General features: G+C 37.9%; 1 protein-coding gene across 2 annotated transcripts; it reads right to left on the bottom strand.

The window, feature by feature from the left end:
* Nucleotides 1-38812: 38812 nt before the first annotated feature.
* PLOD2 (procollagen-lysine,2-oxoglutarate 5-dioxygenase 2) lies at nucleotides 38813-104783 on the bottom strand. Of its 2 annotated transcripts, XM_087725422.1 has the most exons (21): nucleotides 104717-104764; nucleotides 104326-104614; nucleotides 88137-88228; nucleotides 81723-81859; nucleotides 70403-70566; nucleotides 66257-66369; nucleotides 63538-63601; nucleotides 61601-61698; nucleotides 61268-61369; nucleotides 58906-59031; nucleotides 57900-58021; nucleotides 56032-56136; nucleotides 53903-54028; nucleotides 51612-51753; nucleotides 50517-50579; nucleotides 47955-48068; nucleotides 47679-47744; nucleotides 45630-45734; nucleotides 43801-43947; nucleotides 41252-41377; nucleotides 38813-39809 (listed from the first exon to the last, which is right to left on the bottom strand). In XM_087725422.1, the coding sequence occupies exons 2-21, from the start codon at nucleotides 104444-104446 to the stop codon at nucleotides 39654-39656; spliced, it is 2289 nt and encodes a 762-aa protein (XP_087581548.1). In that variant the 5' UTR covers nucleotides 104447-104614; nucleotides 104717-104764; the 3' UTR covers nucleotides 38813-39653. The 2 variants fall into 2 exon arrangements, with proteins under 2 accessions (XP_087581548.1, XP_087581549.1); XM_087725423.1 differs by lacking the exon at nucleotides 50517-50579 and having other exon boundaries at nucleotides 104326-104783.
* Between the last annotated feature and the right edge of the window lie 39396 nt (nucleotides 104784-144179).

Below are 144179 nucleotides of genomic sequence, written 5' to 3'. Positions count from 1 at the left end.
TGACAGTGTCAATCATAAAGACCAAATAACTTGAGAAACATCAGGAGGTAAAAGCAGATAACAGGCCAAGCGTATTTTTTTCACCCTGAGTAAAAAATAAAACAAATGTAGGCTGTGTTTTCATGAAAATGTTTTCCAAATACCGTGAATTGGCATAGTGTTTATTACAACTAAGGCAGTGTTTCTCAACCTTGGCAACTTGAAGATGTCTGGACTTCAAGTCCAAGCGAATGCTGGCTGGGGAATTCTGGGAGTTGAAGTCCAGACATCTTCAAGTTGCCATGGTTGAGAAACACTAAGGTCAAGCATTTCTTTTTAACTGCATACTGACCTATTTAAATAAGTTATCAGTCTCATTCTTTTATGTACCTTGGTCTGCCTCATTGCAGTTTCCTTGCCCATAAAGTCCAACTACAGCTTTTTTTCTTTCGCATTGCCAACTTTGGCATTCTAATCCCCAACTACCAAATAACACATTTTGCTTGCATGTTCTGTCAATCTCAGATTGAACCTAATCAAATATCATCAACTTTTTCTTCTTATGCATCAGTGGTTGATACATTTAAATAATCAGCATGTTAAAGGCTTGTCCACAAAATATAATTAGTATTATTTGGTCATTTATTTCTACCCAAGTATTGTCTTTCCTAGATCCTTCTTGACTGTGAAAGCAAAGCCATCCCTCCTTTGCTTTTTCTATCCATATTAGTAAACCATATTATATTATAATTGAAAATGTTCAAGTGCACTCCATTTCATCTCGATATCTAAGCTGTCAATGTGTAGTTGATTCATTTTTTTTACTGTTTTGAGTTTTCCTATATTCAATCCATTTCCCACTCTAATTCTGTCTTCAAATTTTCATTTCCTGCATAGCAACATCAATTAGACATCTGAAATTTTAATTTAGCCCCAGATTTTTAATACTCCAATCTTCCTCTGCAATACGATCTTTCCTTGGTAGCATGGTGAGCACTATCTGGTTTCAGGAGCTTATCATAAAGCACTATATTGTTATTCATTTTAACTTGTCTATCCATGTGGCTTTCTTGGTAAAATACAGGAGTAGTCTTCTCCCACAAAGTATGAAATTATGCATTTTGCATTTTAGTCACTGAAATTATCACCCCCTTCCAACATGTTCCAATTTCACTATAATACAGGTGGATGGACAGGTGAAATGATCACCTTGCTCTGGTGGAATCATGCTGGAGTATATATTCTTGGAATTTTAACCCTGTGCTCTTCAATTATTCCTACCCAGGAATAGCTGTCCATCACTATGAAGTGACAATTTGAGATAAAATAGGTGTGTGTGTGTGTGTGTGTGTGTGTGTGTGTGTGTGTGTGTGAGAGAGAGAGAGAGAGAGAGAGAGAGAGAGAGAGAGAGAGGGCATGAAACCAAAATGAGCAATATTGATTACTATGGCAATACAGTAGAAACGATAAATTGCTTTCAAATAATTAATGAGAGAAAACTGTCACATGTAATTTGTTATCACTGAACTGTTTCAATGTGGATATCTACTTACTGCATATCTACTAAATCATGGCTGATTATCTAGTTTACATTATATTTCCTGTATTCAATGGTTTCAGTACAATATGAGAAGACTCACCAATAACAAAATTAAACTGTCAAACTGATTATTTTTCATTTAGAATACAAATACCATAGAATATATAGGATATATGAAAATGACATGGATAATAAATTTATCTAGGTATCTTACCTCCTACTCTATAATTCATAGTGAATTATGGAGTAGGAGAGATTTCCATTCTAAGTAGATGCCAACCCATTCAGCTATTGCATTTTCTACAAGCCAGTAGTATCGGTTTATCTAGAAAATTCAAACATAAATCTGGTTTACCCTGTTCAATTGAATTGTTTAAATGAAGCACAATATGTTGAGTTTTCCATGTTTTCAATAAGACACATTGATGAAACATAATGTAGCACTCTTACACAGGCCAAAATGATGAAAATCTGTACAAAAGATTCATGTTACTATAGTACAGAGCATTAGCTGCCTCTGACCCCCTTATGACTTTGTGTTGTGGCTTTTGTATCTTGTTGATACCTTCCAAAAAGTTGAATCCCACTTTTCCAGCGAAATATTTTGTTCTGTATCAGTTTACACAACACCACATCCCATGCTTCTTTCTTGTCAGTCTTTTTTATTCTTTGCCAACCAGGAGTGGCTAAGGGAGTGATGCTTAATTAAACAAACCAGAAAATATTTTAAATTCTCTCTCACCCACACAGTGCATCTAGGTTTAAGATTTTTCAACAGGTTTGGTCAGTGTTTATAGTATTAAGTTTCACATTTCCATCTGCCACCTTCTGTAATAACTGTGGAAGTATCAAATGTTATAGATTCATTTCAATAGGTTGCACTCAAAGAAATATGTTTTCCTATATATTCAATAATGATAGAGAGAAACATCTTTTCTCCTAATGGATGTTACAAATATCCCTAGGATAGAACTATTGTGATGCAACATATTCCATAGATTTTCAACTCAGTATGATTTTTCCATAGAATTGGCTAATTGTCTTTCTGGCATCATCTACTTAGCTATGTCAGTTGATAGCAGATAAAACATTTTTACAGGATATAATTTTGAAAGTTCAAATCTTTGGAATTTTGCTTTTTTATTTTATTTACAAGGATTGCTTTACCTCCAATTATAACTAAACACTAGACAACCTATAACCCATTAGTTAGCCGAGGTGGTGCAGTGGTTAAATGTAGCACTGCAGGCTACTTCAGCTGACTGCAGTTCTGCAGTTCAGCTGTTCAAATCTCACCGGCTCAGGGTTGACTCAGCCTTCCATCCTTCCAAGGTGGGTAAAATGAGGACCCGGATTGTTGTTGGGGGCAATATGCTGACTCTGTAAACCGCTTAGAGAGGGCTGAAAGCCCTATGAAGCCGTATATAAGTCTAACTGCTATTGCTATTGCTATAGTCATAACAGTGAAACAAAATGACCACCAAAAAAGCAGGGAGAATGGGGCCAGCTTCCTGTTGGCTTCCCCATTGATATTGCTTGTGGGAAGCTATCAGGGAATGTTGGAAATTATCCTTGTTCACCTCCTTATCCTCTTACTCCTCCTCCTCTTTCTCTTCCTCCTCTTCCTCATCCTTGGCTGACCTATGGAACTGCCTGCCATTTTGCTGAGGGGAAGAAGTAACAATGGAATAATCATGGCAAAGTAAGTTAAAAAGCAATGGGAGCATAAGCAGCTTCTGACCTCCTGCCAGCTTTCTTACTGATTTTGATGAAGGGAAGAGTGGGAATAAAGGGAGCCACTGATCACAAGGAAAGCTGCAACCCTATTCCCCATATTGGCATGTCCCCAAGGCCTCTTCCCTCCAGGAATGGCTCATCAATTAACTACTGGTGCCCCTCAGATGCCCTACCTCCAGGTTGCTCCCTCATCCTTGCACTATTGCCCACTTATGTTAAGAAATTACAAATTTGAGCATTGGTTCCAAAGGAACCAACTACCACTCACCTGTCAGGCCATCAGACAATTGAGTGCAGCGGCCAGAGTGTAGGAGTTAAAAGGCTGAGGATTCAGCCCCCCCCCCATCTTCCCTTGAACCATGCAACCTACAGATTTCAGAGAACACAATAGTGCTGAAACAACCACAACTGTCCCAAATTTCATTCCCATTGGAATCATGGGTGCCAGCATTTTATAAGTTAACCCTTTTGAGTTACTTTGGTTGAATATTTTATATTTTATAATTTACTATATTTTACAATTTAACCAACTGAAGGTTACAAAATGTTAGTGCTGTACATATACTATTATAAATATTTTGTATTCTTCAATAAACTTTTGATAGGGTTTCTTTTTTTAAAAAAATGACCTTCAGATAAGCTTGTAAAGAATTGACAGTGGGCTCAAAAACCTTTTTTTAAAACATCAGACTTCTCTAAAGAACATTATTTGATAAAATAACAAAATTAACCATCTAAGACAAAATATAGGCCAAATGATAAACCTTTCGAGGTTACTGTAGTTATTTCAATTAAGAAGATAATAATCAATTTTGTAAAATAAGTAGAATGACTTTAATGCCTTTTTAAAAAAAATAAGAAGAGTCTTTATGTATATTTGATTTTTTTAAAAAACACGACAAGTCATTCTACTTTCTTCTGCTAGCTGATTCATATATATGTTGTTCAAATATGGCTGCTTTGTGGAAACTGTGAAGGATGACATAAGACCAATTAATTTTTAATGTGGAAAAAAGAAACAGAAATGACCTCATCTGCTCGGGACACACTTGATCAATTGGAATAGTTAGCAGCTCGGTGTCAGATGCTGCATGCCTTTATAACTGTTTTATATAATCCTCTTTGAATAATGTTTAAGTGCAAATGAGATAATTGTAAAAGGTATAAAACTGAAGACATTAGTTCCGCTTGTAAACACTCTGTAACATGCTTTGAAAAGTGTGTGTGAGCGTGTGCATTCCAATCTGGAAAGTGTCCCAAGAAATAATTGTGGTTAAGGTTAAATTATGGATCTGTTTAAGGAGAAAAAGACAGAAAGAAAGAAATATGTACTGCCATAATTCCAATTCTTTCTTAGATACGGAAATATCTGAGCTAGTCAGTGGTGGGATTCAGCCACTTTGCGCCACTTTGGGAGAACCGGTTGTTAAATTTCTGAGCAGTTTGGTAAACTGAAGAAATCATTAGCGCAGAGAACTGGTTGTTAAATTATTTGAATCCCACCACTGGAGCTAGTCCATCCAAGTTCTTTACCCAGGCATTGTGGCATTGAGCTCTGAAGCATGAACTATTCATTCATTATGGAAACATTCTCCATAGTTTGGATGAATATTACATTTGGGTAGAAATGTTGTCACCTATATTTTTGTGGCTGAAACATTACTGGAAGCCAGTATTCAACAAATACTCTTTGGAATGCAAATAGACCTCAGATTTATTTCCTTTCTGGATGAGTCCTAAAATGTTATAGCTATGTTTTTAAATTAAATTGAGTCTGGTTGGAATAGTTCTTCAATGTATTTTTCAGTTTAATTCTATTCTATGTTAAATATCCATTCAAGAATTATGTTACTTTCCAAGTAGACAGTAAGTATTTCCAGAGAAACAATATTTGTCTGACATAAATCTAAAGGAAATATAACACTGAGATTGCAGAATAACTTTTTTAAATGTGTTGCATATATTGCCCAGTTTGTGAAAATAGATGTTGCTAAATGAGGACCTGTAATGAAAAGACAGTCCCATTGTTTTTCACCTCAAAATCCAGTTTAGATGCATAAAGTATAAAGTACAGAAGAAATTGTTTTAAAATAGCCCAATTTTACTCAGGGCTTCAAATATAGTCTGTGAAATAAAATATTTCTTACATATTGTGCTGCATATTTAAGGATTCCAAAAGTGCTAACATATACAGTATAGGTTTTTGAGGAAAAATTAATAAAAACCAGACAATAAAGTTACTAACACGAAACTCACTTGATGTATGGTGAAGCTCCAAGCACTATGAAGAAAACAATAGAAAAGATATACATAAATTCTCAGTTTTATAAAATTGTTTAGTGATGCTAAAAGGAACTCCAGCAATTTTTCAATGATGTCAGTAAACATAGCAACTTGTTACTTTAAATTCAGTCAGGCATATTTAGGGTTTAATAAAAAGTCATATGTGGTTTATTTATGCAAAATATGTGAACAGAGTATAGCTTTGTTCCAAGAATTGTATTATTATCATGGTTTTATATCTGAGATCTACTTCTATTCAGCTGTTACTTCCTCATTGATTTTCCTGGATTGGGAATGGTTTATATAAGTTGATGGTGTTATGACTAACTGATATATTTTATGCAAGCACTTAGTGGATTTTCCAAGTGCATTTGTTGTGCTTTTACAGAAATAAAATCCCAAATTTTTAAGAACACTGCCAGGCATTACTTTAAAATTAAAGGATTGAAAAGAATGATGATTTTTCTGTTCTGCCAGTTCACTTGGTACATAGGAAGTAAGAAAAAGAAGGAAACAGAAATATGACTGTCACTGAGGATTATCATCATCATCATCATCATCATCATCATCATCATCATCATCATCATCATCCCTTTTATTTATTAAACGTGAAACTCAGTCAACTGAACATTTATAATTGTGTCACAAATACCACTGACTGGTGTCAATGGTTGATATTGGTTGCTGCCAGTGTCCTAGGTATCAACCAAGTATCTTCTTAAAATATATGATGTGGATGACTCTGCTTAGTGCTTAACTATTTAAAAAAGCCTCTAAAAAAGCGTCCTCTACAGGAGGAGGCAGGAGAACGATGTGCCTCGTCTAGTCTGACTTTAGGCGTTTTATGATCACACGAGCAGAGTTAAGCAAGGGTTAAAAGGCTAAAAATTCCTGATGTAGGTGAGGCATGTCATTCTCATGCCTCCTCCTGTAGAGGGCGCTTTTTAGAGGCTTTTTTAAACAGTTAAGCAGTCATCCACGGTGACTCTGGCAGCAACTAGCTCAGCCTGACCTCACCTTTTGCCTTTTTCCTTTTACATTTTTTTTTCTTTTCATGATGACAGGCAAGAGCAGAGTTGAAATCCTCTCTGAAACAGCTGGAAAAGGTACGTGTGGGTCGAAGGGAGGGGAAGGAATCCAAACTTCATCCTCAAGTGTAGATCCCTCCCCAAGTGTAGTTTGATTGCAGGCAGAGCCATGTTGTCTTTTCAAACACACACACACACACACACACACAGCTGGATAAAACTATATAAGCCCAGCTTCACTGATTACAAGTTTGAAAGGGCAACGTAGCTCTGCCTGCAATCAAAGGCACTCCAATCCAACTTCTCTGTGTGCGTGTGTCTGTTTGAGAGAGGGGGGAGGGAGGGAGAGAGGGAGGAAGGAGGGGGAGAGAGAAGAAAAAGAATGAAGGAAACTTTTTTGCAAAGGAGAAAAACAAATGCTGTTGCTTTAAATCGGAACTGACTGTGGAATTCTGGGAGTTGAAGTCCATAAGTCTAAAAAAAATTGAAACCCACCACTGTGTCAGTGCCTCACCAGCCATAAACCTCACTGCACGTCACTGAGAAAAGGGTATTATAAAACTAAAAATTATCTGCCTTTGAGGACCATTTCTTAAAATTACAAGGTGGACATTCTTGTCCCTTCCTGGAGTTTTACTGGAAAAACCTATTCTAAATATAGACCCAGTGGCAGGGTGTTGTTGTTTTTTGCAAAGCTTCAAAGTGCTGAATTGTGTATGAAGCATCATGATGGTCCTAAATGAATTCTGGTTACTGCAGATGAACCTACATTATCTCTAGAAGCCACTGAATTGGTTCAGAAGTAAATTTGGGATTTACCGTATTTTTGGAATATAAATTGCACTGGAGTATAAAATGCACCAGATTACAGGACGCACCAAAATTTTGAGAAGGCAAATTTTTAAAAAAGGGTTTTGCACTCTGCAGACCTCCCAAAAACGGTCCATTTTTTTGTGAAAACGGACCCATTATTTTTCCAAAAAGGGCATGCATAGCCTTTAGAAGGCTTGTAGAGTGCTCCTAGGAGGCGGGGGGCAAAAATGAGCAAATAATGGCCCATTTTATGTCAAAAAAACCTGGCATGCATACCTTTAGGAGGCTTATAGAGTGCTCCTGGTGGCTGGGGGGGGGGAGCAAAATTGAGCAAAAAAAACCCCCCATCTGCCCTCCCCAGCCCCCAGGAGCACTCTGAAAGCCTCCTAAAGGCTATGCATGGCCATTTTGGTGAAGGAGGTGGGGTTTCGGGAGGCCAAAAATGTTGTATTCAGTGTATAAGATGCACCCAGATTTTCAGCCTCTTTTTTGAGGGAGAACGGAAACCAAAATGACAGTATTGAGCTTAGATTCAGAAGCAGCTCTAAGAGATTTGGTGGAATTTCTGAGTTTCATTCTCTCAAGTGTAAATCAGTTAAAAGTTATAATTTAATTCTTTGTTTCTTTAGTATTTCCTTCTAAGTCCAGCCAGTAGTGCCTCTTAAGTTTATTTTCAAAAGAAGGAATCCAGAATGCTGAAAAAAGCAGATTTTAGTTTTTGTTTTCCATTCTAAGTATAAGCAAATCTAAATACAAGCATAAAACACATGATGGATTTGTGTAGTGTAAACTAATTAGATTTTAGAATCCAGCTTCACACATTCAATTGAATAAGTTTCATAACAGTATGCCTGGAAATAAATTGGATTTAAAAAGCAAATGTGCTGATTTAACAGAGAAGGGAAGCAAAGTTAGATACATTATTGCTCATTATAATGTATGTCAGTGGTTTGGAAGCTCAGTTTGAATGACTGAAAATAGAAATTGTGATCCACAACATTACTTCATCAAGTGAGTTGAAGCTTAAAGAACATAGACTTAAAGCTTTAGTATAGTATTATTTTCTATAATTGTAAAGCTCTGAATAAAGGACTAAAGATCCTTAAAATGAATACACTGAAAAGACAAAATAACAAAATCATAACAAAGCTATCATTTCATGGAAACCATAATGAATTGAGGATTGAAGGGGATGAAATGTTTCTAAAAAACATTTACTTATAGACTTCTGGTTGAAAAAAGAAATTGTGGAAATTGTGATGCGTTCCACAGCCAAAGGATTATTTCAATTATGTCTAATTCTAAGTAGAAGTGGAAAAATAATATAGAATAACATTAAAATAATATAAAAATGATTGCATCGCCACTAAGACGGTGGCAATGTGACTTTTATTTATTTATTTTTATATAGAAATGAGGCATGTATTCACTTTTGCATATAATCCAAGCAATATTAATAGAGAATGAATTTCTTCAACTTCATAAATCATACCAAGATCTTTTTTTTTTTAACAGAACTTTTTTTATTTTTCTTTGAAAAAAAAAACACAAATATGTCATCATTTGTCAATCATTAAAACATTGAAGTACAATTTTTTTTTGTGTGTGTGTACCCCTCCCTCCCTCCACCCCCCCACCCCCCCTCCTCCTTCCCCCCCCCCGACTTCCCAGAACCCGTACACGGTATAGAATTTTAACTAACACAGTCTAAAATCTATTGAGAAAAAAGAAATAAAGAAATTAATGACATTCTAGATTGACCTTAGCTTCTTCTTACTGAACTAACTTTAAACAATTTAAATCATTTCTGATCTTAAGCATAGGCTAACTGGAATTTCTTAGTCCCGTATTTATTTTGTATATAGTCAATCCATTTTTTCCAGTCTCGTTTATATCTCTCATTTGAATGATCTTTGAGATATGCCGATATTTTAGCCATTTCAGCTAAGTTTGTTACTTTCAATGTCCATTCTTGAATTGTAGGCAAGTCTTCCTTCTTCCAATATTGCGCCACCAACAGTCTTGCTGCAGTTATCAGGTGCAGAGTCAAATTGGTCTCTACCACTGTAAAGTCAGTACATATACCTAGTAAAAATAACTGAGGACTAAACTTTATCCTTCTTTTAAAAACATTTTGCATGACCCACCATATTTTTATCCAAAATGCTTTAACCTTTTGGCAGGTCCACCATATATGATAATATGTAGCATCGAGAGAACCACATCTCCAACATTTAGGCTGTACATTCGGATACATAGAAGCCAACTTTTTAGGATCTAAATGCCATCTATAGAGCATCTTGTAAAAATTTTCTCTCAGATTTTGAGCTTGGGTAAATTTCACATTTCTTACCCAGATTCTTTCCCATGTATCCAACATTATTGGTTCCTCAATATTTTGAGCCCATTTTATCATACAATCTTTAACTAATTCTGTTTCGGAATCCATCTGTATCAATACATTATATATCCTCTTTATATGCATTAAGCTTTGATCTCTTATTTGTTTAAACAAATTATCCTCAACTTGAATAAAACCAATTTTTTGATCTATTTTCCACCTAGCCTGTAATTGCCCATACTGGAACCATGTTTGAACTACCTTCTCCTCTTTTAATACCTCTAAAGATTTTAATTGTAATACCCCCCTTTCCGAGGTAAGAAGCTGTCTGTAGGTAATTCTGTCCTGTTTTTGTGCTGTATTCATATTTTCAATTGCGTGTCTAGGAATTGCCCACATGGGTATCTTGTCATTTAATTTATATTGATATTTCTTCCAGACCCGCAATAAAGCATTTCTTAAAATATGACTTTTAAAGTTCTTATCCAATTTTTTGTTGAATAACAGGTAAGCATGCCAACCAAATACCAGATCGTGTCCCTCAATGTTCAATATTCTATCATTGGTTAAGAGAATCCAGTCACTAATTACAGATAATACCACTGCATCATAATATATTTTTAAATTAGGTAGTTTCAATCCTCCTCTCTCACGTACATCTTGCATTATTTTCATCTTTACCCTCGGCTTCTTTCCTGCCCACACAAATTTGTTGATACCCTTCTGCCATTCTAAAAGGTTCGCATCTTTTTTAAGTATAGGTAACATTTGGAAGAGAAATAAAAATTTTGGTAAAATGTTCATTTTCACTGCCGCTATCCTACCCAGCAAAGATAAGTGCAATTTCTCCCATTTTTTCATCTCTGTCTGTATGCTATGCCAAAGTGGTTCATAATTATGCTTATATAATTTCCCATTTGAAGTTAAAATGTTAACTCCAAGATATTTAACTTTTTTAACTACCTCACATCCTAGCATCACTCCTAATTCTTCCTTTTGTTTAATATTCATATTTATAGCTAATATTTTGGTTTTTCCTAAGTTTATTTTAAAGCCCGACACTTGACCATATTGATTAATCATATTCATTAAAACCATACTAGATTCCTGCGGTTGTTCCAATATTATGACCAAATCATCCGCAAAAGCGCGGACTCTATATTCTTGCTGCCTAATCTTGATCCCTTTTAAACCATCCAAGCCCCGTATTTTATTCAACAATACTTCCAAAGTTATAATAAACAATAATGGGGACAAAGGACAGCCCTGTCTTGTACCTTTTCCGATTTGAAAAGAGTCTGTTAGACTTCCATTGACTATAATTTGTGCTGTTTGCTGTTGGTATATTGCTTTAATTGACTGTAGAAAATTATCTCCTATCTGCATTTTTTGCAGTATCTTCAACAGAAATTGCCAGTTAACTCGATCAAAGGCCTTCTCAGCATCCAAAAATATAAACGCAGCAGGGATCTGGTTGTTCTTTCCCAAATATTCTAATGCATTAATAATTAATCTAACATTACTTTTCATCTGTCTCCCTTGTATAAAACCTGTTTGGTCCGTGTGTATCAATTGTTGAATGACCAACATTAACCTATTTGCTAATATTTTAGTAAAAATTTTATAATCTACATTCAGTAATGAAATAGGTCTATAATTTTTGGGTTGAGTAGTATCTTGTTCTTCTTTGGGTATCAAAGATATAAACGCTGTCTTCCAAGATGGAGGGACTTTACCTTCCGTTTGAATCATATTAAATAATTCTCTAAGAGGTTCTACCATTTCTAACTGTAAGTTTTTATAGTAAACCGCTGTCAAGCCATCTGTACCTGGTGCTTTCCCTAACTTTAATTGCTTAATTACCTGCAGGATTTCCCCCGAGGTTATTGGTTGATTCAATTTTTGCCTGTGTTCTTCTCTAACTGAAGGTATTTTCTCTTTGTCTAAATATTTGTCTATGTCTAAACCATTAATTTTATCCCCTTTATACAGTTCTGTAAAAAATTCCCAGAAAGCCTTTTGAATCTCTTCCTGTTGAAACACCTCCTTCCCTCTGTAAAACAGTTTAGATATATTTCGAGTTTTCCTTTTTTTCCTAATCTGATAAGCTAACCATCTGCCAGGTTTGTTTGCATTACAAAAAGTATTGTGTTTTGCATATAATAGATTAGTAGCCACCTGGTCAGAGATCAACATGTCAAATTGAGATTTTAATATGTTAATAGCTTCCTTAACCTTTGTATCGTCTGGGTTCATTGTTAACTCCAGCTCTTTTCTCTTAATTTCCTCTTCCAGTTCTGTTCGTTTTAACCCTTGCTTATTTCTATGTGTTTTATTTATATTCATCAAAACTCCTCTCATATACGCTTTGCTTGCGTCCCATACAAATTCCATAGATGTACCCTTATTCATATTCAAAACAAAATATTCAGATAATAATTTTTTACAATCATTAATATACTTTTCATATCTAAATAAGTTTTCATTCAATCTCCAAGACCTTCTTGCCTGCACTACCCTTCCCAACTCCATCCAAACTGGATTATGGTCAGAAAGGACCCTAACTGCAATCTTTGTTTTCTTGACCCTAGAAAGCAAATCGTTAGTGGTTAGGATAAAATCAATCCTTGAAAGGGATTGATGCCTGTCCGAGAAGAAAGTGAAGTCATATTCCTCTGCATTTCTTTCTCGCCAAATATCTCTCAATTCAAAATCATCCATAATGTCAAAGAAAGATTTGGGTAACTTTGCTCGCATCTTGGTATTTAGGCGGGAAATCTTCTTATCTCTCTTAGTGTCTATCACTCCATTCCAGTCACCCAATAGTATACAGGAACTATAGTCCCACTGTACTAATTTAGCATGAAGATTTCTATAGAATCTATCTTGCTGTTGATTGGGAGCATAAATTCCCAAAAGTAATGTCTTTTTCCCTTCTAAGATTAAGTCTAAAGCAATATATCTTCCGAAGGGATCTGCTTCTATTAATTCAGCTTTCATATCTTTTCTTAAGTATACAACTATACCATTCTTCTTTTCCATAGCAGAAGCTGCAAAATGTTGACCAAGTTTTGAGTTGATCAAATATTTTTGATCAGTTGACTTGATATGAGTTTCTTGCAAACAAATTACATCGTTCTTAAACTGTTTGAGATAATGAAATATTTTCTTCCTCTTCTGTGGAGAGTTCAGTCCATTGACATTCCATGTTAAGATCTTAGTTGTCATTTTTGGTTGGTTGAAGCATTTTTAGAGCTTCCTGCACGGCCTGTTTAACCTTAGGTCTAGCTCCTCCCATTGCTTCCAGATTTGTTGTTGTAGATCCTTGATCGATGGCCGATGATTGTTGATGCTGTTGCTTTTTAGCTTGTTTCTCCATACGTCTAGTAGTCGTGCGGCTAGGTCTTGGTTCCTTAGCACCTTGCACTTCTAGAGAAGAAAGATGCTCCATCTTGTCTGATGGTTGTGTAGTTTGCTGTCTATCCTGTCTTTCTTGTGGTCTTTCTCTGGGTCCAGATGGTGCAGGGTGTCCGGCCTTCAATATATTATAATAAAAATCTCGGGCTTTCCATACAGAGTTGAGGCGGTACCTTTGCTTATCAAATGTAAATATGATGCCAAATGGTGCATCCCATCTATACTGTATCTGACGATTTCTGAGTTCTTCGACCAAAAAAGCATAGTCTCTCCTGGCTCTTAACATTGGAGGTGGTATCTCTTTCAAAACAACCAGGTCTTGACCGCCAATTTGAAGCTTAGTGTTATAAGATGCTTGCAGTACCATATTTCTAAACTCTCTTGTAGTAAAATATATAACGATGTCTCGAGGAAGCTGCTTCTGCTTTGCCAGCCAGGAGTTGACGCGGTAAGCTTTGTCAATTTGCCAGCCTTGATTGGTCCCTGGTCTTCCCATCAGGCGGTCAAAAGCTTCCGATAGGATCTGTTTCAGGTTCTCCTGTTTCTCCTCACGCAGCCCCCTTACTCTTAATGCGAACTCCATTTGTCGGTACTGTATCATAATAATTTCTTTTTCAGCATTTTCCACTTTTTGTTCCACCACCTCTGTTTTCAATGTCAAGTTAGCATTGGCATCATTAAGAACCTCTAAAGTATCTTCCACTCCAGAAATATGTTCTGTTAATACAGTTACAAGACTCAGCATGTCGTCTCTAATTTTATCAACCTTAGCCTCAAATTTCTCATACAACTCCTGTTTAAGTCCTTTTATTTCACTTTTAATTTCATTTTTAATTTCTTCTTTCATTTCTTTTATTTCCTCTTTTCTCTCCTCTCTATTATCTCTAAATTTATCTTCCATTTTAATTGTCTGTGCATTAAGAGCCTCGCTTAGATTACTCAGAAAAAATTCTTTCGTTAACACATCCCCAGCAGGGGGCGTAGGAAGCGGAGGCTGCAGCTTTGTGCCAGGCACTGAGGATGTGCCCCTGGAAGTAGAGGGTGACGACTTCAAGTTAATATTTGGTTTTGAGGCCATTTCAAAATTTATCTGCCTGCAGTTAATAAAACTCTATTGCCTAAATAAGCAGCTTTAAAAAAAGAGGCTTTTATTTTGAAGTTTAAGGCTTGGCAAAACTTTCAGTGAGTAAACATTGTAACAAGACCATTCAGCAGATTCATCACCATTTAACTTCCAAATAAGCAAGGTTAATAAAGGAGTAAAATTCTTCTATTGTGAAACCAAAACAAATGATAAGCAATCTCTTTTGTTTTGAATTCTTTTGAGGATTTGCATTGTCTAGCAAAAAGTGTTCGTTATTACCGGAGAAACCAGGCTGCTCGGCGCCATTTTAGAAGCCTCTGAGTAAATAATTTTTCGGAGGAGAAAAAGAAAAGAAGCTAAAATGTTGATAAGCAATTAATGTCCACAGTGAACGGATCCAGCTCGTGATAAGAATAAATCAAACAAAACTTTGATCAGAGTGGGAGAGACCTACTTTGTCCTGCACAAGGCAGTTTGAAGTTCCCAGCACGGACAGCCGTTCTGCCTTGGGCTAGCCCCCCTTTCCTTGCAAGCACAAAAGCTGCAAAAATCGAAGAGCATTTGCCAGCAAAACAGTTTCTTCTTTCCTTCTTGCCTGAAGGATAAGAAAACCTGATAAGACGTCAGATGGAAGATCCTCTAAACAGGTACGTAGCCAGGAATTCGGAGGCAGCTGATTTTTTGCTGCTTCCACCAGTAGGCTCCTCCCAGGAAGTCCAATCATACCAAGATCTTAATCATAAGGCATAATTTGATTCCGAAAAATAGAGTTTGCTGGAAAGAAGTACTGATAAAAATCAATGGATGGAAGTATATTTCAGAATAAGAACATAACTAACTAAAATTTATTCCCTACAGCATTCGTTTTTATAGTAAAGAAAAAAGAACTGTGCTTCTGGCAGAAGTTTGCTTTGCAGAAATCAATTTAGGCATCACTTTTGAAGAATGAGCATTATGATCTTAGTACTTCAAAGACATCTCTTCTTCACCACATAGTATCTAGCCAAAAAGAAAAAAGAAATCTAGAAATGTTCATGATGTGTGGAGTTCATTACATCTAAAACAGAAAACCTTTAACAATCAAACATTATGCTGTTTCATTCCATTGTCTTAGATCCTTCTTATTGCTTCATTTTTTCTCTGTGGGCAAAAAAAACCATGAATCTTTTCCTGGCAATCCTATATAACTAGGAACGTTGCTGTCCCACTTAAATAGCCGAAATGCTGACACATTACAATAAATTTAGAAAAACTGCCAGGTTGCAATATTAATTGTTTGTAGAGGAAAGGAATCAGAGGTGGTGTTCAGCCAATTCTGACTGGTTCTGGTGAACCGGTAGTAGAAATTTTGAGTAGTTCAGAGAACTGGCAAATACTATCTATGGCTGGCTCCACACCATCTATTCGCTGACTCCCGAGTCCCAGCTGATTTGCTGGGTCTCCTTTTGTTGCCCTGCACAGGAGAACAGAGCTGGAAAGCAAATTAGTAAGATTGGAAGGGAATGGGGATTTTACAGTATCCTTCCTCTTGAATGCGGTGGGAGTGGAGATTTTGCAGTATCCTTCCCTAGGAGTAAGGAGGGAATGGAGATCTTACAGTATCCTTCCCCAGGAGTGGGGAGGAATGGATATTTTCAAGTATCCTTCCCCAGGAGTGGGGAGAAATGTAGATTTTCAAGTATCCTTCCCCCAGGAGTGGGGAAGGAATGGGGATTTTGCAGTATCCTTCCCCTGCCATGCCCAACAAGCCACGCTCACAGAACTGGTAGTAAAAAAATTTGAATCCCACCACTGAAAGTAACATAAGGAAATTCTATTCCCCACTATTCTGTCACAGCTGAAGAAGCTTCTTGTATGAGAAACAAAACATCTTCAAAAGAAACAACAAGGAAGTCTAGTTGCCTCCTGGTGGGGGAAGCACCTTTGGGTCAACCATGACCTAGATCACTGAGAACCTCTACAGATTTGAACATAAGAAAGGAATGCCTATAAATAACAATTGACCATATTTGACTGAAGATCTCTTGAAGAGTGAAAGGAAATGCAGAGAACAAGTTCATGCTTTGTGCAATTTTGGGCAGCCATTGTAAGAGTGTTCACCACTTGTTCTCCAAAGTCAAAACATCATAGTGGATTCCAAAGGGTGAAGGTTTTTATTCATTACAAGAAAAATGATGAACTGTACAAGTAATGCAGTTCCTGAAAAATTGTAATGTTCCTGTTTCTTCTGCTTAATTGAAAGGGTTGTCTGACACTATTGGAACTTACAGTTAGTGTATGATTTAAGCAGGTTGCAAAAATATCAGACAACATTTCATATCTGTTGCTTAATCAACATAAGGCAGACAAATCATTTAATGGGCTTACGATACAGTCAATAAATTTTAAAATAGCTTAGACTCCAATAGTTTAGTGAATTATGAACCATTGTAGTCATTTTCTGTCAACTATTTATAAATCTTAATCACAAATTGACTCTATTTTATCATCAAGAAAGTGGCCATTCTAGTGGTGATGGGGATTAGCTGTTCTAATGGGGCAATATGTGACAATGTGGTCCAATTCATCTGGAGAGAACCTGGTTGAAGAAGATCAGTACCCTGTTTCCCTGAAAAGAAGACCTCCCCAGATAATAAGCCCAATTGGGCTTTTGAGTGCATTCATTAAAATTAGCCCTCCTCTGAAAATAAGCCTTCCCTAAAAATATTGCAACACATCAGTAGCCATGAAGTGACCACACTTGCTGTCTCCTGCACCTCAAAACTAATAAGACTTCCCTGAAAATAAGGCCAAGTGCTTATTTTGGGGGTCAAAAGAAAATAAGACCCTGTCTTATTTTTGGGGAAACGCAGTATTTATTTTATCAGCCTTTTTCTTGCACTTCCATATGCATAGATGTTGCAAAGCTGTCAAAATTAATCTGTTATGAGTCAAATCTAATCCTGGAGTTTGAATCTATTCCTTAAATTTCATCACCATTATCAACATTAGGTCCTATGCAGAGCGTAGTTTCCACTGTTTTCCAGTGATTTTGATCATTTGTGCACTTTCAGCATTGTCCCAGGGGGAAATTAATAATTTTAAGATCTTTCTTAAGTGTTTGGTACCATGTTCACAGGCTGGCCTCATTTTGTCTTTCCTCCAGGAAGTATTTTGGCCCTAGTCTTCAGGGATATGTAAGATATGGTCAACAAACCAGATTCAATGTTCATTCATAGTTCTTGATAGGTGTTCTAAATCTGATCTTTGTAGTATCTCTTCATTAGCGATGTGGTCATGATATGAGATTTGGAGGATTATTCTAAAGCAGCATTGTTGGAAAACATTTAATCTTTTAATCATCTGGGTTGTACAGTTCCATGTTTCACAAGTACATATTACAGTTGGTATAACACTATTCCTTGTAGTGTAGCAATTCCGATCTAAAGCAGACAAGGTGTTTTGGAAAGGGTATGGGATGCTTGTATCATCTACCAGTCCTTCAATTGAAAATCCGTATCTTTTTCTTAACTGAGAAATCCATTCTCTTGGATCACACAGTTGCATCCCACACAAAGCATCTTTTCCACTTTGTATCTGTACCATTGCATTTCACCAGATGAAAAAATGCAAAGGAAACAATATAGAATAGAAAAACAGAGTTGGAAGGGACCTTGGAGATTTTTTAGTCCAGCCCCCTGTTTAGGCCGGAAACCCTACATCACTTCAGACAAATGGTTATCCAACATCACCAGAGTGGCATATTAATCCTCCTCCTCCTCCTCCTCCTCCTCCTCCTCCTCCTCCTCCTCCTCCCCTTCCCCTCCCCCTTCCCTTTCCCCTCTTCCTCCTCCTCCTTCTTCATCATCCATATATTTTAATTATGTTATAAAAATGTTCTGTCTCTTTCCTGATTATTTTGTGAAATCAGTTTTAAAAATTATGAGTTCTGTAAATAAATAAATACTTTTAAAAATATGAGCTCACATAAACCATAAACTCCTGATTCCCAATTATAATTTAAAGAGTCGTTTGAATTATACATTCCCTACAGACAGCTGTTCTCTATTGAAATTCAGCTGCAGAAATTTTGAAAATGAAAAGTCATTCTGGTAGTTTATGCATTGCAATCTAAACATTGCAATATACTTGTTGCTAAAATATTTCCAAGTTTACTGCTTAAAGAATAAATATTGTACATCAATGAAATTTTAGCCCAAACAAAGATTTAAGCATTCCTACTTAAGTATTTAAGTATTGAATAAGTATTCCTTATCCAATACTTGCTGAAGCAAGCAGTTGATTATAGCCTTCAAAGAACTTATGCAAAAGGTGGAAATCTATTTAATAATTTTAGAGAACTGCAATATAGTATTTCTTTGGTACATTTCTCACTGTTCCAGAGAGAATTTTGAAAGCATACAGTGGTAATAGTTGAGATCATACACTTTGTACTTGAAAGGAAAAAGGACAAATCATACTTCTCTCCGGAGTTAAAGTCAACAAAATAAAAGCCACAGAAGAAGTTTTATTTCAACAACCCATTTAGTTTTGCTTAGTTTTGCTTTGTTGGAAGATTTTATGTGACCAAAGTAAAATACATGTATTTAAGCTTTAGTTCTCCAACTTAATCTGATCGATTTGGGATGGTTCAGTCATTCTTTATTTTGTCATGGGACAGAACATAAACTACTTTGTACATGGTTACAAACATGGGAAATGGCTCAGGTTCCAAAATATTAAAATTATTTTAAGAAAAATCATGATTTTAAGTACCTGGAAAGAATTTCTAAAAATTTATTGACAAGTTCCTTTACAAGTACTCAAGGTGAACAAGTCAGATGGCCTGAATCATTTAAAAAAAACATGGTCAGATACATTTGCAAATATAGTGATAGAACTGGTACCATCAGATACCTACCAAGACTCACAAACTAGCCATCCATTCTGATATGCCTCCCAGTCCAGTTTTGAGATAGTATTTTCAAAGAGCTCCTTCATAATTCAAAAGTGCTACTACACTCATACATATCTACTTTGGTAACTACCAGGCTTAATACCCTACCTGGGTATCAATAGCCTATTTGGTGTCTTTTTGAAATGTTTTAAGTTAAAAACATTAATTAAGAAGACAGTATCCTGCGAGTATTGGTGTCAAAAACATAATTCCATGAATATATCCAGACCTTGTTTATATTCCAGGGACACTCTTAGAACATTTATGTCATGATAGGCTTCATCCAGTATTTCATTTGAAAATGTGCTCACATGCCCATAATATGTAAAAGTAATTTGAAAGTATAGAGAACAGAAAGTGATGTGGAGGAAATAATATTGATAGGGTACCTGCTGGGGAATAAGTGATGAAGAGCAATATCATCAATTTGGTTTTTTTCAGAATTTTTAGTGTAGGAATGACCATATTTGCTATTGTTATATGTTTCCAACATTCAAAATATACTCACTGCCCCACCCAACTAAGTATTCTAATTTATTTCAGGGTTTTAGATTAGTCCATGAAATGGGACAGTCTATTACCTGCAAATGGGAAAGTACAGGCTGCAATTCAACCCCAAGATGAAATGATTTTGGTTTTCAGCCTGCATTTTCATCCTGCATTTTACTTTTAATTGGGATGGTGTTGTACTTTCCGAGAAAAAAGTGATATGGAATTTGAAAATCCTCACAGTTCTTGATCTGAGAATGGGCAGCAGTCATGGCCAGAATCACATCCTGTCTTGAACCAAGCAATACTGATCACATTCACTTATCCTTTGGTCACCTCCCAAGTGAATTGCTACAATATGCTCTAAGTGAGACTGTATTCAAAGAGCATCCAGAAGCTGCAACTAGTAAAGAATGTTGTGGGTGAATCTCTAAGCACTCATATTCTATCTCTGCTTCAATGGTTTTTGGTGCAATTCAACATCTTAGTTGTCACCTAAAAACCCTTCATGACATGGGGCCAGGATATTTCTAGGAACTCCTCTTCCCAATTATTTCCACCATCCTGTCCATTTTGTCAAGGGAGAGATACAGCAAAGTCCTGTTAATTTAAAAAATTGTCATCACGGGAGACTCAGAATGTGTGACTTTTCTATCGTAGCCCCTGCCCTTTGGAACACCGAACCATTTTCTTCAGCACAAGATTCAATTGGCCCCAACTCCTGTAGCTTTTCAGAAAGACAACTTGGCATTGTTCCTGGGCAAAGGATGCCAGATGGTTAATGGGAGCTTGTGTTTATTTTGTTGTTATAGATTACCATGTCACTTTGTTTGTATTTATGGTTATTTATTATGTCAATTGCATTATTTTTCTCTGTTGTTAGCTGCCCACAGTGAGTCTGGTGAGATGGGTGGCTATGTAACATGAAATAAACATCCTCAACGTCATCCACATTTTTAGCCATCAGCTTTTATACAGTAACTCTCCTGGGAGTCAATTATCAAAACATTTTTAATCCGGAAGCATGAAAAGAGAACATATAAATATTGTTGCAAAAGAACAAATGACAATTAGGGAAGATTATTGTGACACATTCTATTTTCATTCTACCATTGTTGTGTTTAGTGAAACTTCGAGTGAAAACTACAATGCTGCATTAAATATGGGAATGCAAAGATAGGGCATGTCAAATTTTTCACCTTTCAATTTCCAAACATTAAGTTTGCTCAAAGGTTGTGACATGCCTTGAGGATTGCAAAGCTATTTTGGTTACTTTAATATAATTTAGATGTGGTTGGTAAGTAATTACATAAATATCATATTTTTTTTAACATTTTGCTTGTTTCATTCTCACATGACATTAGCATATACTGTTTTCCAATTTTAAAAAAACCCTGCCATCATTATAATATATTGCATTATATCTACCATACCTGGAAAAGAGCTACTGAAGGGATGACAACTAATTTAGTAAGACATAACATTTCAAAATAAAGACTTGCATCTGTTTTCCTGATTTTTTCTTTGTACAACTTGGCTTGAGACCATGACATTTTTTAATGATAAAAAAGAAAAATCAGCTGCATGTTCTACACCATCTAATAGTGTAAAAGGAAAGAAACTTTGATTTCAGTATTTTATTATAACTGATGTTTCTGTTTTCACTAGAAGTTCATCGGTACAACATTTTCTGTTTCTACCATGGTTAATATTCAGGAGAAAATACCATATATCATTAGATATATGAAGGCAAAGAGAAAACAGTGGCTTTAAAATCGCACATTACCTTAATATGCTTCAGAAGTAACCATATATTCACTTAGCTGAAAGTAAGCTCCATTGAATGCAACTGCATTTCTTTTTGAATGCCAAAATTTTAGCAATGGGATGTTAGAAAAATTAAATAGCTAAGAGCTAACAGTATTTTTTTTTCTTATCCTTTCTAGTTGAGTTTCTTTTCCCCAACTTTTGTTTGAAAGTTAAAGGTTAAAACAAGAGACCCTACTAAGTTTACAATCAAGTTTTGCCAGATAAAATAAGCAACGGATACATTTTCTTCTTTTTTAACTTACTCAGCATTTTCTTTTTCTGGGATGTTGTTGTATTTTCCTCCTTCTGATTTTTTTCAAGTAAAAGAAATAATATTCCAGGAATTAGGTTGACTTTAATACATAATATGCTATTTTTATTGACAAAGGTCATTGGAAATAATGGAGAATTAAATATGAATTGAAATTAATATTAGAGGCTAACTAATGGGAAGTTAAATATAATCCTTTATTCCCATTCAATAGTTCTTAAATTAACACAGCTATACCTAATGTTAGCAAACCTTTGTTAATTTTCAACTGTTGTTCAATGTTGCCCTCTCCTGGATTGATAGAAGGCGTATTCATAATATGATAAACCTTTGTATAATTTGAATATGTGGGCTGTCATTAATATTTATAATACAACAGCAACACATATGCTATTATTGCAGTAATTAAATCCATTATATCTATTAAACCTTGAACGCAGTGGAGTTCATTATAATGTTGATTACTTAAAACCGTATCTTGAGATTTGTGACACAAAATCTAACATACATGACTTTCTTTGTTAGTAGAAAATGCAATTAATTCTGGAACACTGACAAAGTTAATGCAGACCGAAGAGCATGTTATTGCAAAAACATACAGATTGAAAAATTGCATCCAAACAAATAATTAAAATCTCTCCAGAGATTACACTAAAAATAAAAATAAAAAGTTTGTTACTGGATTCTTCTGAGTTAATGACTCCTTATAATCATGTAAGGATGCCATATAGGTTTTCATGTACATTTAGGCAGCTCAATGTTTGAAACTTATTTCTGTCAGCTCCAATGCCATTGCAGTGATAGTGGTTGTGGAACAGTTCATTAACACATTTTGTAGGGAGACTTTCAATATTTCAGAAAAAAATTAACAATCAGCTCTTGTGGGTCAGAGCAAGCTGTTTTCAATATACCACTGCATATCTATCATAACATCTGACCATAGGTTTCATAAAATGAATTTCAATGTCATCTTTCAATAACTATTTCAGCAATTGGACAAACAGAGGACAAGGAACATTGTCAATCAGATGAATAGAAGATGGATTCACAGCTACAGACTCACAAGAATTCCCAAAAGAAATATCTGGGAGGAGAAACTGTCTGAAAGAAAACCAAATCAGTGCCAAAAAGCAAACAAACATGCAACGTGGCATCCTGGAGTAAGTACTGCTGCAGAATAAGAAAGATAGTTCAAGCTGATTATGGTTTCGTATTGGTTTGGATTAGAAAAGAATTGTATAGTCACTTTCTCTTTTGGGTAGTGCACAGCTTTTCTCTATTGACAGTGAGAACAAAGCTTGCTTAGGAGGAAATTTAGAACCTGGCAAAAAGTTGACATATGAAAGTGATTAGTTTATGGAGTGGGTTGTGCAACTTTACACTTGTGTGAAAACTGAATTTATGTCTGACAATATAAATGATGTCATTATTTTCCCCTTATACCAAAGATGGGTTCCTGCCCGTTCGCACCTCTTCAGGCGTACCGGTTCTAGAAATATGCCATACTTTTGTGTACCCATTCCACGAAGATGTGGCCATGCCCATACTGGTACGCTCCCCTGCCCTTCAACCCATTTGCAAGGTGCTTCTCAAAGAGAAGGAAGCGAGGGTGGGGCTTCTTCAGAGGACCCAAAGCAAGAGCAGCGTTGAAGCCTAGCTCACTCGTGCTCTCCCTCCCCAAGTGTAGTTTGATTGCAGGTGGAGCCATGTTGTCTTTTCAAACTTGTAATCAGTGAAGCTGGGCTGGATTTTTACATAGCTTTATCCAGGTGTGTGTGTGTGTGTGTGTGTGTGTGTGAGAGAGAGAGAGAGAGAGAGAGAGAGAGGGAGGGAGGGAGGGAGAGAGAGAGAGAGAGAGAGAGAGAGAGAGAGCGAGAGAGAGAGAGAGAGAGAAATGGATGGGGCTTGGGGATGATGTCACTACACTTGGGGAGGGAGAGCACAAGCGAGCACTGAGGAGACCACAGCAGGAGGCAGGAAGCCAGGCATAGAGCCATGCTATAGCACACACACTTTCCTCCAGCCCCTTTCTTTTGGAAGGCTCAGATTGGCTTCCCTCCAGCTTCTCTGCCTCTCCTCTCACCCCAGCCTGGCAGCAGGAGGTGAGTGAGTAGGCTTTATTGCGTTCCACGCATTTCCCATCCAGACAGCAGGCTGCATTTGCAATTGGGGGTGGTGATGTTTTGAGAAGGCAGTGGGGGAATGGGGAGGATGGCAGAGGAGCTGTTTTCAAACCATTGGAAAAGATATCCAATCCAACTTTTGTGTGTGTGTGTGTGTGTGTGTGTGTGTGTGTGTGTGTGTGTGTGTGTGTGTGTGTTTGTTTGTTTGAGAGTGAGTGAGTGAGAGAGGGATGGGGATAGGAGAGATAATCCAATCCAACTTTTCTCTCTCTCTCTCTGTGTGTGTGTGTGTGTGTGTGTGTGTGTGTGTGTGTGTGTGTTTGAAAGAAGGGGAGAGGGAGGGAGAGAAGGTGGAAGGACGGGAAGGGAGAAGAAAACAAAAAAGAAAGAAGGAAACTACTTTCGCAAAGGAGAAAAACAAATGCTGTCGCTTTAAATCAGAACTGAGCATGCCTGGCTATGGAATTCTGGGAGTTGAAGTCCACAAGTCTTAATAACTTTAAATTGTAAAGGTGCAGGAAAGAACAAATTGGTTATATGTTATATGGTTTTATGTTTTTTGGGGGGTTGTGCAATATGAGCATTGTGTTTCTAAAAGGGTTTGGATGATTCCCTGTTTGTGAATGGAGACAAACTTTCTCTAGGGTCATTATCTCATTATCTCTATCTGGCAGGCATGTGGAATAAGCCTCAGGCAGGTTTCTTTGTTAGCAGAAAAAAAGAAAAACAGCACAGCAATTTAGGACTAGAAGGCTACTAGAAGGTTATCTAGTCCAACCCCCTGCTGCAGCAGGAAATCTTACATTGTATGATTTTTGGTGCCTCTAACAGAGAGGAAAATTGCCAGAAAGGAGAAATTGTTTACTAGGACAAGGCTGCCATGCTGAGGAAGGCAAAGATAGTCCTTGACTTATGACTACAATTGAGCCCAAAATTTTGGTTGCTAACCAAGAGCATTGTTAAGTGAGCTTCACCACATTTTACCCAATCCATGACATCATCTGGTGAGTGAAATCAAGTTGGCCATCTCACCCAGTCACATGACTTCCAAGCCACTCCCACAGAACAGGCCACACTTACAGAATAGGTTTGAAATTGAAACCCACCACTGCCTTATACGAATGTAAGCTGACAAGAATGAATGAAAAAAAAGTGGGAAATTAGTTCATTAAGCATGTTGAGATAATATTATGCAAAATGCTTATTGAAAGAGTTCAAAAATTATTAATAAGCTCAATGGACAGTGCAACACAGATTTATGCTCTTCAGAATCACACTGAGAAATCTATGAATGTAAGAAGATTTTCTGCAGATTTATTGATTTAGAGAAAATATATGATAAAATCAATAAGTTACAGATGTAGAAAAGAATGCATAAATATAGAATTGAAGGTTGGAATTTTGTAAAAGCAATACTGAAAATAAAGCATGCTAAGGAATGCTTGCAATAACATTAGACAAGGGATGTCAAACTCACATTGTCACTGCAGTATCATGTGATGTATCATGACATTCGTCCCCTTTGCTATACTGGGTGTGGGCGTGGCCAGAATGTGATGCATGTGGCCCGCAAGTTTAACCTGCATTGGTTCTCAATGTGTGTGCCAATTTTTATGTAAATTAGGCTGTATTCTTAGCTGAGAACTAAATGAATTGTTATTTGATTTGATTTGATTTTGATTTTAGCTTTATTTGTATGCCGCCCTTTTCCCTGAGGGGACTCAGGGCGGCTCACAATTCAGGGGGAGGGGAGTACAAAACAAGTTATACACATAAAGACAATACATTGTTAAAAAGCACAACAGTCATACTATTTGGGTGGGGGTGAAGTCTTTAGCCCCAGGCCTGTCGGGACAGCCAGGTTTTAAGGGCTACGCGGAAGGTCTGGAGGGTGGTGAGTCTTAAATTGCATGATGTAACAAGAGTATGGATCAAAAATTTGATGTATAGAAAATTAGGGCAATTGTATTTGACAGGGGAAATGAAGTAAACAATTACAAGTTATATACAAATATAAATGGTAACTATGAATTCATGTACCTTGGTAGTATGTTTATTGAACCAGAAAAAATAGATGGAGGAAATTTAATACATGCAAATAGTAATCAAAAAATAATGGTAGTATTTTGCCTGTGATGTGGAATAAATATTTGCTTAAAAAAGTGAAAATGGTTTTGTATAAAGAATGCACCTCTCTTTAATTTAGTTAGATAGAAGTGAGAGTCAAATATTAAGAATAATTAAAGCAAGTTGGTTAGGAAATGGATTAATCAGAATGTATGTGGTAAAGGAAGAGATGGGATCAAAAATTCATGAGCACTAAATAAATATGGATTGAATACAACAGTAGGAATTGACCAAGGACTTACTGTACATTAAGGTGATTTTATCATTAGAGAAAATGAATGACCATTCCATGAATAAATATGATATGTGACAGGCTTATAAACTAAAACTAAGAACACCTAATCTTTTGAATGCTAAGGCTTACAAAGCCTATGGCGTTTGAGATCATAAGATGACCAAGTCATCCACTAATCAAAGTTTGAGTTAAATTCTGTCATCCTGCAGCAATGGAAGATTCTACTTTAAAGAAATGTCAGTGCGATTTTAAAAGCAAGTATATTCTTTGAACTACTTAACACTCACAACACCATTTAATAATTATTTTGTCTCGTAGAGTTTCTTTGGTGATTAAAATAGCTTATAAATATAACAAATAAATATATTTTAAAAATTAACTGTGATAATGGGGAGAGGGATCAGAAACCAGTGAGATGAACTGTTCTGAACACCATTGAAAATGATCTTCAATTCCCATAAGTAAAATCCAACATCTGGTCATTTTTTATATTCTTATGAAATTTCTGTCTTGGGTATTATTTCTATAAAGGTTTCTCTTTAAGAAAAGGTGAGCATTAATATAGCCAAACAACCCAATGGAAACAAGGTCATGTGGGAAGCATGCAGAGAAACATCTGGAAATAGTAAAGCAGCTGTAAAGAAAATGGGTTGACAAGGCCAAATATTGGGTTGCCAAGGATGAAAACAATGTTAACAGTAAGGGAATTTCCTCCCTCCAACTCAAAAAGATTGGCCACACAAGCCATATTTATTATATCAAAAGAAAGAATGTTCCAGCCCATCAATGTGTGCACAGACCTTCAAAACATAATATATCACACATAGGCTGTCTTTGGCACATGGGTATGATCATGTGGAAGCACTTTTGTGAGATGTTTCCAAGAATTTCTTAGGTTTTTAAAATTTATGTATTTAAATCATAGTTGTTTATGTGTCAGAATAATGCAAGTACTCCTCAACTTATGACTATAATTGAGCCTCAAATGTTAATCAAAAGTCATTGCAGTTGTAAGTAAAATTACCACATGACCGCATTTAATTTTATAACTGTGTTTATAATGTTTGTTAAGAGAACCCATAATGATCGTAACTGTGAAACTAGTTTATGGAATAAGCATTTTTTTTAATGGGAAACCACAAAAAGGACACAAAACATGATCATGCAACCATGGAATTCTGCAACTGGTTGTAAATGTGAATCAGTTGCCAAGCACTGAAAATCTGATCACAAGACTATCAGGTTAGTGTGGCAATTGTAATTTCAAGACAGTCATAAGTAACTTCTTTGAGTCCTATATAACTTCAAATGATCATCAAGAAATCAACTGTCTCTATGTTGAGGACTGCCCATAATCTCCAAGAAGCACACAAGAAACATAGATTATTTATGGTCAAAATTATTTGAATAAAACAGCAAGTCTCTAAGATCCTTCTTAGAGAGCATTTAGTAAGAGTACTTCTGAGGTATGAAGAAGAAAGCCAAGTCCAGATAAATAGTTTTCCACCTCCTTCCCACTTCAGGATTCTCCTGTCAGGGTTCCAAGTAATACACCCACAGCAAGCAAAACTCCAAGGAAGGTAGATTCCTCAAAGAATAGCTTATTAGATATATCATATTGGCACAGATCTGGTGAAAACCCTGATTAAAGGTGAAAGTTTTTCCCTTTCTCCAAACAATCAGTCACATGGTCCAATTGAGGCTCTGTCTGGTTTCTGGGTAACATCACTCCTCCACTCTCTGACTAGGTGTGAGAATGTCCTTGATTCCCAAGAAAAAGTATTTTGTTTTGACTACAAAACCCCAGTTATTTCTATTTCCCCTCCCTAGCCCTCAGCTCCAGTGTGGCATCACTGAAGCAGCAAAATGGCTTTGGTCAGGCCAGCTTCTGGGTTGACATCACCCTTTTTCCAGAACACAACTCTCAAGGTAGCTGCTATTCTTCAGCACATTTTTTAAAAGTATGAATTCCAAAAATGGATCAAGCTTTTTTGTTTTCAAAAACAGCACTATCATGAAGTCACTGAAGCATATTATTTAGCACTCCAAGAAAGCTTTTAAAACTAGGGAGGTGGAAGAGAAAAGCCTTCAGATGGCTGAGGAAAAAAATGTCGTATGAAGGAAGTAAAAGACTTTGGTAAGTGGCACTTTAAGACTGATTATCTTCTTCTCAAGTTTTGTTACAGTGCCAATATTCTTAAACTGTGTAGAAAAGAGATGATTTACTTGCTTGCATAAAATAGGCCAGCTGCAGATGTTGAGCTCAAAGATGCAATTTTGTACATATCTTGTACCCTAGGGACCATTATACAGTTCGTGTAGGGTCCTTATATCAAATTTGCAAAAATATGGCAATATTATCTCCAAAGAAGAAATGGAAAGCTGTTAATTTTGTCGATGAAGTAGTTATCTGATTTTCTTTCCATCTCTTTTTTCACACATCTGTTTGGCTTCATTCTCAACAGGTTGGCCAAGACTAGTAAATCTATTTTCTTCTTGTATTTATTTAGCTTCCTTTGCAAACCAAACCCTTCCATTTAACTCGCTACCCTTTTCTGTACAGGCAAGACTCAAAGGTACTTTTTCCAAAAGGCAACTGGACTTTCTTGGGTTTTTTTCTTTAAAAACTTTTCACTTCTTATCCAAGAAGCCTTTTCAATTCTAAATGACTGGTAGGGAATGGAAGGATTTATATGCCTTGCAGTCATTTGGTCGTTAGCACTTTGGATGTTGATCATTAACTAAGATGACTTAAGTCGGGTGCCTTTTTTGTTTACTATAAAATTTGGAGGTTGAGATTATGCTTGAGACTGAAGCAATATGCTTCAAAAAAATGTCAAGTTGAGAAATTAAGATTTTAACTAAAACTGATGTGGAACAGCCCTTCAGCAAAAATCAGCATCATTCTGCCATTCATGGAGATTCTAAGATTCATAATCGCTACCTACTACTGGTATGCAAACGTGAAAGTAACATTTTTGCTTTTAACCTCTATGAGCTTCAACTGTTATATAACCATTTGACAATATTTGTTACACCCCTCTAATGGATTCATGATTACATCAGCAAAATCTCCTGTGAACTTTGGGTTCTAAATACTTTTCTTTAAAAAAAGATATGATCCCAACTGCAAAAAAATAAATAAATCAAACTAGCACTAATTCTGACCACTAATATGTGGTAGGCAACGATAATTGGTGATAAACAGCTTGATTATGGATCTTTGATGGTGGAAGTTGCACTTGTGTCAACATGTAACCCTCAATTGTTAGCACTCTTATAGATTCTATATTTAATAACTATAAAAAAGAAAGAAATCAACATTTCAAAAGATTGAAATGATAACATCCAATAAAGAGGAGAAATATTACAACTGTATCACTGGAGCAAACTACACTAGATCATCCTTCTGGGCTTCTCCTCCAGACCACTCATGTCTCAAAATCATTTTAATTTACATTCTGGCAGATTCAACCTAAAAATAATAAAAAAAATCACTGCCCTGCCAAAAAATATCTCTGCATTTTATTTCTACAATTCTCATTGTAGAGAAGGAATCTGTTTAGAAATGCATTCCAAAGAAAAGGAGATTTTATTGGTTAGAATGTGGTGTCCTTGCATTTATTAGCTCTGAGGTGGCCAAGGATGTATGTGAATGGTCTGTCTTTCATTGTGCAGACATTTCCCTCATGCTCTTCATAGTAGTCTCTGGCTTCTCCTGCCTCAATTAAATCCTAATGTTAGGCAACATTGGCTAACATCTCCCAAAGGGCTTTTTAGATTGAGAAGCCTGGCAAATACTGTTTTATAGAAAACAAAAACAGTAGCATTATCATCTTTTGCCACCTCCAATAATAAATAAGTTCCAAAATACCACCAGAGAAATGAAAGAAAGAAAGAGAGGGAGAGAGAACAGGGAGAGCAAGAAAGAGAATTTTCTCCAAACGTTAGGGAAAGGAGAAAAATAAATTAAGCAGAAGGGAAAATTGACAGGAGAAAGAGAAGAAAAAGGCAACTAGACATACTCATGAAAGCTTCCAGCTTTTTTGCCAACCCTCTCTGTCATTTCAGATATATCCACTGGCTCATTGCTCAACAGCACTTGTCTAGATTTGTTAAATAATGTTAGATGAATCTCTCGCATGCCATCAGAAATAATCACTGTCTGAACTGGGTTTTCTTTGAACAGAAATAAAAGCCAAATCCACTAATCTTTATTCAAGAACTAATGTCTCTGTAGAATCCTGCTATGTCCTGGCATGGTTTCAATAGCAGTTATTGTTATTGTTGTTTCAGCATAATGTGGTTTCCTTTCTCACCTATGACACCATGCTCACTGCTATGAAACTGCTTAACAGTGAAAATCAGCATTTGAAGAATTTCCATTTGCAAGTCAGAAATGGGAAAGTTAGTTCAGTTTTCCATATTATAACTCTTCAAACAATTTCTTGGATAATTACTGTACATACACACAGTTTTACAATGCATGACCATTGACTACCTAGTGTCAGAGAAAGTGCAGTGTCATTGTCTGGTAGAGCTACAACTTATACATGAAGTGTTTCAGTTGGTTATGCTCTGAGCTATAAAATGGCATTTTGTTTCTGTGAACTCTTTTTTTTCCATAGGTCATCCCCACTGTGTGGGTCACATGTGTGTCATGGTTGTGCCACTAATCTGCAGATACACGATATTGACAGCGTGAAGAAGTTATGTTTCAATACAAACACAAAGCAAGAGTCTTTGGAAAGAGTGTATTATTTTGCCATTTCTGATTACGTTCTTGGTGGGTTGAAATCTATATTGATGGGGTGGGGAATATAATGTAATGGTGGGCTATAATGATGATGTTAGGGAAATTCCTGTGGTGCATAGTTTTGTTGGGAATTCTGTGTCATATTTTAGTGATGGTAATCCTGGGAGTGCTCATAACTCATTATTCCAGTTATGATAGTTTTGATGTTTAAAAAAATGAGACACACTGCATTTCTTGATTCGTGCATTTTGAGAAGTAGGTAGAAGATACCTGATTGGAGTTTCTGAGATGTTTCTATGTAAGCCTGATCTTGTGAGCATTTAGCAAATCCTCTCATTAAATTGTTCCATTCTCTCTCTGATATACAGGACCTTACAAGCTATAGGACCTTACAAGTTAAGTTGGTAGAATGTGGTGTTGGACAGTTGCTTCTTGGCTTCCTTGACATAATCCACCTAATTCTTGATGATGTTGCAAACAGCATGATAGTGACATTTGCATTTGCTGCTATCAGCAGTGGGATTCACTTACCTTCCCTACCGATTTACAAATGTGAGCGCACATGGCTTGTCTGTGCATGTGCATTGCTTCTGTGCATGCACAGTGCTCATGCATTATGTTGGGATGGGCGGGCGGAGTCGCCAGCAGCCAACGCTACTGGTTTGCCCAAACTGAAGAGAACCAGCTGAATACCACTTCTGGTTGCTATGTTCCCTCATACCCAATTGCAGGATGATAATTTTAAACTTTTTAAGCCTTGTTAACTAAGGATTTTCATATTTTAAGGTTAATTTTTCTGTTTATTATTTGTTTTATGGTTAGAAGGCCTAATTGTGTTTTTCACATCTGAAAAACAATACCAAAACTTTACAGCAATTGCCTTATAGTTGAAATATATCTTTTTCTGTGCTATTCAGTTCCATTATATTATTGACCTTAATTGGGATTTTTGTTACAGCAAGTTCTTCTGAATTTCGTTGAAAAGAGCACATAAATATAATGTGATATTATTTATATTTGAAATAAAGAATTATCTACTGCACCCATATTTTGATGGTGGGGAGGTGTGTCTCATGGCTGTACCATCAGGAGCCAGGTACAAGTAACATTCATTCAGCATGATTCCAACCTTGAATCCCTGAATGAATAGTTCTAACCTGAGGACAAACATTAGGAAAATGTTTATATTTATATCTGTAGGTAAAAATTCAATGTCATTTTCAATTTTCTCAGGCTGGAGATTTTCAATATGCAAGGGAGGAGAAGGAAGGAAAGAAAGTTTTATCTCTTTCCAGCAACATCTGTTTTCCTAGGAAGATCTTAATCTGTTGTAACAACCATAACAAATTTTTGACCAGAGCAACTTAAACATCTAGCTACTTAAAAAGGCTAACTTTCAAACTGAGTCATGAGTAACAAAGGCTTTGTTTAATTTTTGCATGGTTTTGTTTGAGTTTTGTTGATATTACCTTGCAATATTTACACCAAAGGAAGCTTTGGGGCAATGTCCAAGAATGATGAAAACAGGGGAATGATGGAAACATGGGGAAAATGAAAATGAAAAATGAAGACCAGAATTTCCTGGCCTTGGGAAAGAATCCTAGCCCTACTGTATAGTTAAATAACTATTGTTAGTAGTTTAGAACAGTAGTATTTCTCAACCTTGGCATCTGTAAAGTATGTGAACTTCGACTTCCAGAATTCCCCAGCCAATATGCGAGTATTGAGAAACCTTGATTAAAAGAACTGTCATACTGTCCTAATTATTATAAAAAGAGGCAAGCAATTCTGTTGGATGATTAGCCCCATCGGGTTTTGAACCCAAAATTCCATCATAAGATTTTCATACAAATAATTTATAGGGCTTCAATATGACAATAAAAATGTTCCAGACAGACGTTTCCTCGGGAAAAGTTAAAATAAAACCAGGATCATGCTTATGACTGTGCGATTAAAGGCCTCTCTTTTTTATGCATGTACGCACATACAAGGCACAGAACTGTAGTTACATAGTTGGAATCACCATCTTGACTGTTTTGACATTTCTTGCAGAGGTTACTGCTTCAAATCATCTGGAGCATTTTTTTTAAAGAATTGCAGAATATAGTTATCTGTTCTGACCCCACTTCTACATCCAGAAACAAAAGCCACAAGCAAACGTAAATAAGAATACTTTTAATCAGTCCAGACTCTTGTTGGCTGCAAGCCCAAAATAAACAAAGAGATAAGCCCTCTGGCAGTAAGTGCTCGGAGTCGACACCCTGTCCAGGGTCCTCCACCTCCTCCAAGGCCGACTCATAAGACCCCTCACTGTCGGAGTCTGGCGGCAGCTCCAACGGCTCCTGCCAGGCCACAACACTATCGCCCACCACAGGGCCCTTTCCCCAGGTCCAACGCTTGGGATGCGGCCAGGAGGGGTTGATGACGGCTTCCACGGGACACGGTCCAAGATACTTGGAGAAGCCCCCCTCGCAGACCTGGCCCGTTGACAGTGGACACACGACACCATGCACTTCCGCACATCGTTTCATAACCAAAACGTACGGGAGACCAGGCGCAATGTCCTGAAAAAACCACAATGTCCCACTGCTGGAGTGTCATGACATTGAGAACCAGTCCACGGATGGGCCCTGCAGGAACATAGAGACAGTCCCGATACCTCAAAAGATCCCCATAAAAGGTCCATGAGGAACCGGCCCTACTTCCACCTTTTGTTGCTCCACCCACTCGTCACCCCGCTGCGCATCCCATATCAGAGACCGTATGCCCACGGGTTGATGAACTGTAGTGCAGGATGCGACAGGTAAAACAGTCCGGGGTGGAAGCGAGTCCGTAGGGTCAGAGTTCTCCGGTTTCCTAGACAGGGTATCCGCCCTTTGATTCAACACACCTTGGATGCACGTCCCCTTGGGTGAGCGGGGTACCTGGGCCGCACAGACCTCCTGGATGTGGTCAACGCATTGCAAGGACAGACACGTGACCAGATTTTGTGACCAGTAGATCTGAGGGTCGTGCGTCCGCAGCCAAGACAAGCCCAAGACCACGGGGAGATGCAGGCCCGAAGTCATGTAGAATTGGATGTCCTCCTCATGCTCCCCAAGAATCAAATGCAACAGTTGCGTGGCAGCCTATTAAGACTGCCCTAGTCCTGACACGTGGCTCTGGAGCTGAGGGATTGGTCTCAGACCTCGCAGCCCCCCTACTCTTCTTAGGGCAAGCTGTGGCTAAATGTCCAAGAGCCCCACAAGAAAAACCCCCTTGCACGCCGTCTGTCCATCACCGTGCGTGCCACTTGGGGTGTGGCAGCACCCAACTCCATGGGCTTCCCCCTGGCAACTGAAGTCTCCTGAGGAACCGGCACACTAGTGGTCTCCTGGGATGCACAGCGAGGCATCTGCCTCTGCAGCCGGGCATCTATCCAGAGGCACAAGTGAACCAATGCGTCGAATGTTGGTGGCCTGTCCACCCTCACCAGTTCATCCCATAAGGCATCGGACAGCCCATCCTGAAAAGTATCCATAAGAGCTGGCTCATTCCAAGCAGAGTCCTGACTAAGCAGCCGGAATTCGCTGACATAGTCCTGCAAGGAATCACTATCCTGCTTCAGGGGCTTAAGTCATCTGTTTGCTGTTTCCCCCTTAATAGGATCCTCAAACATCAGCCTGAGTTGAGTACAAAAGCCCTGGAAATCATCCAGCAAAGGGCTAGGCTGAGATAGCAAGGGTGTAGCCCAACGGGCAGCTGTGCCTGAGAGCAAACTAATAACAAATTCCACCTTCGTCCGGTCAGTGGGAAAGTCCTCCGCTCTCAAACTAATCAACAGTTGGCATTGTCCCAAAGATGCTGCAAACATGGCTTGATTGCCATCAAACTTGTCTGGCATAGCCACTGGGCACCTCCTCCGTGGCTTGGGGGGGGGGGGTAGCAGGTATCTGAAGCTGAGAAATTTGACCAGCCAACAAAGCAATCTGCTGAGCCAGCTGGGCATTCTCAGCACGGAGTTGCTCCATTGTTATCTGAATGGAGATTTGTCTGTTCAATCTGTCCTGATCCCCCTTCTCCGTCTAGAAACGAAAGCCACAAGCAAGCCCAAAATAAACAAAGAGATAAGCCCTCTGGCAGTAAGTCTCACAAACCTAGGCAATGCAAATAAATTCTCACAGCAAACCACTTCTCCAAGTTGGTTTGTCTGAATCCTGAACGTGAATGTTGACTCCTGCAAACAGGGCGTGGCATAAAGAGTCTCTTTTATAATCAGGAGAAGATCTTAATCAGCATCAGCTAAGTGCAATCATCTCTTATAATTACTCAGTTGTTCCTTCCATCGAGTAGCCCTTCAATGGGATGCATCCTGAAACAACTCACAAGTATTTTCCTGAACACTCCCTCTGATCCAAGTCTCCGCCGCCACCTGGTGGCCGACCAGTTTCTTCTTGCCCTGCTCAGAGTCGACACCCTGTCCAGGGTCCTCCACCTCCTCCAAGGCTGACTCATAAGACCCCTCGCTGTTGGAGTCTGGTGGCAGCTCCAACGTCTCCTGCCGGGCCACAACAGTTATCTATCTGCAATTCTTTAAACAAGCTGTATATTTTCCTGAAATCACCTGAAAGAGCTTATTTGTAACAGCTTACAAAGACATTCGTATGAAATCTACCAAGATGTGGTTTTTCCTTCTCTCATTCTCTCTCTTTCTCCTTTCTTCCATGTACATTCATCATTTTTACTTTGTTAAGACTGAAGCAGAGACTTCCTTGTAATAATTTGGAAGTAGCCATGGGAGTTTTTCTTGGCTAAAGTTTAGAGTAAGATACTAAAAAATAAGCAAAATGAGCAAAACCACCTTGGAAAGGTATTTGAAAGAAAGCAAATGTCTGGAGGGGAAGGATTATATAATCAGTTGCCATAAAATTAAAGCACTATATAGAATCTCCCTAGAATACAGAGAGCAATGAATTATTCACAAGGAAAAAAAGCTATTTTAATCCAGTAAAATAGTTTTTGATCATAAGTTTAAGCTAAAATAAACAACTGTAATATCATGCATGGAAGAAAGACATATGAAAACTTTTCTGTTGGACAAGAAAATACTTCTCAAAATTTAGATGAGACTTTGATTTTTTAAGAGCTCTAAATAGGCATGTACTATTTTTTTTCCTGGCTTCATGATTTCTTTCCACATAGATTATAAATAAATATTGCAAAAACCCAAAGTTATCAACAGCAATTTGTTTTCAATTCAGAGACAAATTCGAGAGCACATTTAAAAATTCTCTTTTTAGCATTTCTAAAAGTGAGATAGGCTAACATTCTGCATATTCTAATATCTTCAAAACATATTTATTCAAAAAATACTCGTACACATTTAAAATATAAAGCATGTAAATAAACATATAGCATTAAACAAAAAATCTATATTAAGTCTTGTAAATCTAGATTAATCTAATAAATGGTTTAACATTCTCTAAAAGAAATGCAAGTCTGAAGGAGTCTCTAAAAGGAAATGTATAAACCATTGCCTTGAAGTTTTAAAAATAACTCTTTCCACAATTTGTTTATATTTAATCAAAGCATTTTACTTACAAATCAGTAGAGGAAAGAAAACCAGTGAGGAAGTCATATCTTCTCAATTCATATTTCAAATATCTTTCACTTCTTTTCCTGTTTGTTACATGCCCATAGTATGCTTTTTTCTATCTTAGGAGGACTCAGGGCTACAGAAAGGCTACAGGTGTAAGTGGTTTGCCTTCTTAAGAATAAGATGAAATAAACCTGCTGAAATAAGGTTATTAGAGACTTCAAAAGAAAAAGTTATAACAAAACAGATGTCAAATAGTAGTAGCAGATTTTGAATCAATAGCATATATTTAGCATGAACTCATGGCCCAATCAATGGTATTTCCTAAATTAAATTCTTAAGGGTCCTCATTTGAAGTCCTTAAAGACAATTCAAAATTAGTCATTCATTAGTAGATGACATAATTCAGACAAGGTTGAAATTTTCAGTATAATTAAGTTATAGAAGAGATTAGTCTTAAATGAAAGCATTATTGATATTTATCTGCAGAAATTGACCAGTGTTTCAAATTCTGCAAAAAATATTATCTGAGAAACATTGTTTGTTATTTTAATAAAGGCTATCAGTTATAATAAACTATCTCTGTGGCCATCAAATTGCTATAGCATGCAAAAAGGTACAAGTCTGATGATGAAAATCACCTTAGAAAACAACTTTTGCTATATAATATTGTGATTGTTTCTAGCTGTGTAATTTGTATTTTCTCATTTTTTTTTAAAAAAAGTTATACTCTAGCAATTCGCATTCACCCAATATTCAGCCAGTTCCCACCTATTTGGGAGAACCGGTTGTTAACCTTCTAAGCAGTTCGGAGAACCAGTGGTTGGAAGAAATCTCATTTTGTTTTTGTTCCACTTTACTGGGCTAATCCTGTAAGGAAGGCAGGAAGGAAACATTCTGGGGTTGTTTCTAGCCTAATCTTTATTGCCCTGCTTACAGAAACTGCCTCTCTGGTTAACCCTTATTATATTGTAACAGCTAAGGCAAAGCGCCCATCAACATGAGTGACATTGAGTTGGCCACACCCACCTGTTCACATGACCGAGTCCTGCCTACTAGCTGGTCATCAGGGCAGGGAACCGATTGTTAAATTATTTGAATCCCACTACTGTATTCAGGGGTTTTATGCCTAAAACCCAATTAGCACATACTTATATACTGCTTTACAGCCCTCTCTAAAGGTTTACAGAGTCAGCATAGTGCCACCAACAATCTGGGTCCTCATTTTACCCACCTCAGAAGGATGGAAGGATGAGTCAACCTTGAGCCTGGTGAGATTTGAACTGCCAAATTGCAGGCAGCTGACAATCAACAGAAGTAGCCTGCAGCACTGTACTCTAACTACTCAGTTGAAGGTAAAATGAATATATGTTGTTGAAATAGAGCATTTTTTTTTCAGAATAAGGCAAAAATCAAGGAAACTATAATGTTGCATTTTTTGGAATGTCAACAGTATTTTCTTGACATCCTCCCTTTCCCTTCCCTCCCCCACCATACTTCTTGTGTGGTTCAGTGGGGTTTTGGAATCAGCCACTGCAATGTTGCAGATAGAAACAAAAGCTAGCAAAGTTCCTGGATCTATGGAGAACTTCAATTGCAGTCCCAACCCCCTTTTAAAACACTCCTCCAAGTTATTGCTCATTTATTGTATAGTACAAAGACCAAGTACAAAGCCAACCAGTTTCAGACAAATGTCTTGAGCTTGAAATATTTAAATAAATTATAATATTTCCTCCAGCTCCTTGAATAATTTATCTCTTTGTTTTCTTCTGCATTGATATTCATGTGCATTTACTAATTTTTGCTTAAAAGCTATGGGCGATGGGGAAGGGGGAGGCATACAATATCAATATAGCCTTTTGGTATTGTTGAAGTAGTTATTTAATTTTTTTAAAATAGATTAAACTTGTTTATGCCTGGACTACAGGCAAAACCATATTATTCACTGAATAATAATAATAATAAACTCCTTGAGTAGTCTCAGAATAATCGGAAGTATGTTGCTGAATGAACCATAAAAAACTCCTATACTCACTATCTAGCAGGAATGTTCTTTTTAAAACTATCTTATCCATAGAGGTTCAGTATAATGAAATGCCATAAACATGCAGTGGTTGAAGCAAACATATCTGTTAATGGATGATTTTTAATGTTTGAAAGCATTTTTAACAAAGAAAAGCCTTATCTGCTGTTTTTGTGTGTGTGTGTGTGTGTGTGTGTGCGCGCGCGCGCGCATTATGTATTTAAAAAACCCAGACACACTAAAAACTTATTTTAAATTTTTATTTAGCTCAAAATATACGCACTTTAGCACCTCAGATTTGATTTCATCATCTTTTTTCAAGTGAAACTTTTAAATTACAAACAGTAAGCACAGCAGAAATATGTAAAACTGTTCCCTTAAAAAATAAAGGCAAGTCAAAAACCTGATTTATTTATTTATGAAGAACAACTTCAGCTTTTTGGTGTACTGATATAATATTCAAGTAGATTTTTTTTAATTTAAGAGTGAAGAATTTGATTTCTGAGGTTACTTGGTATTCTAAAGTTTTCTAAAAAATGAGGGCTTATATTGTCAAGACTGGAATTTGTGCAAGAAGTTTGTTTAGAAAAGTTCAGCCAATCAAAGAGCAAAAATAATTTCAAGTCAAGACTTTCTTTTCTCTTTTAAGGCACTTTAAAACGTCTGTGAATAAACCAGGCACAATTTTGGTCCAATGCTTTGCCTTTATCTATAATGAATTTGATTCCATCAATATTAATAATTATCCATTTTTTTCTTTTAAAAAATCAAGGCATGCAGCTTACTATTTAGATAATTACCAAATGGAAAACCCATATTAACACTTTTACAGAGTGACCACATAAAGGACTTTCCACTTCTTTAAAACAGGAGGACAAGTAAATTGTTTTTATTTTATTATATTTGCATTTCAAGTTTCAAAGCAGATGTTTATAAGTATTGGTTTTTGTTGCCTGTTTATTTCCTTTAAAACCTTAGCCCAAAATAAAGCAGCTGTCTAGAAGAAGCTTCTTTTGTCACTGTCATCTGGGAGAAAAAATATAAATAAAAGTTTCTTGTATGTTCTCTGAATGCCAGGAAAATAAAATTAAGGGTCAATAAAAGATACTGCAATATATCTTGTTCCTTTCAAAATTGGAAGTCCTTCATGTAAATGAGTAAGTCTTCCTGGATGCATGAAACTCCATCCTTTTCTAGGTGATTCAATTGAACAGTTGTATCTCAGAAATTTGCATCCACCTCCCTGTAAAAAATAAATCAGAAATATCTCCTTAAAGATTTTACGTGACCCCACAGAAGTCAATACTCTCTAAGTAAAATGTATTGAATTAGATAACAATGATTGACATTACAATCCCATTCTCAAAGTATATTATTCTGGAGCAGTTGTAAATTTGGTTGAAAGATAGCAATAGCACTTAGACCTATATACTGTTCCATAGTGCTCTACAGCACTCTGAACGATTTACAATGTCCGTACTCTACTTTCCATATTTTCATTTTCCTTGCACTAAAATGAGATGATATACAAATTTTGTATATAAAAGATACAAATCCAAATATACAAATTTTATTTTTTTGATTTACAACTCTAATTCCTTCCACCCACCCTATACACACTAGTTGAAATCCAGTTTTGAAAAGAGATTAACTATAATACAATGAATTTCAACATCCATAAGGGAAATCTTGCAGTTTATATCCAACTTACTGGGTGAGTCAGTCATTAGCAATCACCTTATAATCTTGTACAGATAAAGTGAGGAAATATCCCCTTTTGACCACCAAAGCAAAAGATTTGCATAGCAATAGCAGTAGACTTATATACCGCTTCATAGGCCTTTCAGGCCTCTCTAAGCGGTTTACAGAGAGTCAGCATATTGCCCCCAACAATCTGGGTCCTCATTTTACCCACCTCGGAAGGATGGAAGGCTGAGTCAACCCTGAGCCGGTGAGATTTGAACCGCTGACCTGCTGATCTAGCAGTAGCCTGCAGTGCTGCATTTAACCACTGTGCCACCTTGGCTCTAGAATGTGAAATCTCGCTTGGGCTATACACCAGATACTGATAAACCAAAGGTGAAAATGAACTGTGAGTGAAACAGTCCATTTGGCCATAATTAACAGAATAACAGAATTGGAAATGACTTTGTAGGTCATCTAGTCCAACCCCTGTTCAAGCAGAAGACCCTATACCATTTCTGACAAAAGGCTGTCTAGATTCTTCTTGAAAGTCTCCAGTGTTGAAACTTCCACAACTTCGGAATAAAATCTGTTCTATTGATCCACTGTTCTCACTGTTAGAAAATATATCCTTATTTCTAGCTTGAATCTCTTTTTGATCAGTTTCCATCCATTGTTTCTTGTTTGGCCTTTAGGTGCTTTTGGGGAGTTTTACCCATTTATTTCCTAATGAGGCACTTCAAGAAAATCAGGCCCTGTCAGCAGTACTGTTTTCATAGTGGCATCTTTATTAGTCAAATAATTTATTACTTATTACATGGTTGAATATTCAGTCTCTGTCCTTTAGTGTTTTGCAAAAGCCTAGTCCAGAACCACCTTTTCTGATTGTTGTATCCGTTTCGTATGTTAATCTTCCAGCAAATGTCCTATAAATATTTGTGTGCAAATGAGCTAGAGGTTGAAAAAACAATATCAGTTCCGTGGATGCAAGCTAAAACTTACTTGGAAATCTTCTCCTACTTTGTTAAGGGCAATGTTGATGGTAAATGTAGATGAGTCATGATGAGGTCTGAGAGACCGCTGTCTTTCAGTAGTATATTTCACAACAAAATTCAACATGGCATGACCCTGAAAAAAAAATGCATAAAGAATTTAAAAGGCATGCTGTAAGTTGTCATGAGAGGATTAATCAGTTTTCAACGCTCCAAGACTGGAGTTTTTAAAGAAGAGATTGGACAACCATTTGTCTGAAATGGTATAGGGTTTCCTGCTTGATCAGGGGACTGGACTTCAAGTCCTCCAAGGGCCCCTTCCAACTCTGTTATTCTGTTACTTGGTCAGTATATGTTAGGTTAGTATATGTTCTATTATTATTACTACTAAGAAAGTTGCTATTATTATTTATGAATAATAAGTATTAACTGTAAGTAATAGTATTATTCATATTCATATGGACTCAGTGCATAATCTCTGCATGAATAACTTCTGTTCAATGATCATGTGGCAGTCATGGCTAGGGAAGCTTTTGCTCAACTTCATGTTGTGCACCAATTGAACTCCTTCCTAGAACTCCTTCCTTTCTGTCACTCATGCCATGGTTATCTCCCATATGGACTACTGCAATGCATGCTACATGAGGCTACCCTTGAAGAGTATCCAGAAGCTGCAGTTGTTACAGAATACAAATTTTAGGTGTCCCTAAAATTACACACATAACGCCTCAGTTCCATGAGCTGTATATGAGCCGAGGTGGCACAGTAGTTAAATGCAGCACTGCAGGCTACTTCAGCTGACTGCAGTTCTGCAGTTCGGCTGTTCAAATCTCACCGGCTCAAGGTTGACTTAGCCTTCCATCCTTCCGAGGTGGGTAAAATGAGGACCCGGATTGTTGTTGGGGGTAATATGCTGACTCTGTAAACCGCTTAGAGATGGCTGAAAGCCCTATGAAGCGGTATAGAAGTCTAACTGCTATTGCTATTGCTATAGGTTGCTTCCAACTCCAATTCAAGATGTTGGTTATTATGTTAAAGCCCTTCATGACAAAGGACCAGAGGTGGGCTTCACATAATTTAACAACCAGTACTCCTAGTGCACAACCGAAAATGTGAGTGTTCGCTTTCAAACACACAGCGATTTCATGTGAGCAGCTTCCATCACATCTTCTCTGGCAGCCACAGTGATCAGAGCAGGCGAGGTGTGAAAATCAGTTACTCTGTTTCGGCAGGGCAAGCAAGCCAGAGAATGAGATATATAGGATAGGATAGCACGGGGCAGGCCCAGACAACATCGGGAATAGCAGTTCACTCGAACCGGTGCGAACCGGCAGCAGGCCACTTCTACATAGGACCATGTTACAGGAGGAATTCTTTTATCTCTATGTCATCAACCCTTCACTCCCAGACAAGCAGGGAGGGTACATTGCATACCCTGTCAGTTAAAGAATTTTGACTGGTAGCATTTAGGAAGAGAGAATGCTCCTTGCCCTATGGAACGCATTGCCCCCAAGGTTCCGTGTTCTTTTTTAAAAAAAATGTAAACATAAAAGACAACATAAAAAAAGTCTCATCCATTACATATAGCATGTCATTTGGTTACAAGCGTTTGTGCATCCATATTTTCAATTACATATACAATCACAGATTTTCCGTCTAATATAACTAGATACCTCACTTTCATTGTACAACATATATTCAATTACGATTAATATTTCTTTCTTTTCAATGAATCTAATTCCCTTGCATTTTTGATTATCTATTTAATAACAGTATACCTTTATGTAATCACTTATCTCATTCTGAATATTTTTACAGTGTAAAAGAATTTACCAACTGTTTGTTTATACATCACTACTTTCAATAAAGTTCCGTGTTCTTCCTTCTTCTGTTTCCAGAAGAGTGCCAAGACCCTTCCAAGTGGCGTGGAGAACTAAGAATGGCATGGAATCTTCAGGGTGGTAGCTGCTTGAGGATGCTACCTCTACCTTTTTGAAATTTTGTAATTCTTAATTTTTAACTCTTTTTAACTATATTTTTAATAATGTTTCTTTCTATGTTTTTTAATTTATAAGCTATCCAGAGTTACTTAACTGAGATGAGCAGAGCAGAAATAAGATGGAATAAATAAATAAATAAATAATAAATGCCCAACAACACAGGATTATTATTCAATTTATTTATCTACTAAAAAGAACAATTTCATAATATGTTGTTATCATTGTTTAGCTTGTGCTTTATAGCATGAATAATTTGCTTTTTGCAGAAGAAAAGGATGGGTAACTATAGAGAAAACATGACTAGGGTTCAAAATTATTGCAGTCCTGTCTCATTTGTATCTACATATGCTTCCAGTAACAGAGAGACTGGACAAAGGCATAGTGATATCACTCTTTGCATATTTGGACTCCAAATCCTCAGAATAATTAAATAAGCCACAAATAAATTTTCCTTAAATATCAGCCATAAATTATTAATAAATTAGTTCAAGCTTTAACATATGAAAAAATAAGAGTTTAAACTATGTTTCCCTCAATTACATTTTAAAATTTAACTTGCCTTTGTATAGTAGCCAGCAAATACTTTTAGGGTTACAGGTGCTATGAATTCTCTGATAAAATGCAACCACACATTTTCCAGGCCAATTTGCCTCATGTGAATGTCATCTGTTGGAACATTTTCATAGCCTCCAGAAATGCGGCTATCCTAAAACAAGATGAAATGTAGCATATTTTATATGAAATGTTTCACCTCTTTTATTACCACAGCTATAAATAAAAGAACATGGATCTTTGTAATTATTAATTCTTAACTTATTCCAATATCTAGAAACAAAATACTGCTTTATACATAGTATAAGAGTATATAAAGTATAGCCAGTAGTGGGGTTCAAATAATTTAACAACCGGTTCTCTGCCCTAATGACCAGCTGGGGTAGGCGGGCTTTGGTCATGTGACTGGGTGGGCATGGCCAAGTCAACATCACTCACGTCGATAGGTGCTTCACCTTAGCTCTTACAATGTAATAAGAGTTAACCAGAGAAGCAGTTTCTGTAAGCAGGGCAATAAAGATTAGACTAGAAACAACCCCAGAATGTTTCCTTCTTGCCTTCCTTACAGGATTAGCCCTGTAAAGTGGAAAAAAACAAAATGAGATTTCTTCTAACAACCAGTTCTCTAACCTGGTTAATAGAAAGTTAACAACCGGTTAACAATAGGTGCGAACTGGCTGAATCCCACCACTGAGTACAGCTCAGTTTATACAACCAAATGGCAGTTGCTTTATATATACCGTATTTTTCAGAGTATAAGACACACCAAGATTTTGAAGAGGCAAATAAAAAAAAGTTTTTGCACTCTCCAGACCTCCCAAAAACGGCCCATTTTTCATGAAAATGGACCATTTTTTGTCAAAAAAAAAGGGGGCATGCATAGTCTTTAGGAGGTTTGTAGAGTACTCCTGGGGGCTACGGGGGCAAAAATGCTGCATTCAGTGTATAAGATTCCCCCCCCCTTTTTTTGAAGGGAAAAGGTGTGTCTTATGTTCCAAAAAAATATGGTACATTTTATGGTGTAATCTACAATACAGAAAGCAAAACAATTTTCAACTTGTTGATAGTTAATACATATACTTTTATTGTAAATCAGAACAGAGTTTCAAAGCCAGCATATCAAGCTCAGTACATTCAGTTTTAAATAAATCTTTCTAGTTAAACTGTCAACTGCTTAAAGAGTTTTTAGATTATTAATCATCCATTTAATAAATACACTTAACTTCCTTTAAAGGAAGTATTTCTTCTTTATTAACTTTGATATTATACCCTTGAGGGTTGCTATAAAAGTTTACTACAAATTTTATGAAAATGTAATCCGAATCAAGCTAAACCTTTATATGATTATACTGTAAGTGGCATAGAATCAAAATGTCTCACAGTATTGTCTACGGAGAATATAAAACCTTTAAGAGAAGAAAAGGGAAAAGTTTTTCAGCCAGATATTAGACTTGATGCAAAACTCTATGCAAATCTACTGCTAAAATAGTTATGAATAATAGTCATATATTTATGAATAACTATTAAGTTTACAATTAAAATTGCAGCCCACCTTAAAGCATAGGACACATGTCCGATGTGCCTCAATATCACAGACTTTGACAAAGTTTTTCCATTTCTCCTCTGGCCTTTGTTTATGGACTTTAGCAGTGAACCAAGTGGCTAAAACTGAGTATCAGAACCCAATAGGATCTCTCCTAACATCATGCACTAACCACAATCTGTGTCAGCTATCATTTAACTTGATTTTACTTACCTTATATCAGCATTATGAATTTTAAAGCTGCTATTAAAACTAAAAATAAATTCTAAAAGTGTCCATGCAATGATTCTTACATGATGTTTTCCACCAGACCACTGTCCAAAGTGTTCCATTTCCTCTACTAATTCATTGCAGGCTGTTTCGGAAAATATGGGGAACCAAAACACATCTGGGCAGGGCTATAAGTGAGAAATAAAATGCACATACATTACAATGATAAGCATTTGACACTGTATGCATTATTTGACAAGGCAGCCATTAGTATTTTTTACGCCATCTTTGATTAGTACAATAGGTTGTTTACAATTGATTGTTTACAATTTTCTACCAGCTACAATTGGAATGTATATGTCATTGTAGTTGCTGGATTTAATAAAATAGTTTTGCATAGATAATAGCATATAATGCACTAGACCAGCTATGTAATTGCTCTTATGTGAAATGTATAATTATCTGGAAGGAAAGACCATCTCAGTGGTGGCTTGGGTCTGCTTGCATGAAGTAGTTTCCTCTCACATGCCCACAAATATGTAGCCTTTCTGGCCCTCTTAGGTTTGAGCAAGAGAAGTTTTTCTTCTCAAGAGCCTAAATTAAGTCTATGAGACCAGCAGTTACGATAATCTGTACCAGGCTGAATCATTCTGAAATGTGACCCGAGTGACTCTACATTTGAGCTGTGTAAATGTTTGGAAAGAGATTATTTACAACATATGGGAATCCATATGAAACAGGGGTCTTTGAAACACTAAAGCAGCTGTATCTTTACATGGGCTCACACAACTTTTTCTACATCTCCATATGCAAGTAGAGACACAGCCACTTCACTTTTTATGCATGCTTTGGAAGGAGGGATTTTTATATACTCCCCTCCCAAAGCTGACTAAAAATGCTTCCAGGATGTGTGATTTTCACGCACATTGCACATTAACTGCAGTGTTTGCTGATGTTACCCTGCCTGAAATATCTTCAGGGCTGACTTGAACTGGCTCTAGGGTGAGTAGCTTCAGCCAGCACTTCTCTGACTGCTGCAGCTTTTTCTTAAGTTGCCTAGAATGGAAACACATTAGTTGGTGCTGCCCCTGGGCCGCCTTCTGCAAGAAGAGTCCTGTAGGGGGAAAGCTGACAATGAGTGTGGAACAGTGCAAAGCAACAAGGCTGCTTATTAGTTAGAAACAAAGGGGCCAGAACATGGATACTTCTTAATTAGAAGCCAGTGGTCATGAAAACTTGCAGGGTAGTTTTGAAGAGCTCCTTTGCTCAATGTTTGCTTATTTGTTGCCAAAGCAAAGCTTCCCTTCAACGAGTGTACAGTCCTGCTATGTTATAAAACAACAACACATCTCATATAAGCTCACAGGGTGATATTTTTCTAGCCTTAGGGTCAGATTGTGTTGTGAAGAGTCAGATTGTTTGTTAACAGTAAACTGAACAGTAACATAACGGTGGAGTCCTTGGTGCGCTCTTAGTTTGGTTGCAGAACAAACAGTAGCAGAAATGTGATTTCTGCTTTATTGTGGAATAAGAAGGAAGGTAACATATACATTAAGTTCCCTAAATTCAGACCAACTATACTTTTGTAACTATAGCACATAACAAAATGTTTCCATTTGGTTTCCCTGAAACACCACAAGACTCTCTGCACTGACAGTACAAACGTATGTACAAATACAGACTCCCATATAACATATGTAATTCACATGTGGTTGCATTTCCAACAAACCAAAGCATACCCGGGAATGAATTGCTGTTCTTGAACCTTTTTCTCTTGTCACCACACAGAAACATTTTTCTTATCACTCTCCAGAGAGAGAAGGGGGGAGGGGGGAGATGGAGAGGGGGAGGGAGGGAGACAGATTGGATGGGGCTTGACATTATGGGATTTAGAAGGCCAGTTTTGGGAAATGGAAACAGAATTGTGAATTAAAGACATTCCTTTTCAAAAAGTTTTCTAAGAGCCAGAAGAAAAACCACATATAATTATACAAAAATGTCCATAGGATACTCCTTAAACATCAGTAAATTAATAATACCAACTTCATATTAAACATCTAGAACAGCAGTACTCTTAATCATGCACTTAAAATTACATTGTAATACTTTCATTGAGGAGAATTTCAAATTACCTGTTCTACTATACTTTCAGTAAAGATTTTTGAATAGTTGGGATTTATGTAACTTTCCTTCCAATCCTGCAAAACAAAGTGGGGTGGGGGAGGGAGAATCATACATGAATTACTTTTAATGTTTCAATGCTCAAAGCATCAGATAATTTTTCACACTGAATATGGATGTGTATAATATACACAAAATATGATTTCACACACACACACACAAACACACACACACACACACACACACACAAGGCTGAAAACTATTTCAATTCATAATTCAATACGTACCATTGGATTTTCAAAGATCTGCCAGAGGTCATTGTTGTAATGAGAAGTATTGTAGTTAGCAGTTGATACAAGTCTCCCAAATTCATGTCTGTTAGTGAGGTACATAAATATTCCCTATTATTAGGGAACAGGGAAAAATATGTTAGTGATTATGTATACTTTAAAATATTGAAAAAACTATCAGCTACATATGGCTCAAGGTCACTGAAATCAGTGGGACCCAAAATATAATTTAACTTATCAGTGTTCACAAGATTACTTTATATATTTTCCTTTGTTCACTTTTTTGCTTGTTAAAGACTTGCTAACTAAAGTGCTCTGTTTTAAATCAGCAAAACTTATTTGATGGAAATCAAATGGTTAAGAAATAGGTAAATTGACTGTACTTAGGAAGTGAGCAAGCATGGATTTTAACATATATACAACCTATTCAGTTCTATCTCATATGTAGCATGTATTTGCAGTGAAAAGCAATAATAGTTTGTTGTACCCTTCTGTTATAAAAATACACCGCACCACTGTCCAGTTTTATGTTCCATTACTTTTGATGGGAAGCATTACCATAGAACTGGAGAAATGCAGTGGTAACACATGCTTCTAACACAGGTGTATTTAAAAGTATGAGATTATGTCTCATGGAAAATGAAAAAAATAATAATACTACAAGCATTCTTTGTTATTACAGCACAAAAGAGTCAAATTTATATCAAAAGAGTCAGGAAGAAACCTGCTATGGAATAAGAGGTTTTCAGGACCAAAAATGGACAAGAATAATTGTGTAATTCAACATAAACAACAATAGTGAATAACACTCAGTTATAATTATAAAAAACCCTTAAACTAGATTTTTCTGATATCCACTTGAATTTTATTTTGAATTTTTTATTGTGCATACATTAATGTTAATTTTAAAAGTTAACATCTTGTCACTCTACGGTCTAAAAATAAGAACCACTCTCGGGCAATATGGTGTGATTTCATATTCATGAACTGAGGAACAAATTTAGCACTTCAAACAGCAGATAAAAGTGATATAAAAATTATTAAGCCTCAATGAAAAATTATCCAAATTCCCATAAAATTTTTGTAACTGAAATTGTACTGTAATGGAGCATAATAACCTATATCTGCTGCTATTGCTAGAATAATAACTTAAATGTATTACTTTAATATAGATTGACTTCTACCGTTGGATGAGCAAATTTGGTTTACATTTTAATACCCATGTTTCGCTGAAAATAAAACCGGGTCTTATTTTCTTTTCAGCATGAAAATAAGCATTTGGGCTTATTTTGGAGGAGGTCTTACTATTTTGAGATACAGGAGGTGGCAAGCGCAGTCACCACATGGCTGCTGGGCCCTTAACCGTGGCCCATGGATCAGCTGATCCAGTAAGGGCCAGTTCTGTCTCTCTGGGTGCCTGGAGATATTTCCAACGCACACTTGCTAGCCCAGCCCTGCCCACAGCGCCAGGCAACCTTGCAGCCAAGAGTCCCTCTCTTCCACCGCTCACTTTGTGGCTATGGAGCAAGCGGCGACCATGGTTTGCACTATGCTAGGCCTGATGTTGCTTAGGCTGCTGTATGATGAGGCAGAAAGCCATGTGGCCTGTTGGAATCTCACCTCCTCCCCCCGCCCCTGGCCTCTACCTGGCTGCTGCTGCTTGAGAAAAGGACAGACAATTGTGGAAGATTGTGTGAATGTGTGCATGCTCATATTTGCGAACCAGTAAGGAAGATAAGTGAATACTACGCCTGGTCTGCTGACTCTATTTTCCATGCTACACTCTGTTGCTAACAGATTGCTAGGCATCCTGGCTCAGCTTTGCTTTCAACAAGCTTATACAATTTCAGAAAAATTAACAATTAGTTCTTGTGAGCAGAGCAAGCCAGCTCTGAAACACGACTGTAATTGTAGAGCATCTCTCAATAAGAGCTAAGGAAGGCTGAAGGGAAATGTAAGCAGCTTAGACCTTAATGCTGGAAGTTATAGCACTAACATGTGGCATCACCATCACCACTACATCACTTTATTAGTGTCAAAAAAGAAGTATCGAGACATGTCTAAAAAACTAGCTGATATATCACCATGTAAACAGTAGTAATAACTGCTTCCTTTCCACCAGTTAGTTCTGTTGATTGTTTAGATCTGTTAATCACACAGTATCTGTTAACCACACTGTCTGGCAGCCTTTAGCTCTAGAATGCCAAGTGTCTTTCAATTTCCCTTTCTCTAAGTTATATTTATTGATTACATACCCTAACCCATTTTAATAACCATACAGTGTCTGTCTTACGTTTAACACCCAGAGGGGAAAAACGTGTTCTTCTCCAACATTTAGTAACCTTTTAAAAATTCAGTGAGCCCTCCATGTGGATAATCCATCCTTGCCCTATACTCAATTTGGTTTTTAAAAACCAACATTATTAACTAAACCTCTTGCTTTAATACCTTTCACTGCTCTGTTTGTAAAAACTGTAGATGTGGGCGAGAAGCTGAAGACATTTTTTTTTTAAAAAAGGGTATCAATTGTATTGAAATAAAAGATTAAAAATATGAAACCTTTGGGGGGCTGAGCATATGGAAGGTCTCCACAGAAGGGGAGTCTTTTTCCCTCTGTATGGTCTAAAATGAAGGAGGAGAAGCAGCACATCAGTTGACCTTTCGTTGCTCTCTTTCACATTGTTAGAGCTGTATTAGGATTTCCGCTGCCATGTTAGATAAACAACATTCTTTTATCAAAAGCTGGTAAAGGATTGTTACAAACAACATGCAGCTTCAAGCAAAGCTACTCATGTATGGGTTAAAAGCTTGATCTGTCAGCTCTTCAAGTACTGCAATTAAAAGAAAAAAAATGTGCTGAGCCACAGAACAAGGGTGTTTTGTTCTTCTTCTTTTTTTCATGAACCATGAAATGGAGTTAGATTTAATGAACAAGAGCACATGGCAAGCATAGACTGTTGCAAACAAGATGATATTGACTGGGGTATACTGTACAATGAGTATGAATAAAATAAAATCATGCCTTGTTAAAGAAGGGAAGAAACTTTAATACTTGCCAGCTTTTCTTGTTCAATTCAGCAAAATTATTTTTCAATGCTACATTGCCTGGAAATAGCTGTCATATGTTTCTGCTCTGGAACTAATGTAAATATCAGTACAAATTACAGATTTACAGTTGTATTCCAGTGGTGTTCACATGTGTTCTTAAAATATTACCATCTATTCAATGCTATTAACAGTTTTATTGCTTTTGTTTGATAAAATTCAATCAGCTTTACAATCATAAAATTAATGGCAGTTCTAAAATGCAACACTGGGACATTAGCATAATCCAATATTGTACTAATATGTATATAATGGTTAGCATCGGGGTATTTTTTTATACCTAATAATAATTTCAATTTATAAAATGGCAAATAACTATCTATAATTATACCACATGGAGTGGATTTTTGATTCATTATGTTAAAAAAATAATTTTGCATCCAAAACTAGGCAGCCTAATTTTAAATGTTTAAGAATACATAAATATGATTTATTTTAAATTAAATGGCTGCCAAGTTGAACAAAAGCTCAAAAAATTGGCTAGTATTTTTTTTTGTGAAAAGAAGAAAAAAAGGTGACAATCAACTTGAAGCATCACATGCATCTTACCATTTCCCGGGCATTCCTGCACATAGCCATATCAGAATCCAAGTTTTCACGACCAAAATAATTTATTTCCTTCATCTCGGATCTGAGAGTCTGTCCTTTGATCAAGTATATGTTAGCCACAAAAGGGATATTCCAGACACCTCTATGGAGAAAAAAGTGACAGAATGATTGGAATTGAAATAGTCTTTCAGTTCGGCAAAGTTTTGGACCATCATCCCCTTGCTTCTCTTTTAACTTGACTGATCAAATACTGTCAAACTTTAACTTTTATTTCTACTTAATATGAAGTGGGACACTATAGTTAAAAGCTTTGGAATGCAACAAGAAGATAACCAGCTTCCTTAGTGATTTCTATTTTGATTTCTTCCAAAATTGTTAACTTTGAGAAGATAAAGAAACTATACTTGATGAAATTTGCATGTAAATTTATTACAACAAGGTAAACTCCAACAAACATATTTCTTCTTATGATTCAGCCTGAACAATATCGTTTATCAATTTTACAAGTTGCAATCAGAGGTGTGTTGCTCCTGGTTCGGTCTGGTTCAGCCAAACTGGTAATGGAATTCAGGCCTGGGGTTGCAGAATTGGCAGCAAACCAGGCCTGCCCCGCCCCCAAACCAGTTGCCTCCTGACACTGGGTTGCTGCCATTTCAGTTTTTAGTGACTGCGCATGCACAGTTCACTGTAAATTGTTCTGTGCATGTGCGAAGAACAATTTACACTGAATAGCACACACACATTCAGTACATGTTTGGTGCCCTAGGGGTTGCAAACCGGTAGTAAAACCGGCAGCAACCCACCCCTGATTGCAATGCTCAGTTTCTATCTTCTATTTGAACATTGTTTTGCCAATTAATAACTGCAGAGATATAAAAACTGCATTAGCAGCATAATCTGTTTGCTGTAGTTAGCCTATCAATGAACCGGAATAAAACTATGATATGAAGACAATCATTTTCATGGTTGTTACTCTGCTTTGGAAGAAGTTCATAAAGCATTGCTGAATTTTACAGAACACTTGATCCTTTCCAAGGAAATCAATTTCTTGTAGAATATCTGAAAATGAAATACACATTGTAAACAATTCTGAAATTAATTTCCATAAGTAGCAGTAATTTGTTCCATGTCCCAGCACACTGCTTCATACAAAAACAGTTTTATAAAATTCAACAATCCAAAGGAAATACTAATTATTTTAATTGTAATTCATAATTGAGTCAACAAATAAAGAGTATTTAACTTTTCAACTTGTGACACACGCTTATACTTTTTAAAATTAATGACAATTCATAGTTTACAAAAGCACACTGCTCATAATTAACTTCACATTATTTACATGAATATTTCTTAAAAAGCTTCCAGTGAACATTTGCCATAACTTTCACAAATTAGTAATTCTTAAATAAATGGCCTAGTTAGGCAAGAAAGGATTATATCACTCCCTGTAATAGGCATGATTTGATGGTAATATGCAAAATATTTTGATGTAATCATTTCAAATTTGAAACCACCCATTTTGAATGTGTGAAGCAATCCCAAAGTGATATTTTAGAAATGATCAAGAAGCTTTTGAAATACTTGAAAAGGAGCCAATGTCACACAGAAAATGTGCTGTTGTTCAGTCGCTAAGTTGTATCTGACTCTTCATGACCTCATGTACCACAACGCACCAGGCCGCCCTGTCCTCCACAATCTCTCAGAGGTGGCCAAATTCATGTTCATTGCATCCATGAGACTATCAAACCAGGGGTGGGTTGCTGCTGATGTTGCTGTCAGTTTGCTTCATGTGCACTTTGCATGCGCAGAACATTAAAAAATTACTAAAAAAGATGCCGGCAATGGCGTGGCCAGCCTGGTTCTCTGCCAGTTCAGGCAACCAAGGCCAAAATATCACTACTGGTTCACCTGAACAGGTGTGAACCAGTAGCAACCCACCTCTGTATCAAACCATCTCACTCTATGTTGCCCCCTTATACCTTTGTCTTCCATCTTTCCCAACAACGTGGTCTTTTCCAAAGAGTCCAAAGAGTCCTCTCTTCTCCTTTGATGGCCAAAATATTTGAGCTTCAACTTACACACATACACACACACACACACACACACACACACAAATTGGCTATTTTAAATTGAACATGACATTGAAATAATTTGCACATCTTTTTTCTTCATTATTCAACCCTTCCGTAAAGAAAAATGCAACATGTATTTAACAAGTTTATTAAAAATGTTTATATTAGAAACCACAAAACAGTTCCCATCTAAGATCTTTGAATATAAGGCTAACTTACATTCTGTTTCCTTGGATAATATCTATGTAGTCTTCAGATCGTGCATAATACCCATCAGCACTTAATGCACCCCAAAAGTTAGACCAGAGTTTCCCATGACGTGTTACAAGAGGTGCAATTATCTTTCTGTAAATAAACAGAAGGAAATATGACTAGATTGGAAATTAACCATGGAGGCTAGCATAATAACATTAATAACAGAGCATAATATTCACCTGTGCCCTGGTCACCTCATGATTGAATTACTGCAATGTGCTCCACATGGGGTTGCCTTTGAAGACCATCCAAAATCTATGGCTAAAATGCACTGGCATAAGCAGTAATGGGCTATTTGCAGTGTGCCCATGTATCACCACTGCTACGCAAGATACATTATCTCTCAATTGGCTTTTGAGTGCAATATAAGATGCTGGTTAGTACCTATAGAACGTATATGGTTCAGGGGTTGGATATCTGAGAGACTACTTATTTCCAAAAATTTCTGCCCACCTAGTACATTCCAGTAGTGTGGGTGTGCTCAAAGTCCCCCTCTCTTAAACTTTGCCATCTTGTGGGACCTAGGAAACATGCCTTTTCTGGACCCACACGGTGGAACAGGATTTTCCCATATATAAGTATGGCATCACCTTTTTAGAGTTCTGGAAAGCTTTGAAAACCTGGATTTGGTCCCAAGCCTAGTTTTTATTTTGTTTGTTTGTTTGTTTGATGGCTCCTGTTTGTCATTATTTTCTTGGGATTATTTTAGACCAAATTAGTCTGGGCAGTCTAATTCAATGTTTTTAATTATATTTCTGTTTTTCTGCTGCTCAAAGTACACTGATGTTGGGTGGTAAATAAATCTAAATATATAACAAGCAAGCAAGCAAACAAACAAACAAACAAACAAATGATATTTATAGAGCTGATGTGGTTCCCATCTTCAAAAAATGGAAAAAAGAAAACAGATCCAGGAAACTACAGACCTATCAGCCTGAGCTTAATACCAGGAAAGATTCTGGAAAAGATAATCAAGCAACAAATTAGCGAACACCTAGAAGCAAACAAAGTAATAGCCAAAAGCCAACATGGGTTTGTCAAAAACAGATCATGCCAGACTAATCTTATTGCATTCTTTGACAAAGTGACAAAATTAGTGGACCAGAGGAATGCCGTCGATATAATTTACTCGGACTTCAGTAAGGCATTTGATAAGATAGACCATAATCTACTACTAGATAAAGTAGAAGAATGTGGGTTAGACAGCATCACCACCAGATGGATTTGTAACTGGCTGACCAACCACAATCAAAGTGTAATCCTCAATGGAACTGCATCTTCATGGAGGGAAGTATGCAGTGAAGTACGCCAAGGCTCTGTTTTAGGGCCAGTACTCTTCAACATCTTCATCAATGATTTAGATAAGGGAATAACTGGGGAACTTATCAAATTTGCAGATGACACCAAACTGGCAGGAATAGCCAACACTCCAGAAGATAGCTAAAGATACAGAAGGATCTTGACAAATTTGAACATTGGGCACTATCTAATAAAATGAAATTCAATGGTGAAAAGAGTAAGGTTCTATATTTAGGCAACAAAAACAAAATGCACAGGTACAGTATAGGTGGTACCTTGCTCAACAGTAGTAACTGTGAAAGGGATCTTGGAGTCCTAGTGGACAACCATTTAAATATGAGCCAGCAGTGTGCAGCAGCTGCCAAAAAAGCCAACACAGTCTAGACTGAGATAGCTAGAAAACTCTTCCAAAGTTGCCTGCCCAAGTAGACCATGCTGGCTGAGATGGATTAATGGTTGCTATTAACTGTTCATTGCTGTGTAATGAAATGGATTCTTATATTTAGAAGCAAATTCTTTTCAAATACAAAAGCTGTGTAAATGGTTTTTGAACAAGTTTCTGAAAAAAAATTACTGAGAAGGAAATACCATATATTTAGCAGACAGTAATCTTAGTGAAATCTTGTTCACTAAGAGATGTTGACACAGAAAAATGGTAGTATTAGGATTTTCTCTAACACACACTAAAACTAAAGCTGTTTCAAAAAATCATTAAACATATCCAAATGAAAAAATTGAGATTAGATTTAATAATGTTCTCAAACCCCAACCAATTCTCCCCATTTTAAACATACCTATTTTGTTCTATTAGAAGCTTCAGAATATTTGGATTTGTTAAAATAACATCTGCATCAATGCTGAAATAGTAGTCACATTCTTTATTCTGTCGACAAATATCCCTTGAAAAATAGAATAGACAGCAAAGCCATAAGGATTTATAAACAAGCCAACATCCAAATTATTCACAATATCTGTAGATATGTATGTATGTAAGCAGAACTGAAATATTATAACATATTATATCATATATATCATGTTATGTTATGTTACGTTATATTATGTTATTAAACTATATTTAAAGTTAATTGTTCAGAAAAAAAACTTAGTGAGAAGATTAAATAAAAAAACCCAAGTTGTTACAAGTCATATGCTAGATAAAGTACTGCAAAATAAGCATTCAGCGGTAAGACCACTGTGGTTTCTCATGGATCTGATAATAAATCAGAGTATGATTCAGAAATGAATTTTGCAACTGTCTGAAAAATTATTCGTCTGCAATAATTATTCAGATGACCTTTACAGTAATCTTAAAAATAAGCTATCCAACTTTTGAAATGGAAAAATGACTCAAACAACATTGCCTCTGCATTAGATCTTTTCTTGGCTATGACGGAATGTCAGGAGAATGTGGAACTATTACAAACAAGATCTAAATTATGGGAAAGTAGAAAGAGCGAAAAGGTCTTCTTGGGTTTGGTGCATCAGCTGGAGTAGAAAGGGACTTTGAAAGGGTTTCAGAGTTCTGTAACTATATCCTAATTGCATTAAACTACTTTCCAAGATGCCAAATAACTTCTGCTTTCTGAAAGAATTAAGTTTAAAGCATCCAAATAATACAAACTACAGTACTAATAAAAGAGAATATCTGTAGTTTAGGATTGATAAGAGGGGACCTCAGTGCTCTGTGAGCTTGCTTGTTTTCTTGCAGGCATTTCATTCCCAGCCTAGGGAAGCCCTCTTATCAATCCTAAGCACCAAGGACCTCGCGTGCTACAGTGCATTTGCTATTGTAGTAGCATTCCAGAGAGGATGTAGAAAGCAAAGTCAAAAGTGATCCAATGAGGGTAGGACTACTTGGGACTGTGACTTCTAAGCTGGGAGTGTGACCAAACAGATCCAGGAACATCAGACCTCTCTATCCAAAGAAGTGCAGTGCTAGGAACAGCTACGAATAGCTAAGATAATGAGCAGAACTCTCAAACTCCCAGGGCTCTCATATAGGAATTGAGACTGAAGAGGACAGAGTCTGCCGCCCATGGAGGTTGAGAAGGAAACCTTTTGTTTAATTTTAAATAGAAATGTTATTCAAATATGTACAAAAAGAGAGATCTTCTGAGGCTTTTTTTAATGGCAGAAGATATGAAATACTCTTTCCAGAGAAACAGAACTTATGCCTATTTTAATAGCTATTCAGAGCAGATCAAGACAGCTTTATAATCTTGCCTTTTTGTTGAATGCTTTACTCCGTGTCTATTGATTCCCTATTTTTGTTGGGAAATGTGATTTTTAAATTTTTGTTTCATTGTTATTACTTGTTTGAGTATTTCTGAATATTGAATTTAAAAGAAAGTTGCTTTCAAGGTTTGTGAAGAAATTTGATAAAATAAACTGAAAATAATGAAGTTAGCAGACAGGCTGATGAATAATGCATCCCATCTGCTCTGTTTCAATATATTTCTCTAACATCCTGAAAAATGTATAAATTAAGCAATCCCACAAAGAAAAAATGTGTATGAACACATAACTGATGTACTTAATTAAAACAATTCTTTATATATATATCCTTTGTATATATTTATTCATGTGAATAAAACCGTCTAATCAAGATCATTATATCTTCTAATATATGCACTGGAAGGATAAATAATTAAAATTAAATTACATTCCCATGTTCCTGGCATTGGCTTGACTCAGATTTTCTTCAGGTCCAACAATTTTTATAGTTTTAATTATATTCTTGGCTTTTTCCCAAAAGTATTTTATATCCTTTTCATGATAAACCTCCTGGAAATGTTTTAAGAGAGAGAATTAATGAGAAATTAGTAAAACTATACAAGAACTAAACATGCAGTAAAATAAACAGCAGGCAAAATGGAAACTGAAATGGGATCTCTAGAAATGTGGCACAGATTATAAATGGATTATTCTTACTACAAAATTTTTATGCCATATTTTTCCTCAGAAAAATTTAGACAAGAGTGGGAGTTTATCCCATGAGATCATATGGAATACGCACAGATACAGACAGACAGACAGAAAGACACACACACACACACACACACACACACACACTTATTCTAAATATAGAAATAAACATCCCATGAAAAAGATGATGGTCCTTCAACTGCATAGTGACAACAGCCACTTTCCCATTCTTCCCATTTATTGATGCTTTTACTGCTGCCTGCAGTCTTAGAATCTACTCTCCAAATACCATTACTTTAAAATAACATTGAAATTGCACCAGCTTTGGCTCTATTTTCTCAATTTAATGACATTCAACAGGAAAATAAAAAGGGATTCAGTTCTCAGACCTGATCCTTTGGTAAAAGTGGATAGTAGGATGTTCAGGATGCAGATAATAATTCAAATAAAATATTCACCCAGACTGATAACACAATGTTTACTTCCATCTATCTCTACATTCCGTAGTTAGATTGAAAAAAGTCCCTAAACCAGGGGTATTAAACTTACGGCCTCTAAGCTGGATACATCATGCGCTGGCCATGCCCACACACCCAGTTTAGCAAAGGGGGGAAAGTCATGATACGTCACATGACAATTATGTGATGATGTGAGTTTGACACCACCCTAAACAGTTGGGCTAAATTGAGTCATTTACTGATTTACAAAAATTACAATTAAGTGCCTATTTATAAAATACTTACATTATTATGAATGAATATGCTAAGTTTTTCTTTTGCATATTCCAGATTCAATATTCTGTCTAAACACTTTGATAGGAAAGGCGTTGGTTGTTCAATGAAAATCCCAATTGTTACTGCTGGCACCTCCTAAAAACAATAAGAGTAAAGGTACAGAATGAAAAGAACTGACTTCAAAATCTTTTATTGTAAGAACAATGAACTACTATTATGGACTTTGAAAAAAGACACCTTCTCCTGAATTAGTATTTTCCACACATTACTAAATACTTTAAATTATACCAAATAATTGATGCATTATATGTATTTATAAACTACCATAATAATTAGTTTTGCCTGAAATCCTTTAACTATTTACCTAGGAATAAGTTCTATTGGATTTCCTGGAGCTTAACTGTTTAGACATGTATAAGATTTTGTAGTAATAATATGGGTGCATAGTTTTCAAGGCTTTTATATAAACTATGGAGGGATCCATTCTCAATTTCAAGTGTTGATTTTAATCTTTCTAAAACATAATATAGAATGGCAATCTGAGAGGGAGAAGAGATTATACATTATTACGCGTGGCTTTCCAATACCAATATCAGTAAAGTGGTCTGAGACCAAAGTTAAAATGAAAAAAGTAAAATATGACATTTAGGTAAAATCACTAGGATTGCATTTGCAAATCCTTTAATTAAAAATAGACAATGCCATCATATAGAATAAATCGTAAAATCACTGATACTATTCTTCATCTTGAAATACAGGTTTATGTCAATTGGAAATGTTGAGAATTTCCCTGTATCTGTTTCAGTTTAATCTCTCTTAATACTATTCACAAAATAACAACAACAGCAACAGCTATGTAATATTTATATTTGTATGGTAATTTTATGTGGTAGGTTGTAACAAACCAGCATAGTCTTACCTAGTTTGGTAATGAAATGTCTTCAAGAAGAGAAGCAAGCTCAGAGAATAAAGAACCTGAAATTCTGCCATAGTTGTCTCTTAGGGTAAATGTTAGTGCTGTGCCTCTGACTGAAAACTAAGCACTGTCCAGAGTAACATGACATGAAGGAGGGGGCCTTGCGTACATTATTCACTTCTTTCTAAACTTTCTATGCTTTGATCAGAGAAGAGAAGGTACATTTTCTATAAAGATTAGAAAAGCTCTGACAAAACTGAGGTAGCAAAAAACCCATTTGCAATCTTTTGCAGAATGTCCATTTGGTGTCTTCTGGGCTTTGGCGGAGGGGACTATTTTCCTCCACTTTTATTATATATGGTCCATGCAGTGGTGCATTCCTACCGGTTTGGACTGGTTCGGCCAAACCAGTAGTGGTTTGCAGCCTGAGTCTCTGGCACCGGCAGCGACCCAGGCCTTCCATGCCTCCAGATTGATTCTCCTGGCAGCACCATAGGCACCACCATCTTGTTTTCGGTATTTTTATAGTACTGCGCATGCGCGTGCTGTGCAGCATGAAAACAAACCGGCAGTAGCAGGTGCCAGAACTCACCCCTGGGTCCATGAGATAAGAATTATCATGGAAACATACACCAGGCTGTGGAGCGAGGTATTAAGTTACTGGGCTTAGGAACGAAAAAGAGTATTTTTGATAGCCAAAAGAAAGATTCTTTGCCTTCATGAAGATCCATCATTGTGCTCAGTGATTTACCATACCGAGAAAGAGAAGCCATTAAATAGAATTGCAAGTCTCTGAGAACTTGTTTTCTGCTCTTGGGTCTTTTACAATTCTGGTTCCTTGATCCAGTTTTGAAGATTTTTTGAGACATTGAACAAAGTCTGTTTTTTTAGAAGATTCTGGTGATTTGTTAGTCTTCTCATCTTAGTTAGATGAGAGACATCTGGATCATGTGCAGTAATGAGTGGGAACTGGTTGCTTCCATTTTGCTTGGATGTTGCTTTTCTATCTACAATATTGGACTGTACCTTGTTCTTTTTGGCTAAGAGGTAAAAAAGGGGATATGAAAAGTTCCAAAGTGGAGGTTCATATTTTTTTTTCCACACTTCCCTCGCTGCCCCCCCCCCCCAAAGACTGTTAGTGTCTGTTATGGGCTCAATCCAGGAAGGTTATTACCTCTCTTGAAATGCTAGTAAACTTTAGAAATAGAAGGCCAGGACTGTCTGATGGAGAGAAAATTTTACATTCAGTCCTGAACTTCCATATAAAGTTATAATTATTTTTTACATAACAGAAATCAGTTCCCACCATCATTTTATAGATAAAATGGTAGTTAGATAGAGGAAAGAAAGATGAGAATATCTGTTGGATGCAAGGGTATGAAAGAAGAGGAGACTTCTGAAAAGACAACTGGATCATTTATATGCACAGTTCAAGTACATGCAGCATATACTTACAGACAATGTAGCTATTTCTAATAAATCTGAGTCACAGACACCACATCCTGTTTCACGATTCCAGACATTAGGTATATAATTTCCAAAGTAATTGAGATTAAGCTAGGTTAAGAATGAAAGAAGAAGAAACAATCAGGTCAATTCAATAGATTATCATTTCTAGCTTTTATATAAGATCTATTCACTTAATGGAACAAAGTGAATTTGACTATGAAATTTCATGAAATGCATTGATCTGTCTTACCACTATTGCTATGCTACTAACAAATGAACTTCTATTTTATTGCTCTTATGTGGAAAAGCTAATATTGAAATTAAGTGATTTTCACTTACTTTTGTTGGGCCATTTCCATGAAGAGTGACTGGAAGAGAATCATATATAGAATTCCTTGCTCTGGCTCTTCCATCTTCAAATTTCAGAAGAACTTCATCTGCAGCCCATCAAGAAATTAATAACATATCAACTGCTGGTTACTCAAACAAGGATAAAAAAAATTCTTGGCAGCTTCCAATGGCAATGGATTGCCATTTTTTTTTACTACTGGTTCGGACGCACGCACAACACTTCTGCACATGAGCAGAAACATTTGGGTGGATGGGCGGAGCTTCCCACCACCACTACTACCAGTTTGCCTGATCTAGGCTGAACTGGGAGCAACCCACCTCTGTTCCTAAGCATCCATAGAGTCTGACCTAATTTTGTAATTTTCTAACTACTCGTTACAAAATTCAAAAATACTATATATATATATAGTAAATAGCTTGAAATAGATCTATACTAGTCTCCCTTTATTTATTTATCAGCACAAATAAAAAAAACACAAATATAACAAAGGCAACAGTAAAAATATTGGGTTTCTGTCGTGATGGACTCTTGTGACGAGCCGATAGACAGATGATGGAAGCAGTTAGCTTCCTCCCATAATTGGGGCTTACCAGGGGTTGTAAAAAATCTAATATATATATATATATATATATATATAGATAGATAGATAGATAGATAGATAGATAGATAGATAGATAGATAGATGATAGATAGATAGATAGATAGATAGATAGATAGATAGATAGATAGAGATAGAGATATAGAGATATAGAGATATAGAGATATAGAGATATAGAGATATAGAGATATAGAGATATAGATATAGATATAGATATAGATATAGATATAGATATAGATATAGATATAGATATAGATATAGATATAGATATAGATATAGAGATAGATATAGAGATATAGATATAGATATAGATATAGATATAGATATAGATATATCATAAAAGATACTAAAAAGCCATAGACATTAAATGTAATAATTACTAAAATATTGAAAGAATAGTATTATAAATGAGTAACTCCACTACCTTCTATTAATATTGGAAGGAGGGGAAATTAACCTATTCAGATTTTTCTCAAATTCTGTGGAAAAATTATAAATTAGCATTCCCCCCCCCCATCTATTCCTTCTTTCTTCTATTCCCATGACTATTGCCAGGAAATGAAAAACTGGATGATATTGAAAATAGTTTTTTAAACTTAGAATTAATGTTCAATTAATTCCAAGCCTTCTTATTAAAATATTTTTGGTAAAGAAGTGAAGAATATACCTCAAGCTCTGGTATCCATGCCCAATAATTTCATACAAAATTTTGAAATCTTCAAAGGGGAGCTTCACTATAAAATTTGTGATGCAACGTGGCAACTTCATATTTCCAGCATTCTCTCTCAATACTTATGAAAACTAAAAGAACCTTCCATGTTGATGCAGTTCCTGAGAAGACCTGTTTCTCAGCTCTAGCATGTGACTAAGACAAGAGATGGATTCTGTGGTGGCAGCGAATCATGCATAATGCAACATTAAAATGCAAATGTGAACTTTTTGGAACTTGCATTATAGAGCTGCATCCAAGCATTATGTAGAGGGTAAGTGATTAAAATAGTTAAAGTGTAGAGGTTATGTCATGACATACATACATACAGTATATGCTTAGCAATTTTGATGAAAATTCCACTGCTGCAGATTCCCATTTAAGAGACACTATGAAAAGTTGAAGTGATATGAAGTACTTCATGAAGGCAAATAGCATTTCTTCAACTATGAGACTGAATTCCTTATATCTTGTGCAAGAATTACAATATTGGCAAAGAAGAAGTAATAATTGTATTGTTTGTAAACCACCTAGAATCACCTCCAATGAGATGGGTAACATATGATGAATGATGAATGAATATTTCATCACTTAACATGTATTTTTAACATACATACCAACAGCTCCATTTAGAGTCTGGAAAATATTACATTTGTGATCCAAGGTAATATTGATACGTTCCTAAAGCACAAGAAGAGAAAATATGGTAGAAGTGACTCTATAAAGTAAAGACCAGTTTAAAACTAAATTTAAATAGTGTTATACAATGACCAGATGTTTCACTGGCAATTCTTTTAAACAACCCCCCCCCCACACACACACAATTTCTTTTGCAATGTTCCATAGATCATCATGTTCATAATTCATCATGTCATCCAGACTTACCCTCATCAATAATATATAGTTTGTTAAGACATTGTTTATATGTCACTAATACCAGAAAGTTTGCTTTCTGTTCCAAAGGTCAAGAGAAGTTCATGACTTCTCAAAGAACAGTGATTTGGCAGTATATAGTACAAGAATATTTGCCAAATAATACTAACAGATTACCATATTGAAAAGATCAGAATAGAAAGTTGAAAGTAGACTTGCAGGATATGTTAAGACTGCCACATAAATTAGTCTTGCTTATTTGCATTTTTCTAAAAAGGATAGGAAGACTCATTTCTAGAATCCATAGATCTGCCTCAATTCAAATCAGTGAAAGAGCCAAGAGATAATTTTAGTATCAATGGCTAATTCCATTCTATCTTAAAATCTTCACATAGGGAAGGAAAAATCAGTTCTTAAACTGAAGTCTACATCCCAGTTTCAAAATCTAATGGGCTTCAGTAAAATACTACTGTATTTTTCGGAGTATAAGATGCATCAGCGTATAAGACACACCAAGGTTTTGAAGAGGCAAATTTTAAAAAATGTAGATAGGTAGATAGAGGGATAGATAGGGAGAGAAAGAAATACAGTAGGTAGATAGGGAGAGAGAGTAGGTAGGTAGGTAGGTAGGTAGGTAGGTAGGTAGGTAGGTAGGTAGGTAAATGGAGAGAGAGGGAGGGAGAGAGAGAGAGAAATACAATAGGTAGGTAGGAAGAGAGAGGGAGTGGTATGTATGTATGTATGTATGTATGTAGGTAGGTAGGTAGGTAGGTAGGTAGGTAGAGGAATAGAGAGGGAAAGAAGAAAAGGAGAGAAATACAGTAGATAGGTAGGGGGGAGAGAGAAAGAGTAGGTAGGTTGGTAGGTAGGTAGAGGATAGAGAGAGAGAAACAGAGAGAGTGAAATAGGTAGGGAGAGACAGAGAGTAGGTAGGTAGGCAGATGTTTCCAGGTGTATTTATCCATGTGCTGGGGAAGGAAATTGCTAACAATCTGCAGCCCGTAAGATTTTGTTTCTGCTTGCACAGCACTTGATCAGTGTAATTCTCATCAATCAGTTGAAGAGTTTTCCAAAAGGAAAAAAAGTTTTTGCACTCTGCAAACCTCCCAAAAATGGCCCGTTTTTCGTGAAAACGCCCCCCCCTTTTAAAAGAAGGCATGGATAGCCTTGGGAGCTTGCAGAGTGCTCCTGCGGCCTGTTTTTTGTCAAAAAAATTGCATGCATAACCTAATGGAGGCTTATAGAGTGCTGCTGGGGATTGGAGAGGCTCATTTCTGCCTCCCCAGCCCCCAGGATCTCTCTGAAAGCTTCTATAAGGGTATGCATGGCCATTTTGGTGAAGGGGGTGGGGCTTCGGGAGGCAAAAAATGTTGTATTCGATGTATAAGATGCACCCAGATTTTCAGCCTCTTTTTAAAGGAGAAAGGTGCATCTTATACTCCAAAAAATACGTTATATTTTCCCTCCTGGAATATATTGTCAATTGTCCTAGTGTTATGTGTCATATTCTGAATCTCCAGAAAAATTTATGGGAATGCTAGAGGCTGTATCTAAATACTTTAGAAAGTAGAAATTATACATAGACATTATATATCCCTTATCTAAATCTTATGAGCATGCATTGTTAGACCATGAGCAGTTACATGACAATGATCTCAATGATCATATCCAAAATACAGTGCAAAACATTCCAGTTTTCCCAATGATTTTTAACTGATTTCAGATATCTATCTTGAGCATAGGAATTACATACACCAACTCCATCAAGAAAAATTGAATTCAATTATATAAGAATAGTCAATGTGATTATCTCTAATTTAAGCAAAAATATATTCTTACCATAATCATTTAACTAGCTGTTCAAATGCAGGAAGCTGTACCACAAAAACTGTTAATTTTTTATGGTTAACATTTGAGATACTGTAACTCTGCCACAAGTCACTTTTTTTCCTTGTCTCTTTATTTATATACAAAATCATCTGATAATATTCCCTGCATCTAAAGTAGCAGGCTGTAATCCACAATATTTCTAAGCCAATGAAATGGTGAAATAAATTATGTAAAAAGATTCAGGACTATGCCTATCAGTTGAATACTTTTCAAAAAGCAGAAATGAAGGGGACAACATTTGGTGTTTTGGCAGAAATCAGCAAGACAGAGTTACAACTCAAAAGCAGATTGAATTCAACCAAGCTATGAACATGGTAATAATCTATAAAATGTCCCTGATAGGTGATAGAAATCAGAAAGAGTTGCTGACTCTTCTATTCTAAGATTCTTCACTTATCTACATCATGTGACTTAGAACAAAGATATTTTTCTGGAAAACATTGCAGAAATGATGTTATGTTTGTTGTTGTTTAAAAGTAAAGTTTATGTGAACTTCTCCCAAATAGTAGGTTTAATACATTATCTGCAGAAACTTGCAATCATTGTATTGATTACTGATCAAGTTCAACTTACCCTCTTCAGTGGATCAATATAAATTTTTGTATAAAAAAGCTGATCATCATCACTATCTTGGAGGTCCCATTGTTGTACAATATCATTTACATTCGGCAAATAACCAATAAATCCTGAAATAAACCATAACAAACAATTTGATATTTTCTAGGACATCTAAACTTTAGGAAAATTCTAAAAACCTTTTTGGAGAAGCTATACCCAACTTTTTTCTGGAGATTTCTTAATATTTATTTCTTGAAATACATTTCTCTTATTTCTTGCTCCTAAATAGGAAAACTATTCTATGTAATATTCTAGTTCTGCTATTGTGTGATAGAAAATGGAGTTGAGATGATGGCCAGACACCAGTGATGGGTTCTGGCTCCCATCACAACTGGTATGCTGTGCATGGAGCCGGGTGTCCTTGCCGGGCATGTGTGCTGCACACGCCACTGCCCTGCAACACCCAGCTGCTCGGCGGAGGTTCGGCAGGCACCGCAAGCTGTGTGTGCATGCTCAATTGGCCCGGTTGCTTCAAAAACTATTAAGATATTCGGGTGAGTGGGTGGGCCAAATGAGCCACTGTATTGGTACAGTGGCCGCTGCTCCCGCCTACTACCAATATGGCCATACTGGGCCGTACCACCCAGAACCCACCACTGCATCCTCTAAGTTGGCTTAAGTGAGTCACAAAACCAGTGTGAAGCCATTAATACATAGCAAATGAAATCTGCTATTAAATCCTACACAGAATTTCTAAAAATATTTGTAAGAAAGGATCTTCTGAAGTGGACTTCATTCTCTAGCACAAGGGAAAAGGTCTTCACCTACATCATTCCCATGCAGTGAAATATAGTCACTACAAAATTTCCTTTGGACTTTGGCATTTTACTAAGCAGCAACAATCTTTTTCTTAAACCTTAAATTAATATTTTAATTTTCTGGGTTGATTATTGTAAACCATTTGAATACCTAGGGCAATAAAAATTAGTAAAGCAAAACAAAGTAAAAGAGACACTGGACTTTCTTAGATATAAGCATGCATCGAATCATAGCTTTAGCATACCATGCTATACACAAGACACCTTGTAAATCTAGCCAGTGTAAGAATTCAGCAATCTCATATAAAATCTAACTGAAAGGGCTAGAGATTGAAAAACATGATGTATATACGAGCCTGGTTAGCAATATCTCAGATATTTTTCTGGTAAATCATTAGTAGTAACTCAAAGTTATATGTCAGCCTTATTTAATAGCAAAATAATTTATATAATTTAAAACATGGATGTCATCACGTAATGTATTGTGACATTTTCACCTTTGTGGAGCTGGTGAGGCTTGGCCTGCACATGGCACATCTGGCCTGCAAGCCACCAGTTTGATATCCCTGATTTAAAATCTTTATATTCAGTACAAGTTTTCTTGAAAGTCTTCAAAAAAAATTGCAAAGATGATTCAGGATTTCAAATTAACAAATATAAACCAAGCAAGTCGTTCAAATAAGCAATGTTGTTTAAATAAACAAATATTAATGAAGATAACCTACAGATGCAATTGGAAAAATTAAATCTTTCCTACTGAATTCTATTGTTGATTTATGGTTTGTTTTCCTAAAACCAGGCACCAAAATAGCTCACAGCAGTTCCATTTTCTATCATTCTTATTGCGAATGAAATAAAATCAGTGTGTCAAATATCCTGTGAGCTTCATTCACCTATATTATTTATTCTTGAAAAACTTTATACCAACAAAAATCAGTATAACAATTGACAGCCTACTTCTGCTCTAATGTTATCATCAGTTGATCTTTATTTGAGCTGGAGAAAAAATATATGTCTTAATACAGCAATACAAAGATCAATATGTTTAAATATATGAGCATACTTTTGAATTATACACCCCAAACCTGGAACTTATATAAATACATTTGGATTTATTGAGCATTGAGGAATTAAAGAAGATCATTACTTTATCTTGGAAATATATGAGTATTTCAGATTTACAATCTTGGATTGCAGAAATGCATCAACTTTCTATTTATGAGGTGCTTCTGCCTGACATAATAGAAGGCTGATAAAATATTTCATGTCATTAAATTATTAGATTTCTTTAAAAAAGATGAATAATTAGGATATAGTAGATAAACTTTTTCTTCCTTCCAGTCAATCATGTTTGATCATTCCTGACTCCATTTGCTGGAACCAAAGTCTCATGAATGCCTGTTGGAGGGATGGCATGGTAACAAACCTCAGGTGGAAAAAATAAAATAATAAAGTAAAGTAAAAGACTGTAACCTCTCGACTTAAATAATGCCTCCTTTACAATATATATGGCTTAAACACCCACAGAGACATCCTATCTTTGTTCAAATAACATAAGATAATAAATCGTTCAGTTTCCATTTTAAGGTTAATCTACCCAATTAACACTGAATTTAGAACATCCTACCAAATTTAAAGGCAAATTTATAACACTAGATTACAAGGATGGTAAAGGTTCCCTTCGCACATATGTGCTAGTCATTCCCAACTCTAGGGGGCGATAATCATCTCCATTTCAAAGTCGAAGAGCCAACGCTGTCCAAACATCTCCGTGGTCATGTGACCGGCATGACTAAATGACAAAGGCACACGGAACACTATTACTTTTCCACCAAAGGTGGTCCCTATTTTTCTACTTGCATTTTTACTTGCTTTCAAACTGCTAGGTTGGCAGAAGCTGGGTAAAGTAACAGGAGCTCACTCTGTTACGTGGTGCTAGGACTGCTGGCCTTTCTGATCTACAAGCTCAGCTTCTTAGTTACTGACTCCCCGCGTCCCTTCATTACAAGGAAAAGCACACAGAAAAGCTGGTGTAGCAGGGGGAAGTGTGCATGAGGTAACAAGACAAAAATATATATGTATGTATTAAAAATGTATTGATAATTCTGGCTAGAGTCATTAGATGATGGATGACCAAGCAGCCAGCAAACATTTTAATTTCTTGAAATGTTACAGAACAAAGCTATGTTAGAAACATTTAGAGATTCAGTTCAGCTGAGGAGAGGACAAAGGAGAACATGAATCATTCCAGTACAGAAAGATTGTAGTTTCTATATTTAATCATCTTTATTAGTGTCACATAATAACAGGCTATCTGTGAAAACTATAGTGTACCTTGCAGTTAAGAGTATTTTTAGGAATGTGCAAATTTGCCTACGCAATTTTCTTTGCCTGAAAAACATCCTAAGAAATTTCTGAAACATTCTTCAAATGAGCTAGTTGTGTAAGAAAACAATTCTATGTTGTTTTATAAATAGTGTGTCAGTTTCTGTCAATAGCAGTGATCTTCAAAGTTGGAAACACTAAGATATGTGGATTTTGATCCCAGAATTTCTTAACAAGCATAGGGAATTCTAAGGGATCAGGGAATTAAAATCTACACATCTTAAAGTTGGCAAGTTTTAAAAACACACTAACTTTCTCCTGCTTTTCTTCCTTTGTCTTACTTTTTTGACTACTTCAGCTCTTGTTGATAAGGAAAGGAGATGAGAAATAAAATAAACTTATCTGAAATTATTCTTACTAATAATGTACATTTTGTCTTCAAAATGTTCTGTTAAGGTAATGATGATTTAATAACTGACCAGCTGCTGTAATGCTGTAAACCAAGATGATGAAATGAGAATGAGTCAGCAGGGTTACTGCCTCTTTAAGAAACTGTCTATATAAGGGAGGCCACATGAGAATATCTCTCTTTCCTCATGTTCTATCTCCATTGTACTTTTCTGTGTACCTCTCCATGTGTGCTTCCATATTATAGTTGAAAATTGATTGATTGCCTGATTTTGCCTAGTACATGTATGTATATATGTGCCTTGTAGATAAATCACTGTTTGACAGACAAAACCTCTGTGTACTGTACTTTACTCCTGGGTTATCTCAAAATTGTAGTCACTATTTCGACTAGGGGTTATGGGCCCAGTCCAGAAAGAAGGCCAGAGTGACAAGAGGGACCATAGAGAAGAGAAATCCAGAGCCATATAGGCTGTGCATCATGGTTTGTTAGTCATTAGTGCTTGTGAAAGAAAGCAGGCAAAGTGGTATCTGTCAGCATAATTAACAAAGAAAACAAATTTGCACCAATTCCATTTTTCCACTCTTGCTTTCGAAAAATACTACTTACCTCCAGAATTAAGGAATCGTTTTCCACTGCGGACAATCGGGTATTTGTCAGACAATTTTTTATCAGGCCATATCAAGCCATCTGCTGCAAATACAACTTTGTGATTAACTTGCTGGAATTTCTTCAATAATTCCTCAGGTCCTCCAGCAAATATAACATTGTAGCTGAAGTTGGAAGACAGTAGAAAAGGTGACTGTTAAAAAATATTTCTACATTTTGATAGCAGCATTTAACATTGAAATAAAAGAGAACAATTCTACCTTTATAGTGTAAGGATTCAGGTGTTATACAGATTTAAGCTTTACATTTAGAAAAATGAGGCTACTCTACTTTTTCCCCCCCACCTCATTCACTTAGCCTTAAATAGAATCCGGTTACTTCCAATTCTTTATTCAAAACATGCTATTGAAAGGAATATATAGGTTAGCCTTTTTGTCTATTTGCTTCCGTCCATTTATTGCTGCAGCTATTTTTCCTCATCTTAATGTATTTTCAATATTGAAGCCAAAAGGAAGAAAAATATTTTCTGAAAGAATTGTAGACAAATAGCATGGAAGGGACACCATTTACTGTACTTTTCAGTATGTTACTTCTACTGCTGAGAGCAATGTGCAGAAAACCTCCACATTCCTCACAAGTTTTCTTCCCCTGTACATTTCATTTTTTGCCATATTTCCAAGTTCCTGAGAAATACCATTCAATTCCCCATGGTGTGTTTTACACGTTTACAATGTTATTAGAGGTGGTAGAGCTAAAGCTGTTATCTTCTATTATACAATTTTTCCCAAACTCTGAAGCTTCCGTGGCTTAGTCCAAAACATTTCAAGTAAGGAATTCTTTTAGGAAGCAGGGAAGCCAGAGCAGCTGCAAACAGAAAACAGGAAATTCTTCTATTCTGTCCTATAGCTCCAAATTCCATTCAGGCTAATTATATGATTACATGATATTACATGAATTACGTGATATTATTTACTATTGCTATTTTAATATTTTTTTTCATTTTTTTTTTCATTTTTATTGTTCTAAGCCACCCAGAGTTGTCCCATAGCGAGATGGGTGGCAAATAAATTTAACAAATAAATAAACAAACAAAATTTCTTCTTTGAAAGAAATTTCAATGGCAAATTTTCTTTCATTCAACCTAAATCAGGACTGATGCAAAAAATGAATGTAAAACATTGGGCATTAGGTATATTGTGCCCTGTGTTTTACATGCTCAGAAAGAAATCAGTTGAGAACAGTTTCCAAAATAGTTGGTTCTTAACCTATAGCAATAGCACTTAGATTCATATACCGCTTTACAGTGCTTTTACAGCCCTCTCTAAGCAGATTACAGAGTCAGCATATTCCCCCCAACAATCTGAGTCCTCATTTTACCAAACTTGGAAGGGTGGAAAGATGAGCCAACCTTGAGCCTAGTGAGATTCTAACTGCCAAATTGCAAGTAGCCCAGCAGTCAGCAGAAATAGCCTGCAGTACTGTATTCTAACCACTGGGCCACCGCAACTCTTAATTTGTATGCTTAAACAAATCCCAGATAGATAATACGTAGACACTCAAATGTGAGCTATGATCTATGCATATTGAGTCTATGATTTGACACAGTTTTCTTCTCTGTGAGTTCCAGAGCATTTAAAACAGAACTAATGAGTTGTTTCAGCCATGGTGCTACTGATATTAAAGCAGAAGTCTATATGTGTTTTGGACTAAAAGATTACTTTAGTGTATTAGAAAATTATACTAGATGGTGTGTTTTAAAATGGAAACAAAAATTAAATTTGATTTAATTATAAATGTAAGTTTAATTAAAATTAAATTTAATCAAATATCCCTCTCTCTAATCATTCCAGACTAGCAACCATTTTTGGAATTGATCTGAATGGTACATCTTGTTAGATGTTAGATTTTATTCTGTGTATGTACCTTCTAAAAACCAACCTCCTACTCTGAATATGAGATAAGCATTTCTTCTTGGAGGAACCAACTATAAATGGCTCAGATTAGGATGGATGTCACCTAAAAACCAGTGGGATTTTATTTATGAAGGCAACTGGGACTGTTGGGGTTTTCATCCCTACACAGTCTTGTGACATCAAACTTTATGAATGTATCATTTAGTAATGGAAATTCTAATGGAATTTCCAATGGAAATTGAAATTTCATACAATGGAAATTGTATTACTATTGTAACCTGAGGACTAGCAATATTATATGTTGTAAATCTGCAGCTGCAACAATTTAAGAAAATTACTCTTCTGTGCTCTTTCCAAAACTTCTGAAGAAAAATATTCCTATAGAATCTGAGAAGCAACATAATTGCAATGGAATGTTGTCTTACAATCATTTTTCATCTTAAGAGTCAGCATTATGTTTGCAAACAATTACATCAGAAATTTGTACTCCCTTCAATCAGGGCTCATCTCAACTGTGCGATTATGGTTGTTGTTGTTGTTTTAAATAGATATTTCAGGAAAAAGATTGCTAATGCTAATTTTGGTAGAACAATTTGGCATGATACTATATCTCTGCAGAAATCTACACTCATGATATTAAATAACCCACGGAAATATACGCTTTTGTATGGCATCAGAATATTTCTGTTAATGCACCATGGAAAAAAGCCTACAAAATTGCTAGGATTTCTTCTGCAAACTCATTAAAATTAGAGAAGCACTAGAATAGTGTTTCTCAATCTGGACAACTTTAAGCTATGTGGATTTCAATTCCCAGAATTGTTGGAGTTAACGTTACAGCTGTGTGGAGTTTAACTCCCACTATTCTGGGAGTTGAAATTCACATACCTTAAAGTTGTCTAGGTTGAGAAACATAGCCTTAGAACATGATCCATCAAATGACCCAACCCTATTCAACCAAATCTTTACTCCAGCACCTTTGTGATAGCTGTGCTGTACTATATTGTAACTATATTGTAGATGCAAACACAGTATCTACATATTCCTTCAGTTTATAAATTCAGTTTCCCAAATTGATACTTTTTTTTTGTAATCATGAAGCAGAATAGCAGAGTTGTAAGGCATCTTGGAGATATTCTAATCCAAGCAGGAAACCAACTGAGACAAATGGTTTGTCCACTCTCTTCTTTAAAACTTCCGGTGTTGGAGCATCCACAACTTCAGGAGGCAAGTTGTTCTGCTGATTAATTGTTCTCACAGTCAGGAAATTTATCCTTACTTATAAGTTGGTTCTTTCCTTGATTAGTTTCAAACAAATAGAACTGTGCAGAATTATATTCTTTACCTATTTCTATTTTCTGCTTTCAACAACTCTACCTTTTTAATCTTTCACGTTGCATTGTCTCACTGCTTTTCCAATTGTTTGAAATATTTCTGTCTTTTTTATTTTCATCTTAGTCTTGTCCATGAAACAGAAAATGTAATTTTGTTTTGAACCTGAAAGAAGCACAGTGTCTCTAAAGTCCTGCCAAATTATTCTTGGTTAGCCATTGGCCACAACTGGCCAAAAATAAAAAAAGAATTTGCAGAACTCTTTGTGCTGTTTGGATTTTGGCTAAAACAAAAGCTGCAGGGATCCTGGAACAATCTCATAGTGTAAGAAGGGCAAGGCTATTACACATCCTCTCCCAGCTGTTCTCCCAATGCAACATATCCCAGCACTTACAATCCCCTCCAGATCTTTTCTTTCCCTTTTTCTGCAGTCAATGATTTGGGTAGGCATACTTCACTTCCATCCCATGGCTTTCCTTTTTTTGCATCCTCCCAGCTGCTGTCACTCATTTCCCAGAATTGCACTTTCCATTGCCATCAATATTCCAATGCTTTTCCTTCCCTAAAATTTTAATGCTCCATCCTTGCCATTTTTCCATTTCCCCCCTTTTTATTATACTGTTGTTATATTGTTTTGACACAGTGATATTTGTACAGCGTTAATTAAAATTACTAACATTCTATTGTTTTGATAAAGTATTAGAAATAAAAAAGAGAAAGAAATGTTCTATCACTATTAATTATGTTAGAATATTGATATTACAGGCATCTGACGTTTTCATATGCTATTGAGTATAAGATAAAAAAACAAAAACTGCTGCAAATCACATTAAATTATATTTTTTTAATGCTATAAAGGTTTCGATCTGGAGCTAAATACTTAGCATTGAAGCCTCCATTCTATAATTTCTAATGAAATAAAAGGAAAAAAGATAAATGAAAACCAATTTAACCAGAATCAGAAGGAGGAGCAGAATTATTTTTAATTTCCCCATTTTTGTACATCTATTTAATAGCACACATACCAGCATATCAAGGAGGACAGCCAAAATAAACTCCTTTTTGGGTACATGCATGGTAGCTTTGTTCTTCAAAAGCTAAAATTTACACTATATCCATGACATATGCTATGGACCAACCTGTCTGTAATAGTAACTTTAAAATCCTAACCAGTTCAGAATTTTGTTACAACACAGATGCAGTGATTTGAATATTAGCATCCCTTTCAATGGAGAACTTTGGGTTATAGGATCAGTAAAATACAATAAAGTTTCTCTTTCCAAGCTAATCTTAATTCCAGGCCTCAATAATATTATGAATTTATCTATAGTGTAAATAATGTACAATATCTAGATGATTTAGAAGGGAAGTATGCTATCAGGTTTGAAAGTGAACTGAGTGACTTTTTCCCCAGTTGTTATTTTCTTTCTCTACCATCTATAGATATAAACTGAAGCAAGTAATACTATAAAGAATATCCCCTGAGATTTTGAAAGATAAGTACTTAGGATATAAATGCCTATTGAGTGCTGGTTCAAATCACAAGCACATATTTGGTGAATTTGGGTCATTTTATATCTCTTTTTCCAGTATAATTCAGAGTAAATGTTAAAGCTTTTAAATCAGAGTATGTTGCCCTAGGTTCTTAAGAGAGTAAAAATAAGACAGAACCGTGGGATTAAAACTGAATATACAGGCTGTATATGATCCTATTATTACAATGGTTGGAATCCTAAATTTCACTTAAAAGCTGAAAAGAATCTGAAAAATCAAATCACTTTCATTAAAATTTTATTTTGAAAATGCATTAATTGAATATAGAATATGTAAGGAATATCCTGAAAAGACAGCAACTAAACATGTACATTGCTTTGATCACCCAGACACTAAGAATCAAAATGAGATTTAATGAAGGGATTAAGATCTTATACTAGGATCTGCAACACCATAAGTTCTATTTTTCAGTGGTCCTTACACATGAAAACTGGCTAGATTACTTCACTACAGTCAGTCTCTCTCAGTCCAACTGCCTTGAGTTGTACAAGAATAAAGAATGACCAGAGTTCTGTCAAAGAATGAAAAGCTTTCCAAGTTAATCACTAAAAATACATACCTAAAGTAAAACAATTCCTTAATTATAACCACTACAAAGCTGCCCATGGTTAGGTTTGCTAACCCCCTTTTTCCTAAGAAAGCCTGGTTAAGAAATTGCTACATGATTCATCTAGCTATTTCCAGTGTCATGCATATACTTACTAAAACATATTCTTAGTAATTAAGATAAAAGGAAAATGTAAATTTATTTGGACATTAAGAGAAAACATGTCCTTCAGCATATGAGTGAGGACAGAAATGTTTTCAGTATTTTACCTTTATCGGCAACTCAACATAGAACTTGAAGTCATTTTAACAGAGTAAAATGGAGAAGATCTTGGAGGTCTTCTAATCCAATCCCAAGTATTTGCATATATGGAGTAGGAGGCTTCACATGTACCACTAAAATAGTCTTATATGGCTATGAGTCCTATAGTTCCACCAAGAGACTTGGTGGTACAGTGGTTAGAGCGCAGTACTACAGGTAACTTCTGCTGACTGCCAGCTGACTGCAATTTGGCAATTCAAATCCCACCAGGCTTAGGTTGACTCAGTCTTCCATCCTTCCAAGGTGGGTAAAATGAGGACCCAAATTGTTGGGGGCAACATGCTGACTCTGTAAAAGTGTTTAGAGAGGGCTGTAAAGCAATATATAAGTCTGTGCTATTGCTATTACTATATTGCGAAGATTAGAAATGTTTTCTATAATTTAGGAGTAAAAAATATTTTATGCTGAGGTCTGAACCTTCAGTTCAAAAAGTGGACAGGCTAATACAAACTCTGAGTTTCCATTAATTTATATTTCATTAACATCCACTTAATTTTAAGAGTTAATATTATCCTTCTTCATTAATTTCATAATTCACCATCTCATATTAATTCCTCAGCTTAGTGACAGCTATGGAAAGCTTTGAAAGTTTCTCTCAATACTTGGAATGAATTCAGCATAGGAGGGAGGATGTTCTCCATTCCCTAAGGACTGACTAGGGCTTTAGCTTTCAGCACAAACTGATGTATCTCACAGATGTTGCTATTTAAAACATGTATTACTTTGCAGAAACTCTATTCACATCTGGATATATATTTCTATAAAAAAACTTTAAAGAGTGCCTATGGCATTCTATGCCTGGACACCTAGTTCAATGTTTATTGTTGGAAAAATTATTGCTAAAGTAGTGCTTTTCCAGAAATTACTATATATGTAATAAATGAAAAGGTACAGCAGCCTCCATATTATTCCAAAAATATAAGCATTGTCAAAAATGTCTGTAAATTGGAGTGTAAACCTTTTTTTTTTAGAATAAGATACTTAAACATTTAATGTATGTTCCTGAAGAAAGAACGATGAATAATTCTAGATGGGTGATGATGATAAAGGGGGTGGGAGGGAGGAAGAGGGGGAGAGAGATAATAGACAGGCAGACTTGGTCTCTATTTTCCTTTCAGAATGTCAAAAGCATTTCTTTACATCATGAGTATAAAGAGGAGTCTTCCAGCAGCGGGAGGGTGCTCTATGGTTGTGGGCTGGCTGCTGGAAGACTCTCTATCTGGCAGCCAGCCCACAACCATAGAGCGCACTCCTAGAGCGGCTGCTGCTGGAAGATTTGGCAACTGAATTTTGGAGTTTGGAAGCCTGAGAAGAAATTATACTCGGAGTGCGGCGGGGTGAACAGGCGCTCGCGCAACCCCTCTCTCCAGCCAGGCAGAGCTCCATGCACTGACCTAGGGGGTATCCCGAATGTGCCAAGCCATGGGAGCTGGGCAGAGTGCCACGTGCCTTGGTGCCTTAAGGATACCCCCTAGGTCAGTGAATGGCGTTCTGCCTGGCTGGAGAGGGAATTTGCCGAGTGGTTGCTTATGAGCGTGGTCACCTCATGGCTGCTTCACTCCTGAGGCTGTGCCTGGCTCTTCGGGAGCCCGCTCACAAGGGAGCAGCTGCCTGGCAACCCCAAAACAATAAGCCCTCCCTCTATAATAAACCCAAGGCCATATTTCGTGCGGCAAAAGAAAATAAGACCGTGTCTTATTTTCGGGGAAACACGGTATCCATACAATAACCCAAGATTTATCCTAACGTGATGAACAGCTATGTGTTTTCTACATAATATATCAATAGAGACTTGAATCCACAGTCTTTCTATGATCATCATAAACTTAAAATGTATTTGTGTCTTTAAAAAAATGTAATGCGTAGCAATGGAAAATATAACTACATAACTACAAAATTCACATTTGCCTATCAATATAAATACTGTATAATGGCAATTAAAGCTCCTCAAGAATCCCAAACCTGGACATTACTTATTTCTCTTTTGCCAAACCATTCCATAAATACAGAAATGTGATAAATATATAAATTCCACTGTAGCTTTCTGCAGAATGCTCATTGATTTATCTAATGTTCTATTGTTTGTAAGAAGCCCAGAGTCACTGAGAGTGAGTGGTTGGCTATATAATTAATTAAGTACTGATTCCAGAAAATTTCCCCAGGCCAAGTTCTATTCTCCACACCTTTGTTCTCAAAATCTTCTTAAAAACAGTAACTTTCTTTCTAAATAATTTATTCATGATACCTTTTGTGTGAAGTCTTGGTATAACTTTCTGCCATGATACATAAATATGAATATTCAATAGACCACATAGAAGGGAAATGCATACATATGTTTCATCCTTGCACATCATGTACATAAACTATAGTCAAAAGCAGCTGGGTGGCTACACTCTCAATTTCTCCCCAAAAATCTGAATGGCATGCATGTTTTGATCATAGCAAGCAAATATTCTAACAGTTATAAATGGATGCTATACTATTAGGATCAGAAAAGTTAGCAACAATTAATTACATCAAAAGTTATGGGGGATAAGATTGCAACAGTAACAAAGCACAACATATAAATAAACCAGAAGTAGGATATCAAATTCAGTGTATAAAGTAACAGAAAATGCAACATCAAAAGACTTAGAATTGGAAAATAAAGACATTTTAGATTATTAAGAGTTGTAATACTTCTAACAAGCTATGACTCTTGTAAAAGAGCATATAATGAACCTAGATTAGAAATTTGATAAATAAGTGAAAATCCATGGTAAATGGTAATGGTACATTACTTCTGTAATCCTTCCCAGAAAAACACATGATTCAGTTTTAGAAGTTGAGCTTGACCTGAGGAATTTTATCTTTTTTACGAGCCACTAATCCTATTTGGAGTCCAAGAGGGTACCAGACAGAGAGGTGCTGTTTACAAAAGGAAAAGAAAACAGACTCTTTTCATGTTCTCAGTGTATGGCAGGAATTTGGTGGGAGAGAGGAGGGAGAGTAGGTTTCTAAAAAAATTCACTGTCACCTTTTCCCCAAGTTTTGGCAGAAGGATGAAAGAAAAGAAAATTGCTTTTGGATTTCTTCTGTTTCCAAAAACCGTCTGGTTGATGCTACAAACAGCCCTCTGGACGAGCTGACCAAACCAGAGACTGAGATAAAGAACAATGTAAAATAAGGAAAAGGTGACAGAGGGAAGAAAGTGGCAGCTGGCTCAATGCTACATTTTCCCTCTTTCCAAAGCTGAAAGCAGAAATGTTAAGCCGGTGACATGATCCAGATGCAACCCGGAACACAGCCTTCCAGACAGCATTTTCTTCACCACAAGGCAGAATGACCTAATGTTATTCTGCTGGCTTCTTCTACCCTTTCTCTGTCCCAGAAAAGAATCATCCAGACTATTTGTTAAAGTCACAAAGCAGTCAGGCAAAAAAAAAGGATATGTTGGGATATCAGATTGCTTTTGTTACTTTGTTCTAATTATTTCTTTTTAATTAGTCAGAGGTTAACTGTGTAGTGACCACAATGACATTATCAGCCAGATTTGTGGGTTGAACAAGTGGTTTATCCTTTCTTAACTTAGTTATGGGAGGAAATGTAACAAATACAAGAGTGAGCACCAACTTTGAGCTTTCCTTTCCTTTTTATTCTCTATTTCTATTCTTTTTTTAAAAAAATACTATTTTTATTTTTAAATCAATTTTTAACTTTTAACTTTCTCCTCCTTTTTACTTTCTATTTTTATTCTTTTTAAAAAAATTATTTCTACTTGTAAATCGATTTTTAACTTTTAACTTTAAAAAGTTTCAATTTTACTACTTGAGAGGTTCTTCTTTTCATCTTGCTTTAACTTCAGTTTTTCTACTCCAGCTAGTAAAGCATTTAGTGAAGGAGAGGAAAATTTTCTCTACTAAGCAAAAAAAAAACAGCTATCCATGGCTGCAACAACACACAGACAACTTGACATTTTTTTCAGATAACGGACACTGCAAGTAAGTCTCCTTTTCTCTTTTCTTCCTCTTTCCCCCCCCCCCCCCAAGAGACCTAGCCCCCTTCTGGATTGGGAGGAGGAAGACTGCTTATCTGTGGAGGAGGGAGTTACAATTCCAGTAGGAGTTGGAGCAAGAACAAGAATAATATTAGGAACAATTTTAAAGGCGACTTGGATTTGGTTGCTAAGAATTGCCTACTAACAGCACAAATAGTTGCTGCCATATTTGACCAGCTCCTGGAAGCAATTGGAGCAGAACCAGTAGTAACTTGGCGGCCTGGGTCGCTGGAAATAGCCACGCCCCCAAAATGGTTCTCTCGGCAGCACCATAAGCAGTGCCATATTGTTTTTGTCTTCTGCGCATGCGCGGAGCAATTTTTGTTGCACTGCGTGCACAGGCCCACATCATGTCTCTCATCGAACTGGCAGTAGCAGCAGCCGGAACCCACCCCTGAAATGGAGGGATTAAAGTCTCTAATGAGAAAAAACATTAATAAGCTAGCTGAAGAAGTAAACAGCAAAGTCCTAAAAATATATTAACAAAAAGGCAAAGTGAGACACTTAAATCCTTCTCTACATTTGTGACTCTAAAAATTAAACATACTTTGGATTTCTTCCAAATATGAATGACAAATGCTAAAATTCTTGCCCGTCCCAAAGATGCAGCCGCGCAAGCGATATTGGAACACCGACGTTACACCTGTCCTCTGCGAGCTGCACTGGCTACCAATTGGTCTCCAGGTGCAATTCAAGGTGTTGGTTATTACCTTTAAAGCCCTACATGGCTTAGGGACTGCTATACCTTCGAGACTGCCTACTGCCACATACCTCCCAGCGGCCAGTAAAATCACACAGATTGGGCCTCCTTCGGATGCCGTCAGCCAGACAGTGTCGGCTGGCGGGCCCCCGGAGGAGAGCCTTGTCTGTGGCTGCTCCGACACTCTGGAATCAGCTACCCCCAGAGATCCAGACCATACCCACCCTCATGGCCTTCAGGAAAGCTGTCAAAACCTGGCTGTTCTGGCAGGCCTGGGGCTGTTGACCTCATGTTGAGGTCCAGCCCCAATTAGAATGAATGCATGTGGTTTTGTGATTTTTTCTTTTTTTTTCTGTCTTTTTTTCTTATTTTTTTTTATTTTCTTTTTCTTCTTTTGTAAGACACCGGGAGTCCTTCGGGATTGGGCGGCATATAAATTTTAATAATAAATAAATAAATAAATATATAAGATACAATCCTTTTATTAATCCTTTTAAATATATGTTTTATACTTGTAGGAAATGTTTCCACAGCAAAAAGAAAAGTAGTATCCATAGTAGTATTCATGACTCAGTATCTGATTTTCCATTTCAGGAGGATGGAAAGTTGCTATTATTTAGCTACAGTTTCATTCATACAAGAAGAATAAGCTGTACAATTCTAGGCTTCACAATGCATACTCCTAAAGTATTAATAATCTCATTGGCAACTTCAAGAAATATAACTGCAATAGTCTTTGACAATGTTTTACATATGTAAGTAAGTCCACTTGAAAAAAAAAACCTGGATGTAGAAAACAGATTTTATCTCTGATCCTTAAGAGAGACTTGAGCAGCAGAAAAAATTCAGCATGATGCAACAAAACTAACAATGTTATGACTTCCCAATGACTAAAATATGAAATGAATTATTCTTACCAGTCCACATACATAAGCACCAAATCTTCCTGATCAGCGTACGTCTCCAATGCAGATTTTATCAGACGTACTTTCTGGCCTCCACCAATAGAATTCGGTCCATTTCTTCCTTTCCACTTTTCACCTTTGCCTAAGACCTAGAAACAGAAATAACATAGTTTTTATTTTATTTTATTAGTGGGAGGGTTATTAAAAATATAGGTGAAACTCAAAAAAATTAGAATATCATGCAAAAGTTTATTTATTTCAGTAATGCAACTTAAAAGGTGAAACTAATATATGAGATAGACATGCAAAGCAAGCTAGTTCAAGCCGTGATTTGTCATAATTGTGATGATTATGGCTTACAGCTCATGAAAACCCCAAATCCACAATCTCAGAAAATTAGAATATTACATGCAATCAATAAAACAAGGATTCTACATAGAACAATATTGGACCTCTGAAAAGTATAAGCATGTATATGTACTCAGTACTTGGTTTGGGCCTCTTTTGCAGCAATTACTGCCTCAATGCGGCATGTCATGGAAGCTATTAGCCTGTGGCACCACTGAGGTGTTATGGAAGACCAGGATGCTTCAATAGCAGCCTTCAGCTCTTCTGCATTGTTCGGTCTCATGTCTCTCATCTTTCTCTTGGCAATGCCCCATAGATTCTGTATGGATTCAGATCAAGCGAGTTTGATGGCCAATCAAGCACAGTAATCCCATGGTCATTGAACCAGGTTTTGGTGCTTTTGACAGTGTAGACAGGTGCCAAGTCCTGCTGGAAAATGAAGTCAGCATGCCCATAAAGCTGGTCTGCAGAAGGAAGCATGAAGTGCTCCAAAATATCCTGGTAGATGGCTGCATTAACTCTGGTCTTAATGAAGCACAGTGGATCAACATCAGCAGATGACAAGGCTCCCCAAATCAACACAGACTGTGGAAACTTCACACCGGACTTCAAGCATCTTGTAGTGTGTGTCTCTCCATTCTTCCTCCATACTCTAGGTCCTTGGTTTTCAAATGAGATACAAAAGTTGCTCTCATCAGAAAAGACAACTTTGGACCACTGAGCAACAGACCAGGTAAGACACTTCTGACATTGTTTGTTGTTTAGGAGTGGCTTGACAAGAGGAATACAACATTTAACGCCCATGTCCAGGATCCTTCTCTGTGTGGTGGCTCTTGATGCACTGACTCCAGCCTCAGTCCAAGAATGGCCTTTTCCTGACAATCCTCTCCAGGCTGAGGTCATCCCTGCTGCATGTGCACCTTTTTCTTCCACACTTTTCCCTTCCACATAACTTTCTATTAATGTGCTTTGATACAGCACTTTGGGAACATCCAACTTCTTTTGCAATTACCTTTTGAGGCTTTCCCACCTTATGGAGGGTGTCAATGATGGCTTTCTGCACAACTGTCAAGTCATCAGTCTTTCTCATGACTGTGATTCCTACTGAACCAGACTGAGAGACCATTTAAAAGCTCAGGACCCCTTTGCAGGTGTTATGGCTTAATTAGCTGATTAGTGTGGGACACTTTGAGCCTAGATATTGCACCTTTTCACAATATTCTAATTTTCTGAGATTGAGGGTGTGGGGTTTTCATGAGCTGTAAACCATAAGCATCACAATTATGACAAATCATAGCTTGAACTATCTTGCTTTGCATGTAACGAGTGTATCTCATATATTAGTTTCACCTTTTAAGTTGCATTACTGAAATAAATGAATTTTTGCACGATATTCTAATTTTTTTATTTTCATCTGTATATAGCCATCATTTCAGCAGTTAACAGGAACATCGAACACCGGACTGTGTCAGTGTCAACCCTAAAACTGGCCACCCTGAAGCCATCTTGGAGCCTCAGTGCTGCCACAATGGAGCTGAGGGATAGAGATAGCTGGGCTTGTGTAATCAAAATAAAATATTTTCCCCTGGGAACCAAGGACATTCTCATACCTGGCTAGAGCAAGGAAGAGTGATGTAGCCAGACCCACAGAGGCTGCCATAATTGGGCCATGTGACTGATTATTTAGGTTCAGGGAAAACTTTTTACTTTTAATTAGGTGAAAATCAAGGGGCTCCTAAGAGTTGGCTTTCACCAGATATGTGCCAATATGAGATTCTTTGAGGAATTCTTCGGCCTCAGAGTTTTTGCTTGCAATGCTTCTATTACTTGGATCCCTGGCAGTCAGATCTATAACTGCTTTAGTTTTATCCAGTTTTACTTCAGGTTTTTACAAAGGAATCTTTCCCAAACCTGCCAAGGATTGAATGTGTTGAAGTCAATCAAGATACATTTCACACTGTTTTTCAGCTTCAGTGTTTTGATTCAGGTAACAAAAAGAATACACTACTTCTACCTATATTTAATTTCTCATAGCCATTTTTTTTTAGTTGTGAACAACAGATACAATTTTATTTTTAGTTTTAATGAAATAGCAACATCTACCATGGATCCAGTCTTGAAAGTGGACTAAATCTGAATTTGGTGCTCTCTGATCTTGTTTGTTTGCTTGTGGATGTTTAATGCCCAACATCATCAGACTGATGATATTACTTAGTTAAGTAATAAAACATCTATAAGCAAACAAACCAAAATCAAAGAGCACAAGAGAGGTATAGTTCAACTCTCGCAGACATATATTTTAGATATATTCTTCTAGTTATTTACTTTTAGATGTTTTCTTCTATTGGACTGAACTAAATCCCCTCTGGAAGATTAACATAAAAATATCCATTGTCCACAAAAAAACAAAAACTGACAGATTTACCCACCATTTTGAGTGGAATTTAGATAAAAACTGTAATATGTAGATCTTCTACTTACAACCATACAGTTAATACAAGAATACAGTAATATAATAATACAATAGCAGAGTTGGAAGGGACCTTGGAGGTCTTCTAGTCCAACCCCCCTGCCTAGGCAGGAAACCCTATACCGTTTTAGACAGATGGCTATCCAACATCTTCTTAAAGACTTCCAGTGTTGGGGCATTCACAACTTCTGGAGGCAAGCTGTTTCACTGATTAATTGTTCTAACTGTCAGGAAATTTCTCTTCAGTTCTAAGTTGCTTCTCTCCTTGATTAGTTTCCACTCATTGCTTCTTGTTCTACCCTCAGGTGCCTTGGAAAATAGTTTGACTCCCTCTTCTTTGTGGCAACCCCTGAGATACTGGAACACTGCTATCATGTCTCTTAAACTAGACATACCCAGTTCCTGCAACTGTTCTTCATATGTTTTAGTCTCCAGTCCCCTAATCATCTTTGTTGCTCTTCTCTGCACTCTTTCTAGAATCTCCACATCTTTTCTACATCGTGGTGACCAAAAGTGAACGCAGTATTCCCAGTGTGGCCTTACCAAGGCATTGTAAAGTTGTATTAACACTTAACGTGATCTTGATTCTATCCCTCTGTTTATTCAGCCTAGAACTGTGTTGGCTTTTTTGGCAGCTGCTGCACACTGCTGGCTCATATTTAAATGGTTGTCCACTAGAACTCCAAGATCCCTTTCACTATTGAGAAAGGTACCACCTATACTGTACCTGTGCATTTTGTTTTTCTTGCCTAAATGTAGAACCTTACTCTTTTCACCATTGAATGACCATTAGTGACCATTAATGACCATTCAAACTTACAATGGCACTGAAAACATGACTTATGACCACTTTTTAAACTTATGACTATTCCAGCATACCCACAGTCACATAATCAGACTTTAAGGGCTTAACATCTGGTATGTATTTACAATGGCTGCAGCAACCCAAGGACCTTGGATTATCAATTACTACCACTTTAGAGAACGCCTAATAAATAAAGTCAATGGGGACGCCAGATTCACTTAGTATCTCATGATTCACTTAACAACTATATTGATTCATTTAATAACCATGGCAAAAAAGACTGTAAAATGGGCTATGCTTCACTTAATTGCTTTGCTTAGCAATCAAAATTTGGGGCTCATTTGTGGTCATAAGACTTATACAGGTATAAGTCTTATACACTACCTGTATAAGAAAGCTTATCAACTTGGAAAAATAACAATAAAACAGCCTCCAATTTCCTTTCCCCGCGTCTAAGAAACTAACTTTTCTATCTTTATCCATTCTGTGCCATCATTCTGTTTACAGTGTCCTTCTACCCAAGTCACAAAACATTTGCCTACAAAAATTTGTGGGATATTCTATTATGCAGAATATATTCTATTCTATTTTAAGAGTAGCTGCAAGATAATGCTATTTGTAATTTCATGTGAAAGAAAAAATGGGGAGGGTTACTATATGGTTAAGAATATTCTCTCATATTTGAAGACTGGTGTCGTTGGTTTCTGTAGTTTGGGATACAGAAAATTTATGAGTAGCGAAATGCTGGCTTAATACGGGTTAACTTTGGAGGACATGATATTTGAAAGAGCGTATATATGCATAATAGGCTTCAACTTTTTTTTTAAGGAAAAGATAGTTGACCCCTGACTCCACTTGTGTTAAAAGAACTGATTAATATTCACTAACTTTTACAACATATGCTTGGAATTAAAATATCAGAAGAACCAAAAGTAAGGGTTAGGGTTAGTGTGAAGAAAATTGCTCCTTTCTGTACAAATCAGAAAAAAGTTTCTGGTGCTTTATCTCTATTCCTTTACATTGCACTAATGCCTAAAAAATGCCTAAAAGCCTGAATATATTTTTACACTATTGGGGCTAAAGTACTTTCAGAATACTAAGCTGCAGAATGTTCAATGATCTGATATTTATTGAACTGGCTGGTTGTGAAATTCAAAAAAAATTGAGACGGGATCAAGGTTTTAACAGGTACAAAACGTTAAAACGAATATGGTCTTTCTTCCTTAGTGCTTTTGATAGTGATTACAAAGCTTTTTTCTCAAGCGAGTAACTAGATATGGTAAACTAGAAAAATGGGAGAAAGCTCACATCTGATATCCCGATTTCCAATCGGTATTTAGGTTGGTATGAAATGTAAATTTGGTTTCTTTAAAAAAAAAAAAGCTTATAAACTAGCTGGAAACAATCAATTGAGTCTAAACATGTTAGGTGAATCAATTATTCTCTTCACTCTGTTCTTTCATTCTTAAATATGACATATTTTCTCCTTTTTAAATAGATCCTTTATGAAAATAAAAGACACATATATAGGCATCTTCCATGGTGCGATGGCCCAGAGACGGAGTTCTCACCTCACAATCAGGAGGCTGTGAGTTTGATCCTAGATAGAGGCAGATATTTCTCTCTCTGGGCACCAGAGCTGGATTCCTACCAGTTTGGATCGGTTCGGCCGAGTAGGTAGTAACTCGGCCTCCCACGCTCCCATAGGCGCAGCCATCTTGTTTTTTGCTTCTGCACATGTGCAGAAGCATTTTTTAATACTGCACATGCGCTTGTAGCGTGCATCAAGCATGCAGCACATCCCTGAGTGAACCAGCAGTAGCAGCAGCCGGAACCAACCCCTGATGGGCACAATGAGAATATATCTGCTAAACAAAATTCTGCATTGGCAGAGGGCATCCGGCCAGTAAACCTCGGCTAGCTCCATTCAGTTGCCCAGATTTCACCCCGCAAGGGATTATGGGGTCATTAAAAGAAGAGGCATCTTCCACTTGATCAGTTATTGCCTTATTTTAAAGTTACTAAAACACTTGAAGTCTTTTAAGCACATAATTTTGCATACATATGCCTAGGCTGTTCATAAAAAAGTTTACTGGCAACACAACATAAAGCACAATCCAGTTTCCACTCCAAATTTTCAATATCCCTGCAATACTAATTGGATAAAAAAAAGTTTTTTTGTTTTATATCAAAAGAAATCTTATATCTAAAGATCATGTCCTGAATATCTTAGTAATATTCACTTTTAAATAATGGTGCTAAAACTAAAGAGACCATTATCATTATATGTGTATTGACTAAATCAGAGAAACACGTATCTCACTGAATCCAGGAGCCAGAATAAAAACATCAAACCGAAAATAAATTGTGCTGAGATGGCAAGAGGTGATATTGTTAATATAAAATTATGGAATAAAAGGGAATATTTTGGAATCATAACAGATGCAAGCACCATGAAGGTAATTGAGTGGAAACAGAAAGAGGTAATATTTACAGACTGTTAAAAATCTTGCCAACATTTCAGTCTATAACTCTTTGAAACTGTCTCCTGAAATGAGTAAAAGACAGCATCTGGAAGATTAAGACCTAGGCAACACTAACAAAGTGCTATAGGAGAGAATAATATTGAGCTGGCAAACATATGCAGCCCACGGCAACAGAAAGACTTTCTGATTTCATTCTATATTTTCATTTTAGCAGAGTATAACCTAATGCATAAATTCCCCATCTATGTATGTGTGTGTATATACATAGAGTGTAAATTGTCTGCAACATCGTGTAAGGGTAAATGAACACACAATACCTTTACTGTGTAGTTGAAGTAATTTGCTGATTGCATAAATCGGTGGAAGCCATCTGTTTCCTTGGTTGCGATAGTTAGAATTAAAAGCTTATCTATTCAATGAAAAAAGAGAAAACATTTCTTACTGATTGATGAAACAAGATAGCTGAAAAATAAGGAAAAATCATGAAGTTGGCTAAACTCATCAACTTCTCATGTAATAAATAAAATCATTTCATCTTCAATCATAACAGTAAACTAAGTTAATTTGTTTCATCAGAAGCTCAGAATTTAAGAAGTTGACATAAACTTAGCTATTAAAAAACAGCCTGAAAGAATACTATTGAATGAAAATATTATATTATCCATTATCTAAATGATAGTTTTATTTAATTATACAAGTTATATAATTTATAATTAGGATGAAATACAATTCATCAACAAACTTCATTTTAAAGATTGGAATGAAAATTGGCAAGTCTATTTCAAAAGCTGACTTATGGAAAACATCTGTCTAAATGAATTGTGAGTGTCCAATTACATGGGATGGGAACCATTACAAGTTCATGCCAGATTTATAACTTGGCCTCTACAACACACCACTGCTAATCAAAATTCTTCAAAATGTTCATATTCACAATGCATATATATATACCTAAACTTGGGTATGGCTAGATGATGAGAGCTAAATAGCTTGAAATAGATGTATACTAGTCTCCCTTTATTTATTTATCAGCATAAATATAACATACATACATACATACATATATATATATATATATATATATATATATATATATATATATATATATATATATATATATATATATATATATATATATATTCTCTGAATATCTATTTATCCATTTATCCATTTATCCATCTATCCATCCATCCATCTATCTATCTATCTACATCTCTCTCTCTCTCTCTCTCTCTCTCTCTCTCTCTCTCTCTCTCTCTCTCTCTCACACACACACACACACACACACACACACACAAACACACACACAGAGCCATTTAGAAGCCATTGACATTCATTGGGGGGGGGGGCTAAATATATGCTTACTTTTATAGCACAAATGGGAAAATCCATACTGAGTGGCTTCAATTTGAATGTTACCGACTGTTACTCAATAATGGATTTCTACTTCAGTCTATTATTTTAAATGCCTCACCACTAGTGGTAGTTATAGAGAGCCAATTTGGTATAGTTATTAAGGTATAAGGATAGAAATCAGAAGACCGCGGTTGCAAGAGGATGATGATGAGTTAACTAGAAATCTGGGGGACCTCGGACCAGTCACTTTCTTTCAGTCCTAGAGAGGACGAAATGGAAAACCATTCCTGAAATTTTTTGCCAAGAAGATGTCTAGACAATCAGACACAATTGAACCAAAGGGGGAATAACTACAGTAGTTATTTTTCAGAATGGAGAAAATATATATTATATATGGAATTAATTATGGTTGTCGTTAGTATTTTTTTTAAAAAATACTAGTAAACTGAAAGTTGCTGTATTAACATTAACAAATTCCCTTGTGAACTATAGAACAATGCAATGATGAAGCTACTATTTTATCTTCTTTGTTTGTGGAAGCAAGAATTATGAAGCTGTGAAAGAGAAAAGTAGAAATATAGTATTCTAGAAAATGAGATTTAATGTCTATTATTTGTATGAGTCAACTTGCAAAATTTGTATTTTGAGAGGCAAAAAAAGAAATTGCTAAATAAACAAACAGCATTCTCCTATATGAAATTAATTTAATCACATGTTGCATCATGCATTAATGTGGTTGCTTGGTTTTGTTGAGAACCATGTGTGACCCGGGCTACTGTGATTTGTTTACCAAATTAAGATTAAACAAACTTCAGCTTTTGCAATTTGTGAAGCAAATCTCTCTGAGTGACAAGACGGGTATTATGTATTATGATTTATTAACTCTTACTATGGGTTCAGAAGCAACGAAGAATCAATTTGAACATGAATTTAAAATTTAATCATTTGGATAAAATCCTATTGCCTTGGATATAACTTGGTCAGCAAACCTCTGAGGCCATAGTCTTAAAAAGCAATATACTTTATACTACTTAAAACAACAATGAGACAAAATCTAGTTTGTACAGAACTAATATTAAATATATGAAGCATTCAGAATTCTAGTAGATGGCCATTTTATGACAAGTAATAGTTTGATTAAGTACTCCTTCCACCTACATCCCCACTATCTCCACAAAATACTCCAAACACAACATACCATTTACTTTAATTGCTCTTTGGACTAGTATAAAGTCCATTTACAATAAGTATGGATTATTTTACATTTTTTAACAAGACAAGGTTATATTGTATGTATAAATTAGGCATGAGTTAAGGAACAGTATGTTTTAACACTGCTAGTCATCCCAAAGAGAGATACCTATACCCTTAGCTTTTTTCACAATTATTCATATTGAAGTTGTTGGAAATTGAAATTCAGAAATATCTGGAGGGTCAGAGTTGCCAAATCCCCATTCAAATCCTATTAGTACAAATGTAAGCTAAAATATGGCTAATTTCCCAGAATTGCTATTGCACAAAACTGGAAAAAAATTAATACACCCTCAGATGAAACTACAATCAGGAAAATACTTGAATGCGCAGAAATGGATAAAATGACAATAGAACTAAAAGAAAGAGAAGAATCAGACTTCTATAAAATATGGAATAAAATTTACAAGTGGCTAGAAATCAGAAGCCAAAACAGAAAATAGAGAATACAAATATAGGGAGATACAAATAATGAATATTATTATAAGTGTTAATATTATGTTTGCTACATTATAGGACAAGGTTATAGTGATAGGAAGGCAATGCAGAAGGGAGAATTATAAAAGCTAAGCAGGAAAGCCGATATTGAAAGCTGTAAAATTACTGTATATTGTTATGTATGTTCTTTTTTTGTTTTATTTTGTTTTTTTTTCCTTGTTGTGTCTTCTTTACGGTTTTTAAAGATTAAAACATTCAATAAAATTATTTAAAAAAAATAAAAAAAATATGGCTAATTTCACAAAATGTGAGAGCATCAGTTTCTTTGATAATTCCAGTTTAGCATCTTTTTCCATATCATTCTTGTATAAGGTGACCAGACGTCCCGATTTTGGCGGGACAGTCACGATTTCTAACAATTTGTCCCGTGTCCTGTGGCGTTTTAAAAAAAGTCCCGATTTTCTGGCTTCATGTTGAAAGCGCAGTGGATTTGCTTAAGAAATCCTAACCGGGGCAAGACAAAAGACACTCTGTCTAACCTCTCTCTATGTCTCAGTACTTTCACTGAAGATATTAAAACATTAAAGCAAGAAAATGGAACCCCCCACCCCTTTTACTTCCTTTTATAAGAAAAGATGACCCAGTACCATAGAGCTCCAGGAAATACTTTGGCTAGAGAAGTAGCGATTTCCCAGAGGGGAGGGGCACAGAGGTTGGAGGTCGGCTCATGTGGGAAAAATGGTGGCAAGGTTTCTTTGAAAAATATTTCCCTGGGACTAATTTCACCATTTTAATTTGCTCAGTTCTTTGTATTAACATCTACATCATTCTGGATTAACTTGGAGTGCCTGCCTGCTGGTAAGTGAGCCAGGTTTTTTTCTCTTATTTTTTTAATGTATTTTAAAATAATATTTTATTTATTGTGCATAGGATTTTTTAAAATAGTTTTATTCTGTGTGGATTCTTTTTTAAATTGTCTTAGACTATTTAAAAAAAGATTCTATCCAAAATAAATTGAAATGAACCATTTTTAAAAATTCTATGCACAATACTTTGAAATAGCCTTAGCTTTCAAACAGTTCATTTAGTGACCAAAGTTACAATAGCATTGAAAAAAGTGACTGATGACCATTTTTCACACTTAGCGACCATTTTCACACTTAGTGACCATTGCAGCATCCTCATGGTCACGTGATCAAAATTTTGATGTTTGGCAACAGTTACAATTTATATTTGTAAATTGTAGTTATGTTAAAATAAAAAAAATATTACACTACTATTTTTGTGTTGTGTGAAAAATTTTGTTGCTCCTTATAAAATTTTTAATCAAGCCCCCCCCCCCCCCGGTCAAAGGTGTCCCTCTTTACCAATCTGAAAATCTGATCACCTTATTCTTGTAGCATGTCATTTTTAAATCAATCTTGTCAGAAACAGACTTGTTCCTCTTCCATAACTTATTTGAAATGCAGTTCCATCTACAAGAGGCAGACACTTTTCAAATTAACTTCTGGGTTCATTGTTCAAACATATTCTTCATTATGAGAATGTTAAAATATTTTGCTTCTTTCTGTACCAGTAGATTAAACTAAGGTAAGTGTTCCCTAGCTTTTAGCTTATTCTGGTTCCCTTTTGTGTCCAACATTCAAATTCTCATCCTGGTTTTTCTTGTGAAGAGCAATCGTCTGGAGCATTTGTGGGCAATCTGTATTAGTTGGTTTCAAGAGGAATCAGGAAGAGCTGGTCTTCTCACCAGCAATTCATTTTGCTCCAGTTTTTGGCTTTATTTCAGTTCACCATTTCTTCTCTGGAAGTCATGTTACTCATGTAGCGATTTAAAAAGACCACATTTTCCATAATGAAAATCAAATGCTGTGCTGCTATGTTTGAGCAAGAAAAATGATTGCCTACAAGAAATTAACATTCTTCTGACAATAATTGCAGTCTTCATCAGATTTATGTTCCATTTAATCTATAACCTTATATAGAACTTTTTTTAACATCCTAAAATGCAGTTCTGTAATCCATTCAAGATTTCAGTTCTGTTACTGTCTTTTTCAATAATTCATTTCATTTTATTTTCCAGTTATTTTATTTTCCAAACATGTGGGATTAAATAGAAACTTAATGGACACTTTGAAAATACAAGTTATAGGACTGCATTGCATTACAAATCTTAATTTAGTGTAGTTTACATGTGGAATTTGTATGCTTTCTTTTTAGATCTCTTTAGACCTAAGGATTGTTTTTATAGTTCAAGCAAGTTGATTATAAATTATTTCACCAACTTGAAGACCTACTTTGAGCCAAAAGTTGACTTCTTCAAAAGAGAGAGAGAGAGAGAGAGAGGGAGAGAGAGAGAGAGAGCTCTGCATCCTTTACCTAATTTATAAATGTTAACACCATCACTTTTCATGCATTTTTAGTTTTCACAGGAGAAAATGCACGAATGAAGTAAAAGAGGTCATCAGGTTGAGGATAATATAACTCGAAATACCAACTGCAGGAAAAGGATGGAAAAGTCATTTCCTGCTTGTAAATATACCTGATGCATCTGAATGGCCTCTGGCAGCACCAATAGGCTCACTTAAGATGAATCTTGTCCAGATCCAACCAAATAATTCTAATGCTCTAAGGAGTGATGATGAACCTTTTTGGCACCGAGTGCCAAAAAGGGAGCATACATGCATGTGCTTTGCACGCTCATCTGGATCGTAACCCAAAAGAGGAGCTGCCCAGGGGGCATCAGTGTGCCGGAAAATAAACTTTCAGTTTCCAGCACACGCATGCATGCCAGACAGCTAGTCTTCTGGTTACTGTCAGCTGGCCGGTGCACATGCTCACGCTGGAAAACAGAAGACCAGCTCTTCCAGTTTCCAGCACTGCCACATGCATGGAGGCCAGTTGATCAGAAACCCGGAAAAAAACCTGGAAGAAGAATGGGCGACGCCACAGGTGCCAGGCGACATGTTTCCATGTGCCCTTTCCAGCATGCGTACCATAGATTCGCATCATGGCTCTAAGGCATGAAACATTTTACTTACGTTAAATATGTGGGTTTTAAACTGAAATTAAATGTTTTAAAAGATTTCCTGAAACGTATACTGATAAACTACTTGCTCATTTGAGTACAAATTGCTGTATTAATATAATATTCAACTGTATTTCCAGTGCCTAGCCAGTTCACAAAGAGTAAAGGGGTTTACACGTTTCTCCATTCCCAGCCCGCCTGCCCACTATACCAAATGACATGTCATTCAGGCGCTGTGGTTACACACAACCAAGCTATTTTGAAAGGAAGGAACACTTTTTGTAAACTGGGCTTAAAGAAATCTGAATGAGAGAGGCATGCACAAAGCCCAGCAATTTGTCCAATATGTACAGAGGATTTTCAGTTGCCAGGGGTATGGATTTAGATCTAAAAGCTGTTGTTCTGGGATGGTTTCCATAACACAATGCATTTACATTGGATAATCCTAATGCTGAAAAATAATTACTTCTGCAGATCTTATTCAATCTGTGGACACTAAAGAGATAATGAAGTTAGATTTTAGGAAATATTATAAGATACAATAGGAATGATTACGAACGTTAAATGCACTTTAACACTAATCCGGTTTTCTCAGCATGCAAGCCATAATTCAAAAATTAACCTAAAATTAACATTTGTTTTCCACTACTTCTTATCCCATTCTTTCTGGGTTTGTCCCCTGGGACAGAAATTACAACTTTTGAAAAACGTAGTGATAAAACGAGTTAAAACATCTACACTGACTGACAATCAGTTACAGAGCCATATTAAAGGTACTAATATTAGGGTATAAAATTCTAAACAATTTAGGTCACTTAACCATTTTGCTTTTGCTAAAAAACTGTATGAACATGTCTGTCAGCTCTTTGAGAAACTTCAGAGAGAAAGCTAAAGCATGCACACTACTACATTGATTGCAAGGTTTACAGTAAAATAATCTTGCAAGTCTGGAAGCACTTCTCCCCACCCTTTTCTTTGACTTCCAATAAACTAGGGAAGGTCTCTTCTGAGACTCTTTAACATCTGAGATTCTTTAGCATAATGGTCAGTAAGAGATGACTCAGCCCTGTGGGCTGAGACATCTCTTACTGACCATTATCTCATCTGAAGCTCTTCCTCTATCTTCCTCTATCTTCCAGCCCATGGCAATGTCCATGAAAATTCCAAAAGTCAAATTTGTTTTGAAGAGGTCCTTAAAAAAAAATATCTATCATATTTTTCGTAGTATAAGATGCACTATTCATGCATGCCCTTTTTTTGAAAAAAAAAACCAGGCCGCTTTTGGGAGGCTTGCAGAGTGCAAAAACCATTTTTTTATTTTCTTCTTCAAAACCTTGCTGCGTCTTATACTTTGGTGCGTCTTATACTCTGAAAAATATGGTAACCAACCTCCCCTTCCTTTGATCCTACTCTACTGGCCACAGTTTAGAGAATGAGCGAGGCTGCCTTCTCCACAGTAACATCTACTCTGTGAAATAATCCTGGCCAGGTTCGTGGTTTATTCAGTCCATTCTCCGCACACCTTTGTTTCTTCCTCCACCTGCATCAAATGATTGCCTGGCTCTTCTATAAAGTAAACTTCTGTTTATAAAATAAATTTTAAAAATCTGCACGAATGATTATAGTTTATCCAAGTAATGGTTTTTAAAACTGGCTCAAATCCTATGCACATACCAGTACTGACATAAGTATTCTTTGTGCTATATCAAGGTAATTGGAAGAAAAAAATACTAAGGTTGTTGGCACTGACCAGTTACTATTAGGAAAAACCGTGCGGGCCAACTTTTGAGATAAACGGCTGAACTCAGAAGGTCAATGTGTCTTTGTCAAAGGAGACAGGCCTTTCCCCTCTCAGGCATGTAAATGTGTGTAGTTAAAGAAAAATGAATAATCTCCAGTTCTCAAATGAACACTGCAATTACTTAGAAGCTGGCAATTTAGAGTCCACATAATAGGCATGTGCATCCTCCCTCTAATTGAACTGAATAAATCCATATGTGCAAGAGGCAAGCATGTGTTTGCATAACCCTTTGTGCTTTCAAAACCCACATTCATAAAAAGCACAAAAATAACATAGAAATGAAATGTTGCCTATGGAGGAAGACCTGATCCATTCATCAAGCTACTGTCAACTATGAGAAACAAATTTCCACTATTCATAAGGTGTGCATTTTTTTTGCTGAGTAGCAACATTGTCCCCATGTGAAATATGTAGAACTAAATATGTAGTCAGGTATTTCATGGTTATTTCCAGCATATTAAAATATTGAGCAGGAGGAACAGATTTGATCCAAATTTATGTATCATAGGTTTCCCAACAAACACAAGAACTGTGAGGCGAAGAACTGGGGAGGGAGGATCCCTTTCTCTCATAACCACTGTAATAAGGCTCATTGGCAATGGACAGTCCAAATTCTTGTATTTATGGCACTGTAATTTCCTGCAGTACAGAGAAGAATGAACTACTTAGAACGAGAAGACTACCAGTGATTTTATCAAAAATGCCACTTGGTCAAAAATAGTTCCATTTTCCTTCCAAATAAATCAATCTAAAGTAGAAAATATCTGCATTTATGGCTAACTGGAAGCTCCTTATAGACTTTTTGCATAAACTGAAAAAATTGCCTTATGACTTGTGGTTTTATAATAAGTTTAAAAAAAAGATAATAGAAAAAATAATAGAAAAAAGTGAGCTTCTTTGTAATCATATGGTAAGATAATGATACTGGTACTTGATAATGGTACTTGTTCTGACCCCCCCTAGTTCCACACCAAAGCACACTCCGAGCCAAAGATACTTTACACAATTTATTAACAGACAGACAGGTCCTTGGCAGCAAACCGGCACAGACAAGCTTGGGCAGCAATCCAGCACAGAGAAGTCCTGGCAGCAATCCAGCCTGCCAAGCTCACAAAAATGTTCTCCAACATTCGTTCCTGCGTTGACTTATGCAAGAGGGGCGTGTGCACAAGTAGTCCTTTTATAGTCTGGAGAGGAGCCTAATGACCATCAGCTGAGTGCAATTACCTCCTGTAACTGCGCAACTGTTCCTGACGCCTATTAGGTCTTCGGTGCCAGGCATCCAGGAACAACTCATTGCTGACCTCAGGCTCACACTCCCTTGTCTCTTCCCCATTGGTCCAAGGCTCAGGAGCCTCCTGGTGGCCAACCAGGTTTTCTGTGCCCTGCTCGGAGTTGGAACCCTGCCCAGGGTCCTCCACATCCTCCAGAGCCAACTCATAGGGCCCCTCACTGTCGGAGTCTGGTGGCAGCTCCAACGGCTCCTGCTGGGCCACAACAGGTACTTATATTTCCTACAACAAAAATCAGAAGCTTCTTTTTTCTTCTTACCTTCCTTCCTTCTCTTTATCCTTTCTTTCTTCCTGCCTTTTGTCCACTTTATACTAGTTTGTTAATTTTTATGTTCCTTGCAAAATTTTTAATAAAATTTATTTTGAAAAGCAATCCATCTAAAGCAGAGGCAGGCAATGAGAGTACTACTAACCTCCTTAATTGTTGTTTCTTTGATTTTAAAAATATAAATAAGAAAATGAAATCCATCAAAGCAAAATTACGGTAGAGTTTAAAAACATTCTTATTTGCAAAAATTTACATACACTCTTTTAGAATAAGAAATGTGCCTACAATGGAATATGCCTACAAACAATCAAACCAATTTATTTTTCTGATCATCTTTCAAGATTTATAGTTAATTCAGAACTTGTGATGAGTTTTCAACCAACTCATTGAACTGAACAAACATATGGCATATTGATGTATAAGTGATAAAAGGCAACAATTTCCCATGTACTATATTTTCTCATTGCAGTGCATACTGTATTTTATATACCTAAATGGTTGGTGTGTGTGTGTGTGTGTGTGTGTGTGTGTGTGTGTGTTGTATTTGTGCTGATAAATAAATAATAGATAGATAGATAGATAGATAGATAGATAGATAGATAGATAGATAGATAGATAGATAGATAGATAGATAGATAGATAGATAGATAAAATACAGCACAAATGTAACAAAGGCAACAGTAAAAATATTGGGTTTCTGTCTGGATGGTCTCTTATGACGAGCCAACGGACAGAGAATGGAAGCAGTGAACTTCCTCCCATATTTGGGCATACCAGGGGTTGTGACTTTAAATATATACCTTTCTCCCTGGGTCAGCTGATAAGGAGAAGAACTCTGTGGCTTAATGGTTAACACATCTGCCTAAGATGCAATACAGCACAGGTTCTAATCCCAGTCAGGGTATGGCTAGCTGATGAAAACTAAATAGCTCGAAATAGATCTATACTAGTCTCCCTTTATTTATTTATCAGCACAAATACAAATATATATAAAGGCAACAGTAAAAATATTGGGTTTCTGTCTGGATGGACTCTTGTGACGAGCCTAATGACAGAGAGTGGAAGTGTGACCTTCCTCCCACACTTGGGCATACCAGGGGTTGTGACTTTAAGTATATACCTCCCACCCTGGCTGGCTGATAAAAGGAGTCGTTCTCTGTAGCTCAAATGGTTAACTCCCTGCCTGGGAGGCAATAGAGCACAGGTTCGAATCCCAGTAAGGATATGGCTAGCTGATGAGAGCTAAATAGCTTGAAATAGATCTATACTAGTCTTCCTTTATTTATTTATCAGCACAAATAAAAACACAAATATAACAAAGGCAACAGTAAAAATATTGGGTTTCTGTCTGGATGGACTCTTGTGACGAGCCTAATGACAGAGAGTGGAAGTGTGACCTTCCTCCCACACTTGGGCATACCAGGGGTTGTGACTTTAAGTATATATATATATATATATATATATATATATATATATATATATATATATATATATATATATATATATATATATATATATATATATATATATATATATATATATATATATATATATATATATATATATATATATATATATATATATATATATATATACACACATACATACATACATACATATACATATACATATATATATATACACACACACACACACACACACACACACCATTTGGGGGGGGTGTATTTCATTATTACTTCCCTAATGATTGTCCCCCTCCCTAATGATTGTAAGCCGCCCTGAGTCCCCTCAGGGAAAAGGGCGGCCTATAAATCTAAATAAACTAAAAAAACTAAACTAACTCAGTGACTCAGCATTTAGGAAACAGTAATTGGCTTCAGTTATATAGAGTGAGGAAAGTTTAGAGAATGTTTCTTGTCCTTAAACACTTTTTTTTACAAGGCCAGCTGTTTAAATAGAAGCAGGCAAATATGAAAATCCAGAGAATATTTTAAATTACTCTCCAGATCCAATTTGTTGACTTTTTGAGCAGTCATAGCTACAGCTCTTCCATGATACTCTTCCTTTGTGTATCGCTTCCTCTACTTCAGCCCAGTAATATATATTGTATTTTATTATATATTAATAAAACTACATGATATACTAAACTTCTAGAACTGGTATGAACATTTTATAGATGAGAATACAAATCAAATTTCAAATTCCACACAATCTTGCTAAACCAAAAAATTAACATTTACAAATCTAATGAAGCAAATAAGCCTAGTGATATGCCTGCATATAGTTGTGGGTTTATTATTAGCCACATATTTTACTTGTCTAAAGTACTGTTTTTTCATGGTATAAGACGCACCAAGATTTTGAAAAGGCAAATTAAAATAAGTTTTTTTGCTCTGCAGATCTCCCCAAAACAGTCCATTTTTCATGAAAATTGACCCATTTTTTGTCAATAAAAGGGCATGCATAGCCTTTAGGAGGCTTATAGAGTGCTCTTGGGAGGGGGGACGCACAAAAAAGGTCCATTTTTCACTCATTTTACTATTCACTCCTCCCTCCCTCCCAGGGAGTGGGATTTCGGGAGGCCAAAATGCTGTATTCAGTGTGTAAGATGCACCCAGATATTCACCCTCTTTTTTGGGGGGGAAAGGTGTGTCTTGTATTCCGAAAAATACTGTAAATTATTTTGTAGAAGAAAACACTTCTACACTTTGTCACAAGACAAAGTTACATATTAAAACTATTTTACTCTACACTTCCCTATTTTTATTAACGTTCCCAAATAATTGCTTCATGCTACACATCTCTTCCTAATACAAGCCACGTTTATTATAGTTTTGGGGGATTTTTTAAACAAGAGAAACATGTGCTATGCAAGTTCATTTATTCTGACTCCGAGAATGAACGGAGGGCTTAAAAAAACCATCCAGCAGAATAATTTGTTTTGACAGGAACCTGAGCTATAACTAGTGTCAGGACTTGAGCAGCCAATACATTTGGGATATAAGTCTTTCCTAAGCTCTATTTCTGGCAGTGCATTTTAGCAAATGTAGCATGCATTGTATTTAAATGTTGGTTACAAGTACATCAACAAGTTAACAGGAAGTATTATTTATTATATTATTAAATATTATATTTAATAATTACTTGTGGGTACAAAGAGTAGTTGCATGAAGGAGGCATTGTCCTATCTATTCATGATCCTTTCAGCTTTTTCCCTCCTCCTCTCATTTGTTTGTTTTTTCCTTTCTCACTCAACTGATGAAGCTGAAGGACTGAAAGATTTAATAAATAAGTGAACAACAACTAGCCCTTAGGGTATAACCCCTCGCCTTTTTATCTATTTATGAGATTTTTCCAGAAATCTGGTCATGCATTGATGAAAATCAACAGCAATGATTTTCATTATTCCCCATCATTCTTAAAAAAGGAAACTCACAAAAAGATGACTTGGTAATAACAGACTCACAAAAAGATAACTACAGCAAAAGTAGAAGACAACAAAACTCTTTCAAAATTGGAAAAATAGAAAATCCTTTCTTAAAAATCCTTGACATTCTTGTGCCCAATTTGCATCATTAATAAAATCATTTAAACCCAGCTGCCCCAAATATTACCTGGAACAGGAAAGCTTCATAACTGCCAGGAAAACATCATTTTAATGTTTTCAACCATTTGGTCATAGTGAAGGCTTGTACTATGGTGAAGTCTGTCTATGGCTAATATGATTCTACCCAGCAAAACACTCAACTGTGATGTGCAAACACATCATACCTCAGGCATGTTTTAAATCCTGCCCAATGAATGTCTTCTTGCATTCTAGGCAAGCAGCATGTCCTTATGGTTGGATTTAATCCAACACTGAGGACTCCCTCTTTCAATGTATTTTTTCCTCTCCAGATCTAAGCTATGCAAGGGGTTTTCTTTTTCTTCTTTCCTGCTATCATTCATAATTCCTGCATAATTTACTTCATTCCTAGCAATTGTAGATCTCCTTTCTTCATGTCTGCCCCAGTCTAGACAGAGCCACTGTTACATGCTGATTCAGTGTAGTCTGCCATCTTTTCACTATGGGGCAGTTTGTGAGTTAACCTTTTGTTAACTCACCAACCAACAACACAAACCAACCAATAAACAAAAAGAGACCCACCCTGATATTTTGGTTGTGCTTTGCCTGTCCACTATCTAGGACCATAATGGCGAACCTATGGCATGTATGCCAGAAGTGGCAAGCAGAGCCATCTCTCCGGGCATGCCAGTTATTGCCTGTTGCTCTTCCAGGTTCTGGCGCACATGTTTTCACACATGCAGCAGTGCCAAAACAGGAAGAGCAGCTCCCTGGCATGCATGCGCGCGCTGGGAAGGTAGTCTTTGCATGCGCATCAGAAACCGAAAGACCATGTGCATGCTAGACATTCCCGCCAGGGAGCTGCTCTTCTGGTTTCCAGTGATTCCCCGCTTGCTCCCAATTCAGCACTCGGTAAGCTTGTCCTTTCGGAATCACTATTGTTTTGGGAAAATGTATTGCATTGTGTCAACAACCTGTCAGTCAACAATCAGATTTTTATCATTGATCATCCAACAGAAAAACACTGGTAGAAAAAAAACATGTCAAGAAGATTTAAATAAACTCATAACATGAATAGCTCAAAATGAATCCAATTTCCATTGAACAAGCTCAACAAGCCGCAGCATGAAACTTGGCCGTATAAAGCATAGCAACATCTATAGACTACCTACTCTACAAAAAAGAGTAATACAAATAGCTCAACAAAATGAGCAATGCAATAGAACATGAATCAGAATATTAACTAACTCTGGGCCAAAAAGGCAAAATTAGTCTCTCTTTCCAATATTATAAAATGCACCCTTCTCACACAGCTGATAGTGAAATGTTAAAATGGTATAGTCCTACAAAAAATGTCCTCAAAGCATCTAAAATGATATCTGGCTGCTTGGAAAAAAAATTAAAAATATGTCAAAATAATACCATCACACAGATTGCAACAGGAGGATAAAACACATTGTCACATTCTAGATTCAAAGCAGCATATTTGATGATGACAGTTCTGTTGTCTTCGGTAACTCTACGTTGGAATATGAATATCTCTCAGTGCAAGTCATCAACATCTATAAAATTTATGGTCAAGAAAGTGTGTCCACTACAGCCTTCAATCTTAAAGTAGTTTCCTGTTCTGCACATGTTCTTTATATGAAATAAAGAACTTACTTACATTTTAAGTATATTATGAAAAAAAGCATTCTCTTTAATAGTTGTTTGCTACTTTAAAATGTACCCCAAGACTCTGGAGAGAGTAATAAATTCTCTTGGTATTACTTCTGGAAGATTCTTTAAATGGAATTGAAATATTAATAGGCAAATTAAAAGAATTTAGGTAAAAATAAATGTTAAGATACTATTTTTTTTTCCTCTTGCATTTTTAATTCTCATGATGATTTCTTTCTTTTCTTTTCCTTACTTATCCTTACATTAGTTTGTATTGGTTTTCATCTTCCTAAAGTGTGGGTGTGTGTATAGGTTTCTTGCATTATTATATGGAGATCAGACATTATGATTGAGTTCCAAGGCAAGATACAAGTAAGAGTATGAAAAAAGTCTGATTTAACTCAAAGTCCAAGCAAAAAACATGTGGCAAACAAAATGTGTGTTTTAAATCCATTATCGCAGTTGAATGAAAGTCTTAAGTGCTTTTCTTTGAACAGGTTTAATGCATGTTTTTATTCTTCTGCTTTACACATTGGGGATTGAATTTCTTATTACTTTCCAGCTTTTCAGAACAAGCACTTTATAAGGTCCAAGAAACAGAATATGGGCAAGACTGGGGCACAAATTCATCCCATTTTGAGAAAACTGGCTGGGGAACAGGAGGATTAAAAAAAATACAGTTACTAAGTTGAATAAATTATTTTCCCCAACCTTGCTCCTCAGGCCAAGTCTGTTACCAAATGAAATGATGCCAAGAAAGCAGCATTTCCTTTTTTGCCTAAGAAAAAGAAAGGAGATTCTCTCTTAGCTTGAAACTGGATTTCTAAATTTTGTTACTTAGGTTCTGAAATTGTATTTGACAAGTTACAGCCCTCCTACCCTCCCCATCTAGCTGCTGGTTTTTAAATAACTCTCAATGAACAATGTATGGGAATCCACAAATGCCCTCACAGCTATTCCATGTTAAGACCCTGGACTTAATGCCTCCCAGGACCTTCCCTCTTTCAAGAACAATGGCTTCTGCTTCACTTAATTTTGTTTCTAAGACACCATTGTGATTTTAGAAACAACTACAAATCTTTCCCTGACAGAACATAGTTAAAAATCTGAGGTTCTTTAAATAAACTGTATGGAAGAAAAGAACATTGCATTTGTACATCTCCATTTCTTTTACACTTTCCTCCCAGACACAAAGAGAAGTAAATTTTTTTAAAAAATCTTCAAAATTTCAGAACATATTTCTTTCTGATAGGGAAGGTGTGAGTTGCAGTTAATATTGGAAAGGGGCTTTAATTAATATCTCTTTTTAACTACCACCATCTTTATCCCGAATATATGTGTTTAGAAACCACAGTCTTTAACAAGTAACACTTGGTTCAGTTTGCATCTAGGTGAGCATTTGCCAATTATTTAGGTTCTACATAAACGGGGAAGCAAGAAGAAAGGGGAAAAAATAGGAGTGATGAAACCCTAGATCATCATTATAAGGGAAGAGAATGGCCACAAGACTTTCGTCTCTTGAATGCAAGAAGTAAATACTTTGAAACTGCTTCTTTGCCAAAACCAGAAATTAAACTCCATGCAAATGTACAAAAGCAGCACCTTTTAAAATCAACTTTTGGCAGGATCTAGTATCCCCCCTCTTCTGTCCTTTCAAAGGGACATCAGCACCTCATCCATTCATCGGCTGTCGGATTTAATCTCGTTCAAACAGATGCAAGCATTTTTTTTAGAAAAGAAACGAAGTTCCACCTCCTTGAAATGAATTATCCTCTTATAAATCAGTCTGATAGTGGAAAGACCCTAGGGGAGGGTAGGAATACTCCATAACAGGCATATAAACCGCCTGGCACGCGTTAAACTTAGAACTAGAACAAGGTTAGTTACCTGCAGGAAGGGGCGACTGATAGGATTCCTGCTCAGCGGGTTGGACCGGAGGGAAGAGATGGATGACTAAACCCAAGGCGAGGGCGAGGGGTCCAGCGGTCCTCATCGCCATGTTCAGCATTCCGGTAAACCAGCCAGCAAAATCAGCTGCTGCGTCTCTCCCTTTGACTTCGCTCGTTCGCTTCAAGGGGATCCTTTCGCCTGCTCCCCCTTTTAATGCCAAGCCCGGGGCGCTGCCATCCAAACTCCCGAAAGGAAATGGTCTCGGGGGGGCGGGGAAGGTTCCCTGCTGGGAGAGGAAGCAGCACTTGAAAAAATTCCACGGAATTCACTTGGAAAGATCACCGATGAAGTTGGTGATCAAACGCACGGATGGAGCGATTGGCGCTACCTTCTTCTGCTCCTTCCTCCCTTCGGTCCTGGGTGCCTGGGCAGTAAGCAAAGGGCACGCGTGAGGATCGCTAGGGCTTTTATACGCCAGGCGGGAGTGGGCGGGGAGGGGCAGCAGGGTGACCTGAGCGAAGCGAAATCGGAGCTTCTGGAGAAGGAGCTGCGAGATTCAGCCATTGGCTTACGGCGAGGTCGGGCGGGGGAGCATTCAGACTCTTCTCCCTCCCTCACCCCTCTCGCCCCACGCCCGCCCCTATTTATTTTATTTTATTTTATTTTTGCACTTCACAGAGCCGGTGCGAAGGGATCATCCATCACGCTCAAATGAGCATGTGTGAAATATGCGCACATGCTCAGTAAAGACGTGAAGCCGTCGCCCGAACTCTAAACGCTGGCCGCTTTGCTTATTCCAGCGGCTCCCCCCCCCCCAATCCCGTGGAATTACGCGCAGAAATGGGGGAAAAAAGGGTTGTTGGGATTCTTGACGTGGACAGCCGTGGGGTGATACAGTCTAATTTCTGTTTTTATTACTTTTTGGCAGCTTGGTTACCGCTTTGATACGAAAAGGTGCAATATGCAGAATGGTAGCGTTTCTCACCTGAAAACTTTTTAAAATGAATGGACTTCAACGCCCAGAATTTGCTTCCTTCTCTTCGTTAGAGTAGACCTGCCTAATTCTCCCAACAATTCTTCGTTCAGTTTAGCCAGGGGTGAAATTCAGCAGGTTTTGACAGGTTCTGGAAAACCAGTAGCGGAAAGTTTGAGTAGTTTGGAAGAACTGGCAAATACCATCTCTGGCTGGCCCCGGGATGGGGTAGCAACGAGGATTTTGCAATATCTTTCCTCCAGGAGTGGGGAGGGAATGGGGATTTTGCAGTATCGGTCCCCAGCCACGGGCATAGAACAGTACTAAAAAATTTGAATTTCACCACTGCTCCAGACCCTTTATCATCTTGTTCTCTCCTCTTTACATTTTGTAATGCCTCAGCATCTTTTTGGTATCCTGTTGACCAGAACTGGACACAATATTCCAAGTGTGGTCTCAGCCAGAGGAGGAGTTGTGGCACCAAATTAATATTTTCCATAGCACAAGTAGAAGCGGTTTGACTGCTGCCCTCATCACATTTCATGCCAGTCTCTCTATTGCTCTGTGGCAGGAACACCCATCCTCTTTCCTTACTAGTGATAATACAATACAATACAATAGCAGAGTTGGAAGGGACCTTGGAGGTCTTCTAGTCCAACCCCCTGCCTAGGCAGGAAACCCTATACCGTTTCAGACAAATGGTTATCCAACATCTTCTTAAAGACTTCCAGTGTTGGGGCATTCACAACTTCTGGAGGCAAGCTGTTCCACTGATTAATTGTTCTAATAGTCAGGAAATTTCTCCTCAGTTCTAAGTTGCTTCTCTCCTTGATTAGTTTCCACCCATTGCTTCTTGTTCTACCCTCAGGTGCCTTGGAAAATAGTTTGACTCCCTCTTCTTTGTGGTAGCCCCTGAGATATTGGAACACTGCTATCATGTCTCCCCTAGTCCTTCTTTCTATTAAACTAGGCATACCCAGTTCCTGCAACCATTCTTCATATGTTTTAGTCTCCAGTCTCCTAATCATCTTTGTTGGTCTTCTCTGCACTCTTTCTAGAGTCTCTACATCTTTTCTACATTGTGGTGACCAAAACTGAATGCAGTATTCCAAGTGTGGCCTTACCAAGGCATTATAAAGTGGTATTAACACTTCACGTGATCTTGATTCTATCTCTCTGTTTATGCAGCCTAGAACTGTGTTGGCTTTTTTGGCAATTGCTGCACACTGCTGGTTCATATTTAAATGGTTGTCCACTAGGACTCCAAGATCCCTTTCACAGTTACTACTGTTGAGCAAGGTACCACCTATACTGTACCTGTGCATTTAGTTTTTGATGCCTAAATGTAGAACCTTACTCTTTTCACCATTGAATTTCATTTTATTAGCTAGTGCCCAAGTTCAAGTTTGTCAAGATCCTTCTGTATCTTTAGCCTATCTTCTGGAGTATTGGCTATTCCTACCATCTTGGTGTCATCTGCAAATTTGATGAGTTCCCCATTTATTCCCTTATCTAAATCATTGATGAAGATGTAGGAGGGCCTTTTACCCTGAGCTTCCGGACAAGCTAGACATTTTTAAAATAAATAAATTGCCAATGGAAGTGAAAGGCTGGTTGTACTTTCCTTTCCTCGAACCTTGAGGAGTTTTTTTTTTTCATTTTTTAAATTGAATCCTATAAAATACAAATTAAAATAAAGATTGTAGGGAAATGGAGAAGAAAATGGAAGGGAGAAGTGTGAGGTGGAGGAAAGAAACAAAAGGCATTAAATTTCAACATTTTTCAGCATAGTAGAATAACGATAGAAAGATACTTTCTATATACAACTTTTTGCTCTTACCATTTCTATGATAACAGGTAAAGGTAAGATTCCCCTTGTACATATGTGCTAGTCATTCCTGACTCTAGGGAGTGATGCTCATCTGTGTTTCAAAGCCGAAGAGACAGCACTGTCTGAAAATGTCTCCGTGGTCGTGTGGCTGGCATGACTAAACACTGGAAATGTACGGAACGCTGTTACCTTCCCACCAAAGGTGGTTCCTATTTTTATACTTGCATTTGTATATAGTTTTTAACTGCTAGGTTGGCAGAAGCTGGGACAAGTGACAAGAGCTCACTCTGTTACACGGCGCTAGGGATTCGACCACCGAACTGCTGACCTTTCTGGTCTACAAGCTCAGCATCTTAGCCACTGAGCCACCACATCCCTTGTACATGATAACAGACTTATCAGCAACTCTGAAAGTCAGACTTCAATTTTTCTGTCTTGATCACAAAGTCTAGAAATGGTTTCCAAATAGAAACAAAACTGACTCTTTGATTAAAGCAGTTAATTTGGCCCTCTCTGCAAGCTCCATCAATTTTTCCATCCATTATTCCATTGTGGGGCTTGTATCTTTCTATTTTTGTGCATAAAGAATTCTTGCTTCAGCCAGCATATACAATAATAAAATTCCAGATTATTTTCAAGTTCCTTGCCCAGTGGGCCCAAAAAATAGTTTCTGGTATCAGTTTTATATTCATTTTAAGAATCTTCTGCAGTAAAATATGGCGTCGATATTTTTTGAGAAATGGTGAGATGGTAGGTATTTCCTTTTTTTTTTAATTTTAAAACAAGGTAAAATTGGTAAGAGTTGTACTAATTCCCCCTTCAAACTGAACATTAAGAATAATGGAAAAAAGGTGGTTTTCTCTTTATTTTTACTCATCCTCCAGTGGTCCCATCAGATGGGAATGTACCAAGTATGGAGAAGGAGGTCAATAGAAGATCACTCAGATTTTTTTTTTTAAAATGGGAACCCCATATCTGGAAAGGCCCATCAATGACAGGGAAAGTGGGTGGTGTTTCATTTTTGGCATAGGTGGAGGGAATAAAGAAGCAAGGGACTTCTTTTGGATGGAAGCCCAGACCATCACTGCAGCCAAAGTGGAGAAAGGAATTGCAGTCTGTAAAAGATTACTTAAGTAAATGGCTACATTCAGTTTATACATAGGAGTCTGCAGAATAGTCTCTTGTCTTTCTTCCTGAGAATTACTCCCAAAAGATTAGCATCGAAATGGATGGTGTCATGAGAACTTTGTGGGTTCACAGCACAACGTCCAACTGACAAACACAAAACGCTTCTTGTTGCTTTCTTGTTTGTTTGTTTTCTTCCTCTACTAGCGCAGCAAGAAAATTTAAGCACTTCGGTTGATTTCCAGGCTTGGAAAATAACTCAAGCGCTGACATTCCTCTCCTGAGCTTCCTGATAAGCTACAGGGAAAGGCAATAAACAGGCCTGATTTATGTGAATTAAGCCAAGTGTTCAAAAGTTAACTCTACATCTACTGGAAGAGAAGGAAGGAAGGAAGGAAGGAAGGAAGGAAGGAAGGAAGGAAGGAAGGAAGGAAGGAAGGAAGGAAGGAAGGAAAAAAGAGAGAAAGAAAAAGGGAGGGAGGGAGGAAGGAATATTGATAACTTTATGTTCATTCAATCATGTCCAGTTCTCAGAGATTGGACATGTCCCTTAAGTTTTCTTGTCAAGGTTTTTTAGACGTACCATTGCTTCCTTTCTAGGGCCAAATGGAAAGCGACTGGCACAAGGTCAGTTGGATTTATACCTAAGGCAGCATTAGAACTCATGGTTGCATTCATTGAACAACTTGTAGCAAACACAGATTGCCGATTGCATCTAGTTATGTGGTCAAAGCTTATTGCTAGACAATCTAGTGGGAACTCTGTTTTTCCTACGGCAGTTATGGCTAACCTTTTTGTCAGGTGACAAAAGCATGCGCGCACACATGCAACAGCGTGCCCGCGTGCCCGCGTGCCCGCACCCATAATGCAATGCACATGTGACACCACCACCCCGCTTTGGCCCTAGTAGGCCTCCTTACAGCCTCTTTGAACCAAAAATGGGCTGCAGAGGGCACACTGCACCCCCCGTGCCCCATTTTGGCCTAATGAGCCTCCCTGCAGCCACCTGGGACCAAAAGTGGGCCACGGGGGGGAGCAATCCCCACACAACCCTCATGCCCCCCCCCCACATACATGGCAGAGATGGGAAAATCTGCTGGCTGATGGGAGAAGCATGCACATGCACGATGGAACTGAGCTGGGGCAATGGCTCGCATGACCGCAAAGAGGGCTCTGCGTGCCAACTGTGGCATGCATGCCATAAGTTCACCATCATGGCTCTAGTCTGTTACAGCTACAAAAAACAACGTCTTTACTGTATGTATATATCACAGAATAGTAGAGAGCCATGTGTGTCTCCATTCTGTCACAATTTGAAATAAAATAAATTAATAGGCCATGTACTGGAAAGAGATGAAGGAAATAGGACCTTCAAACAAAGTGCTGAGATCTTTTCATTCAGTTTCTCAGTTACTTCCAATTATATTATGTCATCATATCCCCCTCTCTTTCTATATTTTTCTCCTTTAGCTGTCAGTAATTTAACTCTACAAGTCTAATATTATATTCTCTTATCACCCCCATAAGGCATTTCAACTATTCTCTCTAGTACCACAATTCAAAAGCATCAATTTTTATTTGTTCAGCCTTTCTGATGATCCAGCTTTCACAGCCATATATTGAAACTAGGAAAGCCATTCCCTTGACTATATATACCTTTGTCATCAGTGCAATATCTCTGCATCTCCGTATTTTGTCTGAATCACCTACAATACCACACCTTTTCCCTTCCCCAGTAGTAGATACTTATTTGTTTCATGGCTACAGTTACTATCCCTCTGCATTTTTGAGTCTGTTGCTACAGGTTGTCCTTACTTAACAGCCATTCATTCAGTACCATTCTTGAATTAACTAATCTCTCTCTCACACACCTATCTGCCCCATCTCCCTGCCCTTTTGTCTACTGTATATTTTGTTGTTTCTCCTGCCCCCAGCTGATCTGCAGTGTTTTCTTCTTTCTGCTGCTGATGAGACATGCCCAGTCTTATCCTTTGTGAAGGATCTGCTGCAGAGGTGGGTTCCTACCAGTTCGCACCTATTCGGTAGAACCGGTTCATCAAATCTACCGAACCGGTTAGAAGAGGTTCCACCAGTGGACCTGGAAAGCAGGCCACACCTACAGAAGAGGTTCCAAAAATTTTTGAAACCCACCACTGGCAAGGATCTTGTAACTTGACAGCTTTAAGGCTTGCATGCTTCAATGCCAGAGTTTCTGAATAGCTACTTGGACCGACCTAAGTACTAATTCATAATTTCATATCCGGCCACATGGGCGGCAAGCCACTCCCACAAAGGAGGCCACACCCACAGAGTAGGTTCCAACAATTTTTGAAACCCACCACTGATCTGCTGGTGCACCAAGCTTTCTTCCCAAAGTCGTATGGAGTCTCCTTACAATGTTTCAGGAAGTCCATAGGCAATCTTAGAAAGAAAGCTTTCTTTCCCCTGCAGCAGTCACCCTCGGCTCTGTATACTCAAAGCTGTGTACTTACAGTGCCACCATCCTGCTGGCCTCCCTATTGGCTTTGCTTGTTGGAAGCCAGCACAAAATTTCAAGGAGGTCCTGTGATAATCTCTTAACAATGGCAATGGGGGTTGGCATGATTTCCATCGTTAAGTGAACAGTTAATGTGTTAATCACACTGTATGACCACATTATTTAACAATAGAAATTCTTAGCCTAATTACCGTTGTTAAGTGAAGACTACCATCAGCACTGGTTCCTCACTGCCTATTTTCATTGGGTTGGCATTGCCAGATTCCCTATTCTTTGATCTTCCATGTATAATACTTCCTCACATCAGAGCAGCTGTTGCTTACTTATTAAATTTATGTGGCTGTCCATCTAACTGGCAAGTGATTCTGCATGTAGCATACAGAATTAAAATCCAAATAAAATCATAATATTCTACTATTAAAATCAACTAAAAGCTACATTTATAAAGGTAATCATAAAATGCTGAGGACAGTGTAATCTAACTATAAACACAAGCATTTAACCACTGGCTCACACTTCTATGGGATTCCCCAAAGTCGAAGGTACATGCAGGTTTAGAGGACCTTCCAGAAGGCCAACAGAGTTGGCACCAATCTCACTTGGGGAAATGATGTTCCAGATGGTGGAGACCATAGCAGAAAAGTCTGTTTTTCTGAATCCTGCCAAGTGAAGCTTGGACAATGAGACCTGCAACATACACCTTCTGATGGAATAAAGTATGATTAGAGAGAGTAAGCTCCTCAAGCTCATCATCAACATTATGCTGGTTGTCATCTTCAAACCCCAAATAATTTACTTCTAAAACTGTCCCAACCCGATTATTTTTACTAGCTGGTATAAGCTGCCTAGCAGTTTTAATTCTAATTTCTTCTGGTCCAATATTTCATGGTATATTTTCTAGTTATAATTTAAATAAATCATGTGACAATATAAAGTTTTGGAAACTCTTTTTCCTATTTTGAATTGTTTAATTTCTCCATATTCTATTCTATTGGTTTCTGGTTTGGTACCACCATTAGGTCTATTCAATTTATTGGGTCCTACATAACCAGGCATTTTTCATATTCACTAAAGGAAATATAAATACATTTTTGGAAATCCATGACTTTCCATCATTCATTATATAATTAGCAATGTAATCTTAGGTGCACTGATTCAATAATTTGAGCTACAATTCTTTAGAACTGCCCCTTTTTGATATAGGAATATAAATTGATACTTCAGTTTATCAATAGGCATTGTTGTTTTTACCATACCTTGTTACAAACCATAAGTAGCATTTTAACTACACCTTAGCTACTAGAATTGCAACTGAGTTTTCATCCGATTCTTTGCCCCATAGATGAATATTGCTAATTAGAATCAGGATGCAGAAAAGGAATCAAACATTGGACTGTCATTGTGGAAGTGAATACCACAATATTTATTTCTTTATTCATTTTTTAGGGCCACTTATTTCAGTTAAGTGATTCTGGGTGGCAAAGAATAATAGAATCAAATAAAAAAATACAAATGCAGTATCTACAGTACATGTCAAAGCTTCTCCATTATAGGAGTTGTGAAAATCCTTTTAAATACTCTCACCTGCCCCAAACTTAGTAAAATTCACTCAAATAATTCTAGTGTGTAAAATTCCTTTCCTCTAAACTAATAGTTTAGTTTTTAAAAAAGTGGTTCCCCTCCTTTGGTATAATTGCAGTGATAGCTCATAAGCTTTCATTATATCAGATGTTAATATGATCATTCCTAATGCAAAAATGCTACCATAAGCAGCTTATTTCACAAATATTAATCTAGTTTAAAATCATTTTGTAATACTAAGTAAAGTATCATGCAAATCCAAACTATAAAAAAGCTTTTACCTTATAGTATAGGCTTCAAATTTAAACACAGAGGTTTGTTCAGTTTCCTTTGTATTTCATATGGCGATTATTCTTATATAATTCCATACATTAAAAAAAAACATATTGAAATTTTCTACTCCAAAACAAGTGTTGATGTCATAATATAAGATGCACAATTTCTATCTGGAGGGTTTTTCCTATATAGCAGCAGTTCTCAACCTGTGGGTCGGGACCAGGGGTGGGTTTCTCGCCCCGTTCCAACCGGTTTGGTTGGAACGGGGCCGGCAGTGTCCTCGCGCACGCGTGCGGTGCACGCGTGCATGTGCGCAGTGCATGCATGCGTACTAGCATCTGTGCGATGCTCCAGCTGCTCCTGGAGGATCGCGCAGGCGCTGTATGTGTCCTGCGCATGTGTGGAAGTGCAGAACTCGTCAAAACCGGGTAAGGAGCGCAGGCGCGCAGGTGGGCCCTTCGCCCTTCCCGGAACTTACTTACTTCCGGGTTCGCCGACCAACCGGTTCGCAGGGACCGCCGCGAACCGGTTGAAACCCACCCCTGGTCAGGACCCCTTTGGGGGTCGAACTACCCTTTCACAGGGGTCGCCTAAGACCATTGGAAAATTGCAAAATTACAGCTATGAAGTAGCAATGAAAATACTTTTATGGTTTTATGGTTCCCCACAACATGAGGAACTGTATTAAAGGGTTGCAGCATTGGGAAGGTTGAGAACCACTATTTTTGTAGGCTTTGCCGACATTTGCTTGGCTTTGCTTGGTTGGCTGGATTCTGAAAGTACAACTTTTGTCCACTTGATTTTTGGGGCAGAGTGTTCAGGCTGTTATCGTTTCCTTTCTTCATTTTTTTAAAAATAAAAAAACTGCTTTGCTTTATTCTTTCACAACATCTTTCCAATGTGACATTAGGTACCTTGAAGTGCCATTAAATGCTTGTTAACTGTACCTGTAATATGGGTGTGGGTGTGAAAGAAATCAATATGAGAGCCTCAGCTATGTAACTGAAATCCTCTCTCTTTTACCTAATGCATGTAAGAAAGATAAGTGCTTCAATTGCTTGGCTATGACCATCATCTTAATCTATTTGATCCTTCCTGTGTAAACACTCTGTTGAAGGCTGATTAAGAGTTGCTTACAACCAGTGGTGGGTTTCAAAAATTGATCGAACCTACTCTGTGGGTGTGGCCTCCTTTATGGGAGTGGCTTGCCACCCATGTGACCGGATATGAAGATGCCGACGACACTTGTCAGAACCACCTTAAATTACCTCACACACAGCACTGGCATGCATAAGAATAGGATGTAAACTTGTTTTTTAAAAGGCATCTTTGGTTTGCATTAAAACAACTTCAACACACGCAATGTTCTGATTGCACCACAAACGCAGTAGTCATCCTTACCTTTCACAGAGGCACTGAGTTTTATAAATATGAACATGACAGTGTAGAATAATCCTATCCAAGGACCAGTGGTGGGTTTCAAAAAAATTTGGAACCTCTTCTGTAGGTGTGGCCTGCTTTCCGGGTCCACTGGTGGAACCTCTTCTAACCGGTTCGGTAGATTTGACGAACCGGTTCTACCGAATAGGTGCGAACTGGTAGGAACCCTCCTCTGCTTACAACTATCTATACCCATTGCTGTACTCCTACACTGTGAAGGGAATAATGAGTAAGCGAAGGTTGCAAAGTCTGACGCAAACATCTCCCAAAATCCAACTGTGGGTTTTACAGAGGTCCATGCCCTTCATATTGATTGGCTGAATCAACCAATCCTGTTGCATGTTTTGTTGATTGAGGGGCCCCTAAATTTGCTACATATAAAAGGAATGTCTTTTGAACTATCTCTGAAGGACAGACACATACATTTCCTCATGTACAATGTCAGAGAAATCTGCCTTAGCCTTCTGTGTGAATCTATCCCTATATTCCTGTATCAATAAATTGGGTCAGTGACCAAAAAAAATCAGGAATAAAATAACATCACTTTATATTCTTTCTCAGGATAACCCTGGGTTAGTGATTGCTCAAATAATGTGCATGCAAAACGCCCTTGATATAGACATCAGATTCTAGATAAATATGGGGAACAACTGAACTAGAAGTAGCAATTATAACAATTATAAGGAAGTAACTTCAGAGAGGTATTGGAGAAATCAAAATCATACCCTTTTTTTCCAGCAAAACTGTACAATTCCAGCTGTGATACATGTTCAAGTTCCTATGCATACATATGTACATACACACATATTTTGTGCATATAAATTCTTAATACTGAAGTGAATGTAAAAGTCGATAAGTGAGGATTAATGACAGTTCTGCAGGGCAATTCTAGTTTCTACACATGTTGCCAATTACAGTAAGTTTAAATGCTTCATTGCTGTCAATTTTTTACTTTGAGGATGGTGCATGCTGGAATGCACATAAAGTACAAAAGATTAGTTAATAAATACACTCATGTTTATTTGAAATAATGAAATATTCCAGATCAGTTTTGCTCTGCTGAAAGAAAATTTAAAATAACCTAAGCATTTTGTTCTAATTTTGAAAGCCAGACTCAAATTCAAATCTTGTTATGAAGCTGAAGATGTCTACACTTGAATTCTTTATTAGTTGTTAATTCTAAGGAACACTAGCCAAACTAGCCAAGTTCTAGCCAAGTTCTTCCCCCAGGTCAAAACAAAGCATCATATTTTGTTTCTACCTTGAATTAAACCTGTTCAACAAAATCCTTTAAATTGAAATATATGTTCTTGTATACCATTTATTATCTAAGCACAAATAGCCATCATGAGATACACTAGAAAATATTAAGATCACTTTTCTCATAAAAGGAGCTTTGAAATGTATTAAAAGTTGCCAAAGAAATCAGAGAATGGACATTTTAGAGTGACCTCAACCAGTTGTAGTGCAAATGTCTTTCTTCACTATGCTATATTTGAGTAATTTGTTATGAAGCTAGTTCTGGCTAAGCATCTCAAAATTCTTGTCTTAAACATGCTCATTCAAAAATAACTCCTACAAAATTAATGTGCTCAACTTCCTGGGAAGTATGCTTAGTTTTGAAGCACCAGAATAAGGAATGGCTAAGTCAGCTCTACTGTTACCTAAACCTATGATTCTGAAGAAATGTGGAGATTCTATAATAGAGACTTAGACCACCAAAGTAGTCCACAGGAAACTAGCAGTTTAGATTAATCTGGATGACTAAGTGTTGTACAACTGTGAACTGTTTATTTCAAATGTAAGTTCCAAACACATTCCCTATACACATTCATTGGGGATGGGGAGGAAAATCTTGTGAAAAACTTATTTCTATATAGATTTCATTGCTTGCAAATTTCAAGAAATTCCTCTTCTTGCAATGAAGTAAAAATTGACACATGAAGCAAAGGCTTTCTTCTTAAATTCATTTAAGTTCACAAAGAAAATATTTTTGTTACATCATATCCCTCGTAGCCGCTGGAGGATTGATGGATGCTCTTGAATGATGGGGAAAATGATGCATGCAGGGGCCACTGGGGAAGTATTACCTTAAATCAAATTCAGTCCATTCAATTTTCTTCTATTTCCCTCACCCAGTAAAACTTGCTTTTAATAGCAGTGTTCTCCTCTCTTACAAGGTATCAGCAAAAAGCAGTATCTTCTTTCCTTTTATAAAATAACTTTTGTGCAGTGCATAGTTTCACTGTGAGAAATGAAAAGATAAGCAGCTGTGATGATTCATCAAATAACAATAAACTCCAGTAATGGGACCATTAATACATTCCAAGCCCCAGGCCCAGGTATACAGCCAGGATTTTAAAGCCTTGGAAAGGCCAGCAGGGTTGGGGCCACTCTAAACTCTGAGGTGAGAATATTCTAGAAGGCAGGGGCTACAACAGAAAAAGCCCATCCTAGTTCCCACCAGTTGACACCTTGTGGCTGACAGTATCTGCAATATGACCCAGGAATTGGATCGAGAAAGTTATGTTGGAATGCAGGCACTGGAAAACAGAAAATCTAGGAGAAGATCAGAGAATGTATTATCTGTAGCCTCCTTAATTCTGGCTATACCACTGTGTATACATTCAGAATTCTATATTATAGTTGCTATAATTGTAGTTAGTGGGAAGAAAAAAGCAATAAGACAGGGAAATGCCCATTTGATTAAAGAAGAAAATATACTGGAAACCAGAGAAGTTTATTTGCTTCTGGAGGCATAGAAAAATAATTTAAAATACTATTTTAAGTAACAGATGACTCATTCTGACTAGAAAACATCTGTTTCAAATGCAAAATGGCCTATTCCCAAGTGTTTTGGGGTTCCCAATGTGAGATGCACTGTAAACAAGACTAAAACACATCTAATATGAGTGAACCATAGATATCTGAAACAGCTGTTTCTTACTTTACATGACTCCAATTACTAATAATTTAAATTTGACATGTGCACATCCAAATTTGCTTCCATGATTTCTATGGGTTCTGAAATAGCAGAGAAAGATCACTCTTATATAATTTCTACATCTGTGAAAGTTATTTGATGTGATACCAAACAAATTAAATAAATAAATAAAATGTATAGCTTTCAGTGAATTCATTGCAGAAGCATATCCATTTCCCCTCACTAGAATTAGAAAGGCTCCTTTCTCCCCATTTCTCCCCATTTCTCCTTAAGTGCAAGTGTTAAATTTTTAGGTAGTCCTTGACTTACGACAGTTCATTTAGTGACCATTCAAAGTTGCATTGAAAAAAGTGGTATGACCCATCTTGCACATTTATTGCCGTTGTAATACCCATGGTCACATGATCAAAATTCATTCGCTTGGAAACTGACTCACATTTATGATGATTTCTGTGTCCCAGGGTCATGTGATTCCCTTTTGCAACCATCTGACAAACAAAGTCAATGGGGAAGCTACATTTACTTAACAACATTCTTACTAACTTATCAATTGCTGTAACAACTGTGGCAAGAAAGGAGCAAAAATCACATTAGAACTGTCTTGCTTAGCAACAGAAGTTTTGGACTCAATTGTGGTCATAAGTTGAGGACTACCTCAGAGGTGGGTTGCCAATAGTAATGGTGACAGGAGGCTCCACCCATCCACCCAAATGCTTCTGCGCATGCGCAGAAGCATTGTGAGTATGGGAGCGTGCAGGAGCGTGCCTGAAGCAGTAGTAAAAAAATTGTCAACCCATCATGACTACCTGTAGGCAAAATGGGAAAGAGCAAATAACTCCTGGGGACTATCAGTTCAAGAGAGACATACAAAAAGAAATCCTGTTGCAGTTTTTGAGATTATACAGTACAAAAAAATATTTGAACACTTGAAAATACATTAATATAATATAAAAAGTTGGAAAGTTAAAAGTAATCAGACTCAGGATGATGACCCAGATACTGGTTGACAAATCAATCAAGAACCATATTCCGTTCAGGCATGCTATTGGCCTTTTTCCCAGTTGGAAGTGGTACACATTTTAAACAAATCTGATTTCTATCTCCAGAGGCATTAAAGAAGTCTCTTATGTATGTATTGTATCAGAATATGGAACTGAAAAGTGTTAGTTAAAATGATATGACTTTGAATATTACTGGCCAGTTCCCTACATCAAAAGGTTCCTGCTTGCCATTTGGGTATTCAGTTTGTGGCATTTATGTTATGGAATGGATAAGAGCTATCTTAGATAAGGGAGCCCATAAAGGATTGAATGTAAGGGAAATTGCCCAAACAAATGTTATAACATCAAGTAAATCAAAAACATAGACTTCCGTTAATAAACAAAATAAGATAATCTTGATAATTTGTTTTATAAAAATATGAACTGGATCAACAATTTTCAATACATGTCTAAGGTTTCCAAGTAATTCATCAAAGATTGATCAATAAGATTAGCAATCATAGTGTTTTGATTGATTTGATTTTATTAAACTTGTATGCCACCCTATTCCCCGAGGGGACTCAGGGTGGCTAACAAACCAAATAGGGAAAAGGGGGAGTACAAAAAACAAAGAAGACAAAACAAATACAGAAAACAATTTAAAAACACATCAACAGCCGCAACAATTCGAGTGGGGCTGGGAACTCATCAGCCCCAGGCCTGCCAGAACAGCCAGGTTTTAACAGCTTTGCGGAAAGCCTGAAGGGTAGTGAGGGTCCGAATCTCCACAAGGAGATCGTTCCAGAGGGCCGGAGCAGCCACAGAGAAGGCCCTCCCCCGGGGGGTCGACAGTCGACACTGACTAGTTGATGGAATCCGGAGGAGGCCTAATCTGTGGGATCTAATTGGTCGTAGAGAGGTAATTGGCAGAAGGCGGTCTCTCAAGTACCCAGGTCCAATACCATGTAGGGCTGGTTGATGCTTAACAGAGAAAAAAGATTTATTATACAGCAGTTGGATAATCGTTGGATTAACAAAATACACCAAGCTTGATGACTAAATGTGGGCTAAGTGTGTTTTATGAACCAACAATTCTTTCCATTCAAATATGGCCAGAAAATTAAGGATATTTTTCCACAGTTGGTCCTAACTCTGTAGTTCTAGACACTGAACAATTAATGCTGTAATTCAGAGATAATAACTAATCATTATCCTAATGAATAGTTTAAAGAGAAGGAGCAAAATCACAACACTGAAGTCATTCAAACAGCGTCTGTGTAAAAATCAACATTCTGAGTGAATACTAATGTTAAATTAGTAGGAATATGAAGAGGAGAAACATAGAACTACAGGAAAGCATGTCTCCTGAAGTCAGACTACCTCATTTTAGTGCTATGAAAATTATTTCAACAGATGGAGAATCCAACATATCTGGAAGAAGTCAATAGGTCTGTGGTGTCTGCAGTGAATCATTCTTTATTCATGTCTACCAGTGATATTTATAAAATGAAAGAGACCATTATTTTCCTTCTTTATTCCATCCCAATTTTTCTGCATTTACTTATCCTCTTTTTTTACAATATCATGCATGAGTTCAATGGAGCTTATCCCCAGCAAGGATATGTGGCATTAATGTTCTATAGTTGATTTAATAAATGTTGGTGTACTTTAGTCACATCAAAGATCCACCATTAAAACTGTTTTTAATATAGGTTGAGGGTGAGGGGGGTGGAATTGAAAAAGAAAAACAGCAGGGGAGGTGATAGTCTGGATATTTATTTGAATGACAGCTTAACATATGCTTGTTAGCTCAGTGAACTAGACTTTGTTCTGGGAAACAAAAAACAATGTACAGATATTTTAAATAAGTATTAATAAATGCATAAATTAATTAACATGCAAGAACTGATATTAAGCAGTATAGAAGCTGAAATTCTAAACTAGATTTCATAGAGATGTGTATTGCAATCTATTTCAATAAAAATGTATAATTCCTCATCATCAACAAAATAATTAAAATGATAGGGCATTTTTGGTTCCTCCTAGATTCACTGGGACATGGGGAATTCTTCTTGAGCATTATTCAAAAATATTTAATTATGGTAGTTCAAACTTTTTTCCCAAATGGACTGTAACATATATTAAAAGTATCTGGTACGTATAATATTCTCAATTCAAAACTCAAGATGGAAAATCCAAAGGCAATCAGAAAGAAATAGATTTAAGAGAGGAATTATAGTTTAGTAAAATAGGAGCTTTGTAGAAGATCCTAAAATCTTAATGTTCTGTTCTTGAAATATCTAGCTTCAAACATGCCAGTCTGAGTTGGAAGCCACGATACAAAAACCTCTGATTACACCTTTGATAAACCTGAACATTAAGTACTGAGATTACAGCCTCCATAAAAATGATGTGCTAGACTGCTCATTTTAAAACTCAATTACAAGCCACTAACATAATTGTAACTTTGCTTTCTAGAAATAGATTCATGTTTGTTGTGTTCTTTTGATTCTAAACTTCAATTAATCTCTTCACTAATGCTTAGGGATATTGTTATAAATTTATTGGGACATTGTCTAAAATAATATATAGAGTGCATTCAGAATCTTTTATAGCCCACTGCTGACTTTAAATATTTATGTTTCCTGCAGAGATTTAATCCTCAATCCCTGATACAACCTAGGAGTTAACTTGGATTTCACTATTTAAGTGTAAGCTGAAGCTGAAGGATGATTATTAGGTTTTTTCCATTTAATATTTGATTGTGTATTTTGGCAGTACAGAGCTTCTCCCCAAACAGTTTTAGAAACAGTTGGCTTGCAATCTGATTAGTAGCCAAATTAAGTCCAAATTGCTCCAATTCAAAGACTCTACTAGCAAAGCTTCTTTAAAAAAAGAATTTTAACTCATGGAATTCCATTTATAATTGATACTCAGGAATCAAAAGATGAATGGTATTGATTAGCAATAAATATCAAGAATGCAACTGAAATACTGTTATGGCATAATCATCAGTCCTGAAATTTCATGGGCAGATTTTGTTCCTTCACTGTTTTCTAGAATTACCGTTATACAATCCTGAGACTAAAAGAAGACAGCATGATTTTTTCCCTAGTTTCAAAAATTCATCTTAAACAGTTAAGACTTTTCTCTTGACTAAAGCGCACCCCACCCAGTGCAGTCTCTAAATTCCTGTGGAGTTGATCTACGTTCTAATGAGAGAAAAATCGCATCTAAATTTATGATGCAGGTAGATATATATGTCTTGTTGTTATTGTTATAGCTATGTACTCTTATTACATTGTTGAATATTTTGGGGGAAAACAACATCCATTTCGGAATTTAGAAAGTTTCAAAATTGTTGGGACAAACTGTATGGCAAGCACTGTTAGGAGTTATAGGCATGAAAAGAAAGCAATAGATTTGAAATTATAGAAAATACTTGTAGTTAGGAGTTTAGATTATGACAGCGATTTGCTCTCCATGCTTGCCATTTAGCTCCTGAATGTTTTATCGCTTCGCCTGGTAATAAAATGTTTGGAAGTTAAATGGCAAGAAATTACAAATTTGGCAAACCACTGCCAAAAAGCAAAATATTAGTTATTTTCTTTATTAAATCAGTTTGGGGGCGTTTATTATCCTATAAAGAAGAAAAAAAGAATCCCTTTAGTCTGAAATGACATTTTTTTTTTAAAAAAAAAAGTCTTTCTTGTTTAGCACTGGGGAGCAGATATCATATTTCTGCTGTTTTGCAAAACTACCGGGACAGTTTCATTGTTCCTGACAGGAATACCAGGGGTTAACCAAAATGCCAAGTTGGATACTCCACAGACTCATATGCTTTGACTTGGCTGACAGTTTAGGAAACATCTTAGTGTTGTAGATTTCTGCTGAATGACATAGATCTATACTCTTTTTCCTTTACTAATGAAAGCAAAAGCCATTGCAAAACATGAATAGTTAATCCAAATTGGACTCCCTGTCTTGAACATTCCAGGAAAGTGATAACTTTCTTCTGTCCCACAGTGCTGACAATGTCATGGTTCATGTTTTTAATTAGCCTAAATATGAAAACCTTTACAAAGATGTACTGTATGTAATTTAATTTCTCTTTAATTTTTACATTCATTTTTATAAATGGCACTTTGCTTTGCTGGAAAAGAAATCTAGCTTTTTCTGGCAAATTACAGTTTGCTTAAATGTCCAAGGGCCTACAGTAGTCATTAGCACCTTCTTGCCTATTAAATTTGGTATAGATAGTTCTTTACAATAACAAATCTAATTATGGTCTTCCTCACTGTACTTATTCTGTATTCAAAACAGACTACATGAACGGATCAAGAAAAATATGCAGTTCATGATGCACTAACTTTAAAAGATTAGTTGGATTTATTTTAGGAAGTTGCATCAAACCAGTTACTGTGGTTTATATACCTTGGTTGCAATTTAGCAAGGCCTGTTGAATGAATTCAGCAAAATATTTGGTCTGTTTCTCTCTCTCTCTTTTCAATAAACTAACATGGCTTTTCTATTCCCAGTCAAGATGTATGTAAAAGCTCCCAAAAATGGGGGAAGGGTACTACAGAGATATTTATGTAGGTTCTACTTTTCTGACTTAGTTCACAAATCGCACTGTCATAGTATAGTTATGATATATAAACATTATATATAAACAAGGTCAGTGTTACGAAGTTTCTGGAACATCTAGTTAATAAAAGTGCATCAAAATGTCTGAGAAATATTCTATCACTTCAGAACAAAGATAAATGGATAAATGAATAATTATTGTGGCTACTATATAATATGAAAGCAAATTTTTAAGGGGAGATTGAGATAGTTTGAGAAGGCTTTAATTTGTTAAAAATAATATTTTAATAATTTGCAGCCAATTTACAGTCAAAATATCAGCCATGGAAACTTGAAGAATTATTTGTAAACATACCTTGTGCGCTGCCACTGAAACATTCGCTATCCAACATTTTAACCACTTTAGCTACCTTTCTTTCAACCAGTTTAACTTGTTTGCTTCGAGCAGACTTGGACTGAAATAGCTTCATAGTTCAGAAGGAAAAATAGTGTTTTACAAATCTGTGATTTTCAGCCAGACTTCCAGAGGTTCAGATGGGGCTCCTGTATTTTCCCCTTCTACACAATCAGGCATATGACATCTGAAGTAGAATAGGCTCTTTCACACAACAAAATCAATATCTTATTTAAAAGCTTGTGCTACCAGCAGCCAGGGACAGATGTAAATTTCAGTTATAAATCAGTTAGCTTCCTCCTTTTATAAATAATAATAATGAATCCAGAAAAAAGAGCTTATTATAAATTATTCAATGCACTACTATAAGTTTAGTCAGACATTACTAAAGTAGGATAAAATACTTCCCTTAGCTTTGAAGTGAAATGTACAACAAAAGACATTTCCCCAATTATTTAGGAAGAAAAGATGGTTCAACATTTTTTCATGTCCCAGTGACACTTACAGTGGTGAGATTGCTTTGTGTTTTCTGTCCAACAACCTTTCCCACTTCTCCTAACATCTCTTAGCTGCCAGATAATTGGACAGCATTTGGTAAAAATAATGGGTAACATTTTGATTCACTATGACATACCTTAGTAGAAATAATGAGATTGTTATTTTCACTGTCACTTGGTATATAAGAATAGCAATCTATCAGTTCACGTAAGATGAAAATTTATCATAACAATTATTTTAGTAGCAAACTACGGTAGGCTTCCCAGACTCTGGTTCTTGACTAAAGATGAAAAATTAAATTAAATTAAATTAAAATAGAAAACACCAGGCCGAAACAGAAAGAATAACTCTCTCCAGGCCAACTGTTACATAATAATAATCAGGAAATGGAAAGAGCTAGTTTAGTTTACTCAAACTGTAGGCTATGCAGCTGTTGATTATATCTCCCAAGACAATTGCCTCTGACTTTACACTGGTTGGGATGATCTGGATTTAATATAGTAATACCATTCTCTGTTCTAACTTTCAGTAAGAAGTGTCTTTTATAAGGTCTTTTCATTATAATGGGCATGCTATTTCATGCGACCCTGGAATTTGCATGGCATGTTTTATTAATTCATATAACGAAGGTAAGAATTTTATTCTAGATTTTTGTACTTCTTCCAGTCTTTGATACTGCAAATCTCCACCTATTTTACTTAGAAAATAAATGTGACATATAACTGCAGGCCAGAAAGGTGCTACACACACACACACACACAAACACACACACACACACACACACACACGCTTGAAGATAACTCACTAAATGATCTTGAAGTAGACATTCTCATGCTACAGCTTCATTCCATAGCCTAGATCCTGTCTAGATCCTAGAATAACTAAGCAATTAGCTAGATCATGTGAAGTAAGATAATTGAAATGGATTAGGGGATTGAGGAGGCCCAACCTGTGTGATCTTATTGGTCGTTGGGAGGTAAATGACAGGAGGTGGTCTCTCAGGTAGCCAGGTCCGATACCATGTAGGCCTTTAAAAGTAACGACTAGCACCATGAAGCGAGTCCGGAGACCAATAGGAAGCCAGTGCAGCTCGCGGAAGATAGGTGTAACATGGGTGTACCTCAGTACACCCATTATCGCTCGTGCGGCTGCATTCTGGACCAGCTGTAGTCTTTGGACACTCTTCAGGGGCAGCCCCATGTAGAGCGCATTACAGTAATCCAGTCTTGACGTGACGAGGGCGTGAGTGACCATTCGAAGTGCCGAAGTTCTCTCCTTCACCTTGTAGAAGATTGGAAACAAGTTGATGGAAAGATATGAGAGGAACTTGGAAAATGAAATGGTGATACAGAAGGCAAAGTCTGGGAGAAAAAAAACCTGGAACACTTACAACTTACAACACACCAATCACACCCGTGAAGAGTCAGCTGATAGGATGATGATCATCCAGGATGATGAATTATAGCAGATTTTATGTACATTGAGGTTGCAGTTGGATGGTTTTGGAAAAATGGAATTTTACATTAACTTTTATACAGGTACAACCAGGGATGGGTTTCTGCCAGCATTACTGCCAGTTCGGTAGGCACATGATTTGCTTATAAATAGTTGTGCATATGCAGAACATTTAAAAAGGTAAAAAAAAAGATGTTGTGGTGACCGGGGAACCGGTTCGGGGGCGTGGCAAGCATGACGTCCATACCAGTTCGGAGAACCAGTGGCCATTTCCACTACTGGTTCCACCAAAGCGGTGTGAACCGGTAGAAACCAACCTCTGGGTACAACTAATATTGAGAGCCAGTTTGGTATAGCACTGAGCTAGAACTAGGAGAACATGAATTCTAGTCCTGCTTTAGGCACAAAGCCATCTGGGTGACCTTTGGCTAGTCACTCTGTCAGCCCTACGATGGAGGAAGTGGCAAACAACTTCCAAAATCTTGCCAAGAGAACATGTCCAGGTAATCACCAGGGATCAGTGTTGATTCAGAGGTGCACACAGACACACATGCATGTATGCATGGGTGCATGCACGCGCGCACACACACACACACACACACACACACACACCACTAATGGCATCTTACCTCTCTTTCATTCATTGAATGAAGATGAGAAAAAAGCAGTTGCATAAGGATGAGAGTGAATTCATACTGTTAGTAAATGTTTCAGCTGAATTTATGAGTGAGAAGAAAACTTGGCAGGATATTAATGTAATAATTAATCTCATAAAACCCATAAAACTTACTTTTGCATAAACCTATATAAGGCAGTGCTTATAAAACTCAAATTGATCAGATTATTTTATGCTGAATGAAAAGTTCAGCTGGATTTTCTTGACTCTGTTTTTGAAAACTAGAACACTTTGCTTATCTACTGTATATTGTGCTTCAGCCACAATTACTAATACTGGCAATACTTCATTCAATTATTTTATTAGTTTTATTTCACATCATGTGCCCAGATTCGATATGTTAGATTCCAGATATTATATAGCTAAATATCAATCTCATTCAAAGCACCGAGAGAGTCTTTGAGAAAGGTACTGTCTCCAAAAACACAATACTCTTTACCTAGCTGTTGTAGACTATAACATTGGCAGTCCAACAAGCGATGAAGATTACAGCAGCAGATCAGAAGATGAGAGTCAGAAAATGTGGATTTAGTAGTATTGCTCCAGTCAAATACCTTTAAAGGAAGTCAGACTTCCTTTAATGGCTCTTTTTTCCTTTTTGTTTTCAGAGCCCTAGATGCTCTTGACTATGTCACTCCTGATTTGTCAAGACACTCAAAGCAGGCTGTCTTTTATACAATGACCCTGATTTGTGACTGGTCAGTTTTGTTCGTCCTGCTGCCTGATCTAGTCTGATAAAAAATTTAGCTCTACCTTTACTATTAGGTCAAGGCTGAGGGAAGAGTCTAAGACTTTCTTTTGGTTTTTATTGATACAGTACATCAGTTCCAGCCCCAACTGTTTGGGTCAGAACCATTGGTTCAAGTCATCCATGCTTATTCCTTAAATGCAACAATAATCACTACAAGGTGATCAATAGCATCACTACTCAATAAAGTACAAATGTGTTAATTTATGACAGAAAAAAGAAAAGGAAGAAGGAAGGAAGGAAGGAAGGAAGGTAGATAGATAAATAGATGGATAGATGGATGGATGGATGGATGGATGGATGGATGGATAGATAGATAGATAGATAGATAGATAGATAGATAGATAGATAGATAGATAGATAGATAGATAGATAGATAGATAGATAGATTAAATCCAGATAATATATCACAAGGACAGTTTCTTCTTTACTCTATTTTTCTGAGTACCACATTTTAACAAGGATTCTGCAAAGGAGAGTAAATACAATCAGGGGACTAAAAATTAGCAGCTAGGAAAAGAGGGCAAAGGATATGGTTATATTTAATCCAATGAAAATACAGCCGAGAATGATGTGATAGCATTCTTCAAATAACTCAATGCATGCCACTCAGAAGATCATGACCTTTCTTATTACAACATGCAGGACATGAAATAATCAAGTTAAATTACAGAAAAATAGATACTGGTTGAATGTTAGAAATAACTTCCTAACACGAAGAGTACAATGACAGTAGAAGCAATTGTCCAAAGTTGCGACAGACTTCCCTTTACTGAATTTGTTCAAGCACGGTTTCAGCTGAGGTCTGGAATGCTTTAATTTGCATTCCTGCATTAAGCAGGGGGTTGGAGAGAATCAGGAACCTAAGTAGCCCCTTCCAGCTCTGGGACTCTATGGGAGTAATCGATTCTAACTAGTTTGTTTTGTAGTAAGGATGGATTTACAAAATACATCTATTTTTAAAAAGACGTAATTATTGTAAACGTGTGGGTTGTTGTTGTGAGGGAATTGACACGCAGGAGCCATGTGCAAGACAGATCTTTATTATAACACAGGTGACAAGCGATTCAAACGTTCCCTGCAACTGTCAGGGTATTTATACTAGCACTCAGACCAACTGTCAAAACGACCAACCAATCAGGTCGCAGCTGGTATTTGCATATTGAATATGCAACACTCCTTCCCCCCAGTTCTAAAGACCAAATGACCAGCCAATCACGTCGCAGCTGGTATTTGCATATTCAATCTCTCTCCTTCCCCCCAGTTCTGCTGTTTCAAGATGGTGGTGAGTCCTTCGTAGCTAAATTTTAGAACCAGGAAAAAAAAACAGGTCCTTTGGGATCTTTGCAGCAGGAAGGCTCGAGAAGCAAGCGGTGGCCTTTGCAGCGGAAGGAGGCTCATGGTGTAGAGGACAGTCTGGTGTATGTTGTGAGTGTGCTAGTGTTGGAGAGGCTTTAGACAGGCTGAGAGAGCATAGCCGGTGGTGCTAGGTCGCATCTTGGAGAACGAGGCTGTTGTTGAACGCAGCGGTTGGAACGGCCGTAGGAACAGCTGGTGGCAGGCATGCCGTAGGAACAGCTGGTGGCAGGCAGGCAGGCAGGCACAGCTGGCGCAGTTTAGCCATCACGGTCCCTAGCTCGTCCCTGAGTAGCGGCGGCGGCTCCAGTCGAGGTTAAGCGTAGAAAGCCCGTCCCTCGGACGGATGGAGGCCGCGCCTGGGAGCTTACTGAGGTTGGCTACAACCGGAGGCCCACGGCGGTGGGTACTGCTGTTGATGTCGCTTGCTGGCCATAGCGGCGGCCCTGACAGGCCCTCAATGTAGGAAAGAATTTTTTTTTTCCTGCGTTCACTGCATTCACGTTGGCTGATGTTGTTAGGCTCTGTGGGAATCGCATATCAATCCCACCTTCGTCGCCAGTATTGTAAACGTGTGGGTTGTTGTTGTGAGGGAATTGACACGCAGGAGCCATGTGCAAGACAGATCTTTATTATAACACAGGTGACAAGCGATTCAAACGTTCCCTGCAACTGTCAGGGTATTTATACTAGCACTCAGACCAACTGTCAAAACGACCAACCAATCAGGTCGCAGCTGATATTTGCATATTGAATATGCAACAGTAATACAATGTATTACAATCCTTTCCTATTCTGAAAAAGCCTCATTAAATGCACATATTGGTATTTCCATCTATCCCATGGATGTGTATTTGAAAGGAAAGTAATCCTATTCAGAATTCTAGTATATTTATTATCCAGAATATTTTTCTGCACCCAATTATCAAACTTCTCTGAAACTGTTACTGTTTAAAAGTCCTGCTTTTAAGAATTTTTTTCCTCCATTTCTTTCGGTACATATTAGCTCACAGCTTTCCTTAGTTTCCTATGATTTGGCCAGTGGAAAAGATACAGAGAACACAGTAACTCCTTGTTCACTCTGAAGAACTAGCTACTATTTCTTTCTTCACCTTGGCCAAAAGCAGAATGGAAATAAAATGAAGTTTATAAAACCAGGTATACTATTGCTTTGAGCTGAAATAATTATTGTTTGGTCAGTTCGAAAATTTGCCTCCAAGCAAATGTGTGTTCCTGTTTTATATGTCTGTGTGTGTCTGAGAGAGAGCTTTATGTTTTTAATATATATATATTTGTGTGTGTGTGTGTGTGTGTGTGTTTTATTTGTGCTGATAAATAAATAAAGGGAGACTTTACTTATCAGCACAAATAAAAAAACACAAATATAACAAAGGCAACAGAAAAAATATTGGGTTTCTGTCGTGATGGACTCTTGTGACGAGCCGATTGAGAGATGATGGAAGCAGTTAGCTTCCTCCCATAATTGGGGCTTACCAGGGGTTGTAAAAATCTAATAAGTTTTATATATATATACATATATATACATATATATACATATATACACATATATACACATATATACACATATATACACATATACACATATACACACATACACATACACATACACATACACATACACATACACATACACATACACATACACATACACATACACATACACATACACATACACATACACATATATATATAGTGTCACAACCCCTTGTAAGCCCCAATTATGGGAGGAAGCTAACTGCTTCCATCATCTGTCAATTGGCTCGTCACAAGAGTCCATCACGACAGAAACCCAATATTTTTACTGTTGCCTTTGTTATCAGCACAAATAATAAACATATATATACACACACACAGGGCGGGGCATAACCTTTTCCTAGGGGGTCACAGCAAGATCGACAGCAGTTTACAACTTCCGCGACACCTCATTTTAAAGCCCATAAAAAATTGAATTGAATGAGCTATTAAATGTTAAAGTTGCTTTAAGAATGGCTGGAAAATTCGATTCGGAAGAACAAAGGATCATTGACAGAATAAAATGCATTGCCTTTCGAGAGGCTCGCGATGCTGGAGCGACGTTTATCAATCGAAAATGGATTGCAAACAAATTGAAACGTCATCCGGATTGGGTTACTGATAATTGGAACAAAACAGCCCAAGAATGTTTCACAAAATTTGGAGAAGGGCGTCCTCTGCAACTGTCCCAAGAAAACAAAGCCATCATTGCAACTGGCAGTCGCAAACAACGAAAAGGAAACTGAAAAGTGGCCCAAGAAATCCTTCAAATTCGTGGAAAACGAGTTGATCAAAGGACAATCAGCCGATATCGAGAACGAGAAGGTTTGAAGCCATTCCACGTCATTTGCAAACCATTGAAAACTCAAACACACGTTCAAGATCGGCTTTGGTTGTGCGATTGGTTGTCTGAATGGACCGAGGAAGATTTTCTTCATTTGGCGCCATCTGACAAATTCTTCGTTTATGCCATTCGAAAACCGAATTTCCAGAACGATCGAATTTGGGCTAAAGACGTCGACGACATCGCCAAACATGAACGATATCGACAAATCGTTCGCAATCCGACTTGCATCGGGATTTTCGTCATTTTCACAGCCAAGAAACTGCATTGGGTTTTGAAGGATAAAGGGGAATCCTGGGATGGCAGTTATTTCCGTGAGAAAATTTTATTGGAGAATGTCATTCCATTTCTCAGTGATCCAGACAATGTCTTGGTGGTTGGTGAGGCTGTCTTTCTTCATGACAAAGCTCCTTGCATGCGTGCAAATGCGACTCAGCAATTGTTAAAGGAAAACAATGTCGAATTTTGGGGCAATGACGTCTGGCCGGGAAATTCGCCAGATCTCAATCCGGCAGAGTTGTGTTCTTATCCACCTCGTTTGAATGCTGTTCGAAGGGCTAATGATGGTCATACTGACTATTAAATCGTGTCAATAAACTCAGTTTTTGATGGGCTTTCGAATGGTGTATGAATTATTTGTGTTGTTATTACAAGTGTTGCTGTGACCCCCTAGGAAAAGGTTATGCCCCGCCCTATATATATATAGGGCGTATATTTTTGGATCAGCACAAATAATAAACATATATATATTATATTATTATTTATATATATATGTTTATTATTTGTGCTGATCCAAAAATATACGGTATATATACCGTATTTTCACGACCATAAGCCGCACCGGATTGTAAGCCGCAGTATCAGTTAATGTTAATTTTTAAAACTTTTTTCACATATAAAGCGCACCGGGTTATAATCCGCGCTCAGAGACCCGGCTCCCCTTGGTTCCTCATCGAATCTCGTGCGCAGGTTGCAACTGTAACTCCGTCTGCCCGAGTTGGGGCATTTTCTGGCTTGGGACGCTTCGGCGGCTTCTTCGGGAGGCAGCCCGCCGGCTTCGGCGAAGGCTGGGACGGAGAGCGCGGCGACCATGGAGCATGTGCAAAGTACTTTCGCCTCCACGCCGGCCCCCCTCACCGCGCGCCGGCCTTCGGGGATGAAGGTGCAGGACTTCCCGGGCGGAAGGCATGCCTGGCTCTGTGGCTCCAACCCCGGCACCTTTCGGCTGAGCCTCTCCCGCCAGGCGGCCGCCTTCCTCCACTGAGCAGCCCCGCGCAGCCACGCCACCCCGGGAGATCGCCAGCGCGGGGGCCTGGGGCGCCGCGGTCAGGTCGCTCTGTCCTCTCCGCCTCCCGCGCCTTGCCCGCCGCCCGCCCACCAGGATGCTGACCTACTGCCATGCCCCGCGCCCGCCACTGGCCCGCTCCTGCGCCTCCGCTGCCACCGCCGCCGCCCTGCTCGGAGTCCTCTGGCTGCACGCCTGCTGCGGCATGCCCCATGTCATCCGCATCGGTGAGCCAGGCGGGGGGGGATGGGGGCGGGCAGGGCACCCTTGTTGCGGTCCCCGAGGCGGGACATTTCTGGTGCGGGAGGCTTCGGGCTCCGCTGCTCTCCTGGCTCTTGCCCGGCCGGCGTGGTGTGCTGGGAAGACCGGCGCCGCACCGGCCACCCGCGCGCCCTTGACCGGCAGCGCAGAGCCGGCTGGGGCGCGGAGCGGAGTTAGGCAGGGCGACTGCCGGGGCGGATGGGGTGCTCGGCGCCGGCAAATCCTGAAGGGCTGCGCCGGTCTGCCGTCCCTTCTTGCGGCGGCGGGGGTGACGGAACAGCCCAGTCTATAGGGGCTGGGAGCTGGGTGGCTCTAAGCTCCAACTCAGAAAGTAGCGAGGTTGAAGGGAGAGACCCGAGGGACGTGGGCATGCTTGCGAGCTTCAAGTTTGAGCGTCGGAAGGGAGAGATTTTTGATCTTTTTTCACACATAAAGCGCACCGGGTTATAAGCCGCACTGCCGGTTTTTGATCAAATTTTAGGATTTTCAGTGCGGCTTATAGTCGTGAAAATACGGTGTATTTATATATATATATATATATATATATATATATATATATATATATATATATATATATATATATATATATATATATATATATATATATATATATATATATATATATATATATATATACATACACACACACACACACACACACACACACACATGCATATACATATACATACTACCAAGTTCACTATCCAAAGTGACTCTGGGTACAATGCAATAAAGATATATATGAAACAATTATAAATATAAAAATAATTTTAAAATTACAAGAATTAAATTCAGATTAAAAATTAATGTTTTCAGCAGAGCAGAGATGGTGCCTTCTATGTCCCTGCACCAATCTCTATTGTTCTAACCTAGGCTTCCCCAAAAAGCATGAGGCAGAGTCCTGGTGCCAACAAAACCCCTTTTATTAAATGAATGTGAACTCCTCTCATTCACATTCATCAAGGCCTGGGAAACAGTCTTTCAAAGGAATATTTATCATTACAGACCTTATCTATCTTAGAAGACTGCCGTGTAAATATTTTCCAAATGAGATGCTGTGCAAGGAAAGACTTGCACATACAGATTCACAGAGATCTGCACACCCCTGAAACAAATCTAACTACAGAACAAATAAATTGTTCCTGCAAAAGCCCACTCCCCTTTCATTCCTCTTTTATGTCATATGGAAGGGGCCAATCACCTTCTACCTATGATTTTACTCCCAAGTCTCCCCTGATTTCTGACATTTTTTTTCTTCTGGAAGCTCTGTGCATGCATAGATTGGGAACAGGCTCTAGCTGTTACTCTACCTCACTGCTGTCTAGTTCCATAGATACCTGATCACTGCCAGATGGCCTCAGCCCTGTCTCTACCTCCAGTGCAGAGCCCTTGTCCGAGCCTTCCCCAGCCTCCAGGACTGGCCTTTTGTGGTCTGAACCAAGTAGGACGCGACAGCCAGGTTTCCAAACAACAACGTCTTTATTACAACAGTGGAACTAGATGACAGCGATTCAAATGGACAAACCGCGCGCCAGGATATATATATGAACAAGGTAACCAATCGGAGGCTGAGGACTGGGCAGCAACCGCTGACGTCAGTCCCTCGGCCAATCGGTAAGTAACTGAGACCGTCAACAGCCTCTCGCGTCCTGATTGGCTGGGACGCGCCGAGAGGCTGTTGCTGGCTAGAACTCATGCATGTATAATTAACTACTGAATATGTAACACCCCTTCCCCTCAGTTTGCGCATGTCCGTGGTTGGAGCATGCGTAATCTTGAAGATACACTGGGCGGTGCCGGACCCGCCCAGATCTTCTCAGTCCGAGGGCAGTCGTCGGCGGAGGAGGACCTTCTCGTTGTAGCTCCTCCCCGAAGGGAGTGCAGCTCCGAGGGACGCCATCTTGGCACGGCCCAGAAGGCGGGCTCAACAGCGAAGGTGGGCCTGGCCGGGGTGGCGCGTCCCTCAGTTTAGGAGGAGCCCTGGGAGGAGTGTCACTGGGGGTAGGAGCATAGGCTTGCGACTCATTGCTTGCGGTTTGAGGAGATAGTTCCGCTCCCCGATAGGGGGCGCTCCGGTAGGCTGGGCCTGGTGTGGTGAAGGCCCATACTTGCGATTCCTCGGCTTGAGTGATGTCTGACTGTGGATAGGCGAGGCCTGGATTTGTGAAGGCCTCACCTGGCAACCCCGGTTGTGCGGTGTTGTCTTGCGAGCAGTCCGGGTTGCCTGCCTCGGATGGGAGGCGCCTCCTTAGTTGATCCAGGTGGCGCCTCCATTGGGATCCATCGGCCAGTCGGACCCTAAAAGAACAGGGGCCTGTCAGGGCAGTTACAGTAGCAGGAACCCATCGGGGCTCCCCGGAGAAGGAGCGGGCCCAGACCGATTCCCCTAGCTTAAAAGAACGGGGAGGGAGAACCCCCAGGTTGCTCGGCTGATCCCCTGAATAGAGCGGATGGAGTCTATCCAGGGGAGTCCGCAGGTGCCGGCCCATCAAGAGCTCCGCGGGGCTTTTGTTGGTCGTCAGGCAGGGAGTGGAATGCTGGCTTAGCAGGTAAGCCACCACTCTTGCCTGCCAGTCGCCCCGGTCCATTTGGCCCAGGGCCTCCTTCGCTGAGTGGACCGCCCGCTCCGCCCGGCCATTGCTGGCCGGGTGGTACGGGGCTGTAGGCGCATGCCGGATCCCTTGCTCGGCCAGAAATCCCTGAAAGGTGGTGGACGTGAACTGGGGCCCGTTATCAGATACAAGTATGTCCGGCAACCCATGTGTTGCAAAGAGTCTACGGAGGGCCCGGACCGTACTCTCGGCCGTGGTGGAGGTCATTAGTACCAGTTCCACCCACCTGGAGTAGGCGTCCACCACTATTAGGAAACTCTGGCCGTGGAAGGGACCAGCGAAATCTATGTGGAGGCGTGACTATGGGCCTCTCGGAGCCTCCCACTCGCGAGCAGGCCGGGCAGGAGGGTTAGGCCTAGAAATCTGACATGTAGTGCAACGGCCTACATAGGCCGCAATCTCCGAGTCCAACAAAGGCCACCAGACATAGTTACGGGCTAATGCCTTCATCCGTGCTATGCCTGGATGGTCCTTGTGGAGCAGAGGCAGAACTAGTGACCGCAGAGCCGTGGGGATCACTACCCGATCCCCCCAAACAAGACACCCCCCGTGGAGTGAGAGCTCTGCCTGTTGTGCTTTGAAGGGCCGAAAGCCCTCTGCCACTTTGTCTGCCATCCCCTCAGGACCCAGGAAGAGACCTGGGAGAGGATCGGATCGGCCTTAGTGTAGGCCGCGACGTCCGCGGCAGTCATGGGGAGGCCGGAGGACGCAATTGAAAGGACGGAGAGGGCCGGCACGGGGGCAGTGTCAGTCTCCGGCAAAGGGCAGCGGCTCAGGGCATCCGCGTGCCCTAGCTGCTTGCCCGGATGGTACTGCAGCGTATAGGAATACGCTGCAAGGAACTCCATCCAGCATGTCATGCACGGGGAGAGAATGGGGGGGTCGGCTTGTCACCCGCCAAGAGCCCAAGGAGCGGCTTATGGTCGGTAACAAGAGTAAAGGCCCGACCATAGAGATAGTCGTGGAACCTCTTAATCCCGGACACTGCAGCCAGAGCCTCCTTGTCGATCTGGCTGTAATTTCGCTCCGCCGAGGAGAGTGTCCAGGAATAAAAGGCCACCGGGGCCTCCGAGCCATTGGGGAGGACATGGCTGAGGACCGCCCCTAGACCATAAGGGGAGGCGTCACACGCTAACGTCAGAGGCATCCTGTCATTATATTGAATCAGGACTGCCAATGATGTCAGTGTCTCTTTGACAGCCACGAACGCATGCGCTTCGCGGCTTCCCCAGTGCCAGGCCGCGGATCGGTCGAGCAACCAATGCAGCGGCTCGGCTAGTGACGCCTTATGAGGGATGAATGGGGCGTAGAAATTAAGTAGCCCTAGGAACGCCTGTAGCTCCGCCTTGGAGGTGGGAGCAGGGGCGTTCCTAATGGCTGCAACCTTGGAAGGCGTGGGGTGGATTCCTTGGGCGTCAATCAAGAAGCCCAAGAATTCCACCTTAGGAACAGCAAACGAGCATTTGCTGCGTTTAAGTTTTAGACCCGCGCCCCTGAAACGAATGAGGACTTTCCGAAGTACCTCGATGAGTTCTGAGCGGCTGGAAGCAGCGATCAGAACATCATCGAAGTACGGTACAACGCCCAGGAGCCCATGGAGCAACCGCTCCATGAGGCTCTGGAAGATCCCCGGGGCCACGGACACGCCGAATTGCAGGCGGCGGCAACGAAAAGCCCCACGATGGGTGACGATGGTCTGGGCAGCCGCCGCATCGTCATCCACCGGGAGCTGTTGATAGGCCTGCGCCATATCCAGTTTGGCAAACGTGCAACCCTGCCCCAAGGAATGGAGCAGGTGTTGCACTACAGGGACTGGATAGGGGTTTGCCTGAAGGGCCAGGTTGATCGTCGACTTGTAGTCGGCGCAGATCCTCACCGACCCATCCGGCTTAACTGGGAGGACGATGGGTGTCTCCCAGCGGGCATGGTCCACGGGCTCGATGACTCCCTGCGCCAGGAGCTTGTCAAGCTCGGCGTCAACCTTGGCCCTTAAGGCAAAAGGCACCCTGCGGGCTTTCAGCCTAATGGGAGCAACCTGGGGATCGAGGCTAAGAGAGATGGGGGTGCCCCTATAACAGCCGAGCTGGCCGTCGAAGACGTCAGCAAATTCATTTAAAACGTCTTCCAAGGAAGAGGGAACTACCCGGTGCACCTCCCCTATGGACAACCCCAGGGCAGGGAACCAATCCAGCCCTAAGAGGGCCAGCAAGGCTTTTTTTACCACCAGAATGGGCAGCTTCCCCCGGAAGGTGCCGTATTGTACTAAAATCGGGAAGGACCCCAGGGTGGGAATTAGATTTCCCTGGTAGTCCCGCAGGGTCGTTTGGGCTGGTAATAGCTGAGCTTGGGCAACTTTCGGCAGAGGCGGGAGAAAACAGCCCAGGATAGCAGGGAACGGGAGGAGCCGGAGTCCACCTCCATCTGGCAAGGCTGACCTTCCAGCTGGACGGAGGTAGCGATTTTCCGGCCTCAGGCAGTGGCCTGGCAAGCCACGCAGTCAGAAGCCTTCAGCTGATAGGTTGTGTAGCACTCTTCAGCCTGCCGAGCGGGCCGCGGCTGTTGGCAGCGCGGCTGCGCTTGGGGCTGGACAGCCGGTTGCAGGAACGATGGGGCAGGCAGGGAAGCTCGGCAAACTCTAGCTAAATGTCCTTGCCCGTTGCACCGGCGGCAGAATGCGCTGCGGAAGGGGCAGGCTGTGCGGGCATGACGGCCGCCACAACCTCGGCACGGAACACTAGCGGCGGAAGGCGCAGCCGGCTGCTGTTGAGGCTTGCGTTTAGGCTGTGCCCTCAGTTGCCCCACAATCTCTTCCTCAGGGTCTTCCATGGGTGGCAGGTCATCAACCATGTTCGTTTGGGCCGGCGGGCCCTCCGAGGTTTGGGCAGGTGATGCCAACTGTAACCGTTCTATGTCGGCCATGGACTGCTCCGAGAGCTCGGCTGCTCTGGCAGTCTCCACGGCCTGGAGCAAGGTGATATCCTGATGGCGGAACATTCGGCTCCGCAGGTTGACATCGCGGACCCCGCAAAGGAACTGCTCCACCAGATTTTCTTCCAAATTGGAGAAATCACACTGAGCGGCAGTCGTACGCAACGATTCCAGAAACTGGCTTATTGATTCATGCGGCTTTTGGACCCGGCGGCAGAACGCGAAGCGGCGCACGATCTTTGACGGGGTGGGGGCATAATGATTCTTTAATCTTGACATCAGGTTGTCCCACCCCAACTTGTAGGCTGGCCTCGGGGTGGCCAGGGCTCTAGCAGAGGCGAACATTGAGGGTTCGCAGCAGGAGAGGAAGAAGCTACACTTTTCCTCCTCGGTCTGTGCCTGGTTCTTGGACGCTATTAAATAACATTCAAAGCGTTCCATAAATCCCTCCCAGGATTCTCCGGCTGATCCATAGGGAGCGAAAGGAGGCAACGCTGAAGTCATCTTGCGTCAGATTGAGGCAGCAGAGAGAGATACAGGGGAAAGAAAAAAAATGTTCTTTTCTCTTAGATAGCGTTCGTTGCCGGTGCGGACGCGGCAGCAGCTGGCTAAGTTCTCCTCTCTCTTGTTTCCCTAGGCTTCGCGGGAATCGCTTAATCCCACCCTCGTCGCCAGTTTTGTGGTGTGAACGAAGTAGGACGCGACAGCCAGGTTTCCAAACAACAACGTCTTTATTACAACAGTGGAACTAGATGACAGCGATTCAAATGGACAAACCGCGCGCCAGGATATATATATGAACAAACCAATCGGAGGCCGAGGACTGGGCAGCAACCGCTGACGTCAGTCCCTCGGCCAATCGGTAAGTAACTGAGACCGGCAACAGCCTCTCGCGTCCTGGTTGGCTGGGACGCGCCGAGAGGCTGTTGCTGGCTAGAACTCATGCATGTATAATTAACTACTGAATATGTAACATGGCCCATGCTCCTCCCCAACCTGCTCACTGTCCAACTCTGCTGCAGGCTCCGCTGATGGACCACAACATCTATTGGGGTTCCAGGTCAACTAGCAGAGCCAATATTTAAGGCCCTTCAGGAAGGCCAGAAGGGTGAAGAGGATCTCACTTCCTGAGGCCAGATGTTCCAAAGAACAGGGACCATGGAAGAAAAGGCTTTTTTCCTAGATCCCACCAGCTGAAATTCCTTGGGTGACGAGGGTACACAAATCACCCTTTCTGCCATAACAATCTTCCAATCCCACTGGGGCAAGATAGTCTGTCTCTCTTTATTATATTGATGATCAGTCAGGAGCTGCAAAGATTTTCTTCTTTTTAATTCTCTTAAATTTTTCATAGGAAAAGGAAAACTGATACAATTATTGTACAATAAATATTACAGTAAACAAATTAAAACTTGGGAGGAGGGGAGAATACCCATACTGTTAATGTAAAACTAAATTTATTTAACTTATTATGGAATTTCTTCAAGAATAGTTTGTACGGATCTGCAGCTTGATATAAATTCAAACATTATAATATTTAATGACAGATGAAGAAATTGATCTCTAATTGAGCGAATTTGTTCCTTAGTTTCAGTTAAATCCCCAAAGAAGTTATTTCAAGGAACTCTCAGGAATCTTTTCAGATAGGAAGCCAAGATTAAACAGCCATTTATATTGGATGTTTAAATTAGAGATCCTCCCAGGAGCAGAAATTTCAACTCAAGGATATAAATTGCTGCTTTGAATTAGATTTGTTATTCTGTTAGTTATGAAAAGTTGCCCAGTGATAAAAGTCACAGAGAAATGACATTAACACTGTTAATGTCACCATGTAAAAATATTTAGTTTAAAAATATGAAATTCAAAAATAATCTGAAAATGAGGTGTCCCCCCCCCAAAGTGGGGAAAAAACTGAGAAATTGGAAACAGAGTTTGACAAAGTATTTATTTGTATAGACATACCTTTATAACAGACTGTAGAATAATTTTTATTGTATTTATAGCGAAATATATTAAATAGCATATGTATTTCTGGGAGTGAGGAAATGGAACTTCATAAAACTATAGCAGCAGTGCCCCCTGCAGACCACATGGTGAATAGAAAGGTAAAGCAATATTTGAATGTATCTCAGTAGTAGTAGTACAGGGCGGGGCATAACCTTTTCCTAGGGGGTCACAGCAACACTTGTAATAACAACACAAATAATTCATACACCATTCGAAAGCCCATCAAAAACTGAGTTTATTGACACGATTTAATAGTCAGTATGACCACCATTAGCCCTTCGAACAGCATTCAAACGAGGTGGATAAGAACACAACAAATCTTCAAACAGTTCCGTTCGATTTTCCAGATTTTTCAACACAGTTTCCAAATTCATTCTCAAAGTTTCAACCGAATATCGATTTTGACCTTGCTCCTGAATCATCAGAGCTTCCACTTCATCCTTAATTATGGCCCCAATGTTCTCTGCCGGATTGAGATCTGGCGAATTTCCCGGCCAGACGTCATTGCCCCAAAATTCGACATTGTTTTCCTTTAACAATTGCTGAGTCGCATTTGCACGCATGCAAGGAGCTTTGTCATGAAGAAAGACAGCCTCACCAACCACCAAGACATTGTCTGGATCACTGAGAAATGGAATGACATTCTCCAATAAAATTTTCTCACGGAAATAACTGCCATCCCAGGATTCCCCTTTATCCTTCAAAACCCAATGCAGTTTCTTGGCTGTGAAAATGACGAAAATCCCGATGCAAGTCGGATTGCGAACGATTTGTCGATATCGTTCATGTTTGGCGATGTCATCGACGTCTTTAGCTCAAATTCGATCATTCTGGAAATTCGGTTTTCGAATGGCATAAACGAAGAATTCGTCAGATGGCGCCAAATGAAGAAAATCTTCCTCGGTCCATTCAGACAACCAATCGCACAACCAAAGCTGATCTTGAACGTGTGTTTGAGTTTTCAATGGTTTGCAAATGACGTGGAATGGCTTCAAACCTTCTCGTTCTCGATATCGGCCGATTGTCCTTTGATCAACTCGTTTTCCACGAATTTGAAGGATTTCTTGGGCCACTTTTCGGTTTCCTTTTCGTTGTTTGCGACTGCCAGTTGCAATGATGGCTTTGTTTTCTTGGGACAGTTGCAGAGGACGCCCTTCTCCAAATTTTGTGAAACATTCTTGGGCTGTTTTGTTCCAATTATCAGTAACCCAATCCGGATGACGTTTCAATTTGTTTGCAATCCATTTTCGATTGATAAACGTCGCTCCAGCATTGCGAGCCTCTCGAAAGGCAATGCATTTTATTCTGTCAATGATCCTTTGTTCTTCCGAATCGAATTTTCCAGCCATTCTTAAAGCAAATTTAACATTTAATAGCTCATTCAATTCAGTTTTTTATGGGCTTTAAAATGAGGTGTCGCGGAAGTTGTAAACTGCTGTCGATCTTGCTGTGACCCCCTAGGAAAAGGTTATGCCCCGCCCTGTAGGTAAGATAATGATATTATGTAAAGTTTCTTCTATGTAATCTATTGTATATCACATGAGTTTACAAGAAATCTAATTTGCATGACTTCCTATGCTTTACATATAAAATGCAGGTTATTTTAGAGAAATCTGAGAACAATAAATACAGAATTCCAGACACATTTTAGTATTATTGCTACATAGGCTTCCTTGGATGAATTGTACTGTCACATTGAAGAAGTGGCTGTTACATTCCATCTGTGACTGAGATCACATATTCCTTTAAGTGATGATTTCAAAATCATAGCTTGTTGAATGATAAAATTGGGAAGCAGTTTATATCAGAATAAATTAAGAATAAACTCAGTTACAAATCAGAGTGGGTTCACATCAGATGTTAGTTGAAAGCCCAAAGAATTTGGATTATATAGTTTAAAATAAAATTCTAATTCATTTTTTTTAGGTTTATGAATGTTTGCAACAAAAAAAGATATGGGCAATCACACACCACAGATTTGTTATCAGCCACACATTTACCCAGAAGCAAACTGGTGGCATTTCTCTGAACTCCTAATCTAGTTTTCTACTTGAAGCGCTACCTTCTCTGCTTGTCTTTTCTTTTTCTTTTTACAAGCAGATAGATATCAGAAGTGGGTTGGTCCTCCTTTGGCCCAGTTCGGCTGAACTGGTAGTGGTGATTTGGCCTGGGTCGCAAAACCGGCAGCGACCCAGGCTTGCCATGTACCCAAAAGAATTCCCTGGTCTCTTCTGCTGTTGCCGGCATGTTTAACAGTTAACTACGCATGGGTGAACAATGTACGGTGGGCAGGTGAGCAAAGCGCATGAGAAGCAAACTGGTAGCAACCAGTACAGGAATTCATCTCTGATAGACATACTTCCAATTCATGTTTATTTTATATGATTAACTTGAATTATTCAAGTTGTAAACAGCAATGGCTCAAGAAGACATAATGTAACATTTAAAAAAATCCTTAAAAAGACAATACAGGATAAGTGCATAATCATCCTTCTGACTCCAGGATATGGGAAAGCATTTGCAAAACTATCAAAAACATTCTTCCAAACACTCAAATAGGTTCAGACGAATACTGTGATCAATGGAATTAAAATATTGTCAAGAGATTAAGAACAACTAGGAAAGTTACATTCTCCTTATCCCACCAGAGATCCTCCACTAGAAAAATCAATGTTGCTTTAAGATTATATCTAGGCCTGACATTCAACTAAAAGGGATCCAGATAATCTGAGTCACCCTGGCCGAATCATCATTTCTATAATTTTCCCCCAAAACAGAAAAGGTTGAAGACCAGCCAGAAATTGTTCAACACCATTGTTGGCTTCCTGTTGGTGCATTGCATGTGCTCATTTCTTCCTTCCCTTTTCAGCTATTCAAGATGGGGGAAAACTAGTTGAATTTCATGGAACTCTGGAGCCATATGGGGATGAGCAAAACAAAGCAAAAAGCTCAGCACTAAAGTTGAAGAAGGCCTGTGGGAAAAGCCACAGCTTGCTTCAAAGGGGGCAACAGGAAAGGAAGCAGCAGCTTGGAAAACAGGGTGGATAGGTGAGAAATATACGTATATATTTCAAATAGGTATTGGAAGCAAGAATTTGTTGAGTTTAGGGACAAAGAAATACAGCACTTAGTGGTTAGAAATATATTGTAGAGAAATAGAGTAGATTAATATGATAGATGAAAGTGGTCTTTAAACCTATAGTAAAGATAAAGAGGGTAAAAAAAATAGATAAGGAAAATTTAACACTACAAGCATTGATTTAGAAGTACTGAATCTTGTGAAATGTAGTCTGTATTCCCTCCATTCCAGATAGCTCTGAGCAATGGTGGGTTTCAAAAATCGTTGGAACCTACTCTGTGGGTGTGGCCTCCTTTGTGGGAGTGGCTTGTCACCCATGTGACTGAATGGGAGTGGCTTGCCGCCCATGTGACCAGATATGAAATTATGAATTAGTACTTAGGTCGGTCCAAGTAGCTATTCAGAAACTCTGGCATTGAAGCATGCAAGTCTTAAAGCTGTCAAGTTACAGTGGTGGGTTTCAAAAATATTTGGAACCTCTTCTGTAGATGTGGCTTGCTTTCCGGGTCTACTGGTGGAACCTCTTCTAACCGGTTCGGTAGATTTGACGAACCGGTTCTACCGAATAGGTGAGAACTGGTAGGAACCCACTTCTGGCTCTGAGACTGTGAAGCATGCAATGTTTGGTCAGGAGGAAGGAAACAGTAGGATAAAAATCCTCTCTGATTCCCAGCATCTATCCCCCACCCCTGGTCTGTGGACAAGCACCGAACGAAGACATGCCAGAAAGCAGTCTGTGCAAACAAGCAAAGCCCCATCCGCAAGATGCAGGCAGCATGCAAAACCACAGCACGTCTGGTCCACAGAAAAACCTCTCTCCGCAGAACCAGTTCCTAGTGCCCAAAAGATTGGGGGCCTTTGATCTATAGTGATGCAAATTGTTGCTCTGATTTGGCAAGATTTCTTTCAATGGATAAAGGAATAATAAAGGAAACTATGCCGAAGTAACTCCCATGTGTTTGGGAGATAGAGACTCAGGTGTAGGATATTAGGACTACTAGATAAAGATAGGAATAAGGCATAAGAGTTAAGCAATGTGCCAGGAATTATATATTTGGATAATACCATCAAGAAATAGAGTTTATAATTGCTTTTTATAAAATAAAATAAAAATTCCTCCATTTCCCAAATTCCAGGATTTTTGTGTCCCCATCGGTTAATCCACTACTTAATCTGAAATCCAAAATTTTACCATTTCAAGGAAACAGAAAGTAATCTGAGAATGGATAGATATTCCCCCAACTTCTAACCGTTTTGCAAGTGTTCTGGGACAAAGAGATCCAATCTGTGATAGGACCTCAATAACTCACGTTAGATTCATCGCTGTCACAGAGACCATGGACTCCACATTTATTTCAAATTCCACATGAAGCAAAGGCAGACTGAAATCTTCCAGAACAAGATAAGGCTGTTTTAAAGTTTTTAATTTCTGATTTTTAATGACCCTGCAATCCTTGCATTGGTGTGGAGTCGGGGCAATTGGAGCTGAGTGTTTATTGGCCGGATGCCCTTCCTGTCATCAATGCGAAATTCACTGCAGATATATTCTCATTGTACCAGAGAGAGAAATATCTTCCTCTACCCAGGATCGAACAATCAGCCTTCATTCTTTAAAGTTTTTTAATCATCCAGGTATATTTTCAGTTAAAAGAACTGTTTTAAACATTTATGGAATCTTTGGTGCTTTCTGATCTCCCTGAACATCCCTGAGATGTTTCATTATCCAACTAGGTAACATTATTAGTGCTAGCAAGTTTGTTCTGAGATTAAGGAGTTTTCCTCATTTCTTTATTGCTAGTTGGTATTAATGGATGTGCTCTGCTAGTCTTTTGTCTGTCCTACTTTATAGCTGTTACAGTGATTACCTGTATATTGAAAATGACTCCTAGTTTTTTTCTATCAGGGTTTTTTTTGTTTCCTTAAGATGTTTGGTTTGAAAAC

Source organism: Thamnophis sirtalis, unplaced genomic scaffold (genome assembly GCF_051295495.1).
Source record: "Thamnophis sirtalis isolate CommonGarterSnake01/CBP01778 unplaced genomic scaffold, rThaSir2_p1.2 scaffold_11, whole genome shotgun sequence".
Classification (NCBI taxonomy): domain Eukaryota; kingdom Metazoa; phylum Chordata; class Lepidosauria; order Squamata; family Natricidae; genus Thamnophis; species Thamnophis sirtalis.
The sequence above is the reverse complement of the archived record's forward strand: the minus strand, read 5'-3'. Positions and strand labels throughout refer to the sequence as shown.

Bases quoted from the DNA above. Each gene is read 5' to 3' on its own strand.
- PLOD2 (XM_087725422.1), bottom strand. From the start codon at position 104,446: ATGCTGAACATGGCGATGAGGACCGCTGGACCCCTCGCCCTCGCCTTG. The intron at 59,032-61,267 runs GTAAGTATATGC...TATTGTTTTTAG, and splicing joins TAGAAATAGCTACATTGTCT to GAGGTGCCAGCAGTAACAAT. The intron at 48,069-50,516 runs GTTTCATATTTT...CCCTAATAATAG, and splicing joins ATATGCTCAGCCCCCCAAAG to GGAATATTTATGTACCTCAC.